The sequence below is a fragment of the Callithrix jacchus genome, chromosome 16 (genome assembly GCF_049354715.1).
Source record: "Callithrix jacchus isolate 240 chromosome 16, calJac240_pri, whole genome shotgun sequence".
Lineage (NCBI taxonomy): Eukaryota > Metazoa > Chordata > Mammalia > Primates > Cebidae > Callithrix > Callithrix jacchus.
The window spans coordinates 10,330,067-10,474,245 of record NC_133517.1 but is presented as its reverse complement, the minus strand read 5'-3'; the positions used below and the strand labels follow the sequence as shown (position 1 = coordinate 10,474,245).

Genomic DNA, 144,179 nt, shown 5'->3' with positions numbered 1-144,179 from the left:
CCATAAAAACCCTAGAAGGAAATCTAGGCAAAACTATCCAGGACATAGGAGTAGGCAAGGACTTCATGAACAAAACACCAAGAGCATTGGCAACAAAAGCCAAAATAGACAAATGGGACCTAATGAAACTGCACAGCTTCTGCACGGCAAAAGAAACAGTCACTAGAGTGGATCGGCAACCAACAGAATGGGAAAAAATTTTCGCAGTCTACCCATCTGACAAAGGGCTGATATCCAGAATTTACAAACAACTCAAGCAGATTTACAGGAAAAAAACAAACAAGCCCATTCAAAAGTGGGCAAAGGATATGAACAGATACTTTATGAAAGAAGACATATATGAGGCCAACAATCATATGAAAAAATGCTCATTGTCACTGGTCATCAGAGAGATGCAAATCAAAACCACATTGAGATACCATCTCACGCCAGTTAGAATGGCGATCATTAAAAAATCTGGAGACAACAGATGCTGGAGAGGATGTGGAGAAAAAGGAACACTTTTACACTGTTGGTGGGAGTGTAAATTAGTTCAACCATTGTGGAAGACAGTGTGGCGATTCCTCAAGGCCTTAGAAATAGAAATTCCATTTGACCCAGCAATCCCATTACTGGGTATATATCCAAAAGACTATAAATCGTTCTACTATAAGGACACATGTACACGAATGTTCATTGCAGCACTGTTTACAATAGCAAAGACCTGGAATCAACCCAAATGCCCATTGATAATAGACTGGATTGGAAAAATGTGGCACATATACACCATGGAATATTATGCAGCAATCAGAAATGATGAGTTCGTGTCGTTTGTAGGGACATGGATGAATCTGGAGAACGTCATCCTCAGCAAACTGACACAAGAACAGAAAATGAAACACCGCATATTCTCACTCATAGGTGGGTGATGAAAAATGAGAACACATGGACACAGAAAGGGGAGTACTAAACACTGGGGTCTATTGGGGGGAAAAGGGGAGGGCCAGTGGGAGGGGGAGGTGGGGAGGGATAGCCTGGGGAGAAATGCCAAATGTGGGTGAAGGGGAGAAGAAAAGCAAAGCACACTGCCATGTGTGTACCTACGCAACTGTCTTGCATGCTCTGCTCATGTACCCCAAAACCTATAATCCAATAAAAAATTTAAAAAAAAAAACATGAAAAAAAAAATTTATTTTATTATTAATAGTTATTATTATTATTTTGAGATGGAGTCTCACCTAGGCTGGAGTGCGGTGGCACGACCTCAGCTCACTGCGACCTCCGCCATCAGGATCAAGTGATTCTCTTGCCTCACCCTCCTGAGTAGCTGGGATTACAGGCACATGCCACCACCCCTGACTAATTTTTGTATTTTTAATTAGGGACAGAGTTTCACCATATTGGTCAGGCTGGTCTCAAAATGCTGACCTCTTAATCCCCCCACTTCAGCCTTCCAAAGTGCTGGAATTACAGGCATGGGCGACTGCACCTGGCCTTATTATTATTTCCTTTTTGAGGTAGAGTCTTGTTCTGTCACCCAGGCTGGAGTGCAGTGCACAATCTCGGTTCACTGCAACCTCGCCCTCTGGGGTTCAAGCAATTCTCCTGCCTCAGCCTCTGGGAGACTTGGCTGGGTCCCTGGGGTAGGGAGGAAACTGGAGGGCTCTGGCAGGTGTCTGGAGGGATGGGGAAGAGATGGGACTGTGAGCCCTTCCTGATCCACCCAACCCCAGGCCTGAAGTCAGCAAAGCAGGCTGTCGCTGGAGCACTGAGGCCTTGAACGCTTCCTGAGTAGCTGGGATTACAGGGACCGGGCACCAGGCCTGGCTAATTTTTTAGTAGAGACATGGTTTTACCATCTTGGCCAGGCTGATCTTGAACTCGTGACCTTGTGATCCAGCCTCCTTGGCCTCCCAAAGTGCTGGATTACAGTCATGAGTCAACGCACCCAGCCGAGTTAAGCACTTTCAATGAGTGAATTGCAGGGTGTGTAAATTGCATGTCAAACTGTTTTAAATCTCATTTTGAACTTCAAAACCTGAATATCAATTTTTTTTTTTTTCTTGCTTTTCTTGGGTAGCAACTCTACCTTCCCTCTCTCCTTCTTTCCAGTCCTGGCAAATCCCTTGGGCTGTCTGAGATCAAGGTCATGTCTGAGGAAAAAAAAAAGTAGCCAGGTAGATGATTCACATCTGTAATCCCAGCACTTTGGGAGGCCCAGGCAGGTGGATTGTTTGAGCCTAGGAGTTCAAGACCAGTTTGGGCAACATAACAAGACCCCATCTCCAGAAAAATACAAAAGCTAGCTGAGCGTGGTGGCATGCAGCTGTAGTCCCAGCTACTCGGGAGGCTGGGGTGCGAGGATCACTTAGGCCTGGGAAGTCGAGGCTGCAGTGAGCTGTGACTGCACACTGCACTCTAGCCTGGGCACCAGAGTAAGCCCCTGCCTCAAAATAAATAAACAAGGAAAACTTTAGGGCCGGGTGCAGTGCCTCATGTCTGTAATCCCAACAGTTTTGGAGGCTTAGGCGGGTTGATCACTTGAAGTCAATAGTTTGAGACCAGCGTGGCCAACATGGTGAAACTCCATCTCTACTAAAAATACAAACACTAGCTGGGCATGGTGGCTGGCACCTGTAATCCCAGCTACTTGGGAGGCTTAGGCAGAAGAATTGCTCAAACCCAGGAGGTGGAGGCTGCAGTGAGCTGAGATCCTGCCCCACTTCATTCTAGGTGGGACTCTGCCACAAAAAAAACAAAACAAACAAACAACCAAAAAAAACAACGGCTAGCAGGGGCTGAATATTCCTTGAACACATTATTTTTTTTAGATTTCTAGCCAAAATGTAATTTTGATCTGTTTTGTGTAGTCAGATGATAGATCTAAGAAGGCTGTGATTCATTAAGTTGTCAGAATTGAGCACCAAGACCTGAGCCTGTACGATGATAAAATATTAGAGTTGGAAGAACTTCAGTGCAAACTAACTCCTTAATTACGTTTTATTTTCAGAGACACGGTCTTCCTGTGTTACCCAGACCGGAGTGTAGCAGCACAACCATAGCTCACAGTAGCCTCAAACTCCTAGGCTAAAGTCATTCTCATGCCTCAGCCTACTGAGCACCTGGGCACACAGGTATGAGCCACCATATCCACCTAATTTTTTAAAAAGTTTTTTTTTTGTAGCAATGAAGTCTGGCTATGTTGACTAGGCTGGTTTCAAACTCCTGGCCTCAAGTGATCCTCCTGACTCATCCTCCCAAAGTGCAAGGATTACAGGTGTAATCCTGTAAGTTTCAACTTCACCTGGTTGAAACTGCTTCTGAATTTAAAAATCTCTTCTCTGAAATCTCTCCTCTCCCTGGTTGTCGTGCATTCTTTACTTAACTTTTGTTTTGAAGAATTTATTCCTTTTATTTATTTTTTATTGATATGAGATTCACAGAACATTAAGTTAAACATTTAAAAATGAATAATTTAGTTGGGCAAGGTGGCTCATGCCTATAATCCCTGCACTTTGGGAGACCAATGCGGGTGGATCACCTGAGGTGAGGAGTTTGAGACTAACCTGACCAACATGTTGAAACCCCACATCTAATAAATATACAAAAATTAGCCAGGCATACTGGTGTGAGCCTGTTGTTTCAGCTACTAGGGGGAGGCTGAAACAGAAGAATTGCTTAAAGTCAGGAGGCAGAGGTTGCAGTGAGCTGAGATCATGCCACTGCACTCCAGCTTGGATGACACTCTGTCTCAGAAAGAAAAAAACAGAAGAAAAAGAAAAAGCCGGGCATGGTGGCTCATGCCTGTAATCCCACTACTGAGTACCAGCTCAGGTGAAGAGACCCCCACCCAGGGGTCGCTGAAAGCAAAGAGAGGCAGACACCCAGATAGAACAGCAAAGTGGGTCTACTGGGGGGACCAACAGCCTTCTGAGCTGAGAGCCTCAGGGGTTGACAGCATTCCAGGCTGAAGGCCCTAAGCAGATTCTAATCCATGTATTTCTTCTCTCTGAACAGGTGATATTATTAACAAACAGTTGTTCTGTATTTTCTCATAACTAAAAAATGTACCAAGTAGGCAGATGTTATCCACCTAACACTGATTACAGACAAACTCAAAAGTATTCTCCATGAGGGAGACATGGGGGCAGGTTAGATATCTCAAAGAAGTGTTGTAACTGGTGTATAATATTTGTACATTGTCCTGCCACTTTGGAATGCCCCAAGTAGTTTTCCACTTGGGGTGGGGGTGGCTAAATTTTTTGCCATTGTTCTTCCCAGCAAACAATATATTCTATTATATATTCAGCATTCATCAATATACATAAACTAATATTGCTCAATATCCCAGCAGTTTGGGAGTTCAAGGCATGTGAATCAACTGAAGTCAGGAGTTTGAGACCAGCCTGGACGACATGATGAAACCCTGTCTCTACTGAAAATACAAAAATTAGGTAGGTGTGGTGGTGCATGCCTGCAGCCCCAGCCACTCAGGAGGCTGAGGCAGGAGAATCGCTTGAACCCAGGAGGCAGAGGTTGCAGTGAGCCAAGATCATGCCACTGCACTGCAGCCTGGGCAACAGAGTAATACTCTGTCTCAAAAAGAAAAAAGAAAAAGAAAAAGAAAAAAGAAAGGAAGATAAAGAACAATTCAGGCTGGGCATGGTAGTTCCTGCCTATAATCCCAGTACTTTGAGAGGCTGAGGCAGGATTGGAGCTCAGAAGTTTGAGGCCAGCCTGAGCAATGGAAGAAGACCCTGTCTCTACAAAAATAAATACAAAATGAACAATTGAGGGGCATTTATACATTCACAATGCTGTGTGACATTTTCTTTTCTTCTAGTTCCAAATTATTTCCATCATCCTGAAAGGAAACCACCCCACCTCCTTTTTCTTGAGATGAAGTCTTGCTCTGTTGCCCAGGCTGGAGTGCAATGGCATGATCTTGGCTCACTGCAACCTCCCCCTCCAGGGTTCAACTGATTCTCCCACTTCAGCCTCCCAAGTAGCTGGGATTACAGGCAGCCACTACCACACTCGGCTAATTATTGTATTTTTAGTAGAGATGGGGTTTCACCATGTTGGTCAGGCTGATCTCGAACTCTTGACCTTGTGATCGACCAGCCTCAGCCTCCCAAAGTGCTGGGATTACAGGCATGAGTCACTGCACCCCACCGACCCTGTACCTGTTAAGCAGTTGCTCCTAACTCTCCCCTTCTGCCCTACATCTCTATGACCGTATCTATTCTGGACATTTAATGTAAAGGATCATAAAATATGTGGCTGGACACAGTGGCTCACACCCGTCATCTCAACACTTTGGGAGGCCGAGACAGGCAGATCACTTGATGTCAGGAGTTCAAGACCAGTCTGGCTAACATGGTGACACCCCATATTTACTAAATATACAAAAATTATCTGGGCATGGTGGCACATGCCTGTAGTCCCAGCTATTTGTGAGGCTGAGGCAGTAGAATTGCTTAAACCTGGAAGGTAGAAGTTGCAATGAGATGAGATCGCATGACTGCACTACAGCCTGGGTGACAGAGCGAGGCTCTATCTCAAACAACAACAAAACATATTGTATGATGCTTTTTTTTTTGATACACAGTCTCGGTCTATTGTTCAGGCTGTAGTACAGTGGTGTGATGTCAGCTCAGTGCAACCTCTGCAGTCTGGGTTTAAGCATGTCTCACAGCCTCTCTAGAAGGTGGGTGGGAATACAGGTGCCTCCCACCATGCCTGGATATATATTTTTTTCTTCTTAAAGGAGATAGGCTTTCTCCATTTTGGCCAGGCCAGTCTTGAAATTCTGACCAAAAGTGATCCACCCTCCCTGTCTTCCCAAATTCTGAAATTACAGACATGAGCCACCGCACCTGGCCAAGAATCATACAGTATGTGGCCTGTTGTGTCAGGAGTTTGTTCCACTCAGCATATTTATGTTTTCAAGGGTCATCCAGGTGTGTATGATGCATCAGTACTCTTTTTTAATGGCTGAGTAATGTTCCACTGCATGGAGAGACCACAATTTGTTTATTCATTGATCGATCCATGGACATTTGGGTTGTTTCCACCTTTTCCTACGATGACCACTGCTGTTGTGAGCATGCTGCTTGCCCCTATGCATTCCCGTGCCTGGATGGGGAGCTGCAATGTTGGCTCTGTCCAGCTGTTGCCCCACAGGTGCACCCCAGAGGTGGTGTCAGAGGAGGCCCCCAAAAGGAGGCTGCATGCCACAATCAGCACAGAACCCCGACAGTTCTGACCTCCTTGAGCTGACTCCTATTCCAGTCGGGTGGAGGGGGTATGCACTTCAGACCGTGAGATGGGCACTTGGGACTGCTATTCCCCTTGGATTCCGGATGGGGTGTTGTGGGCAGGGATTGTGTCCCAAGGGTCTGGAGATTCACTTTGGCTAGGTGTAGCAGAAGTCGCTGTCGCTGGACCAGCAAAATATACCTGAGACCCTCGGGGATGGTGTTAGCAGAACGTTCCCCAGCTACATGAGCTGATTGACACCTTTGACCTGGGCCACCCACCAAGGGCCCTGCCTTGCTGTGCGAGCCCAGGGACACCTGCTTCTCAGCACTGCTGTCCAGAAAAAACAGAAACAATCACAAAGAGGCCAGCCCACTGTACAGCAGAGGTGGCAACACCTGGAACAGGTCCCCCATGGGGGCAGATCCAGTGGAGAGTGTGTCTCAGTAGCTTTCTGGGGGCACATCCCAGCTCAAAATGGAAGTCCAGTAATGCCACTGAGGACCCCCAAGAAAGCCAAGCAGAAGCACAGCACACCCCCGACCACAGGAGGTGCGGAAGTTCTAGCCTCCTTTAGGGATTCCCAGCAGAGGAGCCAGGAGGAGGCCGCAAAGTGCAGACAGCCCCAAAACCCACAATGGGATCACTAACCGCCGTCTGGCCTACACCCAGCTACCCCCTGGTCCCTGTAGCTCTGTGAAATCCCTGTCGGCCAACAGGTTCAGTGCTGAGCCGCTGCCCCAGCCAGAACCAGAGCAATGAAAGAACCCTCAACTCTGAGAAAACCGCAGTAGATGAAAGGAAACACAGCCTCTATGAGAAGATCCAGATCAAGGACAACCACAGCTGGCACCCTCTCCTCATTTGAAAACCATGGAGCCATCTGATTGAATAAAGACAGGAAGGGTTTCCTTGGTGATGGAAGCTATGTGGCTGGCAGGGATTCAGATGCATCACAGCTATGCAGTCACTCAAAATTTGAGTGCTGAGAAAGAAGCAGTTTTTTTGACTTCTGTCAGAATGTGTCCTGTAGGTGAAGGCACGGGACACTCTCCACACCTCAGCGGAATGTCTCCTCACCTTATCTGACCTTATGATTTCTTCACACATCCTCTGACACTGAAAGAAATCCAAAGAGGAAGAAGGAGTGCCCGACTCACCCCCTGAAGCTTCAGCTCCACAAGCCCTGGTATTAGAAGTGGGCTCAAAGGGGTCCTGAGGACAGGATAGCTAGGGTCCTTCCAGCCCTAGATGTGCTGCCAGCCCAAGGGCACTTGGAAGAGTTTGGTTTTGGGTGTGTTATGCCCCTTTTCTTTCTCCAGGGGTGACCCCCGTCGAAATGAGCAGGTGATTAGGATGCCTGTAAGTGGGAGCCAGACTCTGACACTGAGGCTTTAGAGATCACCAGCAAAACAAAGAACGGAGGGCCACAGACCCCAAGCTGAGCCAGAGGCAGACCCGTGCCAGGAGGTAGGTGGACTTCAGAGAAACCGCACTGGCCACACTCGTGTCAGCATGTGGCACCCAAACACACACATGCACTCATCAACACACTCAAAAAGATACACGTACACACGCACTCACACACACACACAGACTCGTGGAGACATCCAACACTCGCACAGAAACACACACTACCAGGCAACTCCTGAGGCTGCGGGACTCCTGAGGCTGGGAAGCCCCTTGGGGAGAGAGCAGCCCCGCGGCAGGCAGGCAGGCCGTTCCTAGAAATGCCAGCCGGGGGGGCTTTCAACGAGGGGGCACCTTGACCCTGTCTGGGCAGACCTGAAGCATCGTCGGGATATTTGGGGATCGCCTTGGGCATCCTTTAAGCCCCGCCGGAAGTTTTCTCAGCCTGGTTAGGCCTGCCGGATTCCTAAAATCGTGGGACCATGGCGATGATGCCCAAAGAGGGAGGGCATTGCCCAATGCTGAGGCACTGCCACAGAGGGCACCTGCTTTACCAAGCTGCTTAGATCGTTCCCCAGGTAGCGGTGGCTGTCGCTGTGACGCGAGCCCCAACTCGGCGCTGGTGCTTGTCAGGCCGGTTGAGCATGTGCATTCGTGTCCCCGGCTGGGGAGCGTCGGTGCGGTCCATCCGCTGCCCCACAGGTGCAAGTGGGAGGCGGTGCCAGGTGTGGCCCTGAAAGAAGGCTGCATGCTAGAAGCAGCGCAGGACACCGGTGTTGACCTCAGTACCTCCTTGAGCAGACTTTCCTGTTTGGCTTGGTTGGAGGTGGAGCACTTTTCAGACCATCAGGTGGGCACTCGGGACTGCTCTTCCTATTGGATTCCGGATCAGATGGTGTGGGCAGGGATCGAGTCTCATGGGGCTGGAGATTCAGTTTGGTGAGCTGTGGCAGGGAGTGATAGGCCACAAAAACATACCTGAGACCCTCGGGGAGGGTGTCAGGAGAACGATCCTTGGCTCCATGAGCTTACTGCCCCATTTGATCTGGGCCACCCACCAAGAGGCCCTGCATTGTCATCCAAGCGAACGCACTCCTGCTTCTCAGCACTGTTGTATGGAAAACGAGGGAACAACCACAAGGAGGCAAGCCCAGTGTGCAGCAGAGGTGGCAGCGCCTGGAACTGGCCTCTGGTGGGGGCAGATCAGGTGATTGATTTAAGCCACAAATGTTTGTGACATTTTTGCCATTTTTTCATCTGCCATTCCATTTTCCTTGAACCAACAGTGTTGCCTGTCTAAGGGAGAAAGAAAAAGAAAGTTTTATGTTTATTAGGAGATGAAAGTTTTCTTTTTTTTTTATTGCATTTTAGGTTTTAAGGTGCATGTGCAGATCATGCAAGATAGCTGCATAGGTACACACATGGCAGTGTGTTTTGCTGCCATCTTCCCCTTCACCCACATTTGGCATTTCTCCCCAGGCTCCCCCCTCCCCCCCCCACTGTCCCTCCCCTATTCCGCCCAGTAGACCTCAGTGTGTAGTACTCCCTTCCCTGTGTCCGTGTGTTCTCTTTTTTCATCACCCGCCTATGAGCGAGAATATGCGGTATTTCATTTTCTGTTCTTGTGTCAGTTTGCTGAGAATGGTGTGCTCCAAATTCATCCATGTCCCTACAAGGGACACAAACTCATCCTTTTTGATTGCTGCATAATATTCCATGGTGTATATGTGCCACATTTTCCCAGTCCAGTCTAACATCGATGGGCATTTGGGTTGGTTCCAGGTCTTTGCTATTGTAAACAGTGCTGCAATGAACATTCGTGTGCATGTGTCCTTATAGTAGAATGATTTACAGTTTTTTGGATATATACCCAGTAATGGGATTGCTGGGTCAAATGGAATTTCTATTTCTAAGGCCTTGAGGAATCTCCACACTGTCTTCCACAAAGGTTGGACTAATTTACACTCCCACCAACAGTGTAAAAGTGCTCCTTTTTCTCCACATCCTCTCCAGCATCTGTTGTCTCCAGATTTTTTAATGATCGCCATTCTAACTGGCGTGAGATGGTATCTCAATGTGGTTTTGATTTGCATCTCTCTGATGACCAGTGATGATGAGCATTTTTCATATGTTTGTTGGCCTCATGTATGTCATCTTTTGAAAAGTTTCTGTTCATATCCTTTGCCCATTTTTGAATTTTTTTGTTTGTTTTTTTTTTTCCTGTAAATTTGTTTGAGTTCTTTGTAAATTCTGGATATCAGCCCTTTGTCAGATGGGTAAACTGCAAAAATTTTTTCCATTCTGTTGGTTGCCGATTCACTCTAGTGACTGTTTCTTTTGCCGTGCAGAAGCTGTGGAGTTTGATTAGGTCCCATTTGTCTATTTTGGCTTTTGTTGCCAATGCTTTTGGTGTTTTGTTCATGAAGTCCTTGCCTACTCCTATGTCCTGAATGGTTTTGCCTATATTTTCCTGTAGGGTTTTTATGGTGCCAGGTCTTATGTTTAAGTCTTTAATCCATCTGGAGTTAATTTTAGTGTAAGGTGTCAGGAAGGGGTCCAGTTTCTGCTTTCTGCATATGGTTAGCCAGTTATCCCAACACCATTTATTAAACCAGGAGTCCTTTCCCCGTTGCTTGTTTTTTTCAGGTTTATTAAATATTGTATGGTTGTAGAAATGCTGTGTTGCCTCTGATTCCTCTGTTCTGTCCCATTGGTCTATATCTTTGTTTTTGTAACAGTACCATGCTGTTTTGATTACTGTAGCCTTGTAGTATAGTTTGAAGTTTGGTAGTGTGATGTCTCCCACTGTGTTCTTTTTGCTTAGAATTGACTTGGCTATGCGGGCTCTCTTTCGGTTCCATATGAAGTTCATGGTGGTTTTTTCCAGTTCTGTGAAGAAAGTCAATGGTGGCTTGACAGGGATAGCGTTGAGTCTGTAAATTACTTTGGGCAGTATAGCCATTTTCACGATATTGATTCTTCCTAACCATGAACATGGAATATTTCTCCATCTGTTTGTGTCCTCTCTTATTTCGTTGAGTAGTGGTTTGTAGTTTTCCTTGAAGAGATCTCTTAAGTTCCTTGTAAGTTGTATTCCAAGGTATTTTATTCTTTTTGTAGCAACTGTGAATGGCAGTTCGTTCTTAATTTGGCTCTCTTTCTGTCTGTTATTGGTGTATAGGAATGCTTGTGATTTTTGCACATTGATTTTGTATCCTGAGACTTTGCTGAAGTTGCTTATCAGTTTCAGGAGTTTTTGGGCTGAGGTGATGGGGTCTTCTAGGTATACTATCATGTCATCTGCAAATAGAGACAATTTGGCTTCCTCCTTTCCTATTTGAATACCCTTTATTTCTTTTTCTTGCCTGATTGCTCTGGCTAGAATTTCCAGTACTATATTGAATAGGAGTGGTGAAAGAGGGCATCCTTGTCTAGTGCCAGATTTCAAAGGGAATGCTTCCAGTTTTTGCCCATTCAGTATGATATTGGCTGTTGGTTTGTCGTGAAAAGCTTTTATTACTTTAAGATATATTCCATCAATACCGGGTTTATTGAGGGTTTTTAGCATAAAGCGCTGTTGAATTTTGTCAAAGGCCTTCTCTGTGTCTATTGGTATAATCATGTGGTTTTTTCTTTTGGTTCTGTTTATGTGGTGAATTACCTTTATAGACTTCCGTATGTTGAACCAGCCTTGCATCCCCAGGATGAATCCTACTTGATCATGATGGATAAGTTTTTTGATGTGCTGTTGCAATTGGCTTGCCAGTATTTTATTGAAGATTTTTGCATCTATGTTCATCATGGATATTGGCCTGAAGTTTTCTTTTCTTGTTGGGTCTCTGCCGGGTTTTGGTATCAGGATGATGCTGGTCTCATAAAACGATTTGGGAAGGATTCCCTCTTTTTGGATTATTTGGAATAGTTTCAGAAGGAATGGTACCAGCTCCTTTTTGTGTGTCTGGTAGAATTCGGCTGTGAACCCGTCTGGACCTGGGCTTTTTTTGTGTGGTAGGCTCTTAATTGCTGCCTCGACTTCTGCCCTTGTTATTGGTCTATTCATAGTTTCAGCTTCCTCCTGGTTTAGGCTTGGGAGGACACAGGAGTCCAGGAATTTATCCATTTCTTCCAGGTTTACTAGTTTATGTGCATAGAGTTGTTTGTAATATTCTCTGATGATGGTTTGAATTTCTGTGGAATCTGTGGTGATTTCCCCTTTATCATTTTTTATTGCAACTATTTGATTGTTCTCTCTTTTCTTTTTTATCAGTCTGGCTAGTGGTCTGTCGGTTTTGTTGACCTTTTCAAAAAACCAGCTCCTGGATTTATTGATGTTTTGAAGGGTTTTTCGTTTCTCTATCTCCTTCAGTTCTGCTCTGATCTTAGTTATTTCTTGCCTTCTGCTAGGTTTTGAGTTTTTTTGATCTTGCTCCTCTAGCTCGTTCAATTTTGATAATAAGGTATCAATTTTGGATCTCTCCACTCTTCTCATATGGACACTTATTGCTATATATTTTCCTCTGGAGACTGCTTTAAATGAGTCCCAGAGATTCTGGTATGTTGTGTCTTCATTCTCGTTGGTTTCGAAGAACTTCTTTATTTCTGCCTTTATTTCATTGTTTATCCAATCAATATTCAAGAGCCAGTTGTTTCGTTTCCATGAAGCTGTGTGGTTCTAAGTTAGTTTCTGAATTCTTAGTTCTGAATTCTATCTTGATTGCACTATGGTCTGAGAGACTGTTTGTTATTATGTCAGTTGCTTTGCATTTGCTGAGGAGTGCTTTACTTCCAATTATGTGGTCAATATTAGAGTAGGTGTGATGTGGTGCTGAGAAGTATGTATATTCTGTGGATTTGGGGTGGCGAGTTCTGTAAATGTCTATCAGGTTTGCTTGTTCCAGGTCTGAGTTCAAGTCCTGAATTTTCTTGTTCATTTTCTGTCTGGTCGATCTGTCTAATATTGACAGTGGAGTGTTAAAGTCTCCCATTATTATTGTGTGGGAGTCTAAGTCTCTTTGTATATCATTAAGAACTTGCCTTATATATCTGGGTGCTCCTGTATTGGGTCCATATATATTTAGGATCGTTAGCTCTTCTTGTTGTATCGATCCTTTTAGCATTATGTAATGGCCTTCTTTGTCTCTTTTGATCTTTGTTGCTTTAAATTGGTATTTTATCAGAGACGGGAATTGGAACTTCTGCTTTTTTTTGCTCTTTATTTGCTTGGTAGATCTTCCTCCATCCCTTTATTTTGAGCCTTTGTGTATCCTTTCATGTGAGATGGGTTTCCTGGATACAGCACACTGATGGGTTTTGGCTTTTTATCCAATTTGCCAGTCTGTGTCTTTTGATTGGTGCATTTAGCCCATTTACATTTAGGGTTAATATTGTTATGCGTGAATTTGATACTGCCATTTTGATGCTAGCCGGCTGTTTTGCCCGTTAGTTGGTGCAGATTATTCTTTTTTTTTTTATGCTTTTTAGCATGTGGTATGTTTTTCCATGGCTGGTACTGGTTGTTCCTTTCTATGTGTAGTGCCGCTTTCAGGAGCTCTTGTAAGGCAGTCCTGGTGGTGACAAAATCTCTGAGTACTTGCTTGTTTGCAAAGGATTTTATTTTTCCTTCAGTTATGAAGCTCAGTTTGGCTGGATATGAGATTCTGGGTTGAAAGTTCTTTTCTTTAAGGATGTTGAATATTGGCCCCCACTCTCTCCTGGCTTGTAGAGTTTCTGCCGAGAGATCTGCTGTGAGTCTGATGGGTTTTCCTTTGTGGGTGACTCGACCTTTTTCTCTGGCTACCCTTAGTATTTTCTCTTTCATCTCAACCCTGTTGAATCTGATGATTATGTGCCTTGGGGTTGCTCTTCTTGCAGAATATCTTTGTGTTGTTCTCTGTATTTCCTGGACTTGAGTATTGGCCTGGCTTGCTAGGTTGGGGAAATTTTCCCGGATAATATCCTGAAGAGTATTTTCCAGCTTGGATTCATTCTCTTCATCACATTTTGGTACACCTATCAAACATAGGTTAGGTCTCTTCACATAATCCCACATTTCTTGGAGACTTTGTTCATTCCTTTTTGCCTTTTTTTCTCTAATCTTGGTTTCTCGTGTTATTTCATTGAGTTGATCTTCGACTTCTGATATTCTTTCTTCTGCTTTGTCAATTCGGCTGTTGAAGCTTGTGCATGCTTCGCGAAGTTCTCGCATTGTGTTTTTCAGCTCCTTCAATTCGTTTATATTTCTCTCTAAGTTGTCCATTCTTGTTATCATTTCCTCGAATGTTTTTTCAAATATATTTTCAAAGTTCTTAGTTTCTTTGCATTGATTTAGAACATGTTCTTTTAGCTCAAGGAAGTTTCTCATTATCCACCTTCTAAAGTCTGGTTCCGTCATTTCATCACCCTCGTTCTCTGTCCAACTTTGTTCCCTTGCTGGCAAGGAGTTTTGGTCCTTTGTAGGGGACAAGGTGTTTTGGTTTTGGGTGTTTTCCTCCTTTTTATGCTGGTTCTTCCCATCTTTGTGGGTTTATCCTTCTGTGGTCTGAGTAGTTGCTTACTTTTCGGTTGGTTCTCCGAGTGGACGCCCAGATTGTTGATGGTGCAGTATTTCTCTTGATTCGTTTTCCTTCTAACAGTCTAACCCCTCTGCTGTACGACTGCTGAGGTCCACTCCAGGCCCTGCTTGTACACTTGCAACAGCTGCGGAACAGTGAGGGATGCTACCAGTTTCTTCTGCTATCTTTGTCCCAGAATGATGCCCACCAAATGTCAGTCTGATCAGTCCTTATTGAGGTAACTCTTTGGATATTCAGGGGTCAGGGAGCTGCTTGAGGAGACGGTCTGTACTTTATAGGAGCTTGAGTGCTGAGCTGTGAGCTCCATTGTTCATTGAGGACTATTCGGCAGATACTTTTAAGTCTGCTGCAGCAGAACTCATAAAACCCTTTTTTTTCCTCTCAGATGCTCTGTCTCGGGGCATTAGGGCTTTCTTTATGAGTATCCATTGCACTGTCCTGCCCAGCTAGGGGGCAGTCTAGTCACTATTTGCCTGCTGAGGCTCCGCCCTGTTGGTGTTGGCTCCGCTCTAGTGTGAAGGGCTCTGCTCTGTTGCCTTGGGCTTCGCCCTGTTGCTGAGGGCTCCGCCCTGCTATCCTGTGCTTCTCTCTGTTGCCTCTGTATTGGCGGAGTCTCTCTGTTATGGCGGGTTGCCTCGGCAACGGCAGGCTGCGACAGCAATGGGAGTATACTACAGTAGGAGCAGATTGCCTTGGCATTAGGGGACGCCCCTCCCCCTCTGAGCTGCCCCGGGCTCAGTTGCATCCGCAGTGAAACTCTCAACCCCGGGCATATGGAATCGACACCCTGCTTGTCCCTTTGGGGGTGGGACCTGCCGAGCTTGGTCACCTGGCTCGCCGCCTCAGAGCCCCTCTGTTTCCCTTTCCTAAGTTGAAAGTTTCACTCTCTCCCAGGTATTTCAGTCGACTGCTGATTGGGGACCGGGATCCACGCGATTTCCCATGCAGTGACCCACTGTGCCGGCTCAAATGTTGCCTCTCGGGAATCTCCTGGTCTGGGTCACTGTCCAAGTCCCGTTCAATCAGATGGATATGCTAATCTGCCCTCCCAAATCTCAGATTGCCAGTTTAACAGGGTATCCAGACCAGTGCGCCTTGTGCGGAGTGCCGCTGCGCCGGCCTCAACGGCAGTGCCAGCCAAAACAGCTGAGGCTGCGCTGCGTGTCTCTCCTCCACCTGGGAATCTCCCCGTTCTGTGGGCAACAAAGATCCGTCTGAAAATGCGGCTTGAACTCACCCTCTGAGCCTTCACTGAGAGCAGCAACCCCGAGCTGCTGCAACCCGGAGCTGCTCCTACCCCACCATCTTGATGACCGAAAGTTTTCAAAATAATGAAACTGGGTCTTTAAAAGCAGGAATGAGACTGAATAACCAAATTGACCAAGAAGGACACAGAATAAGTCTTCATTGTCTTTCTAAATAGCTAAGCAGAAAAGGGGGCTTAAAAGAAGAAATGTGAGGAGTTACTGAAAAAATGAAAAGTCATTTGTATTTATATCCCAAGGTGAACTTTTTCAAAAATAAAATCTTCCCATTTCTTAAAAAAAAAAAAGTCTTCATCATCAGGATAATTGGGCCCTAAAGTTTGCATGTTTAAGGTTAGTTACATTCATTTTGTGCATGCAGGTTTTCGGCTGTTGGATCCTCACCAGCTGTTAATGAGGAAACAGTATGAGATGCACAGAAGCCATCTCAGGCTGTTTATGTAACATCTACTCTGTTCTCATCTCCTTCTTCATTCTTTTTTTCTTGAAGAAATCTCAAAAAAGAAGCACTACCTACTTAAACCTTTTTATAGAACAATGTCTCCTCAGAACATTGCTTCATTTCAAATTTGGCTTTTCTTCAAAAACAGTTCCTTTTTGCAGTATTTTTTTAGTAAAGGCCTGTACTTCACCCCTTCCTCATTTTCAACTCCTGTTCAAAGAATTTCAAGTTTGTCCTAAGATACCGCTTTATGCTTACAATAGTAAAACAGACACTATCTGGGCAGACCTGAAGTACCCTGAGCACTCTTAGGGATCGCCCTGGGCATCAGTGAAGCCCCTCTGGACCTTTTTTTAGCCTGGTGCCACCTGCCCAATTCCTAAAATTGCAGGACCTTGGCCACAAGGCCCTGGAGAGTGAAGGACATTGTCCAACCCTGAGGCACTGCCACAAAGGGCCCCTGCTTTGGCAAGCCACTGAGACAGTTCATCAGGCAATGGTGGCAGTCACTGTGACCTGAGCCCCTGCTCAGCACTGGCGTCTGGGACAAGCTACTTGCTCCGGCACATTCCCGTGCCTGGATGGGGAGCTGCAATGTTGGCGCTGTCCAGTTGCTGCCCCACACGTGCATACTGGAGGTGGTGTCAGAGGAGGCCCCCGGGAGGAGGCTGCATGTCACAATCAGCACAGAACCCAGACAGTCCTTACCTCAGTACTTCCTTGAGCTGACTCTCCTCTTCTGGTAGGGTGGAGGAGGAATCCGTGAGTTGGGCACTTGGGACTGTTATTCCCATTGGATTCTGGATGGGGTGTCGTGGGCAGGGATTGTGTCCCATGGGTCTGGAGATTCACTTTTGCCAGGCGTAGCAGCGGTCACTGTCGCTGGACCAGTGAAATATACCTGAGACCCTCGGGGATGATGTTAGCAGAACGTACCCCAGCTACATGAGCTGACTGACACCTTTGACCTGGGCCACCCACCAAGGGGCCCTGCCTTGCTGTGCGAGCCCAGGGACAACTGCGTCTCAGCACTGCTGTCCGAAGAAGGCAAAACAATCGCAAATAGATGAGCCCCCTGTACAGCAGTGGTGGCAACACCTGAAACTGGTCTCCCATGGGGGCAGATCCAGTGGAGAGTGTGTCTCAGACGCTTTCTGGGGCATGTCCCAGCTCGAAACGGAAGTCCAGTAATGCCACTGAGGACCCCCAAGAAAGCCAAGCAGAAGTACAGCACACCCACGACCTCAGGAGGGCCTGTGCCAAAGTCCTGTGCCAGCAGAGGAGCCAAGCAGAAGCCGCAAAGTGCAAACCGCCCCAACTCCCACACTGGAATCACTAACAGCTACCTGGCCTACACCCAGCTACCCACCGGTCTCTGTAGCTCTGTGAAATCCCTGTCGGCCAACAGGTTCAGTGCTGAGCCGCTGCCCCAGCCAGAACCAGAGCAATGAGAGAAACCTCAACTCTGAGAAAACCGCAGTAGATGAAAGGAAACACAGCCTCTCTGAGGACAGCCACAGCTGGCACCCTCTCCTCCCATGACAACCATGGAGCCATTTTATGGAATAAAGAGAGGAAGGGTTTCTTAGGTGATGGAAGCTACATGGCAGGCAGGAATTCAGACGCGTCACAGCTATGCAGTCACTCACAATTTGAGTGTTGAGAAAGAAGCAGTGTATTTGACATCTGTCAGAATGTGTCCTGTAGGTGAAGGCACGGGACACCCTCCACACCTCAGCGGAATGTCTCCTCACCTTATCTGACCTTATGATTTCTTCACACATCCTCTGACACTGAAAGAAATCCAAAGAGGAAGAAGGAGTGCCCGACTCACCCCCTGAAGCTTCAGCTCCACAAGCCCTGGTATTAGAAGTGGGCTCAAAGGGGTCCTGAGGACAGGATAGCTAGGGTCCTTCCAGCCCTAGATGTGCTGCCAGCCCAAGGGCACTTGGAAGAGTTTGGTTTTGGGTGTGTTATGCCCCTTTTCTTTCTCCAGGGGTGACCCCCATCGAAATGAGCAGGTGATTAGGATGTCTGTAAGTGGGAGCCGACACTGAGGCTTTAGAAATCACCAGCAAAACAAAGAACGGAGGGCCACAGACCCCAAGCTGAGCCAGAGGCAGACCCGTGCCAGGAGGTAGGTGGATTTCAGAGAAACCGCACTGGATTGCACTGGCCTCACTCGTGTCAGTGTGTGGCACCCAAACACACGCACATACTCATCAACACACTCAGAATGATACACACACACACATGCTCTCACACACATACACACAGACTCGCGGAGACATCCAACACTCGCACGGAAACACACACTACCAGGCAACTCCTGAGGCTGTGGGATTCTGTCGTCTGCTGGGAAGCCCCTTGGGGAGAGAGTGGCCCCACGGCAGGCAGGCAGGCAGGCAGGCTGTTCCTGGAAATGCCAGCCGGGAGGGCTTTCAATGAGGGGCACCTTGACACTGTCTGCGCAGACCTGAAGCATCGTGGGGATACTTGGGGATCGCCCTGGGTATTCTCGAAGCCCTGCCAGAAGTTTTCTCAGCCTGGTTAAGCTGCTGGATTCCTAAAATCTCAAAACGATGGCGATGATGCCCAAAGAGGGAGGGCATTGCCCAATGCTGAGGCACTGCCACAGAGGGCACCTGCTTTACAGAGCTGCTTAGATCATTCCCCAGGTAACAGTGGCTGTCACTGACACGAGCCCCAGCTCAGCGCTGGTGCTTGTCTGGCTGCTTGCACATGTGTATTCGTGTACCCGGCTGGGGAGCATCAGTGCAGTCCATCTGCTGCCCCACAGGTGCACGGGGGAGGCGGTGCCAGTTGTGGCCCTGAAAGGAGGCTGCATGCTAGAAGCAGTGCAGGACACCGGTGTTGACCTCAGTACCTCCTTGAGCAGACTTTCCTGTTTGGTTTGGTTGGAGGTGGAGCACGTTTCAGACCGTCAGGTGGGCACTCGGGACTGCTCTTCCCATTGGATTCTGAATCAAATGGCGTGGGCAGGGATCGAGTCTCATGGGGGTGGAGATTCAGTTTGGTGAGCTGTGGCAGGGAGGGATGGGCCACAGAAACATACATGAGACCCTCAGGGAAGGTGTCAGGAGAACGATCCTTGGCTCCATGAGCTGTTTGCCCCTTTTTGATCTGAGCCACCGACCAAGGGGCCCTGCATTGTCGTCCATATGCCCACACTCCTGCTTCTCAGCACTGTTGTGTGGAAAACAAGAGAACAACCACAAGGAGGCAAGCCCAGTGTGCAGCAGAGGTGGCGGCACCTGAAACTGGATTCTCATGGGGGCAGATCATGTGAATATTTTAAGCCACAAGTGTTTGTGACAGTTTTCCCATTCTTTCATCTGCCATTCCATTTTCCTTGACCCACGAGTGTCGCCTATCTAACAGAGAAAGGAAAAGTAACTTTTACATTGATTAGGAGATGAAAGTTTTCAAAATAATGAAACTGGGTCTCTAAAAGCAGGAATGACACTGAATAACTAAACGTGACCAAGGACACAGAATAAGTCTTCATTGTCTCTCTAAACTGCTAAGCAGAAAAGGGGGCTCAATAGAACACATGTGAGGAGTTACTGAAAAAATGAAAAGTAATTTGTATTTATATCCCAAGGTGAACTTTTCCTTTTTTCTATTATTTTCTTTTTAAGTGGATGAAATATTTATTTCTGGGTGTGAGAAATTATTATTATTATTTTTTAAAAATTTTTATTGCATTTTAGGTTTTGGGGTACATGTGCAGAACATGCAAGACAGTTGCATAGGTACACACATGGCAGTGTGTTTTGCTTTCTTTCTCCCCTTCACCCACATTTGGCATTTCTCCCCAGGCTATCCCTCCCCACCTCCCCCTCCCACTGGCCATCCCCTTTTCTTCCCAATAGACCCCAGTGTTTAGTACTCCCCTCCCCTTGTCCATGTGTTCTCATTTTTCATCAGCCGCCTATGAGTGAGAATATGCGGTGTTTCATTTTCTGTTCTTGTATCAGTTTGCTGAGAATGATATTCTCCAGATTCATCCATGTCCCTACAAACGACACGAACTCATCATTTCTGATTGCTGCATAATATTCCATAGTGTATATGTGCCACATTTTCCCAATCCAGTCTATCATCGATGGGCATTTGGGTTGATTCCAGGTCTTTGCTATTGTAAACAGTGCTGCAATGAACATTCGTGTGCATGTGTCCTTATAGTAGAACGATTTATAGTCCTTTGGATATATACCCAGTAATGGGATTGCTGGGCCAAATGGAATTTCTATTTCTAAGGCCTTGAGGAATCGCCACACTGTCTTCCACAATGGTTAAACTAATTTACACTCCCACCAACAGTGTAAAAGTGTTCCTTTTTCTCCACATCCTCTCCAGCATCTGTTGTCTCCAGATTTTTTAATGATCGCCATTCTAACTGGCGTGAGATGGTATCTCAATGTGGTTTTGATTTGCATCTCTCTGATGACCAGTGACGATGAGCATTTTTTCATATAATTGTTAGCCTCATATATGTCTTCTTTCATAAAGTGTCTGTTCATATCCTTTGCCCACTTTTGAATGGGCTTGTTTGTTTTTTTCCTGTAAATCCGTTTGAGTTCTTTGTAAATTCTGGATATCAGCCCTTTGTCAGATGGGTAAACTGAAAAGATTTTTTCCCATTCTGTTGGTTGCTGATCCACTCTAGTGACTGTTTCTTTTGCCGTGCAGAAGCTGTGGAGTTTCATTAGGTCCCATTTGTCTATTTTGGCCTTTGTTGCCAATGCTTTTGGTGTTTTGTTCATGAAGTCCTTGCCTACTCTTATGTCCTGGATGGCTTGCCTAGATTTTCCTCTAGAGTTTTTATGGTGCCATGTCTTATGTATAAGTCTTTAATCCATCTGGAGTTAATTTTGATGTAAGGGGTCAGGAAGGGGTCCAGTTTCTGCTTTCTGCACATGGCTAGCCAGTTTTCCCAACACCATTTGTTGAACAGGGAATCCTTTCCCCATTGCTTGTTTTTGTCAGGTTTATCAAATATTGTATGGTTGTAGATGTGTTGTGTTGCCTCCAATGCCTCCGTTCTGTTCCATTGGTCTATATCTCTGTTTTGGTACCAGTACCATGCTGTTTTGATTACTGTAGCCTTGCAGTATAGTGTGAAATCCGGTAGTGTTATGCCCCCCGCTGTGTTCTTTTTGCTTAGAATTGACTTGGCTATGCGGGCTCTCTTTTGGTTCCATATGAAGTTCATGGTGGTTTTTTCCAGTTCTGTGAAGAAAGTCAATGGTAGCTTGATGGGGATAGCGTTGATTCTGTAAATTACTTTGGGCAGTATAGCCATTTTCACGATATTATTTCTCCCTAACCATGAACATGGAATGTTTCTCCATCTGTTTGTGTCCTCTCTGATTTCGTTGAGCAGTGGTTTGTAGTTCTCCTTGAAGAGGTCCCTTACGTTCCTTGTGAGTTGTATTCCAAGGTATTTTATTCTTGTTGTAGCAATTGCGAGTGGCAGTTCGTTCTAGATTTGGCTTTCTTTAAGTCTGTTATTGATGTAAAGGAAGGTTTGTGATTTTTGCACATTGATTTTATATCCTGAGACTTTGCTGAAGTTGCTTATCAGTTTCAGGAGTTTTTGGGCTGAGGTGATGGGGTCTTCTAGGTATACTATCATGTCGTCTGCAAATAGAGACAATTTGGCTTCCACCTTTCCTATCTAAATACCCTTTATTTCTTTTTCTTGCCTGATTGCTCTGGCTAGAACTTCCAGTACTATATTGAGTAGGAGTGGTGAAAGAGGGCATCCTTGTCTAGTGCCGGATTTCAAAGGGAATGCTTCCAGTTTTTGCCCATTCAGTATGATATTGGCTGTTGGTTTGTCATAAATAGCTTTTATTACTTTGAGATATGTTCTATCGATACTGAGTTTATTGAGGGTTTTTAGCATAAAGGGCTGTTGAATTTTGTCGAATGCCTTCTCTGCATCAATTGAGATAATCATGTGGTTTTTGTTTTTGGTTCTGTTTATGTGGTTAATTACATTGATAGACTTGTGTATGTTGAAGCAGCCTTGCATCCCCGGGATGAATCCTACTTGATCATGATGAATAAGTTTTTTGATTTGCTGTTGCAATCGGCTTGCCAATATTTTATTGAAGATTTTTGCATGTATGTTCATCATGGATATTGGCCTGAAGTTTTCTTTTCTTGTTGGGTCTCTGCCGGGTTTTAGTATCAGGATGATATTGGTCTCATAAAATGATTTGGGCAGAATTCCTTCTTTTTGGATTATTTGGAATAGTTTCAGAAGGAATGGTACCAGCTCCTCTTTGTGTGTCTGGTAGAATTTGGCTGTGAACCCATCTAAACCTGGGCTTTTTTTGTGTGGTAGGCTCTTAATTGCTGCCTCGACTTCTGACCTTGTTATTGGTGTATTCATAGTTTCAGCTTCCTCCTGGTTTAGGCTTGGGAGGACACAGGAGTCCAGGAATTTATCCATTTCTTCCAGGTTTACTAGTTTATGTGCATATAGTTGTTTGTAATATTCTCTGATGATGGTTTGAATTTCTGTGGAATCTGTGGTGATTTCCCCTTTATCATTTTTTATTGCATCTATTTGGTTGTTCTCTCTTTTCTTTTTAATCAATCTGGCTAGTGGTCTGTCTATTTTGTTGATCTTTTCAAAAAGCCAGCTCTTGGATTTATTGATTTTTTTGGAGGGTTTCTTGTGTCTCTATCTCCTTCAGTTCTGCTCTGATCTTAGTTATTTCTTGTCTTCTGCTGGGTTTTGAATGTTTTTGATCTTGCTCCTCTAGCTCTTTCTATATTGACGATAGTGTGTAAATTTTGGATCTCTCCATTCTTCTCATATGGGCACTTATTGCTATATACTTTCCTCTAGAGACTGCTTTAAATGTGTCCCAGAGATTCTGGCATGTTGTGTCTTCATTCTCATTGGTTTTGAAAAACTTCTTTATTTCTGCTTTCATTTCATTGTTTACCCAGTCAACATTCAAGAGCCAGTTGTTCAGTTTCCATGAAGCTGTGCGGTTCTGGGTTGGTTTCTGAATTCTGAGTTCTAACTTGATTGCACTATGGTCTGAGAGGCTGTTTGTTATGATTTCAGTTGTTTTGCATTTGCTGAGGAGTGCTTTACTTCCAATTATGTGGTCAATTTTAGAGTAGGTGTGATGTGGTGCTAAGAAGAATGTATATTCTGTGGATTTGGGGTGGAGAGTTCTGTAAATGTCTATCAGGTTTGCTTGCTTCAGGTCTGAGTTCAAACCCTTGATATCCTTGTTGATTTTCTGTCTGGTTGATCTGTCTAATATTGGCAGTGGGGTGTTAAAGTCTCCCACTATTATTGTGTGGGAGTCTAAGTCTCTTTGTAAGTCGTTAAGAACTTGCCTTATGTGTCTGGGTGCTTTTGTATTGGGGCCATATATGTTTAGGATTATTAGCTCTTCTTGTTGTATCGAACCTTTTACCATTATGTAATGGCCTTCTTTGTCTCTTTTGGTCTTTGTTGCTTTAAAGTCTATTTTATCAGAGATGAGAATTGCAACTCCTGCTTTCTTTTGCTCTCCATTTGCTTGGTAAATCTTCCTCCATCCCTTTATTTTGAGCCTTTGTGTATCCGTGCATGTGAGATGGGTTTCCGGGATACAGCACACTGATGGGTTTTGGATTTTTATCCAATTTGCCAGTCTGTCTTTTGATTGGTGCATTTAGTTCATTTACATTTAGGGTTAATATTGTTATGTGTGAATTTTATACTGCCATTTTGATGCTAGCTGGCTGTTTTGCCCGTTAGTCTTTGTAGATTCTTCATTATGTTCATGTTCTTTAGCATTCAGTGTGATTTTGGAATGGCTGGTACTGGTAATTACTTTCCATGTGTAGTGCCTCTATCAGGAGCTCTTGTAAAGCAGGGCTGGTGGTGACAAAATCTCTGAGTACTTGCTTGTTTGCAAAGGATTTTATTTTTCCTTCACTTATGAATCTCAGTTTGGCTGGATATGAAATTCTGGGTTGAAAGTTCTTTTCTTTAAGAATGTTGAATATTGGACCGCACTCTCTTCTGGCTTGTAGTGTTTCTGCTGAGCGATCTGCTGTGAGTCTGATGGGCTTCCCTTTGTGAGTGACCCGACCTTTCTCTCTGGCTGCCCTTAGTATTTTCTCCCTTATTTCAACCTTGTTGAATCTGATGATTATGTGCCTTGTGGTTGCTCTTCTTGTGGAATATCTTTGTGGTGTTCTCTGTATTTCCTGCAATTGAGTATTGGCCTGTCTTGCTAGGTGGGGGAAATTTTTCTGGATAATGTCCTGAAGAGTATTTTCCAGCTTGGATTCATTCTCTTCGTCCCCTTCTGGTACACCTATCAAACGTAGATTAGTTCTCTTCACATAGTCCCACATTTCTTGGAGACTTTGTTCATTCCTTTTTGCGCTTTTTTCTCTAATCTTGGTTTCTCATTTTATTTCATTGAGTTGGTCTTTGACTTCTGATATTCTTTCTTCTGCATAGCCAATTCGGCTATTGAAACTTGTGAATGCTTCAAGAAGTTCTCGTATTGTGTTTTTCAGGTCTTTTAATTCATTCATATTCCTCTCTAAGTTATCCATTCTTGTTATCATTTCCTCGAATCTTTTTTCATATCTTTTTTCAAGGTTCTTAGTTTCTTTGCATTGATTTAAAACATGTTATTTTAGCTCACAAAAGTTTCTCATTGTCCACCTTCTGAAGTCTAATTCCGTCATTTCATCACAGTCATTCTCTGCCCAGCTTTGTTCCCTTGCTCGTGAGGAGTTTTGGTCCTTTTTAGGAAGCGAGGTGTTCCGGTTTCAGGTCTTTTCCTCCTTTTTGCGCTGGTTTCTTCCCATCTTTGTGGATTTATCCACCTGTTGTCTGTGTAGTTGCTGACTTTTCGATTGGGTCTCTGAGTGGACACCCGGATTGTTGATGATGAAGTATTTCTGTTACTTGGTCTTCCTTGTATGAGTCCAGCCCGTTCACTGTATGACTGCTGAGGTCCACTCCCAGCCCTGCTTGTCTGGGATGCACCTATAGCAGCTGTGGAACAGTAGGGGATGCTACCAGTTTCTTTTTTGGCTATCTTTGTCCCAGAATGATGTCTGCCAAATGTCAGTCTTTTGGATATAGAGGGGTCAGGGAGCTGCTTGAGGAGACAGTCTGTACTTTATAGGAGCTCAAGTGCTGAGCTGTGAGCTCTGTTGTTCTTTCAGGGCTGCTGGGCTGCTATGCTTAATTCTGCTGCAACAGAACTCATTAAAAAAAACCCTTTTTTTCTCAGATGCTCTGTCTGGGGGCAGGTTTGGGCTTTCCTTGTGAGTGTCCGCCTCACTGTCCTGCCCAGCTAGGAGGCAGTCTAGTCACTATTTGCCTGCCGAGGCTTTGCCCTGCTGGTTTGAGGTTTGCCCTGTTGCTGCAGGCTCTGCCCTTCTGCTGTGGTATCCACCCTGCTGCCATGGGCTACGCCCTGCTGTGGAGTCTCTCTTTTGTAGTGGGTTGCATCGGCAATGGCAGGCTGCATCAGCAATGGGCGTGTACCTCAGTAGGGGCGGTTTGCCTTGGTAATGGCGGATGCCCCTCCCCCACGGAGCTGAGGACTCAGGGAACCCCTCCATGGGGAGCGTTTGGAACCACTGTTTTGTTTGTCCCACTGCGCTACCCCAAACGCTGTGACCCTGGAATCTCCTGGGCTGGCTCACTGTCCAAGTCCCGTTCAGTCTCAAGTTCTGCCCTCCTACATCTCAGGTTGCCGGCCCAAGAGGGCACCCGGACCAGCATGCTTTGTGCGGAGCGCTGTGTAGTGGTGCCACAGCGTGGGCCCCCGCCGCACCGGCTGCCAGCTGTAGCAGCCAAAACCACTGCCTGGCGTCCCATGTCTTTTCTATACCTAGGAATTTCCCCATTCTGTGGCAACAAAGATCCGTTGGGAAATGCGGCCCTGACTCACCCCCTCTGTGCATTGACCACGAGCTTCAATCCTGGGTTGTTCTCACAGTGCCATCTTGAGTCCTCTCTCTCAGTGTGAGAAATTATATGGGAACTAAACCTTGACACCTGTCTCAGGCCTCTTCCCTGATGGGCACGATGGTGGCCAATCTCCAGGGTGATCCCATTTGGGGCTTCAGAGGGAGAGGGGATCGATCTGTCACCAGCTGCTTCCCTGGTCACAATAGCAAAATGGAGCAAGGACCCCATGCACCTCACTCATATTTATCTACATGGAAATTCCTCGGTGAACTTTTTCAAAAATAAAATCTTATCATTTCTGGAAAAAAAAAGTCTCAGCTGGTTCCATCATCAGGATAACTGGGCCCTAAAGTTTGCATGGTTAAGGTTAGTTACATTCATTTTATGCATGCAGGTTTTGGGCTGGTGGATTCTCACCAGCTGTAAATGAGGAAACAGTATGAGATTAACAGAAGCCATCTCAGGCTGTTTATGTAACATCTACTCTGTTCTCATCTCCTTCTTGATCCTCTCCTTTTTGAAGAAATCTCAGAAAATAAACGCTACATCCTTAAAACTCTTTTTTCAGAACAATGTCTCCTCAGAATACTGCTCCAGGTCAAATTTGGCTTTTCCCCAAAAGCAGTTCTTTCTTTGCAGTATTTTTTTTAGTAAAGGCCCACATTTCACCCCTTTCTCATTTTCAGCTCCTGTTCAAGGAATTTCAAGTTTGTCCTAAGATACCGCTTTATGCTTACAGTTGTAAAACAGACACACCCTGACACTGTCTGGGCAGGCCTGAAGTACCGTGAGCATTTTTGGGGTTCACACTGGGCATCCGTGAAGCCCCTCTGGACCTCTCCTCAGCCTGGCACCACCTGCCCAATTTCTAAAATCACAAGACCTTGGCGGCAATCCCCTGGAGAGTGGAGGATGTTGCTCTACATTGGGGCACTGCACAGAGGGCCCCTGCTTTGCCCTGCTGCCGAGACAGTTCCTCAGGCAATTGTAGCGGTCACTGTGACCTGAGCCCCTGCTCAGCGCTGGCATCTGGGACAGGCTGCTTGCCCCTGCGCATTCCCGTGCCTGGATGGGGAGCCACAACGTTGGCGCTGTCCAGTTGCTGCCTCACAGGTGCACTCTGGAAGTGGTGCCAGAGGAGGCCCCCGGGAGGAGGCTGCATGCCACAATCAGCACAGGACCATAGCAGTACTGACCTCAGTGCCTCCTTCAGCTGACTCTCCTGTTCTGGTCGGGTGGAGGAGTGCGCTTCGACTGTGAGATTGGCACTCAGGACTGCTCTTCCCATTGGATTCCGGATGGGAAGACATGGGGAAGTATTGAGTCCCATGGGGCTGGAGATTCAGTTTGGTGAGGTGTGGCAGGGTTAGCCATCCCTGAACCACCAAAATGTACCTGAGAACCTCGGGAAGGGTGTTAGTAGAGTGTTCCCCAGCTTCATGAGCTGACTGACACCATGGACCTGGGTCACCCACCAAGGGGCCCTGCCTTGGTGTGCCAGCCCAGGGACACCTTCTTCTCAGCACTGCTGTCTGGAAAAGTGGGAACAATCACAAAGAGGTGAGCCCACTGTGCAGCAGAGGTGGCAACACCTGGAACTGGTCTTCCATGGGGGCAGTTCAGGTGGAGAGAGTGTCTCAAAAGCTTTCAGGGGCACATCCCAGCTCAAAACGGATGTCCAGAAATTCCACCAAGGACCCCCAAGATAGCCAATGAGAAGCACACCACTTCAGGACCACAGAAGGTCTTGTGCCCCAGTCCTAGCCTCCTTAAGGAGTTCCCACCAGACGAGCCAGGAGGAGCCCCCAATGTGCAAATCTCCCCAACCACCACACTGGGATCACTAACCGCCACCTGGCCTACACAAAGCTATTCCCCAGTCTCTGTAGATTTATGAAATCCCTGGCAGCCAACAGGTTCAGTGCTGAGCGGCTGTCTCATCCAGAGCCAGAGCAATGAGAGAACCCTCAAGTCTGAGAAAACCATAGCAGATGAAAGGAAACACAGCCTCTCTGAGGACAGCCACAGCTGGCACCCTCTCCTCCCATGACAACCATAGAGCCACTTGATGGAATAAAGAGAGGAAGGGTTTCCTTGGTAATGGAAGCTACGTGGCAGGCAGGGATTCAGACGCGTCACAGCTATGCAGTCACTCACAATTTGAGTGTTGAGAAAGAAGCAGTGTATTTGACATCTGTCAGAATGTGTCCTGTAGGTGAAGGCACTGGACACCCTCCACACCTCAGCGGAATGTCTCCTCACCTTATCTGACCTTATGATTTCTTCACACATCCTCTGACACTGAAAGAAATCCAAAGAGGAAGAAGGAGTGCCTGACTCACCCCCTGAAGCTTCAGCTCCACAAGCCCTGGTATTAGAAATGGGCTCAAAGGGGTCCTGAGGACAGGATGGCTAGGGTCCTTCCAGCCCTAGATGTGCCGCCGGCCCAAGGGCACTTGGAAGAGTTTGGTTTTGGGTGTGTTATGTTCCTCTTCTTTCTCGAGGGATGATCCTTGTCGGGATGGGCAGGTGATTAGGATGCCTGCAGGTGGGAGCCAGACCCTGTTACACTGAGGCTTTAGAAATCAACAGCAAAACAAAGAATGGAGGGCCACAGACCCCAAGTTGAGCCAAAGGCAGACCCGTGCTAGAAGGTAGGTGGACTTCAGAGAAACCGCACTGGATTGCACTGGCCACACTTGTGTCAGCATGTGGCACCCAAACACACACACACACACATCAACACACTCAGAAAGATACATGTGCATGCACGCGTGCACACACACACACACAGAAAGACTCACGGCGACATCCAACACTCGCTCAGAAACACACACTACCAGGCAATTCCTGAGGCTGCGGAGTTCTGCCCTCTGCCAAGAAGCCCCTCGGGGAGAGAGCAGCCCCACAGCAGGCACGCAGGTGGTACCTGGAAATGCCAGCCAGGAGGGCTTTAAACGAGGGACATCTTCACACTGTCTCGGCAGGTCCAAAGCATCGTGGGGATACTTCTCAATGCCTGGGTATCCTTTAGTCCCTGCTGGAAGTTTTCTCAGCCTGGTTAGGCCTACTGGATTCCTAAAATTCCGGGGCCATGGTGATGATGCCCAAAGAGGGAGTGCATTGCCCAATGCTGAGGCACTGCCATAGATGGACCCTGCTTTACCAAGCTGCTTAGGCCATTTCATAGGTAACGGTGGTTGTCACTGTGACCCCAGCCCGGACTCAGCATTGCCGCTTGCCTCAGGCTGCTTGCGCATGCGCATTCACGTGAGGAGCGAGGAGCCACAATGTCAGCGCTGTCCACCCGCTGCCGCACAGGTGCTCTGGATGGTGGTGACAGGTGTGGTTCCTGAAGGGATGCTGCATGCCAGAAGCAACCCAGGACACCAGTGTTGACCTTAGTACCTCCTTGAGCCAACTTTCATTTTCGGCTTGGTTGGAGGTGGAGCACGTTTCAGACGGTCAGGTGGACACTCAGGACTGCTCTTCCTATTGAATTCTAGATCAAATGGTATGGGCAGGGATTGGGTCCCATGGGGCTTTGGATTCAGTTTTGTGAGGTGTAGTGGGGGTGTGATGGACCACAGAAACATACCTGAGAACCTAGGGGAAGATGTCAGCAGAACCATCGCTGTCTGGAGGAGCTGACTGCCAACTTTTGACCGTGGCCACCCACCAAGGGGCCCTGTCTTGGTCTCCAGGCCCACACACTCCTGCTTCTCAGCAGAAAAGAACAGAACAACCACAAAGAGGCAAGCCCAGTGTGCAGCAGAGGTGGCAGCACCTGGAACTGGCATCTCATGGAGGCAGATCAGGTGGTCAGGGTGTCTCAAAAGTTTTCTGGGATGAATCCAAACCTGAGACGGATGTCCAGGTGTGCCACTGAGAAGCCCCAAGAAATCCAAGCAGAAGCAGATCACACTTGTGATCACAGGGAGGCCTGTGCTGCAGTTCAAGCCTTCTTCAGGGGGTTACCCCAGAGGAGCCTGGAGGATCCAGAAAAGTGCAAAGGGCCCCAATTCCAACACTGAGATTGATACCTGCCACCTGGCCTACACCAAGCCACTTCCCAGTCTCCTTAGATGGGTGAACTCGCTGGCAACTAACAGGTTCACTGCTGATAAAACCTGTAGGTCCTATAGCAAAAATACCTCAATCAATCTTATATTTTAAAAAGTATTAGTCTTGATAAAAACAAAGGTTTAGTTCTACAGCAAAAAGTCCTCAATCAATTTCATATTTAAAAGAAAAGTAGTACAACACAGTAGATACTCATAAAGTTTCAAATACGTATAGTTTCAAATCAATGATAAGAGGATCACAAGCTCGCTAAGTTTTTAACTACTCTTTCCTATTAATCATAATCCTCAACTCCATCCTCAACCCCAAAGCAATTTTCCAGAATTTAATTGTTGTTCATTATAGAAGATTGTTATTTGTTTTTCTTTATTCTGGATGTTTTATTTATTCCATTGTAGTAGGTTTATGGCTGGGATTTCATTTTTGACTTACTGCAAAAGTTATACTGCAGTCAGAATAATTCCTGTCTATGTCCTGAACTTGGAATTACTTAATACTTTATCCTATATTTTAGAAACTTCACCTTCGTGATAGCTTCCAAGTCATTCAACATAAACTACCTCAGAAACATTAGCCAATTACTCTAAATTTTCTTAGATTTGTTGAAGGACTTCATCTTTCTCTGCTATAATTTTTACTTGATCTTTTTCATTGTTGGTATGAAAAAAATCATAAATTTAAAACTTCATGCCATTCTTTGAGAAACTAAGATAAAGTATATTCTTAATAACCAAGAGAGATTACATGATTTGAAAGTAAATACCTAAAATCTTAAAATCACAAATATATTTGTTTTACCAATGTGTGTATTCCTTCCAAAATCAATAGTTAATTTTTTTAAGTAAATATTTATTTTTTGAAGTAAATATTTAAAAATGTAAGAACACGACTACATTTGTTTTATCATTATATATATTCTTTCTAAAATGTTTAATTGCTGTGTCCTCAGTTAATTTAACAGGGTTTAACAAGAAGACAATTTTTTAAAAGAAATCAGAACGGGATCCCTTACAAAGTCCCTGTAACAAGCCTAAGAACCTTTGTGCCATGGTCCTTGGAAACTCTGATGCCTCTTTTAAATTAGCCCTCTTTTTGTTTACCCACTCACTTCCCCACCCCAACCAGAGTTTTGATCCATTTCTTCTGGACTGTTGAGAAGAGCCAATGGGACACATCCACTGAGACTCCTGATTTGTGGTATAGCTCCTTAAAAGAAAAACATACCAGACCAAGAAAGAAAGGAAAGCAAAACATAAAATTGACCTGGGACATTTTTCAACTTTCTTTATTTCATCAGAGAGAAGCATTTCACATATTTGTTTTCATAAGCAATCACAAAGTGCTAATTATGTTCTTGTCTATAAAACGTCTGTCTTCTCACCATTCCTTACATATTTCACCATTGAAAATATGCTAACAGAGCTTAGTAATTTTATTGTTTTGACATAAAACATCATAATCTTACTACAGTGTGTTTAGACCAAATCACTTTTTTTTTTTTTGAGATGGAGTTTTGCTATTGTTACCCAGACTGGAGTGCAATGGCACGATCTCGGCTCATGGCAACCTCTGCCTCCAGGGTTCAAGCAATTCTCCTGCCTCAGCCTCCCTAGTAGCTGGGACTACAGATACGCGCCACCATGTCCAGCTAATTTTTTTTTGATTTTTAGTCTAGACGGGGCTTCACCATGTTGACCAAAATGGTCTCGATCACTTGACCTTGTGATCCACCCGCCTCGGCCTCCCAACGTGCTGGGATTACAGGCTTGAGCAACCGCACTCGGCCCAAATCACTTTTGTAACCTCTAAAGGGAGACCTCTGTCAACATTCCTTGCCAAGAAAAAAACAATTCCCTGTGTCAGATTATCACTCTTACTTACATCTACATCCAGAGTATAACAATGTGTGGGAGTTTAATAAGTGAATGAGATCTGTTTCTGAAGTACTGTTTCCACTACATAATATTTTCAGCAAGGGCCTACCTTGCAAATATTGTTACATTTGTTTTGTGAGGAGAAAATAACAAACATGAAAACTTAACCCCTAAGACAAGGTTTTAGCGTCCAACATACCTGACAAGATTTTTCTTGTGGAAGATGGTGCTGAGTAGTTGGAAATGCTAATGCCAGTCTCCAAATTTTCCTCCATCTGTACCATGAGCACCCATGCTTTGGCATTAGAGAAACAGATTGGTTCAGAACAGTTTCTGGTCAATGAGCCCTATTTTGGATGAGTCAATTTTGGGAACACTTGCTACTGCAATTCAGTTCTTCAAGCACTTTATTTTTGTCGTCCATTTTGGGAAAAAGTTCTTCCATATAAGGGTCAACCTATGACCCTTCTTACATGCTTAGCAGATCTCTTCCATAGCACAGCCACTCAGAAGAAAAAGGTTGGAGTAATACTTCCTAAGGAGTTCATCACAAGATTACGGAAAGAAAATAAGCTTTTTGACAACGACATGCAGCAAGATCCCATGAATTCTTAAATTATCTACTAAACACAATTGCTGATATTTTACAAGAAGAGAGAAAGCAGGAAAAACAAAATGGTCACTTACCTAATGGTAATATTGATAATGAAAATAATAACAGCCACCAGACCCAACGTGGGTTCATGAGATTTTTCAGGGAACATTAATAAAATCAGATGTCTTACTTATGAAACTACAGGCAGCAAAGATGAAGATTTTTTAGACCTTTCTGTTGACATGGAACAAAATGCATCAATCACTCACTGCTTAAGGAGTTCCAGAAACACGGAAACTCTATGCAGTGAATACAAGTATTACTGTGAATACAAGTATTACTGTCGCAGCAAACAGGAAGCACACAAACGGATGAAAGTTAGGAAACTGCCCATGATTCTAGCTCTGCACCTGAAGAGATTTAAATATATGGATCAACTTCATCGATACACAAAATCCTCTTACCGGGTCGTTTTTCCTTTAGAACTTCGTCTGTTTAACACTGCAGGTGATGCCACCAATGCAGACAGAATGTACGATCTTGTTGCCGTTGTGGTTCACTGTGGAAGTGGTCCCAATTGAGGCCATTACATTGCAATGTTAAGAGTCATGATTTTTGGTTATTGTTTTATGACAACATTGTAGAAAAAATAGATGCACAGCTATTGAAGAATTCTACGGGTTGACATCAGCTATCTCAAAGAACTCTGAGTCTGGTTACATCCTTTTCTATAAGTCTTGGGACTGAGGGGGAACCGTGATGAAGAGATACTTTCTGCCTCATTTCTTCTCTGGTTATTTTGGAAGGGATCAAGCACTGATTTTTCAAGAAAAGAGAAAGGCAGGAAGCTCAGGGGGCAGTAGCACACTTTGCACATGATAGAGCAAAGACGATGGATTGACAAGCCCTTCCGGTCATGGTAGTTGATTTATTTGCTCAGATATCATGCTGTCTGTACAGTTCCATACAAGAAGGAGGTGAAATCAGAGATACTAGCTCCTCTTGTTAAACAGCCTTGCAGTCATTGACACACATTTTCTCTATTAGTTTCACCAATAATGCTTTGAATTCCTTGGGGGTGCAGTAAAAATAATCAGAACCTGTGCTGTATTGGTAAGGAGATGATGTTGAGCACACTGCATATATTTGTTCAGTATGTATAGAAGCAGATTCAGTGGTCTTTTCAAGAGTAAACCAGATATACTTTTGGGCCCAAGACTTGCAGTTGCATTCCTGATGTAAAAAAACTAATGTCCTAGACAATCCAGTGTTGGGAAGACAAAGATGTTTTGCTTCTCTGAAGAAGCTTATAATAATATACAGTATATGTATATGTAGGGAACGATTGGTCAAAAGTGCCTTTTTGTTTCCCCCAGGGGAAAGACTGGCTTTGTAATTATAATTTTTTTCTTATTTATTTTACCTAAAAATGGTAGAGTCTAAGAATTGTATGAAGTTTCCATGATTCTATCAGTAAATTTGAGCATATTTTATTAGTTAATGTCAGTTTAAGTAGTCCTTTTGTTTGTTTCTATTTTTAAGGTAAATTTTAAATTCTATCTGAAATCAGTAAGATACCTTGAGAAGAACTACAATGAGAGGAGGTAAATATCCTTTTTCAGGAGGAACTGATATCTCTGGCTAAATATGTGTCTTTTTATCATGGTTTCAAAATCAATTATTTTCTTCAGCTTTAAATTTGTAAAATAAAAAAACTATTTAAAAGATTCATGTGGTTATTGAAATAATTAAAAATTCTGGTTCAGTGGTGGTATACCAATCTTTAGAATTCTTAAGTATTCTAATGTTTCAAGTCGAGGTTGTGCTTGGGAGAATCATGTCATAGCATTTATGTTGTTTTCAAATGTCATTTTTCACCCTGGAAAGAAGTAATAATCTTCATCATAACCCTAGCAGCCAGAATAGTGAGCTAAATAAACCTTGTTAAGATTTAATTTTAATCAAGTAGACTAGGAATACAAAAAAAAAAAAAAATCCTTCCTCCCCTTCCCCGACCTTTGCGAATCTTACTTGGAAGGGTGTTCATAAATGAAAAATTGTGTTTGCTAAGACTTTATTCTGTTGGGGGTTTTAACAAGTAATGTATGGAACGTAAAATCTATGTGTAACATTGCAGTTTTTTTTGGATATTTTTCCATGCATCAGTAAGTTGTCTGACAGTAGCCAAATGTACCTTGCAGAAAATAATAGAAAGTTATATTCAGAATAATAGCAATCAGGCTTTGGATGTTCTGTATAAAACTTTTCAGGCAGTAAATTAAAAAGAAGCTGTCATTTTCTAAAGTTCTTTTGCTGAAACTTGGCTATGGAAAACAAACCACAAAAAGGAATGTTTTTATTCTGCTGCTATTATTAACAGTTATTAACTGTATCTTTGGGCTCAGAAATGACTTCACCTATTGGTTCCATAAGCAGATCTTTAACAGGGTCACTTAGCTGATTGGGCTGCTTAAACAGATGTGCTGGGAGAAAATTATAATATTTAGTAATTGTGCTAAATATCAAATGTATTTTGACAGGTTTTTTTTTCTAAGATAGTTTCTAAAGCCTTACCCTACCTAGAGGTGTTTTGTACAAATTATTTATAGCCTGTCTGATCTACCAGCATGGTACAGAGAATCACAATCAACAGTGTGGGGAAAGCCAGGGCTGAGGAATTGGATGTACACTTTTATTCTGAGGGCTTAAACCAGATTGTCTTGGAATTAAAGGTGTATTTTTGCAGCTTTCAGTACAGAGAAAAAGAGGAAAGTGAAGCTGTGTCAGTTTTAACATTAGCTATATCACAGCCTCTTTAAAAATGATAGATGAGGACATAGGAGTAGGCAAGGACTTCATGAACAAAACACCGAAAGCATTGGCAACAAAAGCCAAAATAGACAAATGGGACCTAATCAAACTCCACAGCTTCTGCATGGCAAAAGAAACAGTCACTAGAGTGAATCGGCAACCAACAGAATGGGAAAAAATGTTTGCAGTTTACCCATTTGACAAAGGGCTGATATCCAGAATTTACAAAGAACTCAAATAGATTTACAGGAAAAAAACAAACAAGCCCATTCAAAAGTGGGCAAAGGATATGAACAGACACTTTACGAAAGAAGACATATATGAGGCCAACAATTATATGAAAAAATGCTCACCGTCACTGGTCATCAGAGAGATGCAAATCAAAACCACATTGAGATACCATCTCACGCCAGTTAGAATGGCGATCATTAAAAAATCTGGAGACAACAGATGCTGGAGAGGATGTGGAGAAAAAGGAACACTTTTACACTGTTGGTGGGAGTGTAAATTAGTCCAACCATTGTGGAAGACAGTGTGGAGATTCCTCAAGGCCTTAGAAATAGAAATTCCATTTGACCCAGCAATCCTACTACTGGGTATATATTCAAAGGACTATAAATCGTTCTACTATAAGGACACATGTACACAAATGTTCATTGCAGCACTGTTTACAATAGCAAAGACCTGGAATCAACCCAAATGCCCATCGATAATAGACTGGATTGGGAAAATGTGGCACATATACACCATGGAATATTATGCAGCAATCAGAAATGATGAGTTTGTGTCGTTTGTAGGGACATGGATGAATCTGGAGAACATCATCCTCAGCAAACTGATGCAAGAACAGAAAATGAAACGCCGCATATTCTCACTCATAGGCGGGTGATGAAAAATGAGAACACATGGACACAGGGAGGGGAGTACTAAACACTGGGGTCTATTGGGGGGAAAAGGGGAGGGCCAGTGGGAGGGGGAGGTGGGGAGGGATAGCCTGGGGAGAAATGCCAAATGTGGGTGAAGGGGAGAAAGGAAGCAAAACACACTGCCATGTGTGTTCCTACGCAACTGTCTTGTATGCTCTGCTCATGTACCCCAAAACCTAAAATGCAATAAAAAAAAGATAGATGAAGTCATTTGCATAAAGGAACAGCATTGACATACTATGTTGTGTTTGTTTTTACATTTTTGCATTAAAAAAGAACATGCAGTAAAAGCCAAGTTAAGTTCCATATTCAAGCGAGTTCTAACATTTGTATTGAGCTTCTGGTAGTCACATACTCTGTTCACAGCTACACCATACTTGACAGTTTGTCAGGGGAGGGACTGTGGGGTGACAGTTTTACATTTACATTTTCTTCTTAATGCAGCTGGATCTAAGTAAAATGTTTCTAAGCTTATGAGAAATCCAATATACTTTTAAAATATGTAGGGTAAGTGTTGGGGGAAAAATACAGGTACAGTAAGTAAGAAAAGTGACCCGCGAAGAAAGCATTGTGAGGGTGTGTGTCGGTTGGCTGTGATTAAAATGCGGGGCCAGTTTAGGTTGTAAATGGTGGCTGATTGCTGTGTAACTATGTACATGACTGTTGGGATGGCTGTCCCAGATTTTGTATATTGGAATAAAAATTTCTGTAAATTATTGTAACTTAAAGTAAGTATTCTAAATTAAGTCCCACTTCTTAAGCCACATGGCTTCTGTCTTGGAAATTTTACCTTTACAAGATTTCTTAAGACAGGAACCAGGAGGCTTGGGAACAGGGAAAGAAGAAAATGTTGTATTATGTGGGTCTTGTGGCCTCTAAGCTTCAGTATAGAGTTTTTTCTTTCCTTGGTGGCACTAGAAAGACCTCATCTTTATAACATAACTACTCTTGATACTTTCTCTAAAGATACTTTTTATTAAATATTCCATCATGAGGTATTTGGCTAGGAGCTGGAAGGCTAAAGGGCTCATGCCTGGCTCTTCAGTGAATTTAACTGTGTGACCTTGGGCAAGTCACTTAACCTCTCTGTGCTTCAGTCTCCCTGTCTTGTAAAATGGGAGTAATACCTACCTCACAGGGTTGTTGTGGGGATTAATTAGAGATAATGTCTGCAAAGCACTTAAGGTTCTTGAAGAAGGTGCAATAAAAATACAAAATAATATCTATTAAAGTTGGTTTATTTGTAAAAATAAAATAAAACAAAGTCTTGACTCTGTGATTTTGCTGTTTTTCATTTTATTTGATAAATTGCATGAGATATTCAATACTTTATCATAACATAAGCTTTGTCTTAGTTGATTTTGCCTAGCTGTAAACTAATGTGTTGTAAGGATGTTTAAGGCAGGCAAGGCTGAGCTACAATGTTCAGTTATGTTAGGTGTATTAAATGCATTTTTGACTTGCAGTATGTGCAGTTTATGATGGGTTTCCGGGGACATAGCCTCATCATAAGTTGAGAAGCATCTGGATTAACATGTGTGAGATTTTCTCAATATATTAACATGCTAGAGGACAATGAAAGGATGTTAAAGGCTTTGTTTTCTTATGGAATAAACAATTTATTATGTTACAGGAACACATTAGTTTCTTATAGAATTTTCTTAATTCTCTATTTCTTTTATTTATTTATTTGGGATGGAGTTTCACTGTGTCACCCACACTGGAGTGCAGTGGTGCAATCTCCGCTCATTACAACCTCTGCCTCTCAGGTTCAAGCGATTTTCATGCCTCAGCCTCCTGAGTTGCTGGGACTACAGGGGCGGACCACCATGCTTGTCTATATTTTATATTTTTAGTAGAGACGGGGTTTCACTATGTTGGCCAGGCTGCTCGTGAACTCCTGCCCTCAAGCGATCCACCCACCCTGGCCTACCAAAGTGCTGGGATTACAGGTGTAAGCCACTGTGCCTGACCTCTATTTCTTTTAAAATTTAAAAACAGAGTCTCTTTAAGTGTGCTGAGATTCACTTCATTTATAAAATTAATAGCCAAATCTATGTGTGAGAACACAGACTCCTATTTTCACAAATTTACTTAATATATTTGCATCTTGTCTGAGGTATGATCATCAAATGACAATCAGTTGTAATTTCTTTGATGTACTATCATCATTTTCCCTTCAAACGACTTCCTTTTCTATTCTAACACAAAACTACATTTTTCTTCAGCAATGCGTTTGTTGAGTCCAGCTGCCCCTGGCCTCCAGGATTGCCAGGAAATCAGGGCTCTCCAGGACCCAAGATCTCCAAAGGAGACATGGGACACCACCCCCCATCCATCACCAAGGTGGTTTCCGTTTGACTTTGTTCAGTTGGAGGCTGAAATGAAGGGAAAGAAGGAAGATCGAGGTGAGCAGGACAGAAAGGCAAAGGAGGTAAGCTGGAGGCGCGGCTTCTTTGGCTCCTTTTGTTCCAGCCTGCCAGGCCACCCCTGCTCCCCAGGACCCCCAGGCTCACCTGGCTACCCTGAGATTCAAGGTCTCAAGGGAAAGAGCATCCAGGGCCAGCCTGGCACATCTGGACCTCAGGGACCCTTGGCATTGGCTCTGAGGGTCATCAGGGCCCTCTTGGTCCCCCAGGCTCCCAGGGCCCCCTTCATTTCCCGGCACTCACAGGCAGACTATCATCATTCTTGGCCCCCCAGCCTCCCTGGGCCCCCTGGAACCATGAATGCCCCTTCAGGGAAGGTGAGGATCTGGGCCACACGCCAGGCTATGCTGGGCCAGGTGCACTAGGTGCTCCAGGGCTGGTTCATCTTCATGGCTGAGCGGGAGAAGCTCTACGTCCACGTGCGGAACAAGTTCTGAAAGGTCCAGTTGGAGGCTTTGATGCCACTGGCGCAAGGAAGGAACAATGAATTGGCCGCCCTGAAGCCCCCCTGTGGTGCAACTGCAGGACAGCAACCCCTACCCCGGCGGGAGCACCCCCTAACCATGGCGCAGCCACGGCGGGCGGACAACTTCTTGGCCAGACGCCCTGCCTGCCCCAGCGCTAGCCCTACCCTGGAGCCTGGCACCCAAGCTCCTATGTGCACCTGTGGCTGGCCCACTCCAGGAGCCTGCCTACCCACACCAACCGTGACTTCCAACCCATGCTCCACCTGATCGTGCTCAGCAGCCAGGTGGCTGGCAGCATGCGGGGGCATCAGCGGGGCCGATTTCCACTGATTCCAGCAGTCACGGACCGTGGGGCTGGTGGGCCCCTTCTGCACCTTTGTGTCCTTGCGGCTGCAGGGCCTGTACAGCGGCGTGTGCAGCCAATGCCAAATGCGCAGCCCTGCCCATGATCAACCCCAAGGAGGAACTGCTGCTTCCCAGCTGGGAGGCTTTTTTCTCCGGCTCTGAGGGCCTGCTGAAGCCCGGGGCACGCATCTTCTCCTTGACAGGAAGGACGTCCTGAGGCACCCCACCTGGCCCCAGAACAGTGTGTGGCAGGGCTCGGACCCCATCAGGCACAGGCTGACCCAGAGCTACTGCGAAACGTGGTGGACCAAGGCTCCTTCGCCCAAAGACCAGACCTCCTCGCTGCTTGGGAAGAGGCTCCTGGTGCAGAATGCTGCAAGCTTTCACCATGCCTACCTTAAGCTCTGCATCGAGGACAGGGTCATGACCTCCTTCAAGTAGCCGCCGCCTGGATGCAGATGGCCGGAGAGGATGCATGGTTGGAGGGAGCCCCCGCTGTAGGCAGGGAGTGGCCGGCCAGCCCCAACTCCAGGACCTGCCTATCATGCTTTCCTGTACAGTTCATGCTTCATGTAATTTTCCAGAAATAAAAGGAAGCCAAAGAATGTATTTTTTAAAGTTTAAAATAATAATAATATTCATTGTTTAACTATGATTGAACATTTTTGTTTTGAATGTTTGCCCAATCAGTTGGTGAACAGATCCATTTGACAAGGATTCACTTTTAGTATTCTCTGTGTGGGTAAGTGTCAAACACCTCATTTGAACTATTCTTTTATTTTTCCCAATGTCCAACTTATGTTAAGCAGCGTAACACTGATGCTGTTAATTCAACTATACCTTCATGTTAACTATTTTCATCTTTGCCACATTATGTAATCTTTTTTTTTTCTTTTTATTGCATTTTAGGTTTTGGGGTACATGTGCAGAGCATGCAATACAGTTGCATAGGTACACACAGGGCAGTGTGTTTTGTTTCCTTTCTCCCACATTTGGTATTTCTCCCTTGGCAATCCCTCCCCACCTCCCCCTCCCACTGGCCCTCCCCTTTTCCCCATATAGACCCCAGTGTTTAGTACTCCCCTCTCTGTGTCCATGTGTTCTCATTTTTCATCTCCCGCCTATGAGTGAGAATATGCGGTGTTTCATTTTCTGTTCTTGTGTCAGTTTGCTGAGAATGATGTTCTCCAGATTCATCCATGTCCCTACAAACGACACAAACTCATCATTTCTGATTGCTGCATAATATTCCATGGTGTATATGTGCCACATTTTCCCAATCCAGTCTATCATCGATGGGCATTTGGGTTGATTCCAGGTCTTTGCTATTGTAAACAGTGCTGCAATGAACATTCGTGTGCATGTGTCCTTGTAGTAGAACGATTTATAGTCCTTTGGATATATACCCAGTAATGGGATTGCTGGGTCAAATGGGATTTCTATTTCTAAGGCCTTGAGGAATCGCCACACCGTCTTCCACAATGGTTGGACTAATTTACACTCCCACCAACAGTGTAAAAGTGTTCCTTTTTCTCCACATCCTCTCCAGCATCTGTTGTCTCCAGATTTTTTAATGATCGCCATTCTAACTGGCGTGAGATGGTATCTCAATGTGGTTTTGATTTGCATCTCTCTGATGACCAGTGACGATGAGCATTTTTTCATATGATTGTTGGCCTCATATATGTCTTCTTTCGTAAAGTGTCTGTTCATATCCTTTGACCACTTTTGAATGAGCTTGTTTGTTTTTTTCCTGTAAATCTGTTTGAGTTCTTTGTAAATTCTGGATATCAGCCCTTTGTCAGATGGGTAAACTGCAAAAATTTTTCCCATTCTGTTGGTTGCGAATTCACACTAGAGACTGTTTCTTTTGCTGTGCAGAAGCTGTGGAGTTTCATTAGGTCCCATTTGTCTATTTTGGCTTTTGTTGCCAATGCTTTTGGTGTTTTGTTCATGAAGTCCTTGCCTACTCCTATGTCCTGGATGGTTTTGCCTAGATTTCCTTCTAGGGTTTTTATGGTGCCGGGTCTTATGTTTAAGTCTTTAATCCATCTGGAGTTAATTTTGGTGTAAGGTGTCAGGAAGGAAGGGGTCCAATTTCTGCTTTCTACACATGCCTAGCCAGTTTTCCCAACACCATTTGTTGAACACGGAGTCCTTTCCCCATTGCTTGTTTTTGTCAGGTTTATCAAAGATTGTATGGTTGTAGCTATGTTGTGTTGCCTCTGATGCCTCTGTTCTGTTCCATTGATCTATATCTCTGTTTTGGTACCAGTACCATGCTGTTTTGATTACTGTAGCCTTATAGTATAGTTTGAAATCCGGTAGTGTGATGCCCCCCGCTGTGTTCTTTTGCTTAGAATTGACTTGGCTATGCGGGCTCTCTTTTGGTTCCATATGAAGTTCATGGTGGTTTTTTCCAGTTCTGTGAAGAAAGTCAATGGTAGCTTGATGGGGATGGCGTTGATTCTGTAAATTACTTTGGGCAGTATAGCCATTTTCACGATATTAATTCTTCCTAACCATGAACATGGAATATTTCTCCATCTGTTTGTGTCCTCTCTGATTTCATTGAGCAGTGGTTTGTAGTTTTCCCTGAAGAGGTCCCTTACGTTCCTTGTGAGTTGTATTCCAAGGTATTTTATTCTTGTTGTAGCAATTGCGAATGGCAGTTCATTCTTGATTTGGCTCTCTTTAAGTCTGTTATTGGTGTAGAGGAAGGCTTGTGATTTTTGCACATTGAGTTTATATCCTGAGACTTTGCTGAAGTTGCTTATCAGTTTCAGGAGTTTTTGGGCTGAGGCGATGGGGTCTTCTAGGTATATTATCATGTCGTCTGCAAATAGAGACAATTTGGCTTCCACCTTTCCTATTTGAATACCCTTTATTTCTTTTTCTTGCCTGATTGCTGTGGCTAGAACTTCCAGTACTATACTGAATAGGAGTGGTGACAGAGGGCATCCTGGTCTAGTGCCGGATTTCAAAGGGAATGCTTCCAGTTTTTGCCCATTTAGTATGATATTGGCTGTTGGTTTGTCATAAATAGCTTTTATTACTTTGAGATACGTTCCATCGATACCGAGTTTATTGAGGGTTTTTAGCATAAAGGGCTGTTGAATTTTGTCAAATGCCTTCTCTGCATCAATTGAGATAATCATGTGGTTTTTGTTTTTGGTTCTGTTTATGTGGTGAATTATGTTGATAGACTTGCATATGTTGAACCAGCCTTGCATCGCTGGGATGAATCCTACTTGATCATGATGGATAAGTTTTTTGATTTGCTGTTGCAATCGGCTTGCCAATATTTTATTGAAGATTTTTGCATCTATGTTCATCATGGATATTGGCCTGAAGTTTTCTTTCCTTGTTGGGTCTTTGCCGGATTTTGGTATCAGGATGATATTGGTCTCGTAGAATGATTTGGGTAGGATTCCTTCTTTTTGGATTATTTGGAATAGTTTCAGAAGAAATGGTACCAGCTCCTCTGTGTATGTCTGGTAGAATTTGGCTGTGAACCCGTCTGGACCTGGGCTTTTTTGTGTGGTACGCTCTTAATTGCTGCCTCGACTTCTGACCTTGTTATTGGTCTATTCATAGTTTCAGCTTCCTCCTGGTTTAGGCTTGGGAGGACACAGGAGTCCAGGAATTTATCCATTTCTTCCAGGTTTACTAGTTTATGTGCATAGAGTTGTTTGTAATATTCTCTGATGATTGTTTGAATTTTTGTGGAATCTGTGGTGATTTCCCCTTTATCATTTTTTATTGCATCTATTTCATTGTTCTCTCTTTTCTTTTTAATCAATCTGGCTAGTGGTCTCTCTATTTTGTTGATCTTTTCAAAAAACCAGCTCTTGGATTTATTGATTTTTTGGAGGGTTTTTTGTGTCTCAATCTCCTTCAGTTCTGCTCTGATCTTAGTTATTTCTTGTCTTCTGCTGGGTTTTGAATGTTTTTGATCTTGCTCCTCTAGCTCTTTCAATTTTGACGATAGGGTGTCAATTTTGGATCTCTCCATTCTTCTCATATGGGCACTTATTGCTACATACTTTCCTCTAGAGACTGCTTTAAATGTGTCCCAGAGATTCTGGCATGTTGTGTCTTGGTTCTCATTGGTTTCGAAGAACTTCTTTATTTCTGCCTTCATTTCATTGTTTACCCAGTCAACATTCAGGAGCCAGTTGTTCAGTTTCCATGAAGCTGTGCGGTTCTGGGTTGGTTTCTGAATTCTGAGTTCTAACTTGATTGCACTATGGTCTGAGAGGCTGTTTGTTATGATTTCAGTTGTTTTGCATTTGTTGAGCAGTGCTTTACTTCCAATTATGTGGTCAATTTTAGAGTAGGTATGATGTGGTGCTGAGAAGAATGTATATTCTGTGGATTTGGGGTGGAGAGTTCTGTAAATGTCTATCAGGTTTGCTTGCTCCAAGTCTGAGTTCAAGCCCTGGATATCCTTGTTGATTTTCTGTCTGGTTGATCTGTCTAATATTGACAGTGGAGTGTTAAAGTCTCCCACTATTATTGTGTGGGAGTCTAAGTCTCTTTGTAAGTCGTTAAGAACTTGCCTTATGTATCTGGGTGCTCCTGTATTGGGTCCATATATGTTTAGGATCGTTAGCTCTTCTTGTTGTATCCATCCTTTTACCATTATGTAATGGCCTTCTTTGTCTCTTTTGATCTTTGTTTCTTTAAAGTCTATTTTATCAGAGATGAGGATTGCAACTCCTGCTTTCTTTTGCTCTCCATTTGCTTGGTAAATCTTCCTCCATCCCTTTATTTTGAGCCTTTGTGTAACCTTGCATGTGAGATGGGTTTCCTGGATACAGCACACTGCTGGGTTTTGGCTTTTTATCCAATTTGCCAATCTGTGTCTTTTGATTGGTGCATTTAGTCCATTTACAGTTATGGTTAATATTGTTATGTGTGAATTTGACACTGCCATTTTTATGCTAGCTGGCTGTTTTGCCCGTTAGTTGTTGTAGATTCTTCATTATGTTGATGCTCTTTAGCATTTAGTGTGATTTTGGAATGGCTGGTACTGGTTGTTCCTTTCTATGTGTAGTGCCTCTTTCAGGAGCTCTTGTAAAGCAGGGCTGGTGGTGACAAAATCTCTGAGTACTTGCTTGTTCGCAAAGGATTTTATTTTTCCTTCACTTCTGAAGCTCAGTTTGGCTGGATATGAAATTCTGGGTTGAAAGTTCTTTTCTTTAAGGATGTTGAAGATTGGCCCCCACTCTCTTCTGGCTTGTAGAGTTTCTGCCGAGAGATCTGCTGTGCGTCTGATGGGCTTCCCTTTGTGGGTGACCCGACCTTTCTCTCTGGCTGCCCTTAGTATTTTCTCCTTTATTTCAACCTTGTTGAATCTGACAATTATGTGCCTTGGGGTTGCTCTTCTTGCGGAATATCTCTGTGGTGTTCTCTGTATTTCCTGCAGTTGAGTGTTGGCCTGTCTTTCTAGGTGGGGGAAATTTTCCTGGATAATGTGCTGCAGAGTATTTTCCAGCTTGGATTCATTCTCTTCATCACATTCTGGTACGCCTATCAAACGTAGGTTAGGTCTCTTCACATAGTCCCACATTTCTTGGAGACTTTGTTCATTCCTTTTTGCGCTTTTTTCTCTGATCTTGGTTTCTCGTTTTATTTCATTGAGTTGATCCTCGACTTCTGATATTCTTTCTTCTGCTTGGTCAATTCGGCTATTGAAACTTGTGCATGTTTCGCGAAGTTCTCGTGTTGTGTTTTTCAGCTCGTTTAGTTCATTCATATTCCTCTCTAAGGTATCCATTCTTGTTATCATTTCCTCAAATCTTTTTTCAAATTTTTTTTCAAGGTTCTTAGTTTCTTTACGTTGATTTAAAACATGTTCTTTTAGCTCACAAATGTTTCTCATTATCCACCTTCTGAAGTCTAATTCTGTCATTTCGTCATAGTCATTCTTTGTCCAGCTTTGTTCCCTTGCTGGTGAGGAGTTTTGGTCCTTTCTAGGTGGCGAGGTGTTCTGGTTTAGGGTGTTTTCCTCTTTTTGCGCTGGTTTCTTCCCATCTTTGTGGATTTATCCACCTGTCGTCTGTGTAGTTACTGACTTTTTGATTGTATCTCTGAGTGGACACCCAGATTGTTGATGATGGAGTATTTCTGTTACTTGGTTTTCCTTCTACCAGTCTAGCCCCTTCGCTGTATGACTGCTGAGGTCCACTCCAGGCCCTGCTTGTCTGGGGTGCACCTGTAGTGGCTGCAGAACAGCGAGGGATGCTACCAGTTTCTTTTTCTGCTATCTTTGTCCCAGGATGATGTCTGCCGAATCTCAGTCTTATGGATATAGAGGGGTCAGGGAGTTGCTTGAGGAGACAGTCTGTAGGAGCTCAAGTGCTGAGCTGTGAGCTCTGTTGTTCATTCAGGGCTGCTAGGCTGCTATGTTTAGTTCTGCTGCAACCTAACTCGTAAGAAAACCCCTTTTTTTTCCTCAGATGCTCTGTCTGGGGGGGGGTTGGGGCTTTCCTTGTGAGTGTCCGCCTCACTGTCCTGCCCAGCTAGGAGGCAGTCTAGTCACTTTTTGCCTGCCGAGGCTCCGCCCTGCTGGTGTGAGGTTCGCCCTTTTCCTGCTGGCTCTGCCCTTCTGCTGTGGTCTCCGCCCTGTTGCCTTGGGCTACGCTCTGCGGCAGAGTCTCTCTTTTGTACCGGGTTGCCTCGGCAGCGGCAGGCTGCGTCAGCAATGGGTGTGTACCTCAGTAGGGGCTGATTGCCTTGGTGATGGCTGACGCCCCTCCCCCACGGAGCTGCACTTTAAAAAAAAACCTATTCACCGGGAGCGTTTGGAATCGCCGTTTTGTTTGTCGCACTGCGCTCCCCCAAACGCTGAGTCCCTGGGATTTCCTGGGCTGGGTCACCGTTCAAGACCTGTTCAGTCTCAAGTTCAGCCCTCTCGGGTCTTAGTTTGCCAGTTCAACAGGGCACCCGTAACAGTGCGCTTTTGTATGGAGCGCTGTGGAGCGCCTCTGCACTCCGGCGCGGGCCGGAGCTGCACCGGCTGCCGGCTACGCCAGCGGAGACCTCTGCCTGGCGTCCCGCGTCTCTTTTATACCTGGGAATTTCCCCATTCTGTGGGCAACTAAGATCCGTCTGGAAATGCTTCCCTGACTCACCTTCGTGCGTCCAGCGAGAGCTTCAATCCTGGGTTGTTCTCACAGCGCCATATTGAGTTCTCAGGCAAAACCCTGGGTATTTGGCTACTGTTTCCTGTCTCTTCACATTCCAGAGCTCTTTTTTTGCTCCAGATGGGTGATCAAGTTTGGCTTGGTGACAGCAAGACCTCAACAGATACTGTTGTTCTCTTTCTTTTTTCTTAAGTAGTATTCTGAAACTCATTCATGCAAAGCAGAAACCCCATTTTCCAGCCTCTGGATGTTTCGCGTCCTCCTTAGGGATCTCCCAGTACTCGCAGGTCACAGAATAATGGGGGCTGTTGTAGACTCACCTAGGAGCTCTTGGAGCAGAGGACACGAAACAATGGAGACAGGAACTCATGTAATCTTTTCTTTTCTTTTCTTTCTTTCTTTCTCTCCTTTCCTTTCTTTCTCTTTCTTTCTTTCCTTTCTTTCTTTCTCTTTCTTTCCTTTCTTTCTCCTTTCTTCTTTCTTTCTTTCTTTTCTTTCTTTCTTTTTTGAGACAGGGTCTCACTCTGTTGACCAGGCTAAAGTTCAATGTTGTGATCATGGCTCACTATGGCCTTGACCTCTTGGGCTCAAGCCATCCACCTGCCTCAGCTTCCCAATGTGCTGAGATTACAGGCATGAGCCACCACACTCAACCTGTAATGCTTTTGTAAAACTGAAACATTTCTGTGCTCTTTAGTCTGATGTAACTTAGTGTATACTTTTTTTCTTTTTTTTTTTTGACACCGAGTCACCGTTTGTCACCAGGCTGGAATGCAGTGGCACAATCTCAGCTCACTGCAACCTCTGCCTCCCAGGTTTAAGCAATTCTCATTCCTCACCCTCACAAGTAGCTGGGATGACAGGTGTGTGCAACCATGTCCGGATAATTTTTGTATTTTTAGTAGAGACAAAGTTTCACCATGTTGGCCAAGATGGTCAATCTCTTGACCTTATGATCTGCCTACCTCAGCCTCCCAAAGTGCTGGGATTACAGGCATAAGCCACCCCACCTGGACTCTTAGTGTATACTTTCTTTCTCCATTATGTTAGTGACTGAGAGAATCAGGGCTAGCATGTGTAGTTTCAAGGCCATCCCAGTATTTGAAGTATTTGAGACCCTTTATTTATTTTTTAAATTAATATTATTAATTGAAAAATTATAATTATATACATGTATGGATACAATGTGAGGTTTTGATGTATGTTTACAATATGGAATGATTCAATAAAGCAAATTAACATCTCTGTTAACTGGCTTATCTATCTTTTTGTGATGAGATGTTTGAAATTTATTCTCTTGATTATTTTGAAATATACAATAAATACATTGACTATAGTCACTCTGCTGTGCAATAGATCTCAAAACTTATTTCTCCTCTCTGTTTGAAACTGTTGGTTTGCTAAGCATGATGGCCTCTACCTCCATCCATGTGCCTGCAGAGGGCATGGTCTCATTCTTTTTCATGGCTATGTAGTATTCCATTGTGTATACATACCACATGTTCTTTATCTAGTATACCATTGATGAGCATTTAGTTTGATTCCATGTTTTTGCCATTGTGAGTAGTGCTGCAATGAGCTCTGTTAGTTTTCTAAGGATGATGGCCTTTAGCTCCAACCACATTCCTGCAAAGGACATAATCTCTTTCTTTTTTATGGCTGAGAACATGTGCCATGTTCTCACTTATACGTATACGTAGGAGCTAAATTAGGAGAACACATGGACACAAAATGTGGAATAATAGACACTGGTGTCTAGTTGAGGGTGCAGGTTTGGAGGAGAGAGAGGATCAGACAAAATAACCATTGGGTACTGTGTGTAGCACCTGGATGATGAAATAATCAGGACTACAAACCCTCGTGAAATAAAAGTAAAAAAGAAGAAAAGGAAAGAAACTTTGTATCCCTTGATCAACAGCTCCACCTTTCCTTTTTCCCTGCTCCCCCAGCCTCTGGTAGCCACTATTCTACTCTCTACCTCTATGAGTTCAACTTTCTAAGATTTTAAAAACCACTGTAGGAATTCAAAGCACTGCTTCCTCTTAGCCCCTGTATGTCCCTATGGCAATGAATCTCTGTCTATTACAGGGGAAACTGGAATAGGAAAATCAACACTGATTGACACATTGTTTAACACTAACTTGAAAGATAACAGATTCTCACGTGTTTACTCACATGTTGGACTTCAAATTCAGACATATGAACTTCAGGAAAGCAATGTTCAGTTGAAACTGACTGTTATGGAAACAGTGGAGTATGGAGACGAAATAAACAAAGAAGCCAGGTTAGTGTTTTCTTATTTACATCCAAAAGGTTTTCTTAATTCAGGAAATTTGCCTTCCTTTGCCATAAACTGATTTTTATAAGTAATACCTCTTCTTCCAGATTTTAATATTTTCCTAAGTAATAGTCTTTTCTTGTAAGATTAATACTTTTGTATATAATAGATATTCGTACATATTTAACCAGTTATAGCAAAAAAATTAAATATAGCTTCTATTAGTTTTAGCTTATTTACTTATTTCTTCATTTATCTTTATTTGTACAAATTTTCCATAGATATTGTACTAATTTACACTCTTACCAACAGTGTCTAAGCGTCCCCATTTCTCTGTATGCTTGCCAAATTGTATTATTTATTTACTTTTATTATGTTTTGAGACAGTGTTTTACTTCATGACCCAGGCTGGGTGCAGTGGTGCAATCAGGATCACTTCAACTTCAGCCTCCCAGTCTCAAGTGATCCTCCCACCTCAGCCTCTTGGGTAACTGGGATTACAGGCACATTGCACCATACCTGCCTATTTTTAAAAATTTTTTGTATAGACGGGATCTTGCTATGTTGTCCAGGCTGGTGTCAAACTCCTGGCCTCATGTGATCCTCCCACCTTGGCCTTCCAAAGTTATGGGATTACAGGCATGAGTCACTGTACTTGGCCTTTAAAAAAAATCTTTTTAACAATAACCATTCTGTCTGGGGTAAGATGATACCTCATTGTGGTTTAATTTTGTATTTTGGTCTTTGGAAAAATGTCTATTCATGTCCTTTGTCCACTTTTTGATGGAATTGTTTGTTCTTCTTGTGGTTTAGTTGCTTGTGCTCTTTGTATCTTCTGGATACTATTTCCCTGTAAGATGCACCCAGCTTTCTTCTATGTGTACATTTTACATAACCATGAAGCATGAGCCTTATTATTGCTTTGGAATTAATATCTTTGTATGAACATGTTATGAACTTTTTCTTTGTCACTCTAACAAACTGCTTATCATACATGTTAACTGTCTATTAAGTGGTCAAAAAGTAGGCTTTAATTTTATTAATCTGTTATGCTAAATGTATAAATTATTGTTTTTAGTTTCCAACCAAGAATTGACAACATAGATGCCCAATTTGAGGCCTGTCTTCAAAAAGAACTAAAGTTTAGATGCTCATTGTTCGAGCACAGTAATTCTTGTGTCCATGTGCGTCTCTACTTCATTTTTCACCTACAGGACATTCCCTGAAGTCTCTTCACGTATTAACAATGAAACACCTTGATAGTAAGGTATGTTTGGTAAATCCACCAAGCTTTTTATCCCCCATTTATTTATTTATTTAGTATTTGAGACAAGGACCTGCTCTGTCACCCAGGCTGGAGTGGAGGGGTGCAATTGTAGCTTAGTGCAGCTTAAACCTCCTGGGCGCAATCAATCTTCCCAACTCTGCCATTTCAGTAACTGGGATACAGGAGTGTGCTATCAAGCTCCATTAATTGTTGTATTTTTTGTATAGATGAGGTTTCACTATGCTGCCCATGTTGGACTCCAACTTCTGGGCTCAAGAGATCCACCCACCTTGACTTCCCAGAGTGTTGAAATTATAGGCATGAGCCATTTTATTTGGTTCCAGCCTTTCATGACGTAATATTTATTTTGAGATAATACACAACTTGAAGGCACTTGCATGCAAGTGCAGTTACATATCTTTAGGTGATTTCATTATTATGAAAAGCTCATGGAGTGTACCTACACAGACCTGGATGATGCAGCCTACTACACACCTGGGCTATAGTTTTTTATGAAATGGTCTATTGCTCCTGGGCTACAAACCTGGCAGCATGGTACTGCATGAAATACTGGAGAATTCTAACACAGTGCTGAGTGTCTGTGTAAATATTTTGTTTTACTTATTTATTTTTGAGACAGAGTCTTACTGTCTTTCAGGCAGGAGTGCAGTGGTGTGATCTCGGCTCACTGCAACCTCCACCTCCCAGATTCAACTGATTCTCCTGTCTCAACCTCCTGAGTAGCTGAGACTACAGGCCTCTGCCACCACAACCAGAGAGTTTTTGTATTTTTAATAGAGACAGAATTTTTGCCATGTTGGCCAGGCTGGTCTTGAACTCCTGACCTCAAGTGATATGCTCACCTCCACTTCCCAAAGAACTAGGATTACAGGTGTGAGCCACCGTGCCTGGCTGTATCTGTGTATCTAAACATAACAAAAGTGCAGTATTAGACAAAAATAATAGACACTGGGCCCTTTATCAAGGGGAGGGCTGGGAGGAGGTTGAGATTTGAAAAATTACCTATTGGGAAAAATACTCACTATTTGGCTGATGAGCACACTAGAAGCCAAAACCTCACTAATATGCAATATATCTAAGTAACATATCCCCTGAATCCAGAAATTAAATACATAAATATATAAATGACTGGGTGTGAAGGCTTACACCTGTAATTCCAACACTTGGGGAAGCTGAGGTGGGTGGACCACCTGAGGTCAGGAGTTTGAGACTAGACTGGCCAACATGATGAAACCACGAATCTACTAAAAATACAAAAAACATTGGCCAGGTATGGTAGCAGGTGAGTGTAATCCCAGCTACTCAGGAGACTGTGGCAGGAGAATCACTTGAACTCAGGTGGTGGAGGTTGCAGTGAGCTGAGATTGTGCCACTGCACTTCAATCTGGTGACAGAGTAAGACTCAGTCGTAAAATAAATAAATACATGTATAAATAAATAAATAACAACAACAACAAAAGGCAAAGGTACAGTATTATAATATGATGGGACCACCGTCATATATGTGGCCCATCATTTACTGAAATACTACTATGTGGTGCCTGACTATGCCTGTCATTTTGTAATATATGTAAATATTCTAATTATTTCTTTCTGTTAATGTTTAAAGTGTTTGCATTAGTGAGTTATGGCTGGCATAGCAAACATACCACAGACTGGGCGATTTGAACAGTGGAAATTTATTTTCTCACAGTCTCGGAAGCTAGAAGTCCAAAACCAGTGTCAGAAGATACGGTTTCTTCGGAAATGTCTCTTCTTATCTGGCAGATGACCGCCTTATGTCTGTTATCACATGGTGTTTCTCCTGGTGTCTCCTGTGTGTCCACATTTGATCTTCTCGTAAAGGTGTCAGTGTGTTTGGATTGAGCTGCACTGTAACAGTCTCACTTTTCTTTCTTTTTTGATGCCCAGGCTGTAGTGCCATGATGTGATCTTGGCTCACTGCACCCTCTGCCTCCCAGGTTCAAGTGATTGTCCTGTCTCAGCCTCCTGAGTAGCTGGGATTACAGGCATGCACTACCACACACAGCTAATTTTTGTATCTTTAGTAGAGACGAGGTTTCACCATTTGGGCCAGGTTGGTCTTGAACTCCTGAACTCAAGTGATCCACCCAACTCGGCCTCCCAAAATGCTGAAATTACAAGTGTGAGCCACTATGCCTGACCCAGTCTCACATTTTAATCACCTCTTCGAAGGCTTCATCTAATTAAGGTCACATTTTGAGGTACTGGGGGTTAGGTCTTCCACATATATTCTTTGGTTGTGGGAAGAGGAAATTTACATTTGATAGATTTCAACCTTGACTTACCTTCCAGATTATGGCCATTTGCCTATAGTAGCTCTCTTGGGGGTACGTTCCAAGATCCCCAGTGGATGTCTGAAACCATGCATGATGCAGAATCTGGTATGTACTATGTTTTTTCTATGCATATTTACCTATGATAAAGTTTTATTAATAAATGAGATGCAGTTCTCTTTTGTTATTAGTTACTATTGTTAACCTCCTAGTTGCAGACTGAAGCTAACAATAGTAACTAATAATAAAATAACAATTATAACAATACACTGTACAAAAAGTTATGTAAATGTTGTCATTGTCTCTCAAAGTATCTTTTTATAAGACAGAGTTTTGCTCTAGTTGCCCAGACTAGAGTCCAGTGGTGTGATCTCAGCTCACTGCAACCTCTGCTTCCTGGGTTCAAGCGATTCTCCTACCTCATTCTCCCGAGTAGCTGGGATTACAGTGCTTGCTACCATGCCTGGTTAATTTTTTGTATTTTTAGTAGAGACAGATTTTCACTATGTTGGCCAAGCTGGTCTTGAACTCCTAACCTCAGGTGATCCCCCCACCTCAGATTCACAAAGTGCTGGCATTACAGGCTTGAGCTGCCATGTCTGGCCTCAAAATATCTTATTAAACTGTGCTCACTCTTCTTATGATGATGTGAGATAACACAAGGCCTATGAGATAAAATGAGGTGAACAGTGCGATAATTCATATCCAGGCTGCGAAGGGGTGGGTCAGCATGACATGTCATCACTGTACTTAGAATGACATGCAATTTAAAACTTGTACATTGTGTATTTCTAGAATTTTTTATTTAATATGATTGAACTGCTGTTGATTATGGGAAATTGTGGAAAATAAAACAGGGCTGGGCTCTGTGGCTCATGCGTATAATCTCAGCATCTTGGGAGGCCAAGGCAGGAGAATTGCTGAAGCTCATGAGTTCAAGACCAGTCTGGAAAATGTAGTGAGACCCCATCTCTAAAAACAAAAATACAAAAATTAGCCAGTCATGGTGGTGTGCACCTGTAGTCCCAGCTACTAGGGAGGCTGAAGTGGGAGGCTCACTTGAGCCCAGGAATTCGAGGCTGCTGTTAGTCAAAATTATGTCAGCCTGGGTAATACAGCAAGTCCCTGCCAAAAGAAGAGAGAGACACACAGAGAGAGAGAGTAATGAAGGAAGAAAGAGAGGGAGGAAGGAAGGGAAAGAAGGAAAGGGAGGAAAGAAGAAAGGGAAGGAAGAGAGGGAGGGAGGGAGAAGAAAGAAGGGAGGGAAAGAAGGAAGGAAGGAAAGGGAGGGAGCAAAGGGAAGGAAGGAAAGGAAGGGAAGGAAGGGAGGTGAGAATGAGAGGAGGGAGAGAGGGAAGGAAGGAAAGGGAGGAAGGAAGAAAGGGAAGGAAGAGAGGGAGGGAGGAAGGAAGGAAGGAGGGAAAGAAGGAAGGGAGGGAGGGGTGGGAGGAAGGAAGAATGGAGGGAGGGAAGGAAGAAAGGAAAGGGGAGGGAACAAAGGGAAGGAAGGAAAGGGAGGGAAGGAAGAAAGGAAAGGGGAGGGAGCAAAGGGAAGGAAGGAAAGGGAGGGAAGGAAGAAAGGAAAAGGGAGGGAGCAAAGAGAAGGAAGGAAAGGAAGGGTAGGAAGGGAGGTGGGAAGGAGGGGAGGGAGTGAGGGAGAGAGGGAAAGAATGCAGGAATAAAGAAGGAAGGAAAAAGAAGAAGGAAAGGAAAACTAGATAATGGGGGGATGCCTGTATTTTTAAAATAAAGTTTACTGTATGATACTATAAAATAATCCCAATGATGTTCGACTAGTACCACTGATGATGTGAAACAGAAGGCATTTGTGATTCTGGCTACAGATCCCATCAGAGAGGATTCAGAATTCAAGAGCCTGCAGGCAGCTACTGCTTTTCATATAGAAATAGCGAAGAAAAGCGTAAAACTTGGGACACATGAGGACTTTCTTTCAATAGGCTGCTTAAGCCCCATGGTTTCAGCAAAATCTTAAAACTGATATGAGACTCTGTCTATCTGATTAATTTTCTAATTATTCATTTTTTTGTAGTTCAGTTTTATTGTACAGAATATGTCTGTTGAATGTCTATGAAACCTAGAACATGCAACGTTGTAGTTTTATCTGTACAGACAGAATTTTAATTTTTGTATATATAAAGGTCACAGGACTTGTCAGTGGAAGTGGCTTTTGAACATTTGCTTTATCACTTGCTAGGTGTCTGTGACCTTGGGAAAAAGGTATAGAACTTTCTGTGATTAAAAGCATGGGCAGGGCCAGGCACAGTGGCTCATGCCTGTAATCCCAGCAATTTGGGAGGCTGAGGCGGGTGGATCATCTGAGGTCAGGAGTTTGAGAACAGCCTGACCAACATGGAGAAACCCCATCTCTACTTAAAAAAATACAAAATGAGCTGGCGTGGTGGCAGATGCCTGTAATCCCAACTACTCTGGAGGCTGAGGCAGGGGAATTGCTTGAACCCAGGAGTCAGAGGTTCCAGTGAGCCAATATCACGCCATTGCACTCAAGCCTGGGCAACAAAAACAGAACTCTGTCTCAAAAAATAATGAGCAGTGGGTTCAAGCTGCCTGCTCTCACAAAACTGATCCTATTACTTGCTAGCTGTGCGGCCTTGGGAAAATTATGATGCCTCAATTTTTTTCTCTGTAATCTTCATCCAAGTCTTCTATAAGTCTGAAATTATTTTTAATAAAAAATTCAGAACGGCCTGACATGGTGGCTCACACCTGTAATCCCAGCATTTTGGGAAGCTGAGGAGGAATGACTGCCTGAGCCTGAAAGTTGGACACCAGCTTGAACGATGTAGTGAGGTCCTGTCTCTACAAAAAATAAAAAATAAATAGCCAGACATGGCAGCATGTGCCTGCAGTCTTAGCTACTGAGGAGGTTGATGTCAGAGGATCACTTCAGCCCGGGAGGTTGAGGCTGCAGTGAGCCGTGATCATGCCACCACACTGCAGACGGGGCAACAATGCAAGACCCTTTCTCCAATAAAAAAGTTTAAAAGTATATCTTCTTTTTAAAACTAGAGGGCCAATATACATATAAAGGAAATTGTCATATAATCAGATTCTATTCTGCACTCATCCCTAATAAAACATGCTGCCTTCAACTTTACATAGTTGAAGACAACTTCATTTAGTCTTCAACTTTTTTTAATTGAAGAGAGAAAATGTTCCTAGTTGGGATCCCTTTATCCAAGGAGTCTCGACTTTTACTATGTATTGTTCAAACTGAGAAGAGACTTTGTACTTAATTTCAGATGTCATGAAGTAGTTGAAATAAGTTAGATTTCTAGTTAAATCAAATTAAGAGTTGTTTCAAGTTCTTAATTAGTAGTACATTCAATAGTCAGGGATACACACTCTTAATTTTATGGTCATCTATTATTATCAAGCCATTTTCCAGAAATATAAAATCGCTAATTTTCACATAGACCATTATATAAAGATGCAGGCAAGAGTATGTGGCTACTGTCTTTTTCTCTTTTCTTTTTTTGAGACAAGATTTTACTCTGTTGCCCAGGCTGGAGTGCAGTGGCATGAAGAAGGCTCACAGCAGCCTCGACCACCTGGCTCAAGGGATCCTTCCACCTTAGCCTCAGGTAGCTGCGACCACAGGTGTGTGGACTACGAGCATGTGCCCGCATGCCTGGCTAATTTTTAACTTTACTTGTAAAGATGGGGGTTTGGGGGCCGGGCGTGGTGGCTCACGCCTGTAATCCCAGCACTTTGGAAGGCCGAGGCGGGTGGATCACGAGGTCAACAGATCGAGACCATCCTGGTCAACATGGTGAAACCCCGTCTCTACTAAAAATACAAAAAATTAGCTGGGCACGGTGGCGCGTGCCTGTAATCCCAGCTACTCAGGAGGCTGAGGCAGGAGAATTGCCTGAACCCAGGAGGCGGAGGTTGAGGTGAGCCGAGATTGCGCCATTGCACTCCAGCCTGGGTAACAAGAGCGAAACTCCGTCGCAAAAAAAAAAAAAAAAAAAAGATGGGGTTTTTGCCATATTGTCAGGTTGAGTCTGGAGTTCCTGGACTCAAGTGATATGCTCGAATTAGCCTTTAAAATGCTGGGATTACAGGCATGAGCCACCATGCCCTGCTTGTATTCTTTTTCTTTTCTTTTTTTTTTTTTTTTTTTTTTTTCGAGATGGAGTTTCACTCTTGTTGCCCAGACTGGAGTGCAATTGTGCTATCTTGGCTCACTGCAGCCTCTGCCTTTCAAGTTCAAATAAGTCCCCTGCTGCAGCCTCCTGGGTAGCTGGGATTACAGGTGCCTGCCACCACACCTGACTAATTTTGTATTTTTAGTAGACATGGGGTTTCACCATGATGGACAGATGGGTCTCAAACTACTAACCTGAGGTGATCTGCCTGCAATGGCCTTCCAAAGTGCTGAGATTACCAGTGTGAGCCACGGCGCCCTGCTGTCTTTTTTTTCAAGTTGATCAATTCTTGCTATGCATGCCTTTCCCCTTAAATCTGAGCATCTGAGGAATTGTTGACATAGGACGTTTCCATTTCTTTTTCTTTTATTTTTTTAAGACAGAGTCTCTCTGTTGCCCAAGCTGAAGTGCAGCTTTGTTGACCAGGCAAAATCTCGGCTCACTGCAATCTAGTGATTCTCCAGCCTCAGCCTCCTGAGTAGCTGAAATTACAGGTGTGAACCACCATTCTCAGCTAGTTTTTGTACTTTTAGTAGAGATGGGCTTTTATCATGTTGGCCAGGCGCGTCTCAAATTCTGACCTCAGGTGATCCACTCACCTTGGCCTCCGAAAGCTTTGTGATTCTAGGTGTGAGGCACTGTGCCAAGCCAGCCAAAAGTTCCATTTCTGTGTTAATGATTTACCAACACTATGTTATATCATGTGAACTTCAAGGCTGGCTGGAGCTGCCCCAAAAGTGGCAGCAGGGGAATTCCCACAGGGTAGTGCCCCAACTGGTCCTCAGCTGAGGCTGGTTGGAATTCCACAGGCCAAAGTATTAAAATGCAAGGGTGATCATTCCAAGGTGTTTATGAGGGAGCTTACAAGTGCTGCGGCAGTCCTCGTGGTGGACAGTGGGAGAAAAGAGGTGTGCTCTCTAGCTTTGTTCACAGTGAGGAGTTCAGGTTATGGAGTTTTTTGTTGTTGTTTCTAGGTTTTTCTTTGTTTTTGTTTCTCATCAGATCATAACTCACTGCAGCCTCAACTTTCTGGGCTCAAGTGATCCTCCCACCTTGGCCACCTGAGTAGCTGGGGCTGCAGGTGCTGCCAGCACACTTGTCTAATTATATTTTTCTGATGGAGTTTTGCTCTTGTTGCCCAGGCTGGAGTGCAATGGCATGATCTTGGCTCACTGCAACCTCCACCTCCAGGATGCAAGTGGTTCTCCTTCCTCAGCCTCCCGAGTAGCTAAAATTACAGGCACCCACCACCATGCCTAGCTAATTTTTGTCTTTTTAGTGGAGACAGGGTTTCACTATGTTGGCCTGGCTTATGTTGAACTTGTGACCTCAGGTGATCTACCTGCATTGGCCTCCCAAACTGCTGGGATTACAGGTGTGAGCCACCGTGCTTAGACCTAAACCTGGCTAATTAAAAACATTTTTTTTGAAGAGACAAGGTCTATACTGCCAGGCTGGTCTTGCACTCCTAGCCTCATGCAATCCTTCCACCTTGGCTTTCCAAAGTGCAGGTTAGAGTTTTTATGAGGTTTCAGAAATTTGGCTCAGGGCTGGGGACCAGTTTCTTGCAGCATTTTGGGAACAATCTAGATATGTCGATCAGTGGCTGGCAGTGTTCAAGGTCCCAGTTTTGGTTCAAGCCTGCTGGGAAAACTCTGTAGCTGGCTGGGTCACAGAGAGGAAATGGTACTCTGTGATCTTTGGTCAGGACAAGAAAGAAGGCAGGGGGAGCTGAGGGAGCCCACATACTGGAGGATATCTTTTCCAGCTTTCTGACTAATATGACCCAAAACATTTACATTAGGCTTGAATCTACTTTAGCAGTTGTCTGGTCCTTACTGGAGAAACTTTTATTTTAGATATTAAGATTTACACAATTTTGAACATTTATACTATAATGTTACAGCCCTGCATTTGTCCATGGATTTTTTCTTAGATGAAGTTTTGCTCTTGTTGCTCAGGCTGAAGTGCAGTGGTGAGATCTTGGCTCACTGCAACCTCTGCCTTTCAGGTTCAATCAATTCTCCTGCCTCTGCCTCCTGAGTAGCTGGGATTACAGGAACTTGCCCCCACACCTGACTAATTTTTGTATTATTAGTAGAGATGGAGTTTCATCATGGCCAGCTGGTCTTGAACTCCTGATCTCAGGTGATCCACCCACCTTGGCCTTCCAAAGTGCTGGGATTACAGACATGAGACACCACTCAAGGCCTGTTCATGGAATTTTTAATAGATGTGCTTTGAGCAATCTAAAACAAAACAGTCTGCCCAAAATTTGCATTTATGTATTTCTACTATATTACAGATATTGATTTTGTGGAGCTATAATTTAATAAGATATTTTAACAATAGTAAAACATTTTAAAATCTTTTATATTGTTATTTTCTACAAAGTTTAGTTATTTATGTGCAAATGCAAAACATAGGAGTTATCATATTGAAGCACTAGGAAAAAACGTTTCGGGTAAAAATTCGACTTGAAATATGCAAATACTCAACTCCCAATGTGGAAATAATGTCTTTTTACAAAAGAAAAATGAACATATTTGTTTGCAAGGTGCTCTAACGCACACACACAGACACATGGCCTTTAGAATAAGGTAACTAGGTTGGGTGCAGTGGCTCAACCCCATAATCACATCCCTTTGGGAGGCCTAGGTGGGCTGATCACCTGAGGCCAGGAGTTCAAAATCAGCCTGGCCGACATGGTACAACCCGGTCTCTACTAAAAACACGAAGGTTAGCTGGGGTTAATGGCAGGTGCCTGTAATCCCAGATACTTGGGAGGCTGAGGCAGGATACCTGCTTGAACCCAGGAGGCGAAGGTTGTAATGAGCCTAGATTGTGCCATTGCATTCCATCCTGGGTGACAGAGCAAGACTCTGTCTCAAAAAGAAAGAAAAAAATGAGGTAACCAAAAATATCTGTATTCTTTTTAGGTGGTCTTTGGAAAACAAAAGCAAATCTATCTGCAAACACATCTAGGTGGGGCAAGAGTGTGTGAAAATGGGACATTAATTAAAATTGATTGATGATAAAAGTGTAAAATGTAGAAAGACAAATATCTTTCCACAATTTTGATGAAATTTCTTTCATTTTTTGCTTTTATCACTCAGCTTAATAAGAAATAAAATTGAAAATAAATTTAAAAACTTACATTGTCCTACTACTTACATTTTACTACCTCCAGATGTGTAGGGGTGTGAGGGAATTTTAAAAGAGAAACAAGACTGAGACTTCTCAACTTGAATTTGGATAAAAGATGAATTTCAGGAGTATTGATAATTTAAGAAAAGCAATACAGCCAGTGATTATCTAGTTACAGAGTTTGTTGTCAGAGACTGTGAAGGCTTTACTATGAAAACTACAGAATGAACCATGAGTCCTCGATGCCGAGATTTTGTCTTCTTTCATAATAGTGAACATTACACCACTGATTGCCGAAACAGACACAGTTTCTAAACATGATGTACAGACATTTAAGAGTAAGATCATGACTGAATTGATTAGCAATGGCATCTGGATATATCAGTTCTCAACAGATGAAGAAACTGCTGCTCAAGCAAACTCCTCAATTAACGTCAGCTTCAGTAACAATAGCTGACAGAGGCTATAGATGAGATTTATCCAGAATGCTATGTGACAACATTTTAATTTTCTCAATTTTGAAAAACTTTTGCTGAGAATCGATTTTTTGTAACCAGATTTATTTAGATTTAATTCATTCACCACGTTCCTCAAGGACATTGGCCTACACTTTTCTTCTTGGAAGTACACTTTCTTGCTCTGATACTGGGGATGCTAGCCTCATAAGATGACTCTGAGGGTGTTGTTACCTCTTTCTTCTGCTTTTTCAAAGAATTTGAGGATATTTTATGTTAAATTTTCTTTGAAAGTTTGATAGAATTGACTCATGAAGTAATTTTGTCGTAAGCTATATTTCGGAATCTTGAAAAATTGCTTCTTTAGTTTCCCTATTTGTTATTGGTCTCTTTAAGCTCTCTATTTCTTCTTCATTCAATCTTGGTAGGTTGTATCTTTCTAGTAATTTCCACATTTCTTCTAAGCTGTCAAGTTGATTTGTGTATAACTGTTCATCATAGCACTTTATGATTCTGTTCATTTCTGTAAGACCAGTTGTAATGTCATCTCTTCCATTTCTTATATTATTAACATATTCTCTCTTTTTGTTGTTATCCTAGGTAAGGGCTTTGACTTTGATTGTTTTTTTTCCAAGTCTACTCTTGGCTTTATTGATTAATTTTTTTTTTTAGACAGAATCGCACCCTGTTTCCTAGGCTGGAGTGTGGTGGCACAGTCTCAGCTCACTGCAACCTCTTTCTCCTGGGTTGAAGAGATTCTCCTGCTTCAGCCTCCTGAGTAGCTGGGATTACAGAAGCACCCCACCAAGCCTGGCTAATATTTATATTTTTATTAGAGACAGGGTTTTGCCACGTTGGCCAGGCTAGTCTCAAACTCCTGACCTCAAGAGATCTGCTTGACTCAGCCTCCCAAAGTGCTGGGACTACAGGTGTGAGCCACCGTGCCCTGCTGATTAAATTGTTTTCTATTCTCTGTTTTATTTATTTGTGCTCTAATCTTTGTAATTTCTTTCTTTCTGCTAATTATAGTTTTTTTTTGAAATGTAAAGTTAGGTTGTTTGTTTGTGTGTGTGTGTGTGTTTTTGTTGTTTGATTTTTTGAGATGGAGTCTCCCTCTGCCACCCAGGCTGGAGTGAAGTGGTGTGATCTTGGCTCACTGCAACTTCCACTTCCCAGCTTAAAGCAATTCTCCTGCCTCAGCTTCCTGAGTAGCTGGGACAACAGGTGTGTGCCATCACGCACAGCTGAGATCCTGTTTTAAAAACCATGTAGGTGTTTCCTACTGTAAACTTCCTTCATTTTTAATTTAGATTCATAGGTTATATGTGCATAGTTGTTCAATAGATATATTGTGCAATATATCCTTTTATTAAAATTTACATAACTTTTATTAGAGTATGCTATAATTATTCTTTTTTTATTTTTATTTTTATTTTATTTTATTTTTTGATTGCATTTTAGGTTTCGGGGTACATGAGCAGAACATGCAAGACAGTTGCGTAGGTACACACATGGCAGTGTGTTTTGCTTCCTTTCTCCCCTTCACCCACATTTGGCATTTCTCCCCAGGATATCCCTCCCCACCTCCCCCTCCCACTGGCCCTCCCCTTTTCCCCCCAATAGATCCCAGTGTTTAGTACTCCCCTTTCTGTGTCCATGTGTTCTCATTTTTCATCACCCGCCTATGAGTGAGAATATGCAGTGTTTCATTTTCTGTTCTTGTGTCAGTTTGCTGAGGTTGACGTTCTCCAGATTCATCCATGTCCCTACAAACGACACAAACTCATCATTTCTGATTGCTGCATAATATTCCATGGTGTATATGTGCCACATTTTTCCAATCCAGTCTATTATCAATGGGCATTTGGGTTGATTCCAGGTCTTTGCTATTGTAAACAGTGCTGCAATGAACATTCGTGTACATGTGTCCTTATAGTAGAACGATTTATAGTCCTTTGGATATATACCCAGTAATGGGATTGCTGGGTCAAATGGAATTTCTATTTCTAAGGCCTTGAGGAATCGCCACACCGTCTTCCACAATGGTTGAACTAATTTACACTCCCACCAACAGTGTAAAAGTGTTCCTTTTTCTCCACATCCTCTCCAGCATCTGTTGTCTCCAGATTTTTTAATGATCGCCATTCTAACTGGAGTGAGATGGTATCTCAATGTGGTTTTGATTTGCATCTCTCTGATGACCAGTGACGATGAGCATTTTTTCATGATTGTTGGCCTCATATATGTCTTCTTTCGTAAAGTGTCTGTTCATATCCTTTGCCCACTTTTGAATGGGCTTGTTTGTTTTTTTTCCTGTAAATCCATTTGAGTTCTTTGTAAATTCTGGATATCAGCCCTTTGTCAGATGGGTAAACTGCAAAAGTTTTTTCCCATTCTGTTGGTTGCCAATCCACCCTAGTGACTGTTTCTTTTGCCGTGCAGAAGCTGTGGAGTTTCATTAGGTCCCATTTGTCTATTTTGGCTTTTGTTGCCAATGCTTTTGGTGGTTTGTTCATGAAGTCCTTGCCTACTCCCATGTCCTGGATAGTTTTGCCTAGATTTCCTTCAAGGGTTTTTATTGTGCCAGGTCTTATGTTTAAGTCTTTAATCCATCTGGAGTTAATTTTAGTGTAAGGTGTCAGGAAGGGGTCCAGTTTCTGCTTTCTGCACATGGCTAGCCAGTTTTCCCAACACCATTTGTTAAGCAGGGAATCCTTTTCCCATTGCTTGTTTTTGTCAGGATTATCAAAGATTGTATGGTTGTAGCTATGTTGTGTTGCCTCCGGTGTCTCTGTTTTGTTCCATTGGTCTATATCTCTGTTTTGGCACCAGTACCATGCTGTTTTGATTACTGTAGCCTTGTAGTATAGTTTGAAATCCGGTAGTGTGATGCCCCCCGCTGTGTTCTTTTTGCTTAGAATTGACTTGGCTATGCGGGCTCTCTTTTAGTTCCATATGAAGTTGATGGTGGTTTTTTCCAGTTCTGTGAAGAAAGTCAATGGTAGCTTGATGGGGATAGCGTTGATTCTGTAAATTACTTTGGGCAGTATAGCCATTTTCACGATATTAATTCTTCCTAACCATGAACATGGAATGTTTCTCCATCTGTTTGTGTCTTCTCTGATTTCGTTGAGGTGTGGTTTGTAGTTCTCCTTGAAGAGGTCCCTAATGTTCCTTGTGAGTTGTATTCCAAGGTATTTTATTCTTTTTGTAGCAATTGTGAATGGCAGTTCATTCTTGATTTGGCTTTCTTTAAGTCTGTTTTTGGTGTAGAGGAAGGCTTGTGATTTTTGCACATTGATTTTATATCCTGAGACTTTGCTGAAGTTGCTTATCAGTTTCAGGGGTTTTTGGGCTGAGGCGATGGGGTCTTCTAGGTATACTATCATGTCGTCTGCAAATAGAGACAATTTGGCTTCCTCCTTTCCTATTTGAATACCCTTTATTTCTTTTTCTTGCCTGATTGCTCTGGCTAGAACTTCCAGTACTATATTGAATAGGAGTGGTGAAAGGGGGCATCCTTGTCTAGTGCCAGATTTCAAAGGGAATGCTTCCAGTTTTTGCCCATTCAGTATGATATTGGCTGTTGGTTTGTCATAAATAGCTTTTATTACTTTGAGATATGTTCCATCAATACCGAGTTTATTGAGGGTTTTTAGCATAAAGGGCTGTTGAATTTTCTCAAATGCCTTCTTTGCATCAATTGAGATAATCATGTGGTTTTTGTTTATGGTTCTGTTTATGTGGTGAATTACGTTTATAGACTTGCGTATGTTGAACCAGCCTTGCATCCCCGGGATGCATCCTACTTGATCATGATGGATAAGTTTCTTGATTTGCTGTTGCATTCGGCTTGCCAATATTTTATTGGAGATTTTTGCATCTATGTTCATCATGGATATTGGCCTGAAGTTTTCTTTTCTTGTTGGGTCTCTGCCGGGTTTTGGTACCAGGATGACATTGGTCTCATAGAATGATTTGGGAAGGATTCCTTCTTTTTGTATTATTTGGAATAGTTTCAGAAGGAATGGTACCAGCTCCTCTTTGTGTGTCTGGTAGAATTCGGCTGTGAACCCATCTGGACCTGGGCTTTTTTTGTGTGGTAGGCTCTTAATTGCTGCCTCGACTTCTGCCCTTGTTATTGGTCTATTCATAGTTTCAGCTTCCTCCTGATTTAGGCTTGGGAGGACACAGGAGTCCAGGAATTTATCCATTTCTTCCAGGTTTGCTAGCTTATGTGCGTAGAGTTGTTTGCAATATTCTCTTATGATGGTTTGAATTTCTGTGGAATCTGTGGTGATTTCCCCTTTATCATTTTTTATTGCATCTATTTTGTTGTTCTCTCTTTTCTTTTTAATCAATCTAGCTAGTGGTCTGTCTATTTTGTTGATCTTTTCAAAAAACCAGCTCTTGGATTTATTGATTTTTTGGAGGGTTTTTCGTTTCTCAATCTCCTTCAGTTCAGCTCTGATCTTAGTTATTTCTTGTCTTCTGCTGGGTTTTGAGTTTTTTTGATCTTGCTCCTCTAGTTCTTTCAATTTTGACGATAGGGTGTCAGTTTTGGATCTCTCCATTCTCCTCATATGGGCACTTATTGCTATATACTTTCCTCTAGAGACTGCTTTAAATGTGTTCCAGAGATTCTGGCATGTTGTGTCTTCGTTCTCGTTGGTTTCGAAGAACTTCTTTATTTCTGCCTTCATTTCGTTGTTTATCCAGTCTACATTCAAGAGCCAGTTGTTCAGTTTCCATGAAGCTCAGCGGTTCTGGGTTGGTTTCTGAATTCTGAGTTCTAACTTGATTGCACTATGGTCTGAGAGGCTGTTTGTTATGATTTCAGTTGTTTTGCATTTGCTGAGCAGTGCTTTACTTCCAATTATGTGGTCAATTTTAGAATAGGTGTGATGTGGTGCTGAGAAGAATGTATATTCTGTGGATTTGGGGTGGAGAGGTCTGTAAATGTCTATCAGGTTTGCTTACTCCAGGTCTGAGTTCAAGCCCTGGATATCCTTGTTGATTTTCTGTCTGGTTGATCTGTCTAATATTGACAGTGGGGTGTTAACATCTCCCACTATAATTGTGTGGGAGTCTAAGTCTCTTTGTAAGTCTTTAAGAACTTGCCTTATGTATCTGGGTGCTACTGTGTTGGGTCCATATATGTTTAGGATCGTTAGCTCTTCTTGTTGTATCAATCCTTTTACCATTATGTAATGGCCTTTGTCTATTTTGATCTTTGTTGCTTTAAAGTTTATTTTATCAGAGATGAGAATTGCAACTCCTGCTTTTTTTTGCTCTCCATTTGCTTGGTAAATCTTCCTCCATCCCTTTATTTTGAGCCTTTGTGTATCCTTGCATGCGAGATGGGTTTCCTGGATACAGCACACTGATGGGTTTGGATTTTTATCCCATTTGCCAGTCTGTGTCTTTTGATTGGTGCGTTTAGTCCATTTACATTTAGGGTTAGTATTGTTATGTGTGAATTTGATACTGCCATTTTTATTCTAGCTGGCTGTTTTGCCCTTTAGTTTTTGTAGATTCTTCATTATGTTGATGCTCTTTAGCAATTAGTGTGATTTTGGAATGGCTGGTACTGGTTGTTCCTTTCTATGTGTAGTGCCTCTTTCAGGAGCTCTTGTAAAGCAGGCCTGGTGGTGACAAAATCTCTGAGTACTTGCTTGTTCACAAAGGATTTTATTTTCCCTTCACTTCTGAAGCTCAGTTTGGCTGGATATGAAATTCTGGGTTGAAAGTTCTTTTCTTTAAGGATGTTGAATATTGGCCCCCACTCTCTTCTGGCTTGCAGAGTTTTTGCTGAGAGATCTGCTGTGAGTCTGATGGGCTTCCCTTTGTGGGTGACCCGACCTTTCTCTCTGGCTGCCCTTAGTATTCTCTCCTTTATTTCAACCTTGTTGAATCTGATGATTATGTGCCTTGGGGTTGCTCTTCTTGCGGAATATTTTTGTGGTGTTCTCTGTATTTCCTGCAGTTGAGTGTTGGCCTGTCTTGCTAGGTGGGGGAAATTTCCCTGGATAATGTCCTGAAGAGTATTTTCCAACTTGGATTCATTCTGTTCGTCACATTCTGGTACACCTATCAAACATAGGTTAGGTCTCTTCACATAGTCCCACATTTCTTGGAGACTTTGTTCATTCCTTTTTGTGCTTTTTTCTCTGATCTTGGTTTCTTTTTTTATTTCATTGAGTTGATCTTTGACTTCTGAAATTCTTCCTTCTGCTTGGTCAATTCGGCTATTGAAACTTGTGCATGCTTCGCGATGTTCTCGTATTGTGTTTTTCATCTCCTTTAATTCATTCATATTCCTCTCTAAGTTATCCATTCTTGTTATCATTTCCTAGAATCTTTTTTCAAGGTTCTTAGTTTGTTTGCATTGATTTGAACCATGTTCTTTTAGCTCACAAAAGTTTCTCACTATCCACCTTCTGAAGTCTAATCCCGTCATTTCGTCACAGTCATTCTCCATCCAGCTTTGTTTCCTTGCTGGTGTGGAGTTTTGTTCCTTTCTAGGAGGCGAGGTGTTCTGGTTTCGGGTGTTTTCCTCCTTTTTGCGCTGGTTTCTTCCCATCTTTGTGGATTTATCCACCTGTCATCTGTGTAGTTGCTGACTTTTCGATTGGGTCTCTGGGTGGACCCCCAGATTGTTGATGATGAAGTGTTTCTGTTACTTGGTTTTCCTTCTACCAGTCTAACCCCTTCACTGTACGACTGCTGAGGTCCACTCCAGGCCCTGCTTGTCTGGGGGGGCACCTCTAGCAGCTGTGGCACAGTGAGGGATGCTACCAGTTTCTTTTTCTGCTATCTTTGTCCCAGGATGATGCCTGCCAAATGTCAGTCTTTTGGATTTAGAGGGGTCAGGGAGCTGCTTGAGGAGACAGTCTGTACTTTATAGGAGTTCAAGTGCTGAGCTGTGAGCTCTGTTGTTCATTCAGGGCTGTTAGGCTGCTATGTTTGATTCTGCTGCAACAGAGCTCATTAAAAAAAAACCCTTTTTATCTCAAATGCTCTGTGTTGGGGGGTTCTGGCTTTATTTTTGGATGTCCGCTGAGGCGTTCTGCCCAGCTAGGAGGCAGACTAGCCACTGTTTGCCTGCCGAGGCTCTGCCCTGCTGTTGTGTGGTTTTCCCTGATGCTGCAGGCTCTGCTGTTCTGCTCTGGTCTCTGCCACACTGTGCGGTGGAGTCTCTTCATTGTAGCGGGTTGCCTCAGCAATGGCAGGCTGCGTCAGCAGTGGGCGTGTATCTCAGTAGGGACGGTTTGCCTCGGGAATGACTGGCTGCGTCAGCAGTGGGCGTGTATCTCAGTTGGGGCGGGTTGCCTCGGTAATGGTGGATGCCCCTCCCCTTCAGAATGTCTCGGACCACCTGCCCGGGGATTGTTTGAAATCACGGTTTTGTTTGTCCCACTGGGCTACCCCGAACGCTGTCTTGCAATCCCCTGGGCTGGCCCCCTGTTTAAGTCTCGTTCAGTCTCATGTCCAGCCCTCTCAAGTCTCAGGTTGCCGGTTCAACAGGGCACCCGGACAAGCGTGCCCTGTGGGGAGCGCTGGGGTGGCTGGCCACTGCCACCCCGGCTGCCGGCTTCGCCAGGGAGAGGTACTCCCTGGCGTCCCGCATCTGCTTTATACTTGGGAGTTTCCCCGTTCCGTGGGCAACAAAGATCAGTCTGGAAATGCAGCTCCAACTCACCTCTCCACGGATTCAATGAGAGCTCCAATCCTGGGTTGTTCTCACAGCGCCATCTTGAGTCCTCTCTCTCTCATTCACCTGTCTTGAAACTGCACATGGTGAATGGCATGTGTGAAAGAGTTAGTTAGCTGTTTGCATTAGTTAGTTAATTAGTTATCTCTTTGCATATTTATACCCATATTTCTAAATAAGTCATTTAAAAAATGTTGATTTTCTTTTCTGATTAAAACATTTAACTGAAATATCAAGAGAGAAGGAAAGAGAAAGAAGAAAGAGAAAAAATGAGGGAAATAAAAAGAGAAGGAAAGGATGGAGGGAATGAAGGAGAAGAGAAAAAGACATGAAGAAAGAGACAAAAGGAAGGAAGGAAGGAATGAAGGAAGAAAGAAAAGGAAGAAGAAAGGGGGAGCAAGAAAGAGAGAAGGGAGGGACAGAGAGAAGGAGGGAGGGAGGGAAAGAAAGGAAGGCAAAGGAAGAGAGAAAAGAACCAAGCAGCAGGTAGGATGCTAAGAAGTAAAGAAGAATTTGGGGGAAATTGGAGTCTATAACCTCCCTAGGAGGAGGGGCACAGATAAACACCCCACAGTTTTAGTTGAAGCTCTTGAAATATAATATGCATTAAGATATATCCAAAGGATTATAAATTGTTCTATTATAAAGATACATGCACACTTATGTTCATTGTGTCACTTTTTTATTATTAAAAATGTTTTATTGTAAAAGCAAATTATATTAAGCAACACATAACACATTTACATAATTCAGAAGTTAACACAACTGAAAGTGAGCCCACTTCTTCTACTTAGTAAAGTTCCCCAGAGCTGTCCCACTTCTTTTTTTATTTAATTCTTATTTCGATTGCATTTTAGGTTTTGGGGTACATGTGCAGAGCATGCAAGACAGTTGCATAGGTACACACATGGCAGTGTGTTTTGTTTGCTTTCACCCCTTCACCCCCATTTGGTGTTTCTCCCCAGGCTATCCCTCCCCACTTCCCCCTCACACTGGCCCTCCCCTTTTCCCCCCAATAGACCCCAGTGTTTAGTACTCCCCTCTCTGTGTCCATGTGTTCTCATTTTTCATCACCCGCCTATGAGTGAGAATATGCGGTATTTCATTTTCTGTTCTTGTGTCAGTTTTCTGAGAATGATGTTCTCCAGATTCATCCATGTCCCTACAAACGACACGAACTCATCATTTCTGATTGCTGCATAATATTCCATGGTGTATATGTGCCACATTTTCCCAATCCAGTCTATCACCAATGGGCATTTTGGTTGATTCCAGGTCTTTGCTATTGTAAACAGTGCTGCAATGAACATTCGTGTGCGTGTGTCCTTATAGTAGAATGATTTATACTCCTTTGGGTATATACCCAGTAACGGGATTGCTGGGTCAAATGGAATTTCTATTTCTAAGGCCTTGAGGAATCGTCACACTGTCTTCCACAATGGTTGAACTCATTTACACTCCCACCAACAGTGTAACAGTGTTCCTTTTTCTCCACATCCTCTCCAGCATCTGTTGTCTCCAGATTTTTTAATGATCGCCATTCTAACTGGCTTGAGATGGTATCTCAACTTCAGCAAAGTCTCAGGATATAAAATCAATGTGCAAAAATCACAAGCATTCGTGTACACCAATAACAGACATAACGAAAGCCAAATCAAGAACGAACTGCCATTCACAATTGCTACAAAAAGAATAAAATACCTTGGAATACAACTCACAAGGAACATAAGAGACCTCTTCAAGGAGAAATACAAACGACTGCTCATTGAAACAGAGAGGACACAAACAGATGGAGAAACATTCCATGTTCATGGTTAGGAAGAATTAATATCGTGAAAATGGCTATACTGCCCAAAGTAATTTATAGAATCAATGCTATCCCCATCAAGCTACCATTGACTTTCTTCACAGAACTGAAAAAACCACCATGAACTTCATATGGAACCAAAAGAGAGCCCGCATAGCCAAATCAATTCTAAGCAAAAAGAACACAGCAGGGGGCATCACACTACCGGATTTCAAACTATACTACAAGGCTACAGTAATCAAAACAGCATGGTACTGGCACCAAAACAGAGATATAGACTAATGGAACAAAACAGAGGCACCGGAGGCAACACAACATATCTACAACTATACAGTCTTTGATAAACCTGACAAAACAAGCAATGGGGAAAGGATTCCCTGTTCAACAAATGGTGTTGGGATAACTGGCTAGCCATGTGCAGAAAGCAGAAACTGGACCCCTTCCTGACACCTTACACTAAAATTAACTCCAGATGGATTAAAGACTTAAACATAAGACCTGGCACCATAAAAACCCTAGAAGGAAATCTAGGCAAAACTATCCAGGACATAGGAGTAGGCAAGGACTTCATGAACAAAACACCAAAAGCATTGGCAACAAAAGCCAAAATAGACAAATGGGACCTAATGAAACTCCACAGCTTCTGCACGGCAAAAGAAACAGGCACTAGAGTGAATCAGCAACCAACAGAATGGGAAAAAATTTTTGCAGTTTACCCATCTGACAAAGGGCTGATATCCAGAATTTACAAAAAACTCAAACAGATTTACAGAAAAAAAAACAAACAAGCCCATTCAAAAGTGGGCAAAGGATATGAACAGACACTTTATGAAAGAAGACATATATGAGGCCAACAATCATATGAAAAAATGCTCATCATCACTGGTCATCAGAGAGATGCAAATCAAAACCACATTGTGTCACTGTTGATAGTAACAATGACCTGGAACCAACCCAAATGCACATCAGTGATAAACTGGACAAGGAAAATATGTCACATATACACCATGGAATACTATGCAGCCATAAAAATGATGAGATCCTGTCCTTTTTAGGGACGTGGATGAATCAGAAAACCATCATTCTTAGCAAACCGACACAAGAATAGAAAATCAAACACCACATGTTCTCAACTTATAGGCAGGTGTTTAACAATGAGAACACATAGACACAAGGAGGGGAGCATGAAACACTGGGGTCTGTTGAGGGGGACTAGGGGAGAGACAGTGGGGGGTAGGGAGCTTGAGGAGGGATACCTTGGGGAGAAATGCCAAATAGAGGTGATGTGAGAATGGAGGCAGCAAACCACATTGCCATGTATGTACCTATGCAACAATCTTGCATGTTCTGCACATGTACTCCAGAACCTAAAGTGCAATAAAACATATATGTGTGTGTGTGTGTGTCTGTGTGTGTACACACAGAGACACACACACACAGACAAACACACACCAAAATTTAAACATTTTACTAAAGATTAGGGGCAAACCAAAAGCTTTTGGAGATTCAAGTTAAGTCTTAAATTAACTCAATAACTGATTAGCCAAAAATGATCTTTATGTACCCCAAATACCTGCTGGATGAAAAGTTGAACCTTTCTGAGAAGAGAGAACAAATATAAAAACACTATAAGTTTAAAAATTTGACGTGGCATTTAACCAAAAATCCACAGGCATGTCTGGAAAAGGAACCAAATATGGTGAAATAAAGAGAAATAACAGACAATAAAATACAGGAAATCTGAGTATTGGAGTTATAAAAATAGACATTAAAACAATTGTGAAAGATGTTCAAGAAAATGAACAACTGGATAAAGAAATTCACCAGTGAATAACTAAAGTCTATTTATCTATAATTAATTTCTTCTTTATTAAATAATATAACTTTTTTTTATCAAAGTGATCCAGAATTGTTAAAAGTCAAATGCAATTTGTTACTCAGAATTAGAATTTAAAAAAAAAATCAAACATTTCTAAAAGCTCACTTGAGCAAAACAGAGTTCTCTCTTTACTCCTCCTCTGGTCCTTTTCCCAAGGATTACACCATTAAGCTAGTTAGTCATTTCTTGGCATATTTACAACCATATTTCTAAATAAGTGATTTTTTATAAAGTATTGGTTTTCTTTTCTGATTAAAACCTTTAACTGAGGGGTGAAGATATAATGTTCTTACTTATTTCTCCAATTCATACGCATACATTCTGTCCTGATTGTCTCATATATAATTTTTACTTTGATCTCTATTCAGCTAAAATTTGTTTATTTATATTTTATTTTATTTACTTTATTTATTTTCAAGATGGAGTTTCACCGTCACCCAGGCTGGAGTTCAGTGGCACAATTTTGGCTGACTGCAACCTCTGTCTCCCAGGTACAAGTGATTCTCCTGTCTCAGCCTCCTGAATAGGTGGGATTACAGGCACCCACCACCATGACCAACCATTTTTTTTGTATTTTTAGTAGAGAAGGGGTTTTATCATGATGGCCAGGCTGATCTCAAACTGCTGGCCTCAAGTGATCCAACTGTCTCAGCATGAAAGCAGTCATCATTATATTTCGAAAACCCAAAGACAAAATATTAAAAGCAGACAGACTCCCTCTCCTTCACACACACATACACCTTTGAAAGAAACATTTTGCCTGACAGTCGGCTTGTCAACAAAAATTTTAAAAGCTGGTGCAACTTACAATCATTGGTATCATCTTTGGTGCACTTAAAAAAATATCTATTCACTAAATTCTGAACACAGGAACCATGCATACTAAAAGAAAACGGAGCAATTTTTACTTCTATGTTACTAAGTTGGTGCAAAAGTAATTGCAGTATTTGCCATTGAAAGTAATGGAGGTAGGGCACAGTGGCTTATGCCTGTAATCTCAGCGCTTTGGGAGGCCGAAACAGGTGGATCACTTGAAAGGTCCGAAGTTTGTGACTGGTCTAGCTAACATACGGAGACCCTGTCACTATTAAAAATGCAAAAATTAGCCCGGCATGGTGGCAGGTGCCTGTAATCCCAGCTACTTATCAGGCTGAGGCAGGAGACTTGCTTGAACCCAGGAGGTGGAAGTTGCTGTGAGCTGAGATCACTCCAGCCTGGCTACAGAGCAAGATTCCACCTTAAAAAAGAAACAAAGGGAATTGCAAAAACCTCAATTATGTTTGCACCAACCAACATAAGTTAGTTTCCCTCCCACTGTTAGCAAATGGAAACTAAACGAATGTACAAACTAAGTGTTTCCTGTAATTGAACAACAGATAGTAAAGGGCTGTCATCCATGTGAGAAGGGGACAAATCACATGAGTCCTGTGACTGCCCAGCTTCCTACCTGGAGACATTTTCAGTATCACTGTAGAGGAAAAGGAAGCCAAACAGAACACAGTGGCCTCACTAGATTGAGAGATCAGAGCTCATGGAGGCTTAGGTAGCTAGATTTTGGGAGGCAGAAACTGGAGAGGAGAAGGCTACACAGATGAAAAGGCAGCTATTTTTCATAAAGATTTAAGTTTCTAGCTGACAACTAAGATGTGCATAAAAAGAATAAAGTCCCATGTAGCCAGGAGGAGAGCAGTTAGTGGAGAGGTGTAAGTCGAGCAATTTCTAGATGTAAGGAAGAACTGGAACATAGGCAAGTTCTGATGATCCTCAGTGAGAAAACTCATTGGACACCTGGGGGGTACAAGAGAGCCCACAGATGGATGGCACCTTCCTGGCAGCAGAAATAAACTAGCTCTAGAATAACAGCTGTTGTAAGACTTGACCTATGTTTCTTATAGATTCTGGATATTAGCCCTTTGATAGGTGCATGGTTTGCAAATATTTTCTCCCATTCTGTAGGTTGTCTGTTTACTTTTTAAATTTCTTTCACTTCGCAGATGCTCTTCAGTTTAATTAGGTCCCATTTGTCAATATCTGTTTTTATTATCATTGCTTTTGGCATCTTTGTCATGAAATGTTTGCAGGACCCATGTCCACAGTGGTATCTTCTAGGTTTCCTTCAAGGGTTTTCGTAGCCCTAGCAACACTTTAGCTATTAGGTTTAAGCCTTCAATCCATCTTAAGTTGATTTTTGCATGCGGTAAAAGAAAGGGTCTAGTGTCGATCTTCTGCATTGGATAGCCAGATATCACAGCAATATTCATTGAAAAGGAAATCCTTTGACTGTGAAAAGCAATTTGGAGATTACTCAAAGAACTTAGAGCAGAACTAGCATTTTACCCAACAATCCAGTGGGTGTATTTCCAAAGGAATATGAACCTTCTACCATAAAGTCCTCTACATACATATGCCCATCACAGCATTATTCACAATAGTAAAGACATAGAATCAACCTTAGTACCAGCAATGGTAGACTGGATTAAAAAGAATGAGATTACGTCTTTTGCAGCAACATGGATAGAGCTGGAGGCCATTATCCTAAACAATCTAATGCAAAACAGAAAATCAAATGCTGCGTGTTCTCACTTATCAGCCGAAGCTAATCACTGAGTACACATAAATAGAAAGAAGAGAGCAACAGACACCAGGGCCTGCTGGAGGGTAGAGTGTGGGAGGAGTTTGAGGATCAAAAAACTAGGTATCAGATACTATGCTCATTAATTGGTTGGTGAAACAATTTGTACAGTAAACCCCTGCAACACTCAACTTACCTGTATAATAAACCTGCACATGTACCCCTGAAACAAAAGTAAAAGTTGAAAAAATCATTGAAAGGAAATACCAAGAATTTTCTAATCAGAAAAATTTTCTCTAAATTTAAAGGTGATGTCTGGGCAAAGTGGCTCTTGCCTATAATCATAGCATTTTGGGAAGCCAAGTGGTTTAATCACCCGAAGTTAGGAGTTCAAGACCAGCCTGACCAATGTGGTGAAACCCTGTCTCTACTAAAAATACAAAATTAGCTGGGCATGGTGGCAGGTATTTGAATGAACAAGTTACCTTAACAAGGTCACAGAATACAACAACAATGCCAATAATAAACAACTGAAAAATTAAATTTTTAAAATAGTACCATTCAGATTGGGTATAGTGGTTTATGCCTGTTGTCCCAGAATTTTGGGAGGCTGAGGTGAGTGGATCATGAGGTCAGGAGTTTGAGACCAGCCTGGCAAACATGGTGAAACACCAGCTCTACTAAGAATACCAAAACTATTAAGGTGTGGTGGTGATTTTCTGTGATACTACCTACTGGGGAGGCTGAGGCAGGAGAATTGCTTGAACCCTGTAAACCGAGATCATGCCACTGCACTCAAGCCTGGGCAACAGAGTGAGACTCTATCTTAAAAAAATCCCATTCAAAATAATATCAAAAACATTAAATACTAGAAATAACTTTAACAAAATAAGTGTAAGTTCAGTATACTAAGAAACTCAAAACACTGCTGAGAGAGATTAAAGAAGACCAAAGGTAAATGGGTATTAATATACCATGTTAATAGTTTAGAAGTTTAAAATTTTTAAGATGTGAATTCTGCACACATTGCACTACAGGTTCATCATCCCAATGAATATTTTCACAAGCTTTTCTTGCAAAATTTGACAAGCAGTTTACAAAATTTATATATATATTCAAAGGACATGGAATTGACAAAACATTTTTTTGTCACAGGAGAAAGTTGGAAAGACTTTATTTTCAACTGATTTCAAGACTTAACTATAAAGCTAATCTAGTGAGTGTGGTTTTGGCACAGGATGGATATATAGAGCAAAGAAACAGAATTGATTAGGAATAGACCCACATCTCTGTGACCAATCAGTTTATCACAAAGGTGCCAAATTAACTCAAATTAATTAATTCAACAAGAATAGTCTTTTCTTCCAATTGTGAAATAACTGGAACTTCACGTGGAAATAAGTGAACTTTGATACTTCATTTACTCCATACACACAGATTAACTCAGAGTGGATGGTAGACCTAAATGTAAACGATAAAGACATAAAACTTTTAAGGAAAACCCAGGAGAAAATTTCTGAGGATTTGGGTAAGCCAAATTTTCTTTCTTCCTTTCTTTCTCTTTTTCTTTTCTTTCTTTCATTTTTCTTTCCTTTTCTCTCTCTTTCTTTCTTTTTTCTCCTTCCTTCTTTCCTTCCCTTTTTCCTTCCTTCCTTCCTCCTCCTCCTCCTCCTCCTCCTCCTCCTTCTTCTTCTTCTTCTTCTTCTTCTTATTCTTCTTCTTCTTCTTTTCTTCTTCTTTCTTTCTTTTTCGTTCTTTTCTTTTTTTTTTTTTCCTGAATCCCCCTTCAGTCAGGGTCCTGAGGAAAGTCTCCGCTCCCCACCCTGCTGCTATAAAGTGATTTCTGCTCACACACACATGCACACTGGACAATGATATAGCATTACTCCTCTCATGATAAGGTCTCACCCTCAGAAATCGTGCTAAGAGAACTTGTGCTTCTAGAGTTTTCTGCCAACGGGCTATGTAAGTGCCCAGAGGATTCATGGCTTACTTTTATTCCCAGATCTTGAATCTGCAGCAGTGACCTGTTTCCTCCACTAGCCTAGGCTTCTGGGTCATCTGTCCCTCTTATCTGCCTGCATGTACACATTTATAAGTCAGAGCTACCCTGCCTGCCTGGACCAGTAACTGCAGCAATAACCAGTCTTTTCACCAACTGTGTACTGTTCCCTACCCATTTTTTTTAAATTTTCTTTTTCTTTTTCTTTTTTTTTCTTGAGACTAATTTCATTCTTGTTGCTCAGGCTGGAATTCAATGGTGGGATCTCAACTCATTGCAACCTGTCTCTCTGGTTCAAGAGATTCTCTTGTCTCAGCCTCCCAACTAGCTGGAATTAAAGGTGCATGCCACCACTCACAGCTAATTTTTGTATTTTCAGTAGAGATGAGTTTTCAGCATGATGGCCAGCCTTGTCTTAAGCTCGACCTCAGGTGATCCACCCACCTCGGCCTCCACAAAGTGCTGGTATTACTGGAGTGACCCTCTGCACCCAGCCATATAGGCTTTTTATAACATTTTCTTTTATAGTGACTTTTTTCTTTTCCACAAATGCTGTTTCACAATCCCAAGGCCACGCGTCTGGTGCCTAAATACAAACCCTATTTAAAACCCAATGTCCACGAGATCAGGATAAATTATTTGGACTTACTCATTGTAAGCGTAAATGCAAAATGAAAATGAGACACTTAATCAACCTAAAAATAAAAAAGAAATTTACTCTTCTTCTTCTTAAACGTGTAATTTAGATACCTTTTATATGTAAATTGTTTCTCTCCTTTTTGTCTTTTATGTATCTATGAAATCTGCTTCTGCTCTGATTTTTATTTTCTCTCTCTCTTTCTCTAAAGTTTCACTTTTGTAACCTAGGCTGGAGGGCAGTGGTGCGATCTTGGCTCACCACAACCTTCATTTCCTAGTTTCAAGGGATGCTTCGGCCTCAGTCTCCCCAGTAGCCAAAATTACAGGCACCTGCGACCACACCCGGCTAATTATTTTATTTTTAGTAGAGACTGGGTGAAACATGGTGAAACCCAGTTGGCCAGGCTATTCTCCAAATGATAACCTCAGATGATCCACCCTCTCAAAATATTGGCCTCTCAAAGTGCTGAGATTACAGGTGTCAACCACTGTGCCCAGCCTATTATTTTCATTATAATGCAATCATTGAGAATATTTAGTTTTTTGAAATATTTTGTGAATTACGTTTTTATCTAACATCTCTTTCTTTTTTTAATATAGAAAGACCGCACTATAAATTTCTGTTTTAGAATTTTGTGGGTTATTTTGCATTCCATGAGTTACTGTATGTTGTGTTTCTATTTTCTTTTCTCTCAATATACTTTCTGATTTCCCTTTGCTTTTTCTATTTGACACGTTGGATGTCAAGGAATATGTTATTTACTTTTCACATATTTGTGAGCTTCAGATTTTTCTTTGGCTATTGATTTGTAGTTTTATTAAATTGTAACTTTGAAAGGAGAAACATCGGGACATGGAAGCTCATGTCTGTAATCCAAGCACTTTGAGAAGCCGAGGCAGGTGAATTACCTGAGGTCAGGAGTTTCAGACCAGTCTGACCAACATAATGAAACCGCATCTTTACTGAAACTACAAAATTAACTTGGTGTGGTAGCATGTGCCTGTAATTTTACCTACTTGGGAGGTTGAGGCAGGAAAATCACGTGAACCTGGGAGGTGAAGGTTGAAGTGACCTGAGATCTCGCCCATGCACTCCAGCCTGGGTGATAGAGAGAGACTCCATCTCAAAAAGAAAAATAAATAGAAGTGGATATAATTTTAATATTTTTAAGCACAGCACATTCTTTTTTTTTTATTGGATTATAGGTTTTGGGGTACATGAGCAGAGCATGCAAGACAGTTGCGTAGGTACACACATGGCAGTGTGCTTTGCTTTTCTTCTCCCCTTCACCCACATTTGGCATTTCTCCCCAGGTATCCCTCCCCACCTCCCCCTCCCACTGGCCCTCCCCCTTTCCCCCCAATAGACCCCAGTGTTTAGTACTCCCCTTTCTGTGTCCATGTGTTCTCATTTTTCATCACCCGCCTATGAGTGAGAATATGCAGTGTTTCATTTTCTATTCTTGTGTCAGTTTGCTGAGGTTGACGTTCTCCAGATTCATCCATGTCCCTACAAACAACACAAACTCATCATTTCTGATTGCTGAATAATATTCCATGGTGTATATGTGCCACATTTTTCCAATCCAGTCTATTATCAATGGGCATTTGGGTTGATTCCAGGTCTTTGCTATTGTAAACAGTGCTGCAATGAACATTCGTGTACATGTGTCCTTATAGTAGAACGATTTATAGTCTTTTGGATATATACCCAGTAATGGGATTGCTGGGTCAAATGGAATTGCTATTTCTAAGACCTTGAGGAATCCCCACACCGTCTTCCACAATGGTTGAACTAATTTACACTCCAACCAACAGTGTAAAAGTGTTCCTTTTTCTCCACATCCTCTCCAGCATCTGTTGTCTCCAGATTTTTTAATGATCGCCATTCTAACTGGCGTGAGATGGTATCTCAATGTGGTTTTGATTTGCATCTCTCTGATGACCAGTGAATGGTACCAGCTCCTCCTTGTGTGTCTGGTAGAATTCGGCTGTGAACCCGTCTGGACCTGGGCTTTTTTTGTGAGGTAGGCTCTTAATTGCTGCTTCCACTTCAGACCTTGTTATTGGTCTATTCATAGTTTCAGCTTTCTCCTGGTTTAGGCTTGGGAGGACACAGGAGTCCAGGAATTTATCCATTTCTTCCAGGTTTACTAGTTTATGCGCATAGAGTTGTTTGTAATATTCTCTGATGATGGTTTGAATTTCTGTGGACTCTGTGGTGATTTCCCCTTTATCATTTTTTATTGCATCTATTTGGTTGTTCTCTGTTTTCTTTTTAATCAATCTGGCTAGTGGTCTGTCTATTTTGTTGATCTTTTCAAAAAACCAGCTCTTGGATTTATTGATTTTTTGAAGGGTTTTTCGTGTCTCAATCTCCTTCAGCTCAGCTCTGATCTTAGTTATTTCTTGTCTTCTGCTGGGTTTTGAGTTTTGTTGATCTTGCTCCTCCAGCTCTTTCAATTTTGACGATAGGGTGTCAATTTTGGATCTCTCCATTCTCCTCATATGGGCACTTATTGCTATATACTTTCCTCTAGAGACTGCTTTAAATGTGTCCCAGAGGTTCTGGCACGTTGTGTCTTCGTTCTCATTGGTTTCGAAGAACTTCTTTATTTCTGCCTTCATTTCGTTGTTTACCCAGTCAACATTCAAGAGCCAGTTGTTCAGTTTCCATGAAGCTGTGCGGTTCTGGGTTGGTTTCTGAATTCTGAGTTCTAGCTTGATTGCACTATGGTCTGAGAGGCTGTTTGTTATGATTTCAGTTGTTTTGCATTTGTTGAGCAGTGCTTTACTTCCAATTATGTGGTCAATTTTAGAGTAGGTGTGATGTGGTGCTGAGAAGAATGTGTATTCTGTGGATTTGGGGTGGAGAGTTCTGTAAATGTCTATCAGGTTTGCTTGCTCCAGGTCTGTGTTCAAGCCCTGGATATTCTTGTTGATTTTCTGTCTGTTTGATCCGTCTAGTATTGACAGTGGAGTGTTAAAGTCTCCCACTATTATTGTGTGGGAGTCTAAGTCCTTTTGTAAGTCATTAAGAACTTGCCTTATGTATCTGGGTGCTCCTGCATTGGGTCCATATATGTTTAGGATCGTTAGCTCTTCTTGTTGTATCGATCCTTTTACCATTATGTAATGGCCATCTTTGTCTCTTTTGATATTTGTAAGCACAGCACATTCTATGCATTGATTGTGTAATTCCCAGATGCAGACCACTGTCCCTTAGAGAGTGGAAGAAAAGAAGGCCATGCTCCCAAAAATTACTCGGACAGCTAAGATCAAGGAACATACCCATGCTAGATTAGATATCAAATATTTCTAAGCAGAATTACATTAGATGATAAAAATATTAAATTATTCTTACATCACTGATAGTTCACTTGTTATGATAACAAGCCCACTGTTATTTCATAACATGGCTAACTCATACCTTGTAATCTGTCCTTAGGTAAGCAAAAGTCAACTAAATTAGTCATTCAAACACAGTAGACTAATGAATTATCAATCTGTTTCTTTTTATTTTGGCAATCAGTGTGTTTTAATTTTTTAGGAAAGTAAGTAGGAAGAAAAATGAAGATGATATTCAGAAAAGACTTTTAGTTGCAGACTCAACACCTACAAATCTAACTTCAAAGGAACAATACTGAGACTTGCTTCTCCAGATGTCAATCAGGGCCCCTAATAAGTGGCATCCACTGAGTGCCTACAAGAAATACAGAATTTCAGGCTCACCCCAACTCAGGAATGACAATCTTTTAACAAGAATCCTAAGTAGAGAAAATACACATAAGTTTAAGGACAACCTGGAGCCTCTCTAGGGGTCATGAGAATGAGGGGGCTGGGTCCATACAGCCTTAGATGTGCCACAGGACCAAGGGCTCCTGGAGGAAACTGATTGTAGGTGTGTTGAACCCGTCTTGTTTCTCGAGGAGGGACACACCTCGGAATGAGCAGGTGATTAGGACACCTGCAGGTGGCAGCCAGACCCCACTACGCCGAGGCTTTTTGAAGCACCAGGAAAACGAAGAATGCGGAGCGCCTCCCCAAACTGAGCCAAACGCTGACCGGCAGCAGAAGGTAAGCGGACTACAGAGAAACCGCGCTGGAGTGCACTGGCCACACTTGTGTCCGCGTGTCACACACACACACACAAACACACGCACACACTCATCAACACACTCAGAAAGATACATGAATACACACACACACACACACACACACTCAGAAAGACACACGGAGACATCCAACACTCACACGGAAACACACACTGCCAGGTAGCTCCTGAGGCTGCGGGGTTCTGCTCTCTGCCTGGAAGCCCTCGGGGACAGAGCAGCCCCGCCACTGGCAGGCAGGGGGTACCTGGAAATCCCAGCCGAGAGGGCTTTCAACGAGAGGCACCCTCACACTGTTTGGGCAGGTCTGCAGCATCTCGGTGATTCCTGGGGAGCGCTGTGGACATCCCTGAAGCCCCGACAGATCTTTCTTCTGCCTGGCTCGGCCTGCCGGATTCCTAAAATCGCAGGACTCAGCGATGATCGCGCGGAGAAAGAGTCCGTTGCCCGATGCTGAGGCACTGCCACAGAGGACCGCTGCTTTGGGAAGCCACTGTGATCGTTCCCCAGGCAACGGTGGCTGTTCCTGTGACGCGAGCCCGGGCTCAGCGCTGGCGCTTGTGACAGGCCGCTTGCGCATGCGCTTTCGTCTGCCCAGCTGGGGAGCCGCGATGTTGGCGCTGTCCAGCTGCTGCCGCACAGGTACAAGGTGGAGACGGTGGCAGGGGCGGCGCCTGGAAGGAGGCTGCGTGCCACAAGCAGCATAGGCCCCTGACAGTCCTGACCTCAGTACCTCGTTGCAGCCACTCTTCGGTTCCGGTCGGGGGGAGGAGGAGAGCGCTTCAGGCCTGGAAGCGGGCACTTTGGGTGTTACCAGAACGTTACCCGGCCCAATGAGCTGACTGCCACTTTGCGACCTGGGCCACCGACCAAGGGGCCCTGCCTTTATCTCCAAGCCCAGGGACTCCTGCATCTCACCACTACTGTCTGGACATGGAGGGAACAACCACAAAGAGGCAAGCCCAGTGTGCAGCAGAGGTGGTGACACCTGAAACTGGCTTCCCATGGGGGTCGATCATGTGTAGAGGGTGTTTCCAAAGCTTTTTTTGGTGAAATCAAGCCCGAGGCAGAAGCCCAGGCATGCCGCTGAGAGCCCCCAAGAAAGCCAAGCACAGGAAGATGACATCTGCCATCTGAAGAGGGACTGTGCCAGAGTCCAAGCCTCCTTCAGGGATTCCTGCCTGAAAGGACAGAAGGAGCCGGCAAAAGGGCAAGATGCCCCAGCCCCCACACGGGTATCACTACCTGCCACCTGGCATGCACCCAGCAAACCCCAGTCTCTTTAGCTCCGTGAAATCCCTGGCACTCAACAGGTTCAGTGTTCATAACACTTGCATGACCTACAGCAAAAACACCTCAATCAAACTCATATCAAACAGATACTCAGACACACACACACACGCACACACACACACACACACCAGTCCTGATGAATACTAATATGTTTCATACTTTGTCAAAAAGACCTCAATCAATCTGGTATTTTAAAGACAGTAAGACACAGGAGATACTCATATATATTTAAATAATTAATAAGAGGATCACAAGCTCTTTATGTTTTTAACTACTGATTCAAATTAGTCATCCTCAACCCCCTCCTTAACCTGCCGCAAATATTCTTGAGTTAAATTCTTCTTCATTATAGAAGATTGTTATTGTTTTCTTTATTTTTGTTGTGTTATTTACACTGTTGTATTAGACTCATGCTTGGGGAGTCATTTTTGCCATACTGCAATAGTTGTACTGCAGTCCGAATTATTCATGTGTATCTCCTGAACATGGAATTACTTAGTACTTTACCCTATATTTTGGGGAACTTAACTTTTAGCATAGCTCCGAAGACATTCTACATAAACTAAGTCTGAAATAGCCAATTTTTTACAACTTTTCTAAATTTATTGAAAAATTTTTTCGTTCTCTACTATAAATTTTACTCGATCTTTCTCACTGCTTTTATGAAAAAACTCAAAATTTAAGACTTCATGCCATCGTTTGCGAAACGGGTGGGACACGTTGACACGAGTGTGGCCAGTGCACTCCAGCGCGGTTTCTCTGTAGTCTGCTTACCTTGTGCTGTCGGTCAGCGTTTGGCTCAGTTTGGGGCTGCAGCGCCCCGCATTCTTCGTTTTCCTGGTGCTTCAAAAAGCCTAGGCGTAGTGGGGCCTGGCTGCCACCTGCAGGTGTCCTAATCACCTGTTCAACCCGAGGTTGGGTCACTTTTCGAGAAACTCCTCAAGAAGAACGACGGGGGCAACATGCCTACAATCAATTTCCTCCAGCAGCCCTTGGTCCTGTGGCACATCTAAGGTTGGAGGGACCCAACCGTTCCATCCTCATGACCCCTTCAGGGGCTCCAGTGCTGTCCTTAAACTTATGTGTATTTCCTCTACTTAGGATTCTTGTTAAAAGCCAGATTGTTATTCCTGAGTTGGGGTGAGCCTGAAATTCGGTATTTCTTGTAGGCACTCAGTGGATGCCACTGATTAGGGGTCCTGATTAACATTTGGGGGAGCAAGTCTCAGTATTGTTCTCTTGAACTAAGAATCGTAGGTGTCGAGTTTGCATTTAAAAGTCTTTTCAGCATATCATCTTCATTTTTCTTCCTAGTTACTTTCCTAAAAAAATTAAAACACACTGATTGCCAAAATAAAGGGAAACAGATTGATAATTCATAAATTGACTGTGTTTGAATGACTAATTTAGTTGACTCTTGGTTACCTAAGGACAGATTACAAGGTATGAGTCAGCCATGGTATGAAACAACAGTGGGCTTGGCATCATAAACAAGTGAACTATCAGTCATATAAGAAAAATTTAATATATTTGTAGTTTAATGTCATTCTGTTTAGAAATATTTGGTATGTAATTTAGCTTGGGAATATTTTTTGATCTCAGTTGTCCGAGTAATTTTTGGGAGCAGGGCCTCCTTTTCTGCCACTCTCTAAGGGACCATCATCTGCATGTGGGAATTACACAATCTACGCATAGAATGTGCTGTGCTTGGTGGAGGTTTCTAACTTATTGGCTGCAAATACTTATGTACTTAGATTTCTTTGACATGCTTATATATGTGCTTTGAAATGGTAGATGTATTCTGATCAACGGGATGTGAATTTTCAATGAATTTAGTTTTAAATGATCTTTTATAAGACATTTTAGTTGGTTTTACACTTTCTAGGTTTTTAGATGTGTGAGACCTTTTCCTTCTGCTGTTTTCAGTTGCTTAGAAATTATTTGTTTACGTAAACATGAATGCACATGCATACATGTGGGCAAATGATGTGTGTAGTTAACCCAGGTTGAGCATTTCAGCTGTAGAAGTCATTTGTGATAAGTTATAAAACCTGAAACTCTGAGTAAATCATAATTATGGATAACTAAGAAATGTTGCTATAATTCTTTAAAATAATTTTCGAGAATTCATTTATTCCATCAGATATATGGTGATTTACAGGTGAAGTACTTTAGAGTATATTGAACGTGTTACTTTTAAATTTCTGTGGCAAAAATGATAATGAAATGCAGTAGTCTTATACTGTACTAATTAGACATAGCTAAGTCTTCAAGGAACTAACTTAAGCAAGAATGTTGAAAATATGAAATTTATTTTTATCATTAATTCAACATTTGTTATGTATATATTTTTCTTCAGAGTATCAGCGGAGGAAACAAGGCTTCTCTCTCATGAAAGAAAAACATGAGGTTGGAATATGTTAAGACCTTTACACAGTGTTAAATTTGAGTAAGGTGTTTGCATAAAGTCGTTTCCATCACATCCTGATTATGACTGGTTATGTTTCATTTTATTATTCCTTATGTGTTTGGAAAGAGGTTCTGGTGAGAGAAGACAAAGGGAGTCTGTGTTGCAAAAGAAGCCCAAGGCTGTAGATGGAAGAATTGCATATGCAACTTTGCAAGAAACTTGGGGACAAGGAAAATCTTGTCAGGTAAATTGGATGCTAAAACCTTGTCTTTAGGGATTAACTGTCTATGTCTATTATATTCTCATCACAGAACAAAAGTGGAAATAATTTCACAATAAGACCTATCTTAAAATATTCTTTATCAGAAACAGTACTTCAGAAACAGATTTCATCCACTTATTAAGCTCCCACGCATGGTTATACTCTGAATGTAGATGCAAATAAGAGTGATAATCTGACACAGAAAATTGCTTTTTTCTGGAGAAGAGTTGTTGGACAACAGTCTCTCCTTAGAGGCCATAAACCAATTTGATCTAAGCACTTTTTGCTAAGGTTATGATGTTTTATGTCAAAACAATAATGTTTCTACACTCCCTTAGCCTATTCTAAATGTTGAAATTTGGGTTAAATGCTTCTCTCTGGTGACATAAAGAAAAGTGAGAAGATGGCCCAGGAAGAGCTTTTTTTGTTCCCTTTTCCTTTCTTTGTTTCATCTGGTAATTGTTTTCTTTTAATCAGTCCTAATGCTGATCAGGAATCTCACCTGATTAATCACGTAGGCTCTTCTTAACAGTCCAGAAGAAATTGATGAAAGCTCTGAGTGGGGTGGGCCAGTGAAGGGGTGAACAAAAAGCTAATTAAAAACAGGCATCAAACCCTCAAAGACAGTGGCACAAAGGTCCTTCCAATTGTTACAAAAAATTTGTAAGGTAAAAAGTTCCAATTTCTGGAAAAAATTATCTTCTGGTAAAGCCTCATTAAATTACCGGAGGACACACAAATTCAATATTTCTGAAATAATAAACATATTGATAAAACAAAGATTTGAGTGTTGTCAGGTTTTTAAATATTTACTTGAAAAATTAAATTTTAATTTTAAACTTATATATTGATTTTAAAAGAACAAAGACATTTTGATTAAATAAACATATTAGTATTTGTTAGGCTTTTAAATATTTATTCCAAATCATGTCATCTATTTTCATGATTGCGAATGTCACTTGTAATTTCTCAAACGATGGCATGAAGTCTTAAATTTTGAGTTTTTTCATAAAAGCAGCGAGAACGATCGAGTAAAATTTGTAGTAGAGAAAGAGAAAATTCTTCAATAAATCTAGAAAAGTTGTAAGGAATTGGCTAATATTTCAGACTTAGTTTATGTAGAATGTCTTGGGAGCTATGCTGAAAGTTAAGTTCCCCAAAATATAGGGTAATGTACTAAGTAGTTCCATGTTCAAGAGATACACATGAATAATTCGGACTGCAGTACAACTATTGCAGTATGGCAAAAATGACTCCCCAAGCATGAGTCTAATACAACAGTGTAAATGACACACAAAAATAAAGAAAACAATAACAATCTTCTATAATGAAGAAGAATTTAACTCAAGAATATTTGCAGCAGGTTAAGGATGGGGTTGAGGATGACTAATTTGAATCAGTAGTTAAAAACATAAAGAGCTTGTGATCCTCTTATTAATTATTTAAATATATATGAGTATCTCCTGTGTCTTACTGTCTTTAAAATACCAGATTGATTGAGGTCTTTTTGACAAAGTATGAAACATATTAGTATTCATCAGGACTGGTGTGTGTGTGTGTGTGTGTGTGTGTGTGTGCATGTGTGTGTGTGTGTGTGTCTGAGTATCTGTTTGATTTGAGTTTGATTGAAGTGTTTTTGCTGTAGGTCATGCAAGTGTTATGCAAAAAAAGCTTTGGAAACACCCTCTACACATGATCGACCCCCATGGGAAGCCAGTTTCAGGTGTCAACACCTCTGCTGCACAGAGGGCTTGCCTCTTTGTGGTTGTTCCCTCCATGAAGAGACAGTAGTGGTGAGATGCAGGAGTCCCTGGGCTTGGAGATAAAGGCAGGGCCCCTTGGTGGGTGGCCCAGGTCGAAGAGTGGCAGTCAGCTTATGGGGCCGGGTAACGTTCTGGTAACACCCATAGTGCCCGCTTCCTGGCCTGAAGCGCTCTCCTCCTTCCCCCGACCGGAACCGAAGAGTGGTTGCAACGAGGTACTGAGGTCAGGACTGACAGGGGCCTATGCTGTTTGTGGCACGCAGCCTTTTTCCAGGCGCCGACCCTGCCACCGTCTCCACCTTGTACCTGTGCGGCAGCAGCTGGACAGCGCCAGCATCGCGGCTCCCCAGCTGGGCAGACGAAAGCGCATGCGCAAGCGGCCTGTCACAAGCGCCAGCGCTGAGCCTGGACTCGCGTCACAGTAACAGCCACCGTTGCCTGGGGAACGATCACAGTGGCTTCCCAAAGCAGCGGTCCTCTGTGGCAGTGCCTCAGCATCGGGCAACGGACTCTTTCTCCGCGCGATCATCGCTGAGTCCTGCGATTTTAGGAATCCGGCAGGCCGAGCCAGGCAGAAGAAAGATCTGTCGGGGCTTCAGGGATGTCCACGGCGCTCCCCAGGAATCACCAAGTTGCTGCAGACCTGCCCAAACAGTGTGAGGGTGCCTCTCGTTGAAAGCCCTCGTGGCTGGGATTTCCAGGTAAGGCCTGCCTGCCAGTGGCGGGGCTGCTCTGTCCCCGAGGGGCTTCCAGGCAGAGAGCAGAACCCCCTAGCCTCAGGAGCTACCTGGCAGTGTGTGTTTCCGTGTTAGCGTTGGATGTCTCCGTGTGTCTTTCTGAGTGTGAGTGTGTGTGTATGCATGTATCTTTCTGAGTGTGTTGATGAGTGTGTGCGTGTGTTTGTGTGTGTGTGTGTGACACACGGACACAAGTGTGGCCAGTGCACTCCAGCGCGGTTTCTCTGTAGTCTGCTTACCTTGTGATGTCGGTCAACGTTTGGCTCAGTTTGGGGCTGCGGCGCTCGGCATTCTTCGTTTTCCTGGTTCTTCAAAAAGCCTCGGCGTAGTGGGGTCTGTCTGCCACCTGCAGGTGTCCTAATCATTCCGAGGTGTGTCCCTCCTCGAGAAACAAGAAGGGTGCAACACACACCTACAATCAGTTTTCTCCAGGATCCTTTCGTCCTGTGGCATATCTAAAGCTGTAGGCACCCAGCCGCCCCATCCTCATGACCCCTTGAGAGGCTCCAGGCTGTCCTCAAATTTATGTGTATTTCCTCTACTTAGGATTCTTGTTAAAAGCCAGATTGTAATTCCTGAGTTGGGGTGAGCCTGAAATTCTGTATTTCTTGTAGGCACTCAGTGGATGCCACTTATTAGGGGTCCTGATTGACATTTGGAGAAGCATGTCTCAGTGTTGTTTTTTGAAGTTAGATTTGTAGGTGTTGAATCTGCAACTAAAAGTCTTTTCTGAATATCATCTTCATTTTTCTTCCTACTTACTTTCCTAAAGATTTAAAAAACACTGATTGCCAAAATAAAAAGAAACAGATTGATAATTCATTAGTTTACTGTGTTTGAATGAGTAATTTAGTTGACTTTTGCTTACCTATGACATATTACAAGGTATGAGTTAGCTATGGTATGAAATAACAGTGGGCTTGTTGTCATAACAAGTGAACTATCAGTCATGTAAGAATAATTTAATATTTTTATCATATAATATAATTCTGTTTAGAAATATTTGATATCTCATCTAGCTTGGGTATGTTCCTTGATCTTAGCTGTCCGAGTAATTTTTGGGAGCACGGCCTTCTTTTCTTCCACTCTATAAGGGACAGTGGTCTGCATGTGGGAATTACATAATGAATGCATAGAATGTGCTGTGCTTAAAAATATTAAAATTATATCAACTTTTTTTTGTTTGTTTTGAGATGAAGTCTCACTCTATCACCCAGGATGGAGTGCAAGGGCGAGATCTCAGCTCACTTCAACCTTCACCTCCCAGGTTTAAGTGATTTTCCTGCCTCAACCTCCCAAGTAGGTAAAATTACACGCACACACTACCACACCAAGTTAATTTTGTAGTTTCAGTAAAGATGCGGTTTCGTTATGTTGGTCAGACTGGTCTGAAACTCCTGACCTCAGATAATCCACCTGCCTTGGCTTCTCAAAGTGCTTGGATTACAGACATGAGCTTCCATGTCCCGATGTTTCACCTTTTAAAATTACAATTTAATAAAACTACAAATCAATAGCCAAAGAGAAATTTGAATCTCACAAAAATAACATATTCCTTGACAACCAACGTGTCAAATAGAAAAAGAAAAGGGAAATCAGAAAGTATATTGAGATAAAAGAAAATAGAAACACAACATACAGTAACTCATGGGATGCAAAATAACCCACAAATCAGTTCTAAAACAGAATTTTTTTTTTAATTTTTTATTGGATTATAGGTTTTGGGGTACATGAGCAGAGCATGCAAGACAGTTGCGTAGGTACACACATGGCAGTGTGCTTTGCTTTTCTTCTCCCCTTCACCCACATTTGGCATTTCTCCCCAGGCTATCCCTCCCCACCTCCCCCTCCCACTGGCCCTCCCCTTTTCCCCCCAATAGACCCCAGTGTTTAGTACTCCCCTTTCTGTGTCCATGTGTTCTCATTTTTCATCACCCACCTATGAGTGAGAATATGCGGTGTTTCATTTTCTGTTCTTGTGTCAGTTTGCTGAGGATGATGTTTTCCAGATTCATCCATGTCCCTACAAACGACACGAACTCATCATTTCTGATTGCTGCATAATATTCCATGGTGTATATGTGCCACATTTTTCCAATCCAGTCTATTATCAATGGGCATTTGGGTTGATTCCAGGTCTTTGCTATTGTAAACAGTGCTGCAATGAACATTCGTGTACATGTGTCCTTATAGTAGAACGATTTATAGTCTTTTGGATATATACCCAGTAATGGGATTGCTGGGTCAAATGGAATTTCTATTTCTAAGGCCTTGAGGAATCGCCACACCGTCTTCCACAATGGTTGAACTAATTTACACTCCCACCAACAGTGTAAAAGTGTTCCTTTTTCTCCACATCCTCTCCAGCATCTGTTGTCTCCAGATTTTTTAATGATCGCCATTCTAACTGGCGTGAGATGGTATCTCAATGTGGTTTTCATTTGCATCTCTCTGATGACCAGTGACGATGAGCATTTTTTCATATGATTGTTGGCCTCATATATGTCTTCTTTCGTAAAGTATCTGTTCATATCCTTTGCCCACTTTTGAATGGGCTTGTTTGTTTTTTTCCTGTAAATCTGCTTGAGTTGTTTGTAAATTCTGGATATCAGCCCTTTGTCAGATGGGTAGACTGCGAAAATTTTTTCCCATTCTGTTGGTTGCCGATCCACTCTAGTGACTGTTTCTTTTGCCGTGCAGAGGCTGTGGAGTTTCATTAGGTCCCATTTGTCTATTTTGGCTTTTGTTGCCAATGCTCTTGGTGTTTTGTTCATGAAGTCCTTGCCTACTCCTATGTCCTGGATAGTTTTGCCTAGATTTCCTTCTAGGGTTTTTATGGTGCCAGGTCTTATGTTTAAGTCTTTAATCCATCTGGAGTTAATTTTAGTGTAAGGTGTCAGGAAGGGGTCCAGTTTCTGCTTTCTGCACATGGCTAGCCAGTTTTCCCAACACCATTTGTTAAACATGGAATCCTTGCCCCATTGCTTGTTTTTGTCAGGTTTATCAAAGATTGTATAGTTGTATGTATGTTGTGTTGCCTCCGGTGCCTCTGTTTTGTTCCATTGGTCTATATCTCTGTTTTGGTACCAGTACCATGCTGTTTTGATTACTGTAGCCTTGTAGTATAGTTTGAAATCCGGTAGTGTGATGCCCCCAGCTGTGTTCTTTTTGCTTAGAATTGACTTGGCTATGCGGGCTCTCTTTTGGTTCCATATGAAGTTCATGGTGGTTTTTTCCAGTTCTGTGAAGAAAGACAATGGTAGCTTGATGGGGATAGCGTTGATTCTGTAAATTACTTTGGGCAGTATAGCCATTTTCACGATATTAATTCTTCCTAACCATGAACATGGAATGTTTCTCCATCTGTTTGTGTCCTCTCTGATTTCGTTGAGCAGTGGTTTGTAGTTCTCCTTGAAGAGGTCCCTTACGTTCCTTGTGAGTTGTATTCCAAGGTATTTTATTCTTTTTGTAGCAATTGCGAATGGCAGTTCACTCTTGATTTGGCTTTCTTTAAGTCTGTTATTGGTGTAGACGAATGCTTGTGATTTTTGCACATTGATTTTATATCCTGAGACTTTGCTGAAGTTGCTTATCAGTTTCAGGAGTTTTTGGGCTGAGGCGATGGGGTCTTCTAGGTATACTATCATGTCGTCTGCAAATAGAGACAATTTGGCTTCCACCTTTCCTATTTGAATACCCTTTATTTCTTTTTCTTGCCTGATTGCTCTGGCTAGAACTTCCAGTACTATATTGAATAGGAGTGGTGAGAGAGGGCATCCTTGTCTAGTGCCACATTTCAAAGGGAATGCTTCCAGTTTTTGCCCATTCAGTATGATATTGGCTGTTGGTTTGTCATAAATAGCTTTTATTACTTTGATATACGTTCCATCGATACCGAGTTTATTGAGGGTTTTTAGCATAAGGGCTGTTGAATTTTGTCAAATGCCTTCTCTGCGTCAATTGAGATAATCACGTGGTTTTTGTTTTTGGTTCTGTTTATGTGGTGAATTACGTTGATAGACTTGCATATGTTGAACCAGGCTTGCATCCCCGGGATGAATCCTACTTGATCATGATGAATAAGTTTTCTGATTTGCTGTTGCAATTGGCTTGCCAATATTTTATTGAAGATTTTTGCATCTATGTTCATCATGGACATTGGCCTGAAGTTTTCTTTTCTTGTTGGGTCTCTGCCGGGTTTTGGCATCAGAATTATGTTGGTCTCATAAAATGATTTGGGAAGGATTCCCTCTTTTTGGATTGTTTGAAATAGTTTTAGAAGAAATGGTGCCAGCACTTCCTTGTGTGTCTGGTAGAATTCGGCTGTGAACCCGTCTGGACCTGGGCTTTTTTTGTGTGGTAGGCTCTTAATTGCTGCCTCAACTTCAGACCTTGTTATTGGTCTATTCATAGTTTCAGCTTCCTCCTGGTTTAGGCTTGGGAGGACACAGGAATCCAGGAATTTGTCCATTTCTTCCAGGTTTACTAGTTTATGCGCATAGAGTTGTTTGTAATATTCTCTGATGATGGTTTGAATTTCTGTGGAATCTGTGGTGATTTCCCCTTTATCATTTTTTATTGCATCTATTTGGTTGTTCTCTCTTTTATTTTTAATCAATCTGGCTAGTGGTCTGTCTATTTTGTTGATCTTTTCAAAAAACCAGCTCTTGGATTTATTGATTTTTTGAAGGGATTTTCGTGTCTCAATCTCCTTCAGCTCAGCTCTGATCTTAGTTATTTCTTGTCTTCTGCTGGGTTTTGAGTTTTGTTGATCTTGCTCCTCCAGCTCTTTCAATTTTGACGATAGGGTGTCAATTTTGGATCTCTCAATTCTCCTCATATGGGCACTTATTGCTATATACTTTCCTCTAGAGACTGCTTTAAATGTGTCCCAGAGGTTCTGGCACGTTGTGTCTTCGTTCTCATTGGTTTTGAAGAACTTCTTTATTTCTGCCTTCATTTCGTTGCTTACCCAGTCAACATTCAAGAGCCAGTTGTTCAGTTTCCATGAAGCTGTGCGGTTCTGGGTCTGTTTCTGAATTCTGAGTTCTAACTTGATTGCACTATGGTCTGAGAGGCTGTTTGCTATGATTTCAGTTGTTTTGCATTTGTTGAGCAGTGCTTTACTTCCAATTATGTGGTCAATTTTAGAGTAGGTGTGATGTGGTGCTGAGAAGAATGTGTATTCTGTGGATTTGGGGTGGAGAGTTCTGTAAATGTCCACCAGGTTTGCTTGCTCCAGGTCTGAGTTCAAGCCCTGGATATCCTTGTTGATTTTTTGTCTGGTAGATCTGTCTAGTATTGACAGTGGAGTGTTAAAGTCTCCCACTATTATTGTGTGGGAGTCTAAGTCCTTTTGTAAGTCATTAAGAACTTGCCTTATGTATCTGGGTGCTCCTGTGTTGGGTCCATATATGTTTAGGATCGTTAGCTCTTCTTGTTGTATAGATCCTTTTACCATTATGTAACGGCCTTCTTTGTCTCTTTTGATCTTTGTTGCTTTAAAGTCTATTTTATCTGCGATGAGAATTGCAACTCTTGCTTTTTTTTTTTTGCTTTCCATTAGCTTGGTAAATCTTCCTCCATCCCTTTATTTTGAGCCTTTGTGTATCCTTGCATGTGAGTTGGGTTTCCTGGATACAGCACACTGATGGGTTTTGGCTTTTTATCCAATTTGCCAGTCTGTGTCTTTTGATTGGTGCATTTAGTCCATTTACATTTAGGGTTAATATTGTTATGTGTGAATTTGATACTGCCATTTTGATGCTAAGTGGCTGTTTTGCCTTTTAGTTGTTGTAGATTCTTCATTATGTTGATGCTCTTTAGGATTCAGTGTGATTTTGGAATGGCTGGTACTGATTGATTTTTTCTATGTGTAGTGCCTCTTTTAGGAGCTCTTGTAAAGCAGGCCTGGTGGTGACAAAATCTCTGAGTACTTGCTTGTTCGCAAAGGATTTCATTCTTCCTTCACTTCTGAAGCTCAGTTTGGCTGGATATGAAATTCTGGGTTGAAAGTTCTTTTCTTTAAGAATGTTGAATATTGGCCCCCACTCTCTTCTGGCTTGTAGTGTTTCTTCCGAGAGATCTGCTGTGAGTCTGATGGGCTTCCCTTTGTGGGTGACCCGACCTTTCTGTCTGGCTGCCCTTAGTATTCTCTCCTTTATTTCAACCCTGTTGAATCTGACAATTATGTGCCTTGGGGTTGCTCTTCTTGCGGAATATCTTTGTGGTGTTCTCTGTATTTCCTGCAATTGAGTGTTGGCGTGTCTTGCTAGGTGGGGGAAATTTTCCTGGATGATGTCCTGAAGAGTATTTTCCAGCTTGGATTCATTCTCTTCGTCCCCTTCTGGTACACCTATCAAACGTAGGTTAGGTCTTTTCACATAGTCCCACATTTCTTGGAGACTTTGTTCATTCCTTTTTGCACTTTTTTCTCTGATCTTGGTTTCTCATTTTATTTCATTGAGTTGATCCTCGACTTCTGATATTCTTTCTTCTGCTTGGTCAATTCGGCTATTGAAACTTGTGTTTGCTTCGCGAAGTTCTCGTATTGTGTTTTTCAGCTCCTTTAATTCATTCATATTCCTCTCTAAGGTATCCATTCTTGTTATCATTTCCTCGAATCTTTTTTCAAATCTTTTTTCAAGGTTCTTAGTTTCTTTGCATTGATTTAATACATTATCTTTTAGCTCACAAAAGTTTCTCATTATCCATCTTCTGAAGTTTAATTCCCTCATTTCGTCACAGTCATTCTCCGTCCAGCTTTGCTCCCTTGCTGTTGAGGAATTTTGGTCCTTTCTAGGAGGCGAGGTGTTCTTGTTTCAGGTGTTTTCCTCCTTTTTGCGCTGGTTTCTTCCCATCTTTGTGGATTTGTCCACTGGTCGACTGCGTAGTTGCTGTCTTTTCGTTTGGGTCTCTGAGTGGACACCCAGAATGTTGATGATGAAGTATTTCTGTTGCTTTGTTTTCCTTCTACAAGTCTAGCCCCTTCGCTGTATGACTGCTGAGGTCAGCTCCAGACCCTGCTTGTCTGGGGTGCACCTCTAGTAGCCGTGGCACAGCGAGGGATGCTACCAGTTTCTTTTTCTGCTCTCTTTGTCCCAGGATGATGACTGCCTAATGTCAGTCTTTTGGATATAGAGGGGTCAGGGAGCTGCTTGAGGAGACAGTTTGTACTTTATAGGGGTTTAATTGCTGAGCTGTGTGCTCTGTTGTTCCTTCAGGGCTGTTAGGCTGCTATGTTTTATTCTGCTGCAACAGAGCTCATTAAGAAACCCTTTTTTTTTCTCAAATGCTCTGTGTTGAGGGGTTTGGCCTTTATTTTTGGATGTCCGATCAGGTGTCCTGCCCAGCTAGAAGGCAGACTAGCCACTGTTTGGCTGCCGAGGCTCCGCCCTGCTGTTGTGTGATTCGCGCTGTTCCTGCCAGCTCTGCTGTGGTCTCCGCCACGCCCTGCAGCGGAGTCTCTTCGTTGTAGCGTGTTGCCTCAGCAATGGCAGGCTGCCTCAGCAGTGGGTGTGTATCTTAGTAGGGACGGGTTGCCTTGGCAACGGCTGGCTGCATCAGCAATGGGCATGTATCTCAGTTGGGGCGGGTTGCCTCGGCAATGGCTGGCTGCGTCAGCAGTGGGCGTGTATCTCAGTTGGGGCGGGTTGCCTCGGCAATGGCTGGATGCATCAGCAGTGGGCGTGTATCTCATTTGGGGCGGGTTGCCTCGGTAGTGGTGGACGCCCCTCCCCCACAGAGCGTCTCGGACCGTCTGCTCGGGATAGTTTGAAATCGCGGTTTTGTTCGTCCCACTGGGTATCCCAATCCCTGCAATCCCCTGGGCTGGCCTACTGTCCAAGTCTCGTTCAGTCTCAAGTCCAGCCCTCTCAAGTCTCAGGTTGCCGGTTCAGCAGGGCACCTGGACAAGCGCGCCCTGTGGGGATTGCTGGGTAGGGCCGGCCGCCGCCGCCCCGGCTGCCGGCTTCACCAGGCAGACCTACTACCTGGCGTCCCGTGTCTTTTTTATACTTGGGAGTTTCCCCGTTCTGTGGGCAACAAAGATCAGTCTGGAAATGCCGCTCTGACTCACTGTTTGCGGATTCAACGAGAAGAGCTCCAATCCTGGGTTGTTCTCACAGCGCCATCTTGAGTCCTCCCCTAAATTAAACATTTTAAGAATAAAAAGAGTAAATTTCTTTTCTATTTTTAGGTTGATTAAGCATCTTGTTTTCATTTTGTATTATGCTTACAATAAGTAAGTCCAAATAATTTATCCTGATCTCGTGGACATTGGATTTTAAATAGGGTTTGTATTTAGGCACCAGACGCGTGGCCTTGGGATTGTGAAACAGCATTTGTGGAAAAGAAAAAAGTCAGTATAAAAGAATATGCTATAAAAAGCCTATATCGGCTGGGCGCAGAGGGTCACTCCAGTAATACCAGCACTTTGTGGAGGCCGAGGTGGGTGGATCCCCTGAGGTCGAGCTTAAGACAAGGCTGGCCATCATGCTGAAACCCCATCTCTACTGAAAATACAAAAATTAGCTGTGAGTGGTGGCATGCACCTTTAATTCCAGCTAGTTGGGAGGCTGAGACAAGAGAATCTCTTGAACCAGAGAGACAGGTTGCAATGAGTTGAGATCTCACCATTGACTTCCAGCCTGAGCAACAAGAATGAAACTTAGTCTCAAAAAAAAAGAAAAAGAAAAAGAAAATAAAAAAAAACTATGGTTAGGGAAAAGTACACAGTTGGTGAAAAGACTGCTTATTGCTGCAGTTACTTGCCCAGGCAGGCGAAGTAGCTCTGACTTACAAATGTGTACATGCAGGCAGATAAGAGGGACAGATGACCCAGAAGCCTAGGCTAGTGGAGGAAACAGGTCACTGCTGCAGATTCAAGATCTGGGAATAAAAGTAAGCCATGAATCCTCTGGGCACTTACATAGCCCTTTGGCAGAAAACTCTAGAAGCACAAGTTCTCTTAGCACAATTTCTGAGGGTGAGGCCTTGTAATGAGAGGAGTAATGCTACATCATTGTCCAGTGTGCATGTGTGTGTGAGCAGAAATCACTTTATAGCAGCAGGGTGGGGAGCGGAGACTTTCCTCAGGACCCTGACTGAAGGGAGATTCAGGAAAAAAAAAAGAAAAGAATGAAAAAGAAAGAAGGAAAGAAGAAGAAGAAGAAGAGGAAGAAGAAGAAGAAGAAGAAGGAGGAGGAGGAGGAGGAGGAGGAGGAGGAGGAGGAGGAAGGAAGGAAAAAGGGAAGGAAGGAAGGAAAGAAGGAAGGAGAAAAAAGAAGGAAAGAGAGAGAAAAGAAAAGAAAAATGAAAGAAAGAAAGGAAAAAAAAGAGGAAGAAAGAAAATTTGGCTTACCAAAATCCTCAGAAATTTTCTTCTGGGTTTTCTTTAAAAGTTTTATGTCTTTATCATTTACATTTAGGTCTACCATCCATTCTGAGTTAATCTGTGTGCATAAAGTAAATGAAGTATCAAAGTTCACTTATTTCCACGTGAAGTTCCAGTTATTTCACCACAATTGGAAGAAAAGACTATTCTTGTTGAATTAATTAATTTGAGTTAATTTGGCACCTTTGTGAAAAACTGATTGGTCACAAAGAGGTGTGTCTATTCCTAATCAATTCTGTTTCTTTGCTCTATATATCCATCCTGTGCTAAAACCACACTCACGTGAGTAGCTTTATAGTTAAGTCTTGAAATCAGTTGAAAATAAAGTCTTTCCCACTTTCTCCTGTGACAAAAAAATGTTTTGGCAGTTCCATGTCCTTTGAATATATATATAAATTTTGTAAACTGCTTGTCAAATTTTGCAAGAAAAGCTTGTGAAAATATTTATTGGGATGATGAACCTGTAGTGCAATGTGTGCAGAATTCACATCTTAAAAATTTTAAACTTCTAAACTATTTATATAATATATTAATATCCATTTACCTTTGGTCTTCTTTAATCTCTCTCAGCAGTGTTTTGAGGTTCTTAGTATACTGAACTTACACGTATTTTGTTAAAGTTATTTCTAGTATTTAATGTTTTTGATATTATTTTGAATGGGATTTTTTTAAGATAGAGTCTCACTCTGTTGCCCAGGCTTGAGTGCAGTGGCATGATCTCGGTTTACTGGGTTCCAGCAATTCTCCTGCCTCAGCCTCCCCAGTAGGTAGTATCACAGAAAATCACCACCACACCTTAATAGTTTTGGTATTTTTAGTAGAGCTGGTGTTTCACCATGTTTGCCAGGCTGGTCTCAAACTCCTGACCTCATGATCCACTCACCTCAGCCTCCAAAAGTTCTGGGACAGCAGGCATAAACCACCACACCCAGTCTGAATGGTACTATTTTAAAATTTTTATTTTTCAGTTGTTTATTGTTGGCATTGTTGTATTCTGTGACCTTGTTAAGGTAACTTGTTCATTCAAATACGTGCCACCATGCCCAGCTAATTTTGTATTTTTAGTAGAGACAGGGTTTCACCATATTGGTCAGGCTGGTCTTGAACTCCTAACTTGGCTTCCCAAAATGCTATAATTACAGGCAAGAGCCACGTTGCCCAGAAATCACCTTTAAATTTAGAGAAAATTTTTCTGATTAGGAAATTCTTGTTATTTCTTTTCAATATTTTTTTCAACTTTTACTTTTGTTTCAGGGGTACATGTGCAGGTTTATTATACAGGTTAGTTGAGTCTTGCAGGGGTTTACTGTACAAATCGTTTCACCAACCAATTAATGAGCATAGTATCTGATACCTAGTTTTCTGATCGCAAACTCCTCCCACACTCTACCCTCCAGCAGGCCCTGGTGTCTGTTGCTCTCTTCTTTCTATTTATGTGTACTCAGTGTTTAGCTTCGGCTGATAAGTGAGAACACGCAGCATTTGATTTTCTGTTTTGCATTAGATTGTTTAGAATAATGGCCTCCAGCTCTATTCATGTTGCTGCAAAGGACGTAATCTTATTATTTTTAATCCAGTCTACCATTGCTGGTACTAAGGTTGATTCTATGTTTTTACTATTGTAAATAATGCTGTGATTGGCATATGTATGTACAGGACTTTATGGTAGAAAGGTTCATATTCCTTTGGAAATACACCCACTGGATTGTTGGGTAAAATGCTAGTTCTGCTCTAAGTTCTTTGAGTAATCTCCAAATTGCTTTTCACAGTCAAAGGATTTCCTTTTCAATGAATATTGCTGGAATAGCTGGCTATCCAATGCAGAAGATCGACACTAGACTCTTTCATCGCATGCAAAAATCAACTTAAGATGGATTGAAGGCTTAAACCTAATAGCTAAAGTGTTGCTAGGGCTACGAAAACCCTTGAAGGAAACCTAGAAGATACCACTGTGGACATGGGTCCTGCAAACATTTCATGACAAAGATGCCAAAAGCAATGATAATAAAAACAGATATTGACAAATGGGACCTAATTAAACTGAAGAGCATCTGCGAAGTGAAAGAAATTTAAAAAGTAAACAGACAACCTACAGAATGGGAGAAAATATTTGCAAACCATGCACCTATCAAAGGGCTAATATCCAGAATCTATAAGAAACATAGGTCAAGTCTTACAACAGCTGTTATTCTAGAGCTAGTTTATTTCTGCTGCCAGGAAGGTGCCATCCATCTGTGGGCTCTCTTGTACCCCCCAGGTGTCCAATGAGTTTTCTCACTGAGGATCATCAGAACTTGCCTATGTTCCAGTTCTTCCTTACATCTAGAAATTGCTCGACTTACACCTCTCCACTAACTGCTCTCCTCCTGGCTACATGGGACTTTATTCTTTTTATGCACATCTTAGTTGTCAGCTAGAAACTTAAATCTTTATGAAAAATAGCTGCCTTTTCATCTGTGTAACCTTCTCCTCTCCAGTTTCTGCCTCCCAAAATCTAGCTACCTAAGCCTCCATGAGCTCTGATCTCTCATTCTACTGAGGCCACTGTGTTCTGTTTGGCTTCCTTTTCCTCTACAGTGATACTGAAAATGTCTCCAGGTAGGAAGCTGGACAGTCACAGGACACATGTGATTTGTACCCTTCTCACATGGATGACAGCCCTTTACTATCTGTTGTTCAATTACAGGAAACACTTAGTTTGTACATTCGTTTAGTTTCCATTTGCTAACAGTGGGAGGGAAACTAACTTATGTTGGTTGGTGCAAACATAATTGAGGTTTTTGCAATTCCCTTTGTTTCTTTTTTAAGGTGGAATGTTGCTCTGTAGCCAGGCTGGAGTGATCTCAGCTCACAGCAACTTCCACCTCCTGGGTTCAAGCAAGTCTCCTGCCTCAGCCTGATAAGTAGCTGGGATTACAGGCACCTGCCACCATGCCGGGCTAATTTTTGCATTTTTAATAGTGACAGGGTCTCCGTATGTTAGCCAGACCGGTCTCAAACTTCAGACCTCTCAAGTGATCCACCTGTTTCGGCCTCCCAAAGCGCTGAGATTACAGGCATAAGCCACTGTGCCCTACCTCCATTACTTTCAATGGCAAATACTGCAATTACTTTTGCACCAACTTAGTAACATAGAAGTAAAAATTGCTCCGTTTTCTTTTAGTATGCATGGTTCCTGTGTTCAGAATTTAGTGAATAGATATTTTTTTAAGTGCACCAAAGATGATACCAATGATTGTAAGTTGCACCAGCTTTTAAAATTTTTGTTGACAAGCCGACTGTCAGGCAAAATGTTTCTTTCAAAGGTGTATGTGTTTTTGAAGGAGAGGGAGCCTGTCTGCTTTTAATATTTTGTCTTTGGGTTTTAGAAATGTAATGATGACTGCTTTCATGTGGATTTTCTTGCACATATCCTGCTTGGAGTTTATAGAACTTCCTGCAAATGTGGCTTCATGTCTTTATTGGTTTTGGAAAGTTCTCAGCCAGTATAGTATCCACCCCACTCTTTCCTTCTCAGACTTCAGTTACATGTTTGACTTTTCTCTGTGCTCTATTGCTCTCTTATTGTTTTTTCTGTATTACCACCTTTTCTTCTCCTCACTCATTAGCACGATATTTTTTTACTGACCTAGTTAATATTCACAAATCTCTTCTGCTGTATCCAATTTGCTTTAAGCATATCTCTTGAGTGCATTTTACTTATTTACTTTTTGGTTGGTTCCAGAGCCACTATTTTATTCTGTGTTAAAAATAAACAAATTTTGGCTGGATACTGTGGATCACAAGTGTGATTTCATGTTCAGGAGGCTGAGACAGTTGGATCACTTGAGGCCAGCAGTTTGAGATCAGCGTGGCCATCATGATAGAACCCCTTCTCTACTAAAAATACAAAAAAAATGGTTGGTCATGGTGGCGGGTGCCTGTAATTCCACCTATTCAGGAGGCTGAGGCAGGAGAATCACTTGTACCTGGGAGACAGAGGTTGCAGTCAGCCAAAATTGTGCCATTGATCTCCAGCCTGGGTGACGGTGAAACTCCATCTTGAAAATAAATAAAGTAAATAAAATAAAATAAAATATAAATAAACAAATTTTAGCTGAATAGAGATTAAAGTAGAAATTATATATGAGACAATCAGGACAGAATGTATGTGTGTGAATTGGAGAAATAAGTAAGAACATTATATCTTCACCCCTCAGTTAAAGGTTATAATCAGAAAAGAAAACCAATACTTTATAAAAAATCACTTATTTAGAAATATGGTTGTAAATATGCCAAGAGGTGACTAACTAGCTGAATGGTTTAATCCTTGGGAAAAGGACCAGAGGAGGAGTAAAGAGAGAACTCTGTTTTGCACAAGTGACCTTTTAGAAGTGTTTGATTTTTATTTTTAATTCTAATTCTGAGAAACAAATTGCATTTGACTTTTAACAATTCTGGATCACTTTGATAAAAAAAAGTTATATTATTTAATAAAGAAGAAATTTATTATAAATAAATAGACTTTAGTTATTCACTGGTGAATTTCTTTATCCAGCTGTTCATTTTCTTGAACATCTATCACAATTGTTTTAATGTCTATTTTTATAACTCCAATACCCAGATTTTCTGTATTTTATTGTCTGTTATTTCTCTTTATTTTCACTTAATTTGGTTTCTTTTCCGGACATGCCTGTGGATTTTTGGTTAAATGCCACGTCATATTTTTAAAACTTATAGTGTTTATACATTTGTTCTCTCTTCTCAGAAAGGTTCAACTTTTCATCCAGCAGGCATTTGGGGTACATAAAGTTCATTTTTGGCTAAGCAGTTTTTGAGATAATTAAAGACTTAATTTGATTATCCAAAAGCTTTTGGTTTGCCCTTAATCTTTTTTAAAATGTTAAATTTTGGTGTGTGTGTGTGTCTGTGTGTGTGTGTACAAACACAGACACACACACACACACATATATATGTTTTATTGCACTTTAGGTTCTGGAGTACATGTGCAGAACATGCAAGATTGTTGCATAGGTACATAAATGGCAATGCGGTTTGCTGCCTCCATTCTCACATCACCTCTATTTGGCATTTCTCCCCAAGGTATCCCTCCTCAAGCTCTCTACCCCCCACTGTCTCTCTTCTAGTCCCCCTCAACAGACCCCAGTGTTTGATGCTCCCCTCCTTGTGTACTTGTGTCCATGTGTTCTCATTGTTAAACACCTGCCTATAAGTTGAGAACATGTGGTGTTTGATTTTCTGTTCTTGTGTCGGTTTGCTAAGAATGATGGTTTTCTGATCCATCCACGTCCCTAAAAAGGACAGGATCTCATCATTTTTATGGCTGCATAGTATTCCATGGTGTATATGTGACACATTTTCCTTGTCCAGTCTATCACTGATGTGCATTTGGGTTGGTTCCAGGTCTTTGCTACTATCAACAGTGACACAATGAACATAAGTGTGCATGTATCTTTATAATAGAACAATTTATAATCCTTTGGATATATTTTAATGCATATTATATTTCAAGAGCTTCAACTAAAACCGTGGGGTGTTTATCTGTGCCCCTCCTCCTATGGAGGTTATAGACTCCAATTTACCCCAAATTCTTCATTACTTCTTAGCATCCTACCTGCTGCTTGGTTCTTTTCTCTCTTCCTTTGCCTTCCTTTCTTTCCCTCCCTCCCTCCTTCTCTCTGTCCCTCCCTTCTCTCTTTCTTGCTCCTCCTTTCTTCTTTCTTTTCTTTCTTCCCTCCTTCCTTCCTTCCTTCCTTTTGTCTCTTTCTTCATGTCTTTTTCTTTTCTCCTTCATTCCCTCCATCTTTCCTTCTCTTTTTATTTCCCTCATTTTTTCTCTTTCTTCTTTCTCTTTCCTTCTCTCTCGATTTTTCAGTTAAATATTTTAATCATAATAGAAAATCAACATTTTTTAAATGACTTATTTAGAAATATGGGTATAAATATGCAAAAAGATAACTAATTAACTAACTAATGCAAACAGCTAACTAACTCTTTCACACATGCCTTTCACCATGCGCAGTTTCAAGACAGGTAAATGAATACCTTTAAGGGGACAATGGAGAAGAATGGTGCCTCCACATTTCCAAGGTTTCCTTTTGCTTCTATGCCTGTGATACTCTGAAGATCTCTAAGACGTTACTTCATTTTGGCATGGTGGTTCAATGCTACTTGGAAATTAGCTAACATTCAAAAGGAAAGGCAGAAGAGAAAGTCAAGGTTATTCTCTCAAATGCCTGTAAGTTCTCTCTGGTTTTCTTAGCCTATTCTCGAAGTCAAAACTTGGATTCCTGTTTTTTGGCTGGATAATACATGTTTTGAGAATTTTTTTTCAGACATACAAAACAGGCTTTCACATCTGAAGCCAATCGTGATTTTTTTCTCTTGGTTAATACCTTGGGTTCTTGTCTGATCTGAATTTTAGAAATTTAAAAGATTATCAGCATAAGTGTAAATATAATATTTTAATTAAAAATCCTGTAACAGAATAAATCTATGGTTGCTTTTTTTAAGGCAGTGCCTGTGTTAGACCTCTTCTGAGCCTGTATCACATTTTTTTTTAGAAACAATGTTAATGCAGAACATTTTTTCCATTATAAAAGAAGCTAATATTAAAAATGCTTGTTATAGAATGTTCATACTATATGGAGAAAGATCCATGATGGCTGATTGCTAACATCTCAGGATTGTAGCTCCCAGTGAACGTGCAGAGAACGAGAGGATGCCACACTTTCAGAAGAATTTTTGTCGCTAACGGACCAGAAGATTCCCAGCGGAGGAGCCCCATGGGTCGCCAGTGCAACTCTTGTGGCCGGTGTCGTGGTTTTTCAGGTACCTCAGCACGGCGGCTCTTGATGTAGAATAAACTGGACTGGGTTCCTTTCTGACTGATGTTTGGAGCTCCAGGAAGACAGAGTCACCAATTACAGACTCAAGAATAAAGGGAGACAAGAGATTCCCAGGCAGAAGAGCACCATATGTCTTAATGCTGCTGTTTTGGCTGGCGCAGTGGGTTGCTCAGATTCCGGCGCTGGGAATCAATCAATTGGACATCCACTCAGAAACCTAATTAGAAAGGCACTAATTGCAAAGATGACAGATGGATAAATTTATAATGAAGGGAAGAAACCAGCCTAAAAAGGCTGACAATACCCAAAATTGAAATGCCTCTTTCTCTACAGGGGATTACAGTTTCTCTTCAGCAATGGAACAAGACCTGATGGAGAAAGACTGTGTTCCATTAACAGAAGTAGGTTTCAGAAGGTGAATGATAAGAAACTTCTGGGAGTTAAAAGAACTTGTTCTAACCCAATGTAAAGAAACTAAGAACTTTGAAAAAAGGTTTGACGAAATGCTAACAAGAATAGACAATATAGAGAGGAATATAAATGAATTAACAGAGTTGAAAAACACAACACGAGAACTTTGTGAACTATGCACAAGTTTTCATAGCCGAATTGATCAAGCAGAAGAAAGGATATCAGAGGTCGAAGACAAACTTAATGATATAAAATGAGAAGACAAAAACAAAGAAAAATGGATTAAACAGGAATGAGCAAAGTCTTCAAGAAATATGGGACTATGTGAAAAGATCTAATCTACATTTGATAGGTGTATCTGAATGTGACGAAGAGAATGAATGCAAGCTGGAAAATACTCTTCACGATATTATCAAGGAAAACTTTCCCAACCTAGCAAGGCAGGACAATATTCAACTCCAGGTAATACAGAGAACACCACAAATATATTTCTCAAAAAAAGCAACCCCAAGGCACATAATCACTAGATTCACCAGGGTTGAAATGAAGGAGAAAATACTAAGGGCAGCCAGAGAAAAAGGTCAGGTTACCCACAAAGGGAAGCCTATCAGACTTACAGCAGATCTCTCAGCGGAAACCCTACAAGCCAGAAGAGATTGGGGGCCAATATTCAACATCCTTAAAGAAAAGAACTTTCAGCCCAGAATTTCATATCCAGCCAAACTAAGCTTCACAACTGAAGAAAAAATAATTGTTTTTTATGAAGAAGCAAGTACTCAGAGATTTTATTACCACCAGGCCTGCTTTACAAGAGCTCCTGAAAGAAGCATTACACATAGAAAGGAACAACCAGTATTAGCCTTTGCAAAAATATACCAAAAATAAGGAGCATTAACATAATGAAGAATTTACATCAACAAATGGACAAAACAGCCAGCTAACATCAAATAGCGGTAATCCTATATTTAACCAATAAAATCCCTTAATCAAAAGACACAGCCAAAACCCAATGGTATGCTGCATTCTGACCCATATCGTATGCAAGGATACACAATGACTCAAAGGGATGGAGAAAGATTTACCAACCAAATAAAGAGCAAAAATAAATAAATAAATTAAAAGCAGGAGTTGCAATTCTTGCCTCTGATAAAATGAATTTTAAAGCAACAAAGATATAATGGTAAAAGGATGAATGCAACAAGAAGAGCTAACAATCCTAAATATACAGGAACACCCAGATACATAAGGCCTATAAAGAGACTTAGACTCTCTAGACTCCCACACAATAATAGTGGGAGACTTCAACATCGATATTAGATAGATCAATGAGACAGAAAGTTAATAAGGATATTCAAGACTTGAACTCAGATCCGGAACAAGTAAACTTCATCAACATTTATAGAACTCTCCACTTTAAATACATAAAGTATACATTCTTATCAGTATCACGTCACACCTACTCATAGGTTTAAATAAAATATTGATCGGCCATTATTAAGCACAATTATTGGCATAAAAGAGGTTTTCAATACCCATTTTTAGAATAAAACAACATTCCTCTTCTCCCTCTTTTTCTTCCTCTGTCTTCCTCTCCTTCATTTGTGTTTCTTTCTTTCTTTCTCTCCTTCTATAAAAAAATAAATAAAGGAGAATTGCATTTATGGAACAGAAACTTACATTTACTAAGTGCCTATTGCACAGCAGGTTCCAAGCAAGGCAACTCTGCAAATGAACTCTCTCCATGTGCTCAGTGAGTTAGCCATTGTTAGCTGGCACTTATGGATAAGTAAATCAAGAACTTGGGGAAGTACATCACCCTAGGTCCCCCAGCCCACACACACAAAGGAATTTTTCTCTCAGCCTTTGGTAGGACAGCCTTACTACCTCTTAGTACTCTGGTGAAAGTGTATTTTCTTTGCAATTTATTTTTGTCAGGGACACAAAACTTTTTTCATGTAGGTTTTCTTAGCTACAAGTTGACTTTTGTGTTGAAGGAGCAAGATTACCAAGACAGGCATAAACCTCATGACTGTCATTTTCCAATCAGAAAAATGGTTATAAATGGCTGATCATTTTAAGTTATTTCAACATGTCTGATATAGGGAAAAAAGCATGAGCTATGTTCAAGACCCAGCCTTGTAATTTATCCTTGTGATCTAAGGCAGCTATTTAACCTCCCTGAAACTTAATTTTTCTCATCTGTAAAATAACACAATCACTTAGGTCATAAGACTTTTTTTTAACTTTCATTTTAGGTTGAGGAATATATGTGCATATTTGTAGAAGGTAAACTTGTCTCACAGGGGTTTGTTGTACATATTATTTCATTACCCAGGTACTAAGGCTAGTACCCAACAGTTATTCTTTTTGATCCTTATAGGATTATTATAAATGTGAAATTAGGTATCTAAACCACCTAGTATGGTACTCATACATATTAAGCGATCAATAAATTTTAATTCTCTGAACTCTCTCATTTCTCTCTTTTAAGGCTTATATTTGGGGTAGAAAAAAATCTGTATTATATGTACAATCATATTCATCCATAAAATGTAATAATATATGTATTGTTATATAACATCATTAAAGTATTATATATGTATTATATACAAGTGTATTTTATAGAGCACATATATCATGTATAGTATAGAATCCATTCAGCCTCCTGAAAATGCAGTTTGCATGTGTACAAAGTCACAGGTGCCTCAGCAACCTATCTCAAATGACCATCTAGTGGATGTTTGTAGTTAGATACAAACGCTTTCAATAAATACTTGGTGGACAAATGCTGGGGCAGACTCTCTTGGAAGAGTTACCCGCTATCCTTGCTCAGCTGGAACCATCTGAGTATAGCTCTTGCCATTCACTGCAAGCTATAAGGTCTGCAGGTCTGGTCCACAGGTGGAAATGTGATTCATTTCTGTACTAAGGTAATGTAGAGAATTATGACTCCCATGCCTACTGTATAAAGCCCTCGGGTGGTACAGTGTGTCATAACAGGGCCTGGTAAAATTGTGACTGTGATATGCCCACCCAGCAAACAAGATTGTCACACTCACCCAATGACACATCCTATTCAGGTAAGGTTCTGAATCTCACACCCAAACACAACTGAAAGGTTGATTGAACTAATTTGGGCTACAGAAAATAAAAATTACTCTTAACTCATTTTCATTTGTGACTTTTTTACATAGATATATTCACAAATAGACATGACATAGACATGCTCATATAATCATGTATGTGTATATGTGTTTATGTATCTGCATGTTTATGCTTATATTATCTATATCTACAAAAAAAGGCAAACAGAAAAAACCCTAGGTCAGAAGTCATTTTTCTGTCAGTTCCCTGAAGCCCAGGTAAATCAATTAAGCTAATTAGCTCAGTTCAAGCAAATTAAATCAGGGCCATGAATGACTTTCTAATTTCCTTGTGCCTGTGAAAATGTCCTTCTATCTTGTCACCCACATATTTTAAAATCAGGAGCTCTCAATTTAGCTCAGTGGGGTACTGGCCATCCAGCTGAGACTGGGCAAAGTTGGCTGACACCAGTGTGTGTAGCATTCAACACACTGATTCTTTGACCTGGCTAACACGTGCTACTTTTAGTCCTTTGGTGACTGATGATTCTGGCCTGGTTGTCTTTTGCCCCAGTGCCACATTCTCTGACATTTGTTTTCAGTACCCAAATGTAATTTTAGGAAACATACTTAAGCTTTTCTTCTCCTATGCAAAAAGACACTTCTCAAGCCACCAAAACGGAAAAAGTGTACTCCTATGTCACACGCACATAAAGAAAGGAACAGTTCCTGCCTTGATGGGAACCTAATGTGAATCAGCACTCTCAAATCTGTGTGGGGGTCTTTGTGCTGGGGCTGGTTTATCTCTGCCTCATGTTCACCAGAATGGACAGGGTCAACATTGGTAATGAATGAAACCCCTGGCCTTAGTGCATTTTCTGCTCACAAAAGTGAGCAACAAGGGCCAACGGTTTCTTAGTATACGTTGACTGCAGCAGGACGTATACCACAGTGGACCTCCATCTGTTTACTCTTGTAGGTGTAGTTGATAGGGCAGATAGGCCTTTACATGTACGGAATTTTCTTTTTATATTTTTTATAGTACCAAAAGATAACAATACATCTATCGTCTCTATCTAAATTCTATAAATGTAGATAGATGGTTAATTGATGTAGAGATAGACATAAATAGGTAGATAAACACACATACAGGATGATATGAGTATGTCTCTGTAAATATGTATATGTATGATGTTCACCAACATACATTTTGAATAACACTGCCAATACTAAGCATGCAGAATTAGACTTAGAAGCCCTAATGAGGAGCCATTATTTGTGAATTTATGTTAGGGCCATGGGGCTGGGGTGATTCACTTCTCACCTGGTCAGAAAGGGAAAGGTCAACATGGACCTAGCCCTGAATGGCTCCATGCCTTAGTGCATTTCTGCTGACAGAAATGAGCAACAAGGACCAATGGCTCCTTCACATATTAACATCTCAGAATGGCACACAGCTCTATAATGTTGTATGTATAAATGTAAACAAAGCTCCACCTCTTGAAGCCATGCCTGGCAAGTAAGCGGGCAGTACTGCCATGTGAGGCTCCATGCCCAGCTTAGCACAGCAGGGCCCTGCTTTCCCTCTCAGTGGATGCCTGCACTCCCCATTTCCACCACTGCAGTCTACCTTGATCCTTCAGCATAGCCCATTTGGCTTGTGAGCTGATGGGATTCGCCTATGCTGAGCTAATACAGATTCATCTGGGCTGAGCAAATTGAATAATTACATGCACCTGGGCTGAAGAGGATGGAGCCTTTTTTTTAGCTGCGCTGAAGAGGATAGAAATGGCCTTTTACCTAGATTTTATTTGGACTTTTTTACATAGCCATACTCAAAAATGGACATTACATAGACATATAACCCCACATATGTGTGGTTGTTTATATGTCTACCTATCCATATTTATATATCTACAATGAAAAGCCTCCAAAGAAAGTAGGTCAGAGATTACTTCCGCTTCTAGCCCCTCCCTCCCAGAAGAATCCAATCAGCTAATTACCTCAGACCACATAAATGCAGTCCAAGCCATACCACTTCCCATTCTCTTTGTATCTGTGAAAAAGTCATTGTTATCTGACATTAGTGATTTTAGTTCAGGAGCTCATCAAATCACCGAGTAGTGTTCTTGTAATGCAGGTAATACCAGCAGAGCTTGCTGACTCCAATGGCTGGGTGTAGCCTTTGACAGAAGAAGCCACTGGCCTGGTCAATAAGAGCTTTTTTGGTAGTACAGCACAAGTTAACTCTGGCCTGGTTGTTGTTTGCCTGAGAACCACATTCCCTGACATCTGTGTTTTGTGCCACAGTCTACCTTCAGGGCACAAACCTAGACTTTCTTTGCCTTACCCCAAAGACCCTTCTCCAGCTACCAAAACAAAAAGACAAAACTGTACTTCTATGTTCTATGTTTATAGAAAAAAGGGCTCCTGTCTTAATGGGAGCCCAAATGAGGAGCCATTATTTGTGGATTTGTGTTAGGGTCATTGGGCTGAAGTGGTTCACTTCTGACCTGGTGTTCATCAGAAAGAGAAAGGCCAACACCGACCTAGAATTGAATGGCTCTCATTCCTTAGTGCATTTCTGCTGACAGAAGTGAGCAACAAGGACCAATGGCTCTTTTGAATACACTGAATGCGGCAAGATGCATGTCACAGTGTTTGGTTACTGTTTGTTTACTATTACAGACATAGTTTACAGGACAGACAGGCCTCTACATAGATGGATGTCGTATATTACTATCAGGACCTAAAAATATCAGTACTTCTACCTTGTATATCTACATCTTGTATGAATAAAGATACGTAGATATATACATGTAGATATTTATATAAATACACACACACACAGAAACATATCAGTATTTCTATGTAAATATGCACATATACATTGGGGTACTTGCCAACAGACACTGTCAGTAACCCTACGTGCCTTAAGGGTGAAGACTTAGTCTATCTTCCCTCCTGTTTGGCTCAATACCATCCTAGAATGAAAAACAGCCATAGAAGCTTGTATGTGTAAACACAAAATTTTATTTTTAGGAGCAAGGCCTGGCACATAAACTGACGATACTGCCAGTTTAATTTTATTTTCCTTTTGATGCAGAATTTTACACTTTTTACCCAAGCTGGAGTGCAGTGGTGCAATCTTGGCTCACTGCAACTCTGCCTCCCGGGTTCAAGTGCTTCTCCAGACTCAGCCTTTCAGGTAGCTGAGATTATAGGTGCATATCACCACAACTGGCTAATTTTTGCATTTTTAGTAAAGACAGGATTATATCATGTTTGTCAGTTTGGTCTTGAACTCCCGATCTCAAGTCATTCACCTGCCTCAGCCTCCCAAAGTGCAGGCATGAGTCACTTTGCCCAACCTCCACTTAAGGTTTTTTGTCCACCTTAACACTTCAGGGACCAGATTCTCTTCTGGATATAGGCCTGCATTCCTCACATCTGCCACTGTGGGCCTGCCTTACTCGTTAAGCAGTTTCAATTCTTGAGTGGAATTCACCTGGATTGGGCCAATTAGCTGATCGGACTCACCTTTCCCATCAGCTAATTGTGCTAATTGAGTAGATTCACCTGGGCTGGAGGGACTGGAAAAGGAAGGACCTTTGACCTAGTTTTTATTTGGGCTTCTATACACAGATGTACTCACAAATTACATGGACATAGTCATGTAATCCAGTGTGTGTGTTTTTGGTATGCCTATTTGTAAGAATATCTACAAAGAAAGGCTCCAAAAGAAAACCAGGTCAGAGGTCTTGTTTTGTTTCTATCCCCTGTATCCTATATGTAGCCAATGAGACAATTAGTTCAGTCAAAGTGAATTCAGTTTGAGCCAAGCACCACTTCACATTCTTGTACCTGTAAAAAAGCCTTTGTTATTTGGCACTGAGGTTTGGTTTAATTCAGGAGCTCATCAAACCTACCCAGTACTGTTATGGCTATTCAGCTAGGGTCGTCGAGAACTGGCTGACACAGGTGGGTGTAGTCTTTGACACACAGGACCTTTGGACTGGCCAGTAAGAGCCGCTTTGGGCACTTGGGCATGCGTTGACTCTAACCTTGTCGTCTTTTGCCCAGGAACCACGTTTCCCTACATTTGCTTTCAGTGCTGCAGTTTAACTTCAGGGCACAGACCTAGAGTTTTTTTCTTTACCCAAATAAACCTCTCTCCAGCAACCAACTCTGAAAGACAAGAATGTACCTGTCAGACAGGCGCGGTGGCTCACGCTTGTAATCTCAGCCATTTGGGAAGCTGAGGCAGCAGATCACTTGAGGTCAGGGGTTAGAGACCAGCCTGGCCAGCATGGTGAAACTCTGTCTCTACTAAAAAATATAAAAAAACATTATGCGGGCGTGACGGTGTGCCTATAGTCCCAGATACCTGAGAGGCTCACTTTGACCTGGGAGGCAGAGGTTGCAGTGAGCCAAGACTGTGCCACTGCACTTTAGCCGTGATGCTTCAGCGGTCCCAAGTCACCTCATTAGCTGGTTGGACTCAGATGGGCTGAATTGACTCACCAGGGCTGTAGGTGCTGGAATATAAAATGACTTTTGACCAGACTGAGTGACAGAGTGAGACTCCATCTCAAAAACCAAATAAAAGAAATTGGGCAAAAGCCTTTGAACTAGGACTGGTTCATTCCTGGCCTTGTGTCTACTGAAAAGAAAAGTGTCATTATTGACCTCACAGTGAATGACTCCCATGGCCTTAGTGAATTTACTGCTCACAGAAGTGAGGAGTAAAGATCAATCATTCCTTAGTATACATAGAATGCATCAGGATGTTTTCAGAGTATATGTTCATTGTGTAGTATTTTAGATATAGTTTAAAGAGCACATAAGTCTTTACATGTATGGAAGCCTTTTTATATTATTACTTTAATACCTAGCAATACTTCTACCTTGTGTATATTTACTCTGTTTCAATGTAGATAGATATATACACACATGGATATAGATGTAGACAAGTAGACAGATAAGCACAGGCAGAGAGTATTATCTGAGATACCTATGGAAGTATTCAGTATACATTCAATATTTTCCAACAAATATTTCAATACTCCAGCCTATCCTAAGGGCACAGACGTTGTCTTTCTTTTCTGCTGTATGGCTCAATACCATCCCAGGATGGAGCTCAACCACAGAATTTTGTACATATGAACATAAAGCTTCACCCTCAGGCAAAAGTCCAGGAAGTTAGTGAGCTGTGCTGCCAATATAAGGTGTCATGTCCAGCTCAGCATCTCAGGGCCCTGTGCTTTTCCCTGAGGGATTTCTGTGTTTTTCACTTCCATCCTTGTGGGCCTGTCTTGATGCTTCAGCAGTCCCACATCACCTCACTGGCTAATTGAACTCACCTGGGCTGAGCTAATTGGCTGAATTGACTCTCCTGGGCTATAGGGGCTGGAACCTGAAATAGCCTTTGACCTAGATTTTACCTGGGGCTTTTTGGCATAGACATCACATAGAAGTATCCATATAATGCTGTATGTGTGTGTTTACTTATCTACCTATCTGTATTGATACAAAAGAAAGCCCCATAAAAAGCTAGGTCAGTGGTCATCTCTCATGCCAGCTGCTCCAGCCCAAATGAATCCAACGGGCCAATTAGCTAAATACAAGTTTATCTAATCGAAGGCAAATGCCCCACTCCATTCTTCTTCTACTGGTGACAAAGTCCTTTTTACCTGGCACCTAGGTGTTTTTAATTCAGGGGCTCAAGAAACCAGCCCAGTGAAGGTCTGTCCATCCAGCTAGGGCTGGGAAGAGCTGGCTAACAGCAGCAGGCAAAGACTTTGACAGAAAAACTGCCTGAATAATACAGCCAGTTTTGGCCCTAGGGTGCGTGTCAACTCCCACCTGTTGTCTTCTGCTCAGGTACCATGCACCCTAACATTTGCTCTCAGTATGGCAGTCTCTTTTCAGGAAATAGATCTAGGCTTCTTTCACCCCATAACTAAAAAGTCATTTCTCCAGCCAGCAAAAATTAAAGACAGGAGTGTGTTCCTACATCAAACATTAATCGAAAAAAAGAAAATCTCCTGCCTTGATGAAAACACTGAAGAGAAATCAGCATTCTCAGATCTGGGTGAAGGCCTTTGGAATGGGGCCAGCTCATCTCTGACCTGGTGCTCACTGGAAGGAGGAAGGGTTAACATCAACCTGGCACTGAATGATGCTGTGGGCTTTATATGTTTTCTACTCACAGAAATGAGCAGCAGGAATGAATGGTTTTCTAGTACACATAACATGCAGCAGGATGTATGTCAGAGTCTAGCTTTATTTGTGTACTATTGTGGATATGGCGTATAGGCAGACAGGTCAGATGTATGGAAGTTTCTTTTTATATTCTTTACATTGACTTTGCCTATCAATAATGTTTTCTATATTGTTACTCTGTATGAATATAGACAGATATAGGTATGTAAATAAACACACACACACATACATATGATATGAGTGTGTTTATTAAAAAAAACTTATGTATAAAGATGATGTTCCCCAACAGAGGTTTTCAATATTGCGTAATATAAGGGAACAGACCTAGAAATTCTTCCCTCCTATATTGCTCAGTACTATTCCAGAATGGAATGAAATCATAGTACCCTGTATGTGTAAGGAAATCTTAGAACTTTTAGAGGCAGTGCCTGGGAAGTAGTGACAGGTAATGTTCACGTCCAAGTGTGTACTCGAGAAAACTGAAAATACATTTATATAAACACCTGTATACCACCTTAATAGAAGCAGTATTCATAGCCAAGAGAGGGAACAACCCAAGTTGGTCCATCCATCCTGTGGGGACTCACTGAGCCATAAAGAAAAAGCAGTGCTGAGGCGTGCATGCCACAGAACAGAAACACGGTGCTAATTGAATACAGCCAGTCACAGAGAGCCACACACAGCATGATGCCATTCCTAGGAAAGTCCAGAATAGGCAGATCCATAGGGGCAAAACATGGACTGATGGTTTTTATTGTCTGGGGGTTGAGTAGCCACTTAATGGCATGGAGTGTCTCTTGGAGTGATGAAAATCTTTCTGAATTAAGTAGCATTGATGGTTGGATGGCATTGTGAATATACTACATACTCTGATTTGTACACTTTAAGATGGTTAAAATGGTGAGTTTTATTTTATGTGAAAATTATCGCAATCAAACGAAAGTCAGCAAATGATTTCAAAAGGTTAGTTAATGCCCCAAAACCAAGTGAAACTCATGAGAAGATGCCCACCCACAGGAGTCTCACTTTCCCCCTGTCAGTCAGGCAGCCTGGGGGATGCCTTGGCGTGGAGCAGGACGGCAGGCCCCCTGACTGCTCTAGGATGGGATCAGCATTTGCTGGTGGTGCTAGCTTGGCTGCTGTGAGTGTGATGAAGATGGTTGCAGAATGATCTTGTCCACTCATAAGCAGGGTCTTTCTCCGTCTCCTCCACATCCCAGGATAGCTCCAGGAGCCTGTTATCTAAGGCCTGACAGCCAAATGTTCAAGGAGCAGACATTTAAAGGTGGTACTTAATTCCGAGTGTCTTCCGCTAAGAAAGTTACTAAGCAGGTGATAAATCACCCACCAAGTGGTGCAGGGTGCAGCAGTAGCATCCACAACAATGGCTCAGGAACTGGGTTTCCTGGGTAAACTGTGGGGCACTGTGGTGTGCATGGTCCTGTCGGAAACTCACCCTTCCTGTGCAGCCAGCAAATGCCTGGCTTCTCCTCCCTTACATCACTCTTTGCAGCTCCCAGTCCCCTCGGGGACAGAGCAGCCCCGCCACTGGCAGGCAGGCCTTACCTGGAAATCCCAGCCGAGAGGGCTTTCAACGAGAGGCACCCTCACACTGTTTGGGCAGGTCTGCAGCAACTTGGTGATTCCTGGGGAGCGCCGTGGACATCCCTGAAGCCCCGACAGATCTTTCTTCTGCCTGGCTCGGCCTGCCGGATTCCTAAAATCGCAGGACTCAGCGATGATCGCGCGGAGAAAGAGTCCGTTGCCCGATGCTGAGGCACTGCCACAGAGGACCGCTGCTTTGGGAAGCCACTGTGATCGTTCCCCAGGCAACGGTGGCTGTTACTGTGACGCGAGTCCAGGCTCAGCGCTGGCGCTTGTGACAGGCCGCTTGCGCATGCGCTTTCGTCTGCCCAGCTGGGGAGCCGCGATGTTGGCGCTGTCCAGCTGCTGCCGCACAGGTACAAAGTGGAGTCGGTGGCAGGGGCGGCGCCTGGAAGGAGGCTGCGTGCCACGAGCAGCATAGGACCCTGACAGACCTGACCTGAGTACTTCCTTGAGCCCACTCTTCGGTTCCGGTCGGGTGGGGGAGGAGAGCGCTTCAGGCCTGGAAGCGGGCACTATGGGTGTTACCAGAACGTTACCGGGCCCCATGAGCTGACTGCCACTTTTCGACCTGGGCCACCCACCAAGGGGCCCTGCCTTGATCTCCAAGCCCAGGGGTTCCTGCTTCTCAGCACTACTGTCTGGACATGGAGGGAACAACCACAAGGAGGCAAGCCCAGTGTGCAGCAAGGTGGCGACACCTGGAACTGGCTTCCCATGGGGGCCGAACAGGTGTATAGGGTGTCTCCAAAGATTTCTGTGGTGAATCCAAGCCCCAGAGAGATGCCCAGAGATGCCCCGGTGGGCCCCCAAGAAAGCCAAGCACAGTAAGATGACATCTGCCATCGGAAGAGGGCCTGTGCCAAAGTCCAAGCCTCCTTCAGGGACTCGTGCCTGAGGAGCCAGGAGGAGCCGGCAAAAGGGCAAGATGCCCCAACCTCACACCGGGATCACTATCTGTCACCTGGCATGCATCCAGCCACCTTCAGTCTCTTTAGCTCCGTGAAATTCCTGGCACTCAACAGGTTCAATGTTGATAAGACCTGCATGTCCTTCAGCAAAAAGACCTCAGTCAAACTTATATCAAATACACACACACACACACACACACACACACACACACACACACGTCCTGATGAGTACTAATAGGTTGAGTCCTTTGGCAGAAAGAGCTCAATCAATCTGGTATTTTAAAGACAGTTTGTAAGACACAAAAGATACTCATATAGGTTTAAATAATTAATAAGTGAATCACAAGCTCTTTATGTTTTTAAATACTGTTTCAAATTAATCATCCTCAAGTCCATCCTCAACCTTCCCCAAATTTTCTTGAATTTAATCCTCCACTATAGAGGATTGTTACTGTTTTCTTTATTTTTGTTGTGTCATTTACATTATTGTATTAGACTCATTTTGGGGGGTCATTTTTGCCCTACAGCAGTCCAAATTATTCGTGTGTATCTCATGAACATGGAACTATGTAGTACTCTACCCTATATTCTTGGAAACTTAACCTTTAGACAAACCCCCAAGACATTCTACATAAACTAAGTCCAGAATATTAGCCAATTCCTTTCAACTTTCCGAGATTTGTTGAAGGATTTTCTCTTTCTCTACTATAATTTTTGCTCGATCTTTCTCACTGGTGGTATGAAAAAACTCATAAAATGTAAGACTTCATGCCATTCTTTGAGAAATTACAAGTGACATTCACAATCATAAAAATCGATGACATGATTTGGAAATAGATATTTAAAAATCTAACAAATACTAATACATTTGTTTTATCAAAATAGGTTTATTCTTTTTGAAATCGATTTATCACTTTGAAGTAAAAATGTAATTTTTGAGGTAAATATGTAAAAACCTTACAACAGCTCGCTGGATGCGCGGAGAGGGTGAGCCGGGGACGCATTTCCAGAGGGATCTTAGTTGCCCACAGAACGGGGAAATTCCCAGGTATAAAAGAGACGTGGGACACCAGGCAGAGGTCTTGGCTGGTGTAGCCAGCAGCCGGTGAAGCTCTGGCTGCGCTGGAGCACAGAGGCGCTCCACAGTGCTCCATACAAAAGCGTACTGTTACGGGTGCCCTGTTGAACTGGCAAACTGAGACCTGAGAGGGCTGAACTTGAGACTGAATGGGACTTGGACAGTGAGCCAGCCCAGGAAATCCCAGGGACGCAGCATTTGGGGTAGCACACTGCGACAAACAAAATGGCAATTCCAAATGCTCCCGGTGAGGAGGTTATCTTAAAGCACAGCTCCGTGGGGGAGGGGCGTCCGCCATTACCGAGGCAATCAGCCCCTACTGAGGAATATGCCCATTGCTGATGCAGTCTGTTGTTGCCGAGGCAACCCGGTACAACAGAGAGACTCCACTGCAGTGCCTAGCCTGTGGCAACAGGGCGGAGACCGCAGCAAAAGGGCAGAGCCTGCAGCAACAGGGCAAACCTCACACCAGCAGGGCGGAGCCTTGGCAGGCAAATAGTGACTTACTGCTTCCTAGCTGGGCAAGACAGCGAGGCGGACACTCACAAGGAAAGCCCCAACTTAACCCCAGAAAGAGCATCTGAGAAAAAAAGGTTTTTTTTTTTTTATGAGTTATGTTGCAGCAGAATTAAACATAGCAACCTAACAGCCCTGAATGAACAACAGAGCTCACAGCTCAGCACTTGAGCTCCTACAAAGTAGAGACTGTCTCTTCAAGCAGCTCCCTGACCCCTCTATATCCAAAAGACTGACATTTGGCAGGCATCATTCTGGGACAAAGATAGCAGAAAAAGAAACTGGTAGCATCCCTCGCTGTTCTGCAGCTGCTATAGGTGCACCCCAGACAAGCAGGGCCTGGAGTAGACCTCAGCAGTCATACAGCGAAGGGGCTAGACTGAAAGAAGGAAAACCCAGTAACAGAAATACTCCATGATCAACAATCTGCGTGTCCACTCAAAGACCCAATCGAAAAGTCAGCAACTACACAGACGACAGGTGGATAAATTCACAAAGATGAGAAGAAACCAGTGAAAAAAGGAGGAAAACACCCAAAACCAGAACACCTAGCCGCCTAGAAAGGGCCAAAACTCCTCACCAGCTAGGGAACAAAGCTGAATGGAGAATGACTGTGACGAAATGACGGAATTAAACTTCAGAAGGTGAATAATGAGAAAGTTTTGTGAGCTAAAAGAACATGTTTTAAATCAATGCAAAGAAACTAAGAACCTTGAAAAAAGATTCGAGGAAATGATAACAAGAATGGATACCTTAGAGAGGAATATGAATGAATTAAAGGAGCTGTAAAACACAATACGAGAACTTCGCGAAGGATGCACAAGTTTCAATAGCCTAACTGACCAAGCAGAAGAAAGAATATTAGAAGTCGAAGATCAACTCAATGAAATAAAATGAGAAACCAAGATCAGAGAAAAAAGAGCAAAAAGGAATGAGCAAAGTCTCCAAGAAATGTGGGACTATGTGAAGAGACCTAACCTACATTTGATAGGCGTACCACAGTGTGATGAAGAGAATGAATCCAAGCTGGAAAATACTCTTCAGGACATTATCCAGGAAAATTTCCCCCACCTAGCAAGACAGGCCAACACTCAATTGCAGGAAATACAGAGAACACCACAAAGATATTCCGCAAGAAGAGCAACCCCAAGGCACATAATCGTCAGATTCAACAGGGTTGAAATAAAGGAGAAAATACTAAGGGCAGCCAGGGAGAAAGGTCAGGTCACCCACAAAGGGAAGCCCATCAGACTCACAGTAGATCTCTCGGCAGAAACTCTACAAGCCAGAAGAGAGTGGGGGCCAATATTCAACATCCTTAAAGAAAAGAACTTTCAACCCAGATTTTCATAACCAGCCAAACTGAGCTTCAGAAGTGAAGGAAAAATAAAATCCTTTGTGAACAAGCAAGTACTCAGAGATTTTGTCACCACCAGGCCTGCTTTACAAGAGCTCCTTAAAGAGGCACTACAACATAGAAAGGAACAACCAGTAGCAGCCATTCCAAAATCACACTAATTGCTAAAGAACATCAACATAATGAAGAATCTACAAAAACTAACGGGCAGAACAGCCAGCTAGCCTCAAAATGGCAGAATCAAATTCACACATAACAATATTAACCCTAAATGTAAATGGACTAAATGCACCAATCAAAAGACACAGACTGGTATATCGGATAAAAAGCCAAAACCCATCAGTGTGCTGTATCCAGGAAACTCATCTCACATGCAAGGATACACAAAGGCTCAAAATAAAGGGATGGAGGAAGATTTACCAAGCAAATGGAAAGCAAAAGAAAGCAGGTGTTGCAATTCTCATCTCTGATAAAATAGACTTTGAAGCAACAAAGATCAAAAGAGACAAAGAAGGCCATTACATAATGGTAAAAGGATCGATACAACAAGAAGAGCTAACGATCCTAAACATATATGGACCCAATACAGGAGCATCCAGATACATAGGGCAAGTTCTTAACGACTTACAAAGAGACATAGACTCCCACACAATAATAGTGGGAAACATTAACACTCCACTGTCAATATTAGACAGATCAACCAGACAGAAAATCAACAAGGATATCCAGGGCTTGAACTCAGACCTGGAGTACGCAAACTTGATAGACATTTACAGAACTCTCCACCCCAAATCCAGAGAATATACATTCTTCTCAGCACTACATCACACCTACTCTAAAATTGACCACATAATTGGAAGTAAAGCACTGCTCAGCAAATGCAAAACAACTGAAATCATAACAAACAGCCTCTCAGACCATAGTGCAATCAAGTTAGAACTCAAAATTCAGAAACCAACCCAGAACCGCTGAGCTTCATGGAAACTGAACAACTGGCTTTTGAATGTTGACTGGATAAACAATGAAATGAAGGCAGAAATAAAGAGGTTCTTCGAAACCAGTGAGAACGAAGACACAACATGCCAGAATCTCTGGAACACATTTAAAGCAGTCTCTAGAGGAAAGTATATAGCAATAAGTGCCCATATGAGGAGAATGGAGAGATCCAAAATTGACACCCTATCGTCAAAATTGAAAGAGCTAGAGGAGCAAGATCAAAAAAACTCAAAACCCAGCAGAAGATAAGAAATAACTAAGATCAGAGCTGAACTGAAGGAGATTGAGACACAAAAAACCCTCCACAAAATCAATAAATCCAGGAGCTGATTTTTTAAAAAGATCAACAAAATAGACAGACCACTAGCCAGATTGATTAAAAAGAAAAGAGAGAACAACCAAATAGATGCAATAAAAAATGATAAAGGGGAAATCACCACAGACTCCACAGAAATTCAAACCATCATCAGAGAATATTACAAATGACTCTATGCACATAAACTAATAAACCTGGAAGAAATGGATAAATTCCTGGACGCCTGTGTCCTCCCAAGTCTAAACCAGGAGGAAGCTGAAACTATGAATAGACCAATAACAAGAGCAGAAGTCGAGGCAGCAATTAAGAGCCTACCACACAAAAAAAGGCCCAGGTCCAGACGGGTTCACAGCCAAATTCTACCAGACACACAAGGAGGAGCTGGTACCATTTCTTCTGAAACTATTCCAAATAATTCAAAAAGAAGGAATCCTTCCCAAATCATTCTATAAGACCAATATCATCCTGATACCAAAACCCGGCAGAGACCCAACAAGAAGAGAAAACATCAGGCCAATATTCATGATGAACATAGATGCAAAAATCTTCAATAAAATATTGGCAAGCCGATTGCAACTGCAATTCAAAAAACTTATTCATCATGATCAAGTAGGATTCATCCCGGGAATGCAAGGCTGGTTCAACATACACAAGTCTATCAACGTAATTCACCACATAAACAGAACCAAAAACAAAAACCACATGATTATCTCAATTGATGCAGAGAAGGCATTTGACAAAATTCAACAGCCCTTTATGCTAAAAACCCTCAATAAACTCGGTATCGATGGAACGTATCTCAAAGTAATAAAAGCTATTTATGACAAACCAACAGCCAATATCATACTGAATGGGCAAAAACTGGAAACATTCCCTTTGAAATGTGGCACTAGACAAGGATGCCCTCTTTCACCACTCCTATTCAATATAGTACTGGAAGTTCTAGCCAGAGCAATCAGGCAAGAAAAAGAAATAAAGGGTATTCAAATAGGAAAGGTGGAAGCCAAATGGTCTCTATTTGCAGACGACATGATAGTATACCTAGAAGACCCCATCGCCTCAGCACAAAAACTCCTGAGTCTGATAAGCAACTTCAGCAAAGTCTCAGGATATAAAATCAATGTGCAAAAATCACAAGCCTTCCTCTACACCAATAACAGACTTAAAGAGAGCCAAATCAAGAACGAATTGCCATTCACAATTGCTACAAAAAGAATAAAATACCTTGGAATAACACTCACAAGGAACATAAGCGACCTCTTCAGGGAAAACTACAAACCATTGCTCAATGAAATCAGAGAGGACACAAAAAGATGGAGAAACATTCCATGTTCATGGTTAGGAAGAATTAATATCGTAAAAATGGCTATACTGCCCAAAGTAATTTACAGAATCAATGCTATACCCATCAAGCTACCATTGACTTTTTTCACAGAACTGGAAAAAACAAGCCCATTCAAAATTGGGCAAAGGAGATGAACAGACACTTTACGAAAGAAGACATATATGAGGCCAACAATCATTTGAAAAAATGCTCATCGTCACTGGTCATCAGAGAGATGCAAATCAAAACCATACTGAGATACCATCTCACACCAGTTAGAATGGCGATCATTAAAAAATCTAGAGACGACAGATGCTGGAGAGGATGTGGAGAAAAAGGAACACTTTTACACTGTTGGTGGGAGTGTACATTAGTCAAACCATTGTGGAAGACAGTGTGGCGATTCCTCAAGGCCTTAGAAATAGAAATTCCATTTGACCCATCAATCCCATTACTGGGTATATATCCAAAGGAATATAAATCGTTCTACTATAAGGACACATGCACACGAATGTTCATTGCAGCACTGTTTACAATAACAAAGACCTGGAATCAACCCAAATGCCCATTCATGATAGACTGGACTGAGAAAATGTGGCACATATACACCATGGAATATTATGCAGCAATCAGAAATGATGAGTTTGTGTCGTTTGTAGGGACATGGATGAATCTGGAGAACATCATACTCAGAAAACTGACACAAGAAAAGAAAATGAAACACCGCATATTCTCACTCATAGGCGGGTGATGAAAAATGAGAACACATGGACACAGAGAGGGGAGTACTAAACACTGCGGTGTATTGGGGGGAAAAGGGGAGGGCCAGTGGGAGGGGGAGGTGGGGAGGGATAGCCTGGGAGAAATGCCAAATTTGGGTGAAGGGGAGAAAGCAAACAAAACACACTGCCATGTGTGTACCTATGCAACTGTATTGCATGCTCTGCACATGTAACCACAAACCTAAAATGCAATAAAAAAACAACTTAAAACACTCATATCTTTGTTTTAACATATGGTTATTATTTCAGAAATGTTTAATTTGTGTGTCCTTAGTTAATTTAATGAGGCTTTACCAGAAGAGAATTTTGTAAAGAAATAAGAATGGATTCTCTTACAACTTCCCTGTAACAACTGGAAGAACCTTTGTGCCACTGCCCTTTGAAAGTGTAATGCCTCTTTCAAATTAGCTTTTTGTTCACCCATTCACTGGCCCACCCCATACAGAGCTCTGATCAGTATCTTCTGGACTGTTTGGAGGAGCTTGGTGCTTTATCAGGTGAGATTCCTGATCAGCATTAGGACTGATTAAAAGAAAGAAATACCAGATGAAACAAAGAAAGGAAAACAGAACAAAAAGAAAGAACGTTTCTGGGCCATCTTTTCAACTTTCTTTATGTCACCAGAGAGAAGCATTTAACGCAAATTTCAACAATTACAGTAGGCTAAGGGAGCTTAGAAAATTTATTGTTTTGACACAAAACATCATTACCTTAGTACGAAGTGTTTAGATCAAATTGCTTTTTTGGCCTCTAAAGAGAGACTGTTGTCAACATCTCTTTTGCAGAAAAAAAAAGCAATTCCCTGTGACAGATTACTCGTCTTTTTTATATTTACATCCAGTGTATAACCATATGTGTGGAAGCTTAATAAGTGTATTAAATCTGTTTCTGAAGTAATGTTTCTGATAAAGAATATTTTTTTTTAATTTTTTATTGGATTATAGGTTTTGGGGTACATGAGCAGAGCATGCAAGACAGTTGCATAGGTACACACATGGCAGTGTGCTTTGCTTTTCTTCTCCTCTTCACCCACATTTGGCATTTCTCCCCAGGCTATCCCTCCCCACCTCGCCCTCACACTGGCCCTACCCTTTTCCCCCCAATAGACCCCAGTGTTTAGTACTCCCCTCCCTGTGTCCATGTGTTCTCATTTTTCATCACCCACCTATGAGTGAGAATATGCGGTGTTTCATTTTCTGTTCTTGTGTCAGTTTGCTGAGGATGATGTTTTCCAGATTCATCCATGTCCCTACAAACGACACGAACTCATCATTTCTGATTGCTGCATAATATTCCATGGTGTATATGTGCCACATTTTTCCAATCCAGTCTATTATCGATGGGCATTTGGGTTGATTCCAGGTCTTTGCTATTGTAAACAGTGCTGCAATTAACATTCGTGTACATGTGTCCTTATAGTAGAACGATTTATAGTCTTTTGGATATATACCCAGTAATGGGATTGCTGGGTCAAATGGAATTGCTATTTCTAAGGCCTTGAGGAATCGCCACACTGTCTTCCACAATGGTTGAACTAATTTACACTCCCACCAACAGTGTAAAATTGTTCCTTTTTCTCCACATCCTCTCCAGCATCTGTTGTCTCCAGATTTTTTAATGATCACCATTCTAACTGGCGTGAGATGGTATCTCAATGTGGTTTTGATTTGCATCTCTCTGATGACCAGTGACGATGAGCATTTTTTCATATGATTGTTGGCCTCATATATGTCTTCTTTCGTAAAGTATCTGTTCATATCCTTTGCCCACTTTTGAATGGGCTTGTTTGTTTTTTTCCTGTAAATCTGCTTGAGTTGTTTGTAAATTCTGGATATCAGCCCTTTGTCAGATGGGTAGACTGCGAAAATTTTTTCCCATTCTGTTGGTTGCTGATCCACTCTAGTGACTGTTTCTTTTGCCGTGCAGAAGCTGTGGAGTTTCATTAGGTCCCATTTGTCTATTTTGGCTTTTGTTGCCAATGCTCTTGGTGTTTTGTTCATGAAGTCCTTGCCTACTCCTATGTCCTGGATAGTTTTGCCTAGATTTCCTTCTAGGGTTTTTATCGTGCCAGGTCTTATGTTTAAGTCTTTAATCCATCTGGAGTTAATTTTAGTGTAAGGTGTCAGGAAGGGGTCCAGTTTATGCTTTCTGCACATGGCTAGCCAGTTTTCCCAACATCATTTGTTAAACATGGAATCCTTGCCCCATTGCTTGTTTTTGTCAGGTTTATCAAAGATTGTATAGTTGTATGTATGTTGTGTTGCCTCCGGTGCCTCTGTTTTGTTCCATTGGTCTATATCTCTGTTTTGGTACCAGTACCATGCTGTTTTGATTACTGTAGCCTTGTAGTATAGTTTGAAATCCGGTAGTGTGATGCCCCCCGCTCTGTTCTTTTTGCTTAGAATTGACTTGGCTCTGCGGGCTCTCTTTTGGTTCCATATGAAGTTCATGGTGGTTTTTTCCAGTTCTGTGAAGAAAGTCAATGGTAGCTTGATGGGGATAGCGTTGATTCTGTAAATTACTTTGGGCAGTATAGCCATTTTCACGATATTAATTCTTCCTAACCATGAACATGAAATGTTTTTCCATCTGTTTGTGTCCTCTCTGATTTTGTTGAGCAGTGGTTTGTAGTTCTCCTTTAAGAGGTCCCTTACGTTCCTTGTGAGTTGTATTCCAAGGTATTTTATTCTTTTTGTAGCAATTGCGAATGGCAGTTCGCTCTTGATTTGGTTTTCTTTAAGTCTGTTATTGGTGTAGACGAATGCTTGTGATTTTTGCACATTGATTTTATATCCTGAGACTTTGCTGAAGTTGTTTATCAGTTTCAGGAGTTTTTGGGCTGAGGCGATGGGGTCTTCTAGGTATATTATCATGTCGTCTGCAAATAGAGACAATTTGGCTTCCACCTTTCCTATTTGAATACCCTTTATTTCTTTTTCTTGCCTCATTGCTCTGGCTAGAACTTCCAGTACTATATTGAATAGGAGTGGTGAGAGAGGGCATCCTTGTCTAGTACCAGATTTCAAAGGGAATGCTTCCAGTTTTTGCCCATTCAGTATGATATTGGCTGTTGGTTTGTCATAAATAGCTTTTATTACTTTGAGATACGTTCCATCGATACCGAGTTTATTGAGGGTTTTTAGCATAAAGGGCTGTTGAATTTTGTCAAATGCCTTCTCTGCGTCAATTGAGATAATCATGTGGTTTTTGTTTTTGGTTCTGTTTATGTGGTGAATTACGTTGATAGACTTGCGTATGCTGAACCAGCCTTGCATCCCTGGGATGAATCCTACTTGATCATGATGAATAAGTTTTTTGATTTGCTGTTGCAATCGGCTTGCCAATATTTTATTGAAGATTTTTGCATCTATGTTCATCATGGATATTGGCCTGAAGTTTTCTTTTCTCGTTGGGTCTCTGCCGGGTTTTGGTATCAGGATGATGTTGGTCTCATAAAATGATTTGGGAAGGATTCCCTCTTTTTGGATTGTTTGAAATAGTTTTAGAAGGAATGGTACCAGCTCCTCCTTGTGTGTCTGGTAGAATTCGGCTGTGAACCCGTCTGGACCTGGGCTTTTTTTGTGAGGTAGGCTCTTAATTGCTGCCTCAACTTCAGACCTTGTTATTGGTCTATTCATAGTTTCAGCTTCCTCCTGGTTTAGGCTTGGGAGGACACAGGAGTCCAGGAATTTATCCATTTCTTCCAGGTTTACTAGTTTATGTGCATAGAGTTGTTTGTAATATTCTCTGATGATGGTTTGAATTTCTGTGGAATCTGTGGTGATTTCCCCTTTATCATTTTGTATTGCATCTATTTGGTTTTCTCTCTTTTATTTTTAATCAATCTGGCTAGTGGTCTGTCTATTTTGTTGATCTTTTCAAAAAACCAGCTCTTGGATTTATTGATTTTTTGGAGGGTTTTTCGTGTCTCAATCTCCTTCAGCTCAGCTCTGATCTTAGTAATTTCTTGTCTTCTTCTGGGTTTTGAGTTTTTTTGATCTTGCTCCTCTAGCTCTTTCAATTTTGACGATAGGGTGTCAATTTTGGATCTCTCCATTCTCCTCATATGGGCACTTATTGCTATATACTTTCCTCTAGAGACTGCTTTAAATGTGTCCCAGAGGTTCTGGCACGTTGTGTCTTCATTCTCATTGGTTTCGAAGAACTTCTTTATTTCTGCCTTCATTTCGTTGTTTACCCAGTCAACATTCAAGAGCCAGTTGTTCAGTTTCCATGAAGCTGTGCGGTTCTGGGTCGGTTTCTGAATTCTGAGTTCTAACTTGATTGCACTATGGTCTGAGAGGCTGTTTGTTATGATTTCAGTTGTTTTGCATTTGTTGAGCAGTGCTTTACTTCCAATTATGTGGTCAATTTTAGAGTAGGTGTGATGTGGTGCTGAGAAGAATGTGTATTCTGTGGATTTGGGGTGGAGAGTTCTGTAAATGTCCACCAGGTTTGCTTGCTCCAGGTCTCAGTTCAAGCCCTGGGTATCCTTGTTGATTTTCTGTCTGGTTGATCTGTCTAGTATTGACAGTGGAGTGTTAAAGTCTCCCACTATTATTGTGTGGGAGTCTAAGTCCTTCTGTAAGTCATTAAGAACTTGCCTTATGTATCTGGGTGCTCCTGTGTTGGGTCCATATATGTTTAGGATCGTTAGCTCTTCTTGTTTTATCGATCCTTTTACCATTATGAAATGGCCTTCTTTGTCTCTTTTGATCTTTGTTGCTTTAAAGTCTATTTTATCAGAGATGAGAATTGCAACTCCTGCTTTTTTTTGCTTTCCATTAGCTTGGTAAATCTTCCTCCATCCCTTTATTTTGAGCCTTTGCGTATCCTTGCATGTGAGATGGGTTTCCTGGATACAGCACACTGATGGGTTTTGGCTTTTTATCCAATTTGCCAGTCTGTGTCTTTTGATTGGGGCATTTAGTCCATTTACATTTAGGGTTAATATTGTTATGTGTGAATTTGATACTGCCATTTTGATTCTAAGTGGCTGTTTTGCCTGTTAGTTTTTGTAGATTCTTCATTATGTTGATGCTCTTTAGCATTCAGTGTGATTTTGGAATGGCTGGTACTGATTGATCCTTTCTATGTGTAGTGCCTCTTTTAGGAGCTCTTGTAAAGCAGGCCTGGTGGTGACAAAATCTCTGAGTACTTGCTTGTTCCCAAAGGATTTTATTCTTCCTTCACTTCTGAAGCTCAGTTTGGCTGGATATGAAATTCTGGGTTGAAAGTTCTTTTCTTTAAGAATGTTGAATATTGCCCCCCACTCTCTTCTGGCTTGTAGTGTTTCTGCCGAGGGATCTGCTGTGAGTCTGATGGGCTTCCCTTTGTGGGTGACCCGACCTTTCTCTCTGGCTGCCCTTAGTATTTTCTCCTTTATTTCAACCCTGTTGAATCTGACGATTATGTGCCTTGGGGTTGCTCTTCTTGCGGAATATCTTTGTGGTGTTCTCTGTATTTCCTGCAATTGAGTGTTGGCTTGTCTTGCTAGGTGGGGGAAATTTTCCTGGATGATGTCCTGAAGAGTATTTTGCAGCTGGGATTCATTCTCTTCGTCCCCTTCTGGTACACCTATCAAACATAGGTTAGGTCTTTTCACATAGTCCCACATTTCTTGGAGACTTTGTTCATTCCTTTTTGCGCTTTTTTCTCTGATCTTGGTTTCTCGTTTTATTTCATTGAGTTGGTCTTCGACTTCAGATATTCTGTCTTCTGCTTGGTCAATTCGGCTATTGAAACTTGTGTTTGCTTCGCGAAGTTCTCATATTGTGTTTTTCAGCTCCTTTAATTTATTCATATTCCTCTCTAAGGTATCCATTCTTGTTATCATTTCCTCGAATCTTTTTTCAAATCTTTTTTCAAGGTTCTTAGTTTCTTTGCACTGATTTAATACATGATTTTTTAGCTCACAAAAGTTTCTCATTATCCATCTTCTGAAGTCTAATTCCGTCATTTCGTCACAGTCATTCTCCGTCCAGCTTTGTTCCCTTGCTGGTGAGGAGTTTTGGTCCTTTCTAGGAGGCGATGTGTTCTGGTTTCGGGTGTTTTCCTCCTTTTTGCGCTGGTTTCTTTCCATCTTTGTGGATTTGTCCGCTGGTCGTCTGCGTAGTTGCTGACTTTTCGTTTGGGTCTCTGAGTGGACACCCAGAATGTTGATGATGAAGTATTTCTGTTGCTTGGTTTTCCTTCTACCAGTCTAGCCCCTTCGCTGTACGACTGTTGAGGTCCGCTCCAGACCCTGCTTGTCTGGGGTGCATCTCTAGTAGCCGTGGCACAGCGAGGGATGCTACCAGTTTCTTTTTCTGCTCTCTTTGTCCCAGGATGATGCCTGCCTAATGACAGTCTTTTGGATATAGAGGGGTCAGGGAGCTGCTTGAGGAGACAGTTTGTACTTTATAGGGATTTAGTTGCTGAGCTGTGCACTCTGTTGTTCATTCAGGGCTGTTAGGCTGCTATGTTTGATTCTGCTGCAACACAGCTCATTAAACAACCCCTTTTTTTTTCTCAAATGCTCTGTGTTGAGGGGTTTGGGCTTTATTTTTGGATGTCCGATCGGGTGTCCTGCCCAGCTCAAAGGCAGACTAGCCACTGTTTGGCTGCCGAGGCTCCGCCCTGCTGTTGTGTGATTCGCGCTGTTCCTGCCGGCTCTGCTGTGGTCTCCGCCACGCCCTGCGGCGGAGTCTCTTCGTTGTAGCGTGTTGCCTCAGCAACGGCAGGCTGCGTCAGCAGTGGGCGTGTATCTCAGTAGGGACGGGTTGCCTCGGCAATGGCTGGCTGCGTCAGCAGTGGGCGTGTATCTCAGTTGGGGCGGGTTGCCTCGGCAATGGCAGGCTACCTCAGCAGTGGGCGTGTATATCAGTTGGGGCAGGTTGCCTCCATAGTTGTGGACGCCCCTCCCCCACAGAGCGTCTCGGACCGTCTGCCCGGGATAGTTTGAAATCGCGGTTTTGTTCGTCCCACTGGGTATCCCAAACGATCTGTCCCTGCAATCCCCTGGCTGGGCTACTGTGGAAGTCTCATTCAGTCTCAAGTCCAGCCCTCTCAAGTCTCAGGTTGCCGGTTCAACAAGGCACCTGGACAAGCGTGCCCTGTGGGGATTGCTGGGTAGGGCCGGCCGCCGCCGCCGCGGCTGCCGGCTTCGCCAGGCAGACCTACTGCCTGGCGTCCCGTGTCTTTTTATACTTGGGAGTTTCCCCGTTCTGTGGGCAATAAAGATCAGTCTGGAAATGCAGCACTGACTCACCGTTTGCGAATTCAACACGGGCTCCAATCCTGGGTTGTTCTCACAGCGCCATCTTGAGTCCCCTCCAAGAATATTTTAAGATAGGTCTTATATTGTAATTATTTCCAGATTTTTTTCCTGTGATGAGAAAATAATAGACATAGACAGTTTATTTCTAAAGACAAGATTTTAGCATCCAACTTACCTGACAAGAATTTCCTTGTCTCCAAGTCCCTTGCAAAGTTGCATATGCAATTCTTCAATCTTCAGCCTTGGGCTTCTTTTGAAACACAGACTCCCTTTGTCTTCTCTCTCCAGGAACTCTTTCCGGACACCTAATGGATAATAAAATGAAACATAACCAGTCAAAATCAGGATATGATGGAAATGATTTTAAGCAAAAGTATTTCTCAAACTTTACACTGTGTAAAGGGCTTAGTATATTCCAACCTCATGTTTCTCTTCCTCGGGAGAGAAGCCACGTTTTCCTCCGATGGTTCTCTGAAGAACAATTATACCTGTACCTAATGTTTAATTAATATTAAAAATAAATTTCCTCTCTTCAACTTTCTTGCTTAAGTTAAGTCCTTGAAAACTTAGCTATGTCTAGTCAATACAGCATAAGACAACTCTATTTCGTTAACATATATGCAACAGAAATTCAAAAGTAACAAACTCAATATACTCTGTAGTACTTTACCTGTAAATCACCATATACCTGATGGAATAAATGAATTCTGGAAAATTATTTTAAAGCATTATCTCAACCTTTCTTAGTTGTCCCTAACTAGGATTTTCTCAGAGCGTTTCAGGTTTCATAACTTATCACAAATGACTTCCGCAGCTGAAATGTTCAACCTGGGACTAACTACACACATTGTTTGCCCACATGTATGCATGTGCATTCATCTTTATGTAAACAAATAATTTCTAAGCTTCTGAAACAGCAGAAGGAAAAGGTCTCACACATCTGAAAACCTAGAGAATGTAAAACCACCTAAAATGTCTTATTAAAGATCATTTAGAATTAATTCACTGAAAATTCACATCCTGTTTGTCAGAATACATCTACCATTCCAAAGACCATATACAAGCATGTCAAAGAACTCTAAGTACATGAGTATTTGCAGCCAATAAGTGAGAAACCTCCACCAAGCACAGCACATTCTATGCGTAGATTGTGTAATTCCCACATGCAGACCACGGTCCCTTAGAGAGTGGCAGAAAAGGAGGCCCTGCTCCCAAATATTACTCGGACAGCTGAGATCAAGGAACATTCCCAAGCTAGATTACATACCAAATATTTCTAAACAAAATGACATTAAACTACAAATATACTAAATTTTTCTTACATGACTGATAGTTCACTTGTTTATGATACTAAGCCCACTGTTATTTCATACCATGACTAACTCATACCTTGTAATCTGTCCTCAGGTAACCAAGAGTCAACTATATTAGTCATTCAAACACAGCAAATTAATGAATTATCAATCTGTTTCCCTTTATTTTGGCAATCAGTGTGTTTTCATTTTCTTAGGAATAGAATTAGGAAGAAAAATGAAGCTGATATCCAGAAATGACTTTTAATTGCAGACTCAACACCTACAATTCTTACTTCCAAAGAACAATACCAAGACTTGCTCCTCCAAATATCAATCAGCACCCCTAATCAGTGGCGTCCACTGAGTGCCCACGAAAATAAAGAATTTCAGGCTCACCTCAACACAGGAATTACAATCTGTCTTTTAACAAGAATTCTAAGTAGACGAAATACACATGAGTTTAAGGACACCACTGGAGCCCCTCAAGTGGTCATGAGGATGGGAGGGCTGGGTCTCTCCAGCCTTTGATGTGCCACAGGACCAAGGCATCCTGGAGGAAATTGATTTTAGGTGTGTTGCACCCATCTTGTTTCTCTAGGAGTGACCAACCTCAGTATAAGCACGTGATTATTGCACCTGCAGGTGGCAGCCAGACCCCACTACACTGAGGCTTTGAACACCACCAGGAAAAAGAAGAATGCAGGGCGCCGCAGCCCCAAACTGAGCCAAACGTTGATCAGCAGCAGAAAGTAAGTGGATTACAGAGAAACCGTGCTGGAGTGCACTGGCCACACTCGTGTCAGCATGTCCCACACAGACACACACACACTCCTCAACACACTCAGAAAGATACATGCATACACACACTCACACACACTCAGGAATACACAGGGAGGCATTCAACACTCGCATGGAAACCCACACTGCCAGGTAGCTCCTGAGGCTGCGGGGTTCTGCTCTCTTTCTGGAAATCCCTTGGGGACAGAGCAGCCCAGCCACAGGCCGGCAGTGGGTACCTGAAACTAATTCACTGGATTATCCCAGCCTGGAAATCCCAGTCAGGAGGGCTTTCAATGAGAGGCACCTTCCCACTGTTTGGGCAGGCCTGAAGCCTCTTAGTGATTCTTGGGGAGCGCCGTGGACATCCCTGAAATCCCAACAGATCTTTCTTCTGCCTGGTTTGACCTGCCGGATTCCTAAAATCGCAAGATGGTCACACGAAGAAAGGGTGCATTGCCCAATGCTGAGGCACTGCCACGGAGGGCCCCTGCTTTGCTAAGTCACTGAGATCATTTTCCAGGCAACGGTGGCTGTCACTGTGATGGGAGCTATGTCTCAACGCTGTGGCTTTTGACAGGCTGTTTGCGCAGGTGCTTTTGCGTGCCCAGCTGTGGAGCCACAATGTTGGCACTGTCCAGCGGATGCTGCCCATATGCACAAAGGAGTCGGTTCCAAGGGCAGCCCCCGAAAAGTCTGCATGCCATCACACCAGAGACACAGAACTTGGAATTGAGATTTTCTCCTGTGCTCCTTGCATCTCCTGAAAAAACCAATAATGATCCTTCCTGCGGCTTCAACATCCACATCTGTGAGAAAGCCGCTGGCGAGTGTGATATTTTCAAGAAGCCACAGTCCATGTTACCCCCTACAGAGCTCTGAACTTGCGCACTGGTGGGCCTGGCAGCGGTTTTCTCCCCAAAGTGTCTGAACTGCTCTCATGCTGGAGGGAAAAGAGGGGAGCAGCACAATGGACAGCGTCTGGATCTCAGGCCACTTTTCACAGCAACTTAGGAAATCAGGCTGCTGCCTGGGCTGGAGAAGCCACGATGCCCAGTAAAGACCCTGCAAGCATTTGGAGGAGGAAACCCAGCTGATCAGTGAGATGTTGTGTGAGGACCACACACGTCCCAGTAGGACACGAGAAAGGTGCGCTTCACAGCGCTTTGCCCTGATCACTGCCCAACCTGGACCTTCTTCTTCTGTCCCTCTTTCGACGCAATTCCCATGGCAAGGAAGTGCAGGCAATCAGTAGCCAACATCGCTATGGAAGCGGCGAGGTCCACACTGCCCTGGCAACCCCTTCTGTGTTAACCACCTCCTTGCATTTCATCTGCTGGGATTCTAGTTTAGCCGTCTTGCCACCAACGGGCGGGGAAATTTTCAGAGGTACAGTTTCCAGCCCTGGGGAAAAAATGAGCCTCTCAGCTCTTTCTCAAGAACTGCACCCAGTCCCCGACCCCATGACATGCCGGGATTGTAGTTTTGAAGTGCTTTTAAACAACTGTGGGAGCAGTGAAGAGATCACAAGTCCCAGAATGCACAATCACAGATGACAACTCCCAGTATAACAGGTGTAGCTACCCCTCTCCGATCCAGGCCTTCCCTCGTCCAGAGCAGTTCTGCCATGCCAAAGGTCCCTGACCATTCCCAAACCAATCCTGCCTCTCACAGAGGGACAGGACTGCTGGTAATACCTTGTAATTATGCCATAACTCTCCCTAAAAAGCTGGCTTTATGCTCAGTCAGTGCCAGCAGTTTGATTTATCACTGAGCAGCAGGGGACCTGGAGCTGCTCACAAACCTGTCAGTTGCCATAGTAATGATCCTCCCTCTGTAACTGAACTCTCTCCGTCCCCTTCCTTCACCCCATCCCTTCTCTTCCTTCTCTCCTTCCCTCTGCCCCACCTCATCCCCTTGGCCCTGCCTCTTCCCTTCCCTCAGCCTTTCCTCTCCCCTCGGCACTGACCTTTCTCTCTCCGTCCCTAAAACTCTTTTTTGGACATGCGCAATGTAGTCCCTGTGTAGAAATGTGGCTACTGGCCAAGTGTCTGACAGTTCTTGGACTTCTTCAGATCCCACGCGGGCAGCTCCATCGTGAATGTCTGAAACCATCAGGTCATTGACAGAAATGAATATACATTGTCCCTGAACCTGGCACTTGCTTTTTCAAAGCAAACATTTCCTCTATTATCTAGGCTGTCACAAATCCTCCTACGGACCCCAAGAGCACCCTTTGGACCTCGAGACTTCATCATGGCCCACTACTGGGTTAGGCCTTGAAAAGGGACGCTCCTGACACTCTAATAAAATGTAGAAAACGTCACAGTGAAAAGCTGGCCCTGCTGCATCCGGTAAGGAAACAGCCACAGGGAAGGGAGCCCCTTAACCACTTTGGGAGCCACATTTACCACTTCTTTTCTTCAACCCAGGCTGGTTCCCAAGCCTTGGGGTCCTAGTGTGGATCTCCAGTTAACGCAGGTGCAGGATCAGAGAGCCCCTTGGTCCCTCCCAGCACGTGAGAGAAGTTTGTGTGGTGAGGTCATGAACAGTGTCTGTGTTTCTGTTATGAACAGGGCTTTCTTGGAAACACGTTTAATTTCCGTTTTTAACTATTTCTTTAAAACTACATTTAATAATTTGCTGGTGGAACTTAACAATGATAATTTCTTGAATCCATTTCTTTTTCTTTTTTGAGACAGAGTCTCACTCTGTGGCCCAGGCTCTACGATTTGATCTTAGCTCCCTGCAACCTCTACCTCTCAGGTTAAAGTGATTCGTCTGCTTCAGCTTCTCCAGTAGCTGAAATTATAGGCAGATGGCAACACGCCTGGCTCATTTTTGAATTTCTAGTAAAGATGGGATTTCATCATATTGATTAGGCTGATCTCAAACTCCTGACAAGTGATCCACCTGCCCCGGCCTCCCAAAGTGTTGTAATTACAGGCGTGACCCAGCACTCCTGGCCTGAATGCATTTTAACATTTAGTTTTTCAGATTAACTGGAAGTACCAAAAGACTATGTGCTAATGAAACTAGAAGAGGCACAGCCTCAGCTCCTTGCAGGACAGATGCACAAGAGCAGAATCTCCGTGGGATGTCTTTCTGGAGCCTCAATATTACTGCAGATTTGGAAGAAGCAAATTTAAATAATTTCCAATTTAAGACACTGGAAATTTAAGAGAAAACTGGAAAGTTATCTGCCTTTAATAATTGTCGGTCATCTGTGCCTAAGTCAGACGTTCTCCAAGAAAATAAAAGGAACTCTGAGGAGAAACTATTTTTCATTCTTCTAAGTAATTAATATCAGAAATCACAGAAAGTCGGTAGAAAGCCCTGCCAGTCTCCTAAGTTAAAGTATGGCCTCGGAATGATTTTATTTGTGTTTTTTGGAGGGGTTTCTTGACATATTGGGTATAAAAACTGGGGGGATTTGACAGATTTTTGAAATTTTTTAGCTACCTTTTGGTAATGTACTTTGCACCTCATTTAATTTTTCTGTCCCCTCTTCAACTTGGACTCCGTCACTTCACATATCTCTAAGACTCTTCATTTCCTTTAAGCTTTTTCACTCTTTTATTCAGAATGGACAATTTCTATTACTCTTCTGTTTCTAGTCTTTGAATAAGCTGAAAAGTATTTTTTAAAATTTCTTATCTTCTTCTTTCATAATTTCCCTTTTTTCTTGCTGATGTTCCACATCTCTTAATCCATTCTTAGACTATTTTTCTTAACTCCCATGAACAGATTTATAATAGCTGTTTTTAAACCTCCTGAATCACTCTTCAAAGGTACACAACAGAATTGGGAGTCTCTATAATGATTCCTTACAGTTTTAGCACACAACTTTACAATTGATACAACATGTGAAGAAACACAAAAATGTAATGTAATCCATACACAATTTAAAAAGCAGGCAGTAGAAGTGGCCCGTGAGTGGTCCCCATTTCCACACCCTTCCATGCTGCACTACTGCCAGGCCACTAGGGGTGAGGGATGTGCACAGAATAGCACTGGAACCTGAATCGGGCACTGGGCTCTAACAAGGAGGTTAGGGAGTTGTGTCTCAGAAACCTTCTACACCAACGCTTTCTGACAACAGACAGACAAATGGAGGTCCTGTATAGAACAAAAATGCTTGGACACATAGGAGCTGCCTGATGAGGGAGGGCCCCAATTTTCCTCTCCCACCAAGGGCACCAGCAGAGGGAAAGGCTTTGTCCAGCTCAGCCTGCAGCTCATGCAGTTTTGCAGTCATGCAGCTCTACAGTTTCAGCACTCAGGGAGCACGGACTGGCAGCTGCTCTGAAGCCTCCACCACTCAGAAGTAAAATGGGCCCAATCCTCCAGCTCACAAGGCAGGGGGAGGACTGTGCCGCTCACACAGAAGGAGGCTTGCTGAGATGGAAGGGCTGAATCCAGGGCTCTCTCCTCCCAACACTCGGGATCCTGGTCCTCGATGTGCCTGCACCAGGCTTACCCCATCCACAGTCCTTCATTGCAGTGTCTAGCTTCACCAGGTCAGTGAGACACCTGCCCAAAGAGGGCCCATCACCCTGGGCCATTGTAGTGATAGTGGTGGTGAGTCCCCACTGTCAGGTGCCCACTCAAGACCCGTCTCCTAAAATCTCACCAACCCCTCCTGCCTATAGACTTCCTCCCCAGTTCTCCTACTTGAAAGACCCCAGGACCCTCAGCTGCCTCCCCCAGTACTCTCCCTACTCTCCATGTCTCCCCATCTGGTCTCCAAGGCCAGTAGACATCCCTAGTTACTTCCATGGTGGGATTTTAACAAGTTATAAGGTCATGGAGTCCCCTGTCCTACCGTTCCCCAAATCTACCCTGAGCCCAGCTCACCCAGGTGGTTTCTCTGGTCTCTCTGACGGAGGCATTTTAGGCTCTGTGACTACATTAGGGAAGGGCTGGGGGAGGAAGACTCCCTGCTCACTTGATGTGGAGGCCTCCAGCAGGGAGGGAAGAAGCCTGTTTTTGACTCCCTGGAGACCCTCCCCAACACACATATACTCACCTGCTGCTCCTACAGCCTTATCTGGGTTGTCTGGGGATTCTTCTCTAGCATGGGCAATTTGGAGGTTCCCACCTGCCAGGGTCTGGGACAAGGTGAGGGAGACTATTTTTTCCTCCCTTCACTCAGTTATACCTCAAATCCTAGATTACTGGCCTAAGCCAACTGTGGCAATGCTCCCACCCCTCCAGTGAGCCCTGATCCTAGATTAACTCCCAGCTCCAACACGCACTGTCTGTGTCACCCTGGGCAGGTGGCTGGGCCCCCCTGAGACTGTTTCCTCATCTGGGAGGTGTGATGGAAACCACACCTTCCTCACAGGGCCTCCCGAATACTCAGTTTCATGTGGCTCTCAGCGTTTCTCTCACCATCATTGTTCGTGGAACGGGCCAGGTGCGAGCAACCTCAAATTCTCTTCCTCCCTGAACCCCATCATCATCTTGTGACAACTGCAAACCAGGCTCATCATTTGTACATTTTCCAAATGAGGAAATAGAGGCCCAAAGATGGCAGTGAGTTGCCCAGAGCCTCACAGGAGAAGATGGCTTCTCCCACACTTCAAGGCCCGGTCCCAGCTGCCTTCACCCCACATGCCGGCACCACCACTGTACAGGGTCCCATTCTCTGGAGTCTAGGGGTGTCCACATTCCCATCCAGACCCAGCTATGGTGGGAGAGGGAAAAGGTGTCTTGGGGGACCTGGTTGAGCAGCAACTATTTGTCACAGAACCACTGGAATCTCTGCTCCACATGCCAGGCTTTATGTTAGACCACAGACCTCACTTACCCCATGATGTACCAAGGGAGTTCCCTGCACAGAACCCTCTCTTTCTCCACTCAGAAGGTGTGGTCACCCAAGATGCCATTTCAGACTGACAAAACAGGGTTTTCCTAAGGTACTGGGTGGTGACATGTCACTTCCTCATTTCCAGGGAAGGTTCTGAAATCAGGTCAGGAAGAATCCACAGAGAATTCAAAAGTCTCCAGGTACTTATACCATCTGGAGCTTTTAGTAGTACTCACTGGGCACTGGGGTGAGAATCCCACAACTGTGACTGATTAGCAGTGTCTGCAAAGGACAGAGTGGGGAGCCACAGCAAACATATATATATCCACATCATATTTACCAATGGAGACTCACCTGGCAGATATTCCTCTGCTGTCCCCATCATTGGTACAGACAGAGTGACCCTCCCTGTATAGGTGCAGTACAGGAAGAAGCAGTAACAGAGGCCTGGCTTCCTATGAAATTGCTGGGCAGGTCTGGGGAAAGAAGGAAGCCCCACCTACCACACCCACCTCACAGCCTGCAGGAAGTCCGTGCTAGCAGCATGGATCAATGTGGGAATCAGAGCACTGATCTTTCTGCATTTCATCATGCCTGCTCGACAGCCCAGCTGCCATCAGCACATCCAATTACTGGGGTTGCCTGTCCCCAAACTTTCCACCTGCCCACAGGCAAACACTTGACTTTCACTTAATCTACTCTAGACAGGGCTGGAGGTTTTCAAGTAAACGTTTAGTAAAAAAGACACATACATACACACACGCACACACACAAGTGTGCACACCCTCACACCTGGCCCAGTACCCCTTCCAGCCTAATCTATTTCTCTACCCCTGAAAACCTCTGACACCCACCTCCCATCTCTACGTTTTATTGATGTGCAAATCCTACTCAGGGTACTGTCTTTTCTGAAAATATTTTAAAATTTTCTGGAGCTTTTTCTGAGGAGAGGAAAAAGAAGGAAAGATTCAAGAAACAAGAAGGTAAAAGAAAAAATCATTTGAGAATAATAAGCAGATGTGTACATTCAATTTTCTTTTGAGAACCGAAGGGATCAAACTGCCTGGATGAGAACGTCTATGCTGGTCCCCTAAACCCTTAGGGCTCCATGGGTCTGGGAAAGGAGCTCTGTGGAGGCTAAAGCAACTTTGCGTTGGATGCAAATCCACCATGTTTACTTCGGAGTAACCCCAATTCTGGAAATGCCTTTAAGATTTCCACCTGTTCTGCTGTTTCTTGTGTAAGAGCACATACCTACTGCTAATCTTCTCCTTAGGTCAAAGCAACCTGGATGTATTATGCAAATTTCAGGCTACAATGGGCACATCCTTCTCTTCCTGGAAGGCTGACTTTAATTGTCCTGCACAATCTGAATACAGCATATTTTCTCTTTTCCTATACTACGTAAGCCCTAAATCTTGGGGTAACTGCCTGGAGAACTACTTAAGTTGCTACAATTCAAGATCATGCTTCTGTTCATAAATTCCCCACAATAAATTACCATTTACTGAAAAATTGGATTTGTCTGTCTCATTCTTTGGTTTCTTGATGCCTTCTGTGTTGGGGAATCCCTTTGAAAATATGGCACTTTTTATATTACTAATATAAAGCAAGATATATTAGTCCATCCTCACACCACTATAAATAAATACCTGGAACTGAGTTTCCTTGGCTCACAGTTCCACAGGCTGTACAGAAAGCAAAGTGCGTTCTGCTCAGCTTTGGGAGAGGCCTCAGGGAGCTGAAAATCATGTTGGAAAGGGAAGAGGAAACAGAGACATCTTTTCTGGCTGGAGCAGGAGGAAGAGGGAGAAGGGAGAGGTGAGACACACATTCAAACAACTAGATCTTGTGAGAGCTCTCACTATCACAAGAACAGCATGGGAGCGATGGTGCTGAACTACTCATGAGAAACCACACCCATTATTCAAACACCTCCCACCAGGCCTCACCTCCAATACTGCAGATTATTATTAGATTTGAGATTCAGGTGTGGACACAGATTCAAACTATACAGTGGCTTGTGGGTATGCCTGGATTTTGGTAATCACAGCTATTGGCAAAACTTGTGTCTTACTTAACCCATCATGCCCAGGAATGTTATGGTGCCCCCTGGTCCCTGGACTTTCTGGGCCCTGGCCTATCCTCTGGATTGTAAATGCTCTAAGAGTTCTGGGTAGGTTTCTGAAAAATACTTAAGTCTGTGGAGAGTAAAAGAATATTATCCATACAGTGTTCCCAGAGAATGAGGGGTACATCACTCCAAAATGTCTCACTTCACTCTAAAACATGCCAGAGAGGTGGGCTGTTGGGCTGAGTAACTTTCACTGGGAACAACTAAAAGGTACACTGTTGTTCTTCTCAGCTGAAGGCAAAAAGGTCCTGGGACTTTGAGTCTAAACTTATGCTGCAGAAAGCATTTGCCAATGGCAGGACTGTGCCATAGACCTGAGCAACTACTTAGTTTTTCCAGGATTTGAGCCATTTGGGGGATAGCAGCACACATGGCCAGAGTCACCTTATTCAGTTCCCAATAATCAATGATCAACCGTCATATTATCCCAATAATCAACTATCACACTCCAGGTTCCCTCAGGCTTGGGCACCAGTCACACAAAGCTGTTTTATGGACTCTGTGCAGACATGCAATCCCCATTCTCTCCAAGTCCTGAAGAGAAGATATGATCTCAGGCCAGGCACAGGGGCTTACACATGTAATCCCAGCACTTTGGGAGGTCGAGGTGGGTGGTTCACTTGAGGGTAGGAGGTTGAGACCAGCCTAGTCAATATGATGAAAGCTCTTCTCTCCTAAAAATGCAAAAATTAGCCAGCATCATAGCACATGCCTGTAATCCCAGCTACTTGGAAGTCTAAGGTAAAAGACTGTCTTGAACCTGAAAGGAGAGAGTTACAGTGAGCCAAGATTATGCCACTACACTCCAGTCTGGGTGGCAGTGAGACTCATTAAAAAAAAACTGTTATCTCCTGTGCCCTCCTGAAAGCTGATATTGTTTATTGTCTGATGCACACCAGTCCTCTTATGTGAGACTATATCACCAGGTTCCATGTGGCTTCCCCTCAGAGCATGGCTTTTGACACCCTCACCTAGAGATAGAACTTGTCTAAGGTTGCCTCTAGGGCAGTTTCCAAGAGAGCATTTGTCCCAACATGTACTGGGCGATTGGGAAGATGGAGACCCCTCAGAGCCAAAACTCATTGCTTGCTCTGAAGGGACCAGTGACTCACTCTATCCACATGGGGTCCCTGGTCTCTTTCAGTGGCCCGACATTGAGGGGAATCTTGGCCTTCCTGTCATGGTAGGGGCTTTGATGCTAGCTCCCTTCCTGGGAGAGGGAGGAGGTGGTGGAACCAGCCTGCTCCTCACACTGGCACCCGCACTCAATTCCCAGCCCCCAGAATTCTGCTCCTGGCCTGTATGGGTCCCAGTATCTGCCCAGTATCAGAACTCAGCCCTGCCCCTCAAGGTCTGACCTGGTGCAGCTACCACCTAGAGCCCCAGTGAGTTTGAGGTGAGTGTGAGGCAAGTGGCACAGCTTCTCTTTTCTTCTCTGTCTGCCACAGAAAATGGGACCCTGGGCCCTTGCAGCCACTGCCATTCAAAGCCACCCTCAGAAGCAGGCCTGAGGCTTCAGCCTCCCCTGGCAGCTCTCTGCCAAGGCTTTCTTTCATTTAACCTCCATAGGGGCAGCTAACAGAGTGAACAACAGTGGGCAGGACTTTTTCTAGGTTCATTTCTGCTTCTCTAACTTGGGGACCTTGCTCTCGGCTACCAGGTGAACAGTCCATGGCTGAGGCCAACCTAAGCCTTCTCTGCCCACTGACCTCCAAGCTCCTTGGCAATTTCGAACTCCCCATCAGTCTCCTCTAGCCTGGTGGAACTTTCACCACATCTTGGCACTCACAGGGCAGTCCACAGGCATCAGACAGTGGGTGACAAAGCCTCACATAGGCACTTGCAGGCAACCCAGGATCTCCCCAGCAGGATCCTGTTCTCGCCAGCCCATTCTCCCTCTCTCTCTTTTCCTTTTTGAGACAGAGTCTCCATCTGTCACCCAGGCTGGAGTGCAGTGGTGTGATCTCAGCTCAATGCAACCTCCACCTTCTGGGTTCAAGTGATTCTCCTGCCACAGCCTCCTGAGTAGCTTTGATTAAAAGTGTCCACCACCACACCCAGCTAGTTTTTGTATATTTAGTAGAAACAGCATTTCACCAGGTTGGCCAGGCCGGTCTCCAACTCCTGACCTCATGATACCCCCACTTCAGTCTCCCAAAATGCTGGGATTACAGGTGTCTGTCCACCCAGCCCATTCTTTTGAATAATCCCAACTACACCAGTTCTTCCATCAGGCTGAACCAGTGGCTGAAGTTGCTCCCAAACATGAGATTAGGGGATATGCATATGTAAAACTGCAATAGCTATAGGTAGATCACTTACGAAGAGAGCTTTGGAAGGGACATTGCCACCAGCAATTTCTGAATATAGCTGTGTCTCCCAATCCAGATTCACCTGGATGTTAACTTTAATTTTTTGCCAATATAATGTCCATGTGGAAAACAAAATCATGTAGATTCATGTTGATTTCCAGTTTTCTGACTGAAATGTTCAAGTTGTCTTTCAATTGCTTAATACGTGTGTTTTCCCTGAGTCATCTGCTCAGATTCTTGGCCTTGAAACCAACTTTCTCCCATCCTGAACTCTCCCAGCATTTTCCCCCTTGTCATGGCTGGAATGTAGCTACTTGGCAAGGTTCCTTTCAATGCTAAAAATTTGTGTTACTTAAAGTCAAAAAGGTACTCCTAAGCTGTCTTGGCTTGTGTGCTGTCTCTACAATAGAAACTGAGGCTTCTTGAGGCCCTTTCAATCCATGTGAGGAGCAGATACAGCCACGATTAGCTTGAAGGAAATTGCTTGCAGCCATTGCTGCTTACAATTCTCAGTTCTGACCCATGTGCTGTTGAGCAGACATTTGAAATTGCAAAACTTGTGTTTTCCCAACTCTACAACAAGGACATTTTATGAGGATTCGCTGGGATAATTCTCTTCATACAGGCTGTTAATATAGGTGGGTGCTGTTGCTCCACAGATGAAAAAGTATCATGAACATGGCTTGAAGGTGTTAATGGCTTAATTATTCTCCACCTCCACATAAAACTTTGTTTTTGTTGTTTGTTTTGCAGATGGGGTTTTGCACTTGTAACTCAGACTAAAATGCAATGGTGCAATCTTGGCTCACTCTAACCTCCTTCTCCTGGGTTCCAGCAATTCTCCTGCCTCAGCCTCCTGAGTAGCTGGGATTACAGGTGCCGACCACTTCACCTGGCTAATTTTTTGTGTTGTTAGTAGAGACAGGGTTTCACCATGTTAGCCAGGCTGGTCTTGATCTCCTAACCTCAGGTGATCTATCTGCCATTGTCTCCCAAAGTGCTGGGATTACAGGCCTAAGCCACTGTGCCTAACACACATAGATCTTTGGAAGCCTAGAACCTTCTTCACCATGCACAGGTATGTCCTCCACATGCACACGTGTCTAAAGAATAGGAGCTTCCTCATATAAGCCCCAGCCCCCAACCTGCCAGTGGTTCACAGTGATATCATTGAGCATATGCCTCTTCTTGTTCCACTCCATATAAAAGTATGTCTACCCTAAACCCTGAGATGAGAATTATGCAGATACTCCCAGCCAGGTACAAGGGAGAAGCTGAATAAGCCTCTGGTACTGGACTTCGGAGTTGAGCCATCTTCTCTTTCACCACTTTCCTGGGCTCCTAACAGTACCCCACCCTTAATCCACAGTTCCTGGGCCAGGTGTAGGTGTCTAATTCCTTCAAGATGCACTGGTGACTCAGCAAGCTGCTAGGTGTGTACTAAGGATATCACAGCAGCTCTCTCAATCTATGCCTTTGAAAAGTGGGAAGATGAATCTTGTAGAGACCAAATGGCAAACTACACAGCGAGAAGATGTGTAGTGCCTGGCTCTGTACGAAGGCTGCTTAGGATGTTCTGGTTGCTTATATATACATTTTTCTGTCTTTTTGCAAAAGAAGTTCTCTGCCTCATTGGCCTGTGCCCCTCTATATTTGGATCACCACATAGAAAGCAAAGCTGTTTTTGCATTTGTAAGCCACATTTGAGATTCCTTCTTGCTGGATTTTGTCCTTGGCACAGAATGAACAAACTTCCCGGGGTTCTGAAACAGGAGTCCCTCTCCAATGTAGATATCAGAAAAGGTTCTCATTGAGATTTGTTTATTCAATACATATATTATAAGCATAATGTGCAAAGTCAGTTTTCTAGATGCTTGGCATAATTTAATCAACAAAGATGACAGTCCATGGGTTCTGGATATTTACTGCTAATTATGGAGCTTCTGTTACACAGCTAGCACTGCCCTGTGTGTTGATTTATGTGCCAAAACAGCCCCATGGTGTATGAAGCCTCCTATTGTTTACATAAACAAATTGGCTCAGTAAACTTGATCATGTGCATTACAAAAAGAACAATCATGAAAGAAAACGTGGCTTAAATGGAATTCTCCAATTAAAAGAAAAACAATGGAATGTAACTGAAATCACTAACTGTAGAAACACTAAGATCTAAAAGTTATTGTCTGAGCATTATTCAATCTCATAAAAGTCATTCTTATAATCCCATAGGACATCATATAAATAATACTTCATGAACCTTGAAATGAGAAAATTATATATTAGGTCCACCATAAGAAACAGG

The 144,179-nt window shown here is 42.7% G+C and overlaps 2 long non-coding RNA genes and 1 pseudogene across 2 annotated transcripts; 2 read left to right on the top strand and 1 right to left on the bottom strand.

Moving 5' to 3' along the window:
• Nucleotides 1-32,156: 32,156 nt before the first annotated feature.
• LOC128929917 (ubiquitin carboxyl-terminal hydrolase 12 pseudogene) lies at nucleotides 32,157-33,216 on the top strand (annotated as a pseudogene).
• A 53,905-nt stretch (nucleotides 33,217-87,121) lies between these two features.
• On the top strand, nucleotides 87,122-138,946 carry LOC118150973 (uncharacterized). Its single transcript, XR_008477067.2, has 4 exons — nucleotides 87,122-87,407; nucleotides 131,485-131,591; nucleotides 133,818-133,973; nucleotides 134,609-138,946. It is a non-coding gene; the product is annotated as an uncharacterized LOC118150973 (long non-coding RNA).
• Nucleotides 101,975-115,256, bottom strand: LOC144579694 (uncharacterized). Its single transcript, XR_013527833.1, has 3 exons — nucleotides 114,971-115,256; nucleotides 105,629-105,723; nucleotides 101,975-103,019 (listed from the first exon to the last, which is right to left on the bottom strand). It is a non-coding gene; the product is annotated as an uncharacterized LOC144579694 (long non-coding RNA).
• Nucleotides 138,947-144,179: the final 5,233 nt, after the last annotated feature.